This window comes from Notothenia rossii (assembly GCF_949606895.1).
Source record: "Notothenia rossii genome assembly, chromosome: 5".
NCBI classification, from domain to species: domain Eukaryota; kingdom Metazoa; phylum Chordata; class Actinopteri; order Perciformes; family Nototheniidae; genus Notothenia; species Notothenia rossii.
In genome coordinates, this window is record NC_136903.1 from 67,650,239 (window position 1) to 67,794,417 (window position 144,179).

The 144,179-nt window shown below is 39.9% G+C and overlaps 7 protein-coding genes across 10 annotated transcripts; 1 reads left to right on the forward strand and 6 right to left on the reverse strand.

Annotated features, from left to right (window-relative positions):
* Window positions 1-1,049: 1,049 nt before the first annotated feature.
* vapb (VAMP (vesicle-associated membrane protein)-associated protein B and C) lies at window positions 1,050-25,454 on the reverse strand. The gene is made up of 6 exons (XM_079681585.1): window positions 25,169-25,454; window positions 17,603-17,755; window positions 11,710-11,813; window positions 11,209-11,289; window positions 10,022-10,201; window positions 1,050-3,676 (listed from the first exon to the last, which is right to left on the reverse strand). The coding sequence occupies exons 1-6, from the start codon at window positions 25,224-25,226 to the stop codon at window positions 3,521-3,523; spliced, it is 732 nt and encodes a 243-aa protein (XP_079537711.1). The 5' UTR covers window positions 25,227-25,454; the 3' UTR covers window positions 1,050-3,520.
* A 9,443-nt stretch (window positions 25,455-34,897) lies between these two features.
* rab22a (RAB22A, member RAS oncogene family) lies at window positions 34,898-46,582 on the reverse strand. Its single transcript, XM_079684841.1, has 7 exons — window positions 46,443-46,582; window positions 45,055-45,134; window positions 44,352-44,433; window positions 40,823-40,894; window positions 39,731-39,837; window positions 39,072-39,181; window positions 34,898-38,041 (listed from the first exon to the last, which is right to left on the reverse strand). The coding sequence occupies exons 1-7, from the start codon at window positions 46,476-46,478 to the stop codon at window positions 37,944-37,946; spliced, it is 585 nt and encodes a 194-aa protein (XP_079540967.1). The 5' UTR covers window positions 46,479-46,582; the 3' UTR covers window positions 34,898-37,943.
* A 314-nt stretch (window positions 46,583-46,896) lies between these two features.
* On the forward strand, window positions 46,897-65,003 carry ppp4r1l (protein phosphatase 4, regulatory subunit 1-like). The gene is made up of 20 exons (XM_079684839.1): window positions 46,897-47,034; window positions 49,189-49,233; window positions 50,381-50,510; window positions 52,120-52,226; window positions 52,730-52,872; window positions 53,058-53,204; window positions 53,930-54,037; window positions 54,772-54,837; window positions 54,941-55,099; window positions 56,176-56,300; window positions 57,135-57,634; window positions 57,728-58,029; window positions 58,225-58,311; window positions 58,421-58,606; window positions 59,912-60,073; window positions 60,523-60,623; window positions 60,865-60,985; window positions 61,483-61,617; window positions 62,140-62,281; window positions 62,961-65,003. Exons 1-20 carry the CDS (start codon window positions 47,028-47,030, stop codon window positions 63,104-63,106), a joined length of 2,919 nt encoding a protein of 972 aa, XP_079540965.1. The 5' UTR covers window positions 46,897-47,027; the 3' UTR covers window positions 63,107-65,003.
* Window positions 65,004-65,750: 747 nt separating this feature from the next.
* On the reverse strand, window positions 65,751-67,813 carry bcdin3d (BCDIN3 domain containing). Its single transcript, XM_079684840.1, has 2 exons — window positions 67,578-67,813; window positions 65,751-66,599 (listed from the first exon to the last, which is right to left on the reverse strand). Exons 1-2 carry the CDS (start codon window positions 67,779-67,781, stop codon window positions 66,045-66,047), a joined length of 759 nt encoding a protein of 252 aa, XP_079540966.1. The 5' UTR covers window positions 67,782-67,813; the 3' UTR covers window positions 65,751-66,044.
* A 1,893-nt stretch (window positions 67,814-69,706) lies between these two features.
* Window positions 69,707-91,185, reverse strand: cers5 (ceramide synthase 5). 2 transcript variants are annotated; one of them, XM_079685294.1, is made up of 11 exons: window positions 90,864-91,185; window positions 79,960-80,065; window positions 79,351-79,481; window positions 78,975-79,032; window positions 78,761-78,811; window positions 76,532-76,624; window positions 74,381-74,509; window positions 73,553-73,659; window positions 71,936-72,092; window positions 71,146-71,285; window positions 69,707-70,956 (listed from the first exon to the last, which is right to left on the reverse strand). In XM_079685294.1, exons 1-11 carry the CDS (start codon window positions 91,034-91,036, stop codon window positions 70,749-70,751), a joined length of 1,353 nt encoding a protein of 450 aa, XP_079541420.1. In that variant the 5' UTR covers window positions 91,037-91,185; the 3' UTR covers window positions 69,707-70,748. The 2 variants fall into 2 exon arrangements, with proteins under 2 accessions (XP_079541420.1, XP_079541421.1); XM_079685295.1 differs by lacking the exon at window positions 71,146-71,285 and having other exon boundaries at window positions 90,864-91,181.
* Window positions 91,186-93,306: 2,121 nt separating this feature from the next.
* On the reverse strand, window positions 93,307-101,574 carry LOC307038971 (glycerol-3-phosphate dehydrogenase [NAD(+)], cytoplasmic-like). The gene is made up of 8 exons (XM_079680647.1): window positions 101,434-101,574; window positions 97,503-97,680; window positions 97,274-97,414; window positions 96,070-96,208; window positions 95,370-95,482; window positions 94,695-94,931; window positions 94,482-94,588; window positions 93,307-93,839 (listed from the first exon to the last, which is right to left on the reverse strand). Exons 1-8 carry the CDS (start codon window positions 101,475-101,477, stop codon window positions 93,743-93,745), a joined length of 1,056 nt encoding a protein of 351 aa, XP_079536773.1. The 5' UTR covers window positions 101,478-101,574; the 3' UTR covers window positions 93,307-93,742.
* Window positions 101,575-102,847: 1,273 nt separating this feature from the next.
* On the reverse strand, window positions 102,848-143,328 carry smarcd1 (SWI/SNF related BAF chromatin remodeling complex subunit D1). Of its 3 annotated transcripts, XM_079682978.1 has the most exons (15): window positions 143,065-143,328; window positions 127,290-127,373; window positions 126,409-126,584; window positions 114,313-114,355; window positions 113,195-113,317; window positions 112,157-112,279; window positions 111,773-111,889; window positions 111,436-111,537; window positions 108,224-108,385; window positions 107,772-107,828; window positions 107,431-107,528; window positions 107,172-107,307; window positions 106,217-106,339; window positions 104,859-104,960; window positions 102,848-104,270 (listed from the first exon to the last, which is right to left on the reverse strand). In XM_079682978.1, the coding sequence occupies exons 1-15, from the start codon at window positions 143,248-143,250 to the stop codon at window positions 104,217-104,219; spliced, it is 1,686 nt and encodes a 561-aa protein (XP_079539104.1). In that variant the 5' UTR covers window positions 143,251-143,328; the 3' UTR covers window positions 102,848-104,216. The 3 variants fall into 3 exon arrangements, with proteins under 3 accessions (XP_079539104.1, XP_079539105.1, XP_079539106.1); XM_079682979.1 differs by lacking the exon at window positions 107,772-107,828 and having other exon boundaries at window positions 143,065-143,326; XM_079682980.1 differs by lacking the exons at window positions 107,772-107,828; window positions 127,290-127,373 and having other exon boundaries at window positions 143,065-143,321.
* Window positions 143,329-144,179: the final 851 nt, after the last annotated feature.

Sequence of the window (144,179 nt, forward strand, 5' to 3'; positions counted from 1 at the left end):
ATCCCACTACAAATTGTGGTATTGCCAAATCAAACAAAGTGGAAGCAACATGCCAGATGTTTGGATTCTTTAATGAACCTGTAAATAACTTCAGAACAGTGGCATTAAACAACCTTATTGGATTTTCAGACCTCACTATATATATTTTTCGAGAAATTCATGTTTACCGCTGTGACTTAAATGCTAATACATGAGAGGCTCTAACTGCTCTGCTGGATAGAGCTTTAACAGGTTGGTTACACTTTGGTTTGATTGGTTGGCTCAGAAGACCTAAGACACGCAAACTGCCAAACTGTGATCCAGCCTTCATTTCCATGCACTCAATAAATATTTTTTAAAGGTTCCATTTCATTCTACTGATCATAATTCCATTGTTGAGGTGTACTAGAATGGACTTACATTTTTCAATGTTCCAAAATCACATTGGTTTTCTCAAACAGCATTTAAATAACAGGACGTTACTCAAAATTAAAATACTTAAACTTAAAAATAAGAATGCATGTCGTTGTGGCCTTATTTTGTAGCGATGTGACGTTGTGATAAATTTACTCAAGTGATGGCAGCGTCTGTTGTGTAAGAAGTTGAAGTTTGGAAATGCAGAAATGAAGTTTGTGCAGTAAGAGAGATGTGAGATTAACAGAAGTCTACAGCCTCTGCTTGAATTTAGCACCTACATGCTACATTAGTTGGGACTAACATAATCCATCTAAACTAATCGAAACGTTGAGGATTGATTGTCATTTTAGGTCATGTACAGTAGATGCCATGTAATGTCAAATAAGAACAATCTGTGAATGTGTTTTAAACCTTTGTTTCCTAACTGTCCATCTGACAATGTTACAGGAGTGCAATGAGGAATCAGTGGCATATTCATAGAAAATCATGTTGTTGTGTTAATTGACTCATAATATTTTAAAGAAAGAAACATGTGACATTTCATCAAGATAGACCTTAAATGGATGGTTCGGATTTTCTTAAATTGGATTGTATGTTCGGCAAAATGTGCACCTTAACATATGCATAACAGGAAATGACTTCACACGGTGAGGTAGGGGATTTATTCATTTAATTTATTAAGATGCTACATAGTCCAACCAGGTTGGGTCTTTTTTATACACCAGAGAGACTACTTGAACTAGTAATATTAATCTTCTTCTCAGATAGACTTATTTATTTATTTATATACATACAAAACAGTTTGCCGACTGCTTACATTGATCACGGTGATGGTCAGAGACTGCAGGTCAGTGTAGTGTGTTTTACAACCGGGCCTGGATCAATTAGTATTGACACGTAATTGTTATTGTTTGTTTGATCCTAACTGCAGTACCAGGGGTTACTGCGCCAAAGCAGGATGGTGCTTAATAATACAATTCAAATGACAGTATATTATGGTACTGTAAAATGTTCTGAAACTCCAACCAGGATTCAATGAACAAGAAGAATGATCTGTCAGTACTATATGACCCAGGTCTGATAACCCCAGATGGGACTGTAGATCAGGTCTGTCTGCCCTCCCTCTAAGCAGCAAGCAATCCTCAACCCAACAACTATACAGAGATACAGTAGAAACACAAGCTCATGTATATTTTAACCTTTTACTTCACCATCATATCCCCCTCCACCTAAAACGAAAATATGGTGGTGTTATGTATTTTTCTTTCACTTAAAGAAAGGGTAATGCATTCTGAATCTCATGTGGATACAGAGGGAAAACAATATGAACAACGGCTCTTTATTTCTTCTACACTCACTCTCCATTGCCTTTTCCCCCCTCATGCAAATTTGGAGATGAAACTATTTGAGCGTATGTTTCGGTTTATTTTTGACCAAGACATAACCATCGGCTCTAGAAGAGTACAATGTCATCATGTGGTCCCCTCAAGGATATCAGCTAAGATGTATGTGCCCCCACCCCCCCTCCTCCTCCTCTGGCTTGAGAAGAAAATCAAATGTTATGCTGCAGGAAGATCAAAGGAGACACACTCTTAATCTTAGTGCATTAAAAATGAATATGACTTCAACTGCAGTGAGGGTATAACATTAATAAGCAACAGATCAATGCTGAACAAACACCAACAAACTAAACACAGGCCTGCAGTGGAGTGGAAAGAAAATCACACACAAATCACCAGCAGCAAAGAAACTGGAAACACTCAGTTGATCTCTGACATACATTTGCCCCAAACAAAACGTGAACAAATGTATGGCTCAGTAGGAAAATGTGAGAAAACAAAAAAGAGTTGGAAAAGACCAAGGTCTCTTTGAGAGGACACTGAAACAGGACCTTGGTGTTGTTGATGCTGTAAGGGAAACACATAACAGTCACATGCACCTCCTGTCCACTCTTATTATATGTATGCATGCTTTCTCTGTGTGTGTGTATTTCTATATATATATTTATGTACTGTATATACCTTTGTCTTGGCCTGAGAATAACTTGCCCAAATAGGTCACAAGGCAAGCAGTTTATCTGTTTAACATGTACAGAAATCGTCCTACAAATCTGGAGTTCATCTTTGTAGCTGCAATATCCTTAAAAGCTTTCATCCTAACAACAAAAGAATGAATTAAAATCATAAAAATCCAACAAAGACAGAAAGAAACTCTGAAAATGAAGTTGTGCAAACCTACAGTCAAATGACATTTTATAATCACCATTATAAAAGCAATTAAATTAGATTCAAAAAGTCCAGATGCAACAGTGTGTGTGAACGCATGCAATCAAACATCCCCCTTTCTGACAACCGGGGGTGTGGTGAGCAGTGAGTGACAGTCAACGGGAATAAAGGTAGAGTGAAAATAATAAACAACACGAGGAAAAAAAAAAAATAGTGTTCACTGATCAAAGTTGTTCGACAATCAAAGACGAGCCGATTTGACAAAGCCTGTGATTGCAGGAGTCAGTTTGATAGCCCTGTGTGAGGATCATTCCTCTGGGAAATCCCTTCCTTAAAGGAGTTTTAGCCAGGGGACACCTGGATATAGTGTGCAGTGTGCAGTGTGCAGTGTGCAGTGTGCAGTGTGCAGTGTGCGTGTGTGGGGCGGTTACGTATACATACACATCGGCTCTGGCCTCCGTCATTTAGAAAAAGAAACAACAATACACTAAAATGACATTCACACACTTTCAAACTGACTCAGTCGCAGCAACACTACCTCGCCGGTGTTAGAAAAACTGGTCTTGATCACTTGCATTAAATCATGTTTCCATTACTCCCCCCCCCCCACACAGTCATCCTTATACATGAAACTTTGAGAAAGAGGGCCAGAATGACTATGTGATGTTTACGTAGAGGCAAGACCTGTAACAGTTGGTTTGTTCTTTCGATGATGAATGGTTTTTTTCTTCTTTATTTTCTCATACATTACCTTTTAAAATGTTACATAAATGAGACTGAATCAAAACTAGTACCACCCCCCACCCAGTGGATATGGCATTTCTGATCCAAAATCCCAGATCCCGTGTTTGATTTCTTCCCCCTGAAAGCATGCTGCGGCCCGACCGAACTGCTGCCATCTACAAGACCAACTTGCCCACGATGACGCCCACCACAAAGAAGAGCACGATGAGGGCCATCGTGCGGGCGCTCAACCCCTCGTCTTTCTTCATGCCAATGGAGGTGTGCTGAGATGACATCACGTTACTCTTCCTCATCCGCAGACCATCGTCCTCCTGAAACAGGAAGAAAAAAAGCAAGCGGAGTAAGCGGGATTATAAACTAAAGCCACAATAAGAAGTGAAAAATATTGTCATGATCTGAAACTAAATAAAAAGAATATCCTTTCAGTATTAATAACGATATTGTCTGGCCATTCTAATGTTTGTGTTTTTAGCTAAAAAACTTCCCTATCACTAAAAAGGAGATGGCATGAATTTCCATCAACCTAATAGCAATGGCTTCACAATAACCACAATTGTTTTCATTCTGTTGTCTAGTCTTGTAGTTTACTAACAGTCTGGAAAAATGTTCTTCCTAGTGTCGTAGCAAATAGTATAAAAGTTGATTGCTAAATTTAAGATTTTAGCATTATGGCCATTAAAACTAAAGTAAACAGTTCTCCAAAAATGTATTTTTCAATGTTCCGGATTTATATATGGCTCTCATAAAAACACTAAACTGGTCTAAAATTAAAACAAAATAGATAAAAACTTAACATGAAACTAAACTAAAACGATCAAACCAATCTGAAAATAAATAGTGATTAAAAATTAGATTAATAATAACTATATAACCTGAAAAATTGATAGAATAAAAGAAGAGGGAGAAGCGTGGTAGGAATGACGAGGTGAAGAAGAGAAAAGATGACATGCTTAAGAGAGACGGCCATCTTCTCAATCACTCAATTAGATTAAAAAAAGTATTTATTTACAAGCTCAAAGAAATAGTATCTGCTTAAATCTTCATCTGACACAATCCCCAGAGGTCCGCAGAAGGCGCCAGGCTTTAACACACTTCATTTCCCAGCAGCGGGTGGTGGGGGGGGGGGGGGGGGGGGGGCTTTCTGTTAGTTTAATCTCAGCCACAGGAGCAGCCAACAGTCGTTCTGCCTCTGGCAAGAACCTAAAGGGAAGGAGGTGGCGGAGTGTGTGTGTGTGTGTATGACTTATTTTTAACTAAACCTTAACAAATCTCAATTTTAAACCCATACTTTACTGATTTGTTTCACGTTGTGATTGATGGCGAACTCATTGATTTGCAAAATTGCCTTTGTGGAGCTTTAGTGCCTGAGGTCTGCCACTGATTATGGATCTGAGCAGTTACACTTCACTCTAACCTCAATCTGGAGTTACTGTCTCTATTCAAAGAAACACAGCAAAGGGTGGAGGGACACTCCGACCTCATTTTGGAACCACCACTCTGTGTGAATCAAGTTTCCACTTAATTTGCTTATCTTGAATGGGAACATCAATCAGTATAAAAAAAGAAATAACCAAATGTGATTCTGGATGTTCAATCAAGGCTGAAGTCGAATAGTCCATTTAGCTTAGGAACCTTCCTAACAGAGTGAAATGACCCGGAAGTCCCTCAGTGGCAGCCATGATAAGTGCCCTTTGAATTCTCTACATGATAGGAAAGGAGGTTTCAAACTTCCTTTATAACCTCCTTTGGCTTAGGAACCACTGGACCTCTCTCACTGAAAGGAGAGGAGAAAATGCTGCCCCACAATGCCTTGCAGCCGCAGCATTTGCCGTCACACAACAGTCGGCCGTTCACGGAAAAAAACGATTATGACCGAGAAATGACATCATGAAAGTTACGGTTCTTATTAAGCATTTTAAAACGTATGTGGTAAGTTGCCAAAGTGCTTTGTTTTGAACGTTCATCAGTATTATAATCAAAAAGAGAAATGTGAACGTTAGTTTTCACTGAAATGATCAAATAAAGTAAACATTTCACAGTGTTTACTGAGCTGTGTGGGGTTTGTTCAAGTTTTAAAATATGTTTGAATGGTGATATACACACTGATAGATATTAAGGACTAACGTTTATAATAAATACATTTGTATTGATTTTTAGATCTTTTCATACAATCATACGTATTGGGATCATTTGTATTAATGTGGACCGGAGGGAGAGGGTGACGAGCAAAAGTTTCACTTTCCTTTTTTATTTCAATTCCAACTTTGGTCATGAAGAATATGTTTCTCTGTTGCCCACGTCCATAAAGCATAAAGCAACAGCATCAGAGCACGGTGCAGAGTCTCTAGATGAGTTTACAGTAGTCCCTCGTTCTTATTATACATCCATGTTGTAGTCCGCTGTATAGAAAACTAGTTTCCATAGTTTCCCCACATCAGCAGACGCACATTTATGACGTCCACTGGCGCATCATAAACACGTTGGATACTGAAAGTGCAGTCGGATTCTCTAAAGTACCGCAGTCTCTTCTCCTAAGTCCTTTTGAATTCTCCTATCCACTATCCCTTAACCCCGTGACGTTTCACTCAGAGGTCAAGGGATAGACGATAGGGTAAGACGTTAGGAGCTGATTTTTGGATTATCCGACCGCAACCCCAAGTCATCTGTTAATTCTGGGGATTGAGATGAAAGAGATTTGATTGTTTTGCTCATTTAGTGAATTATCACTTTCTCTCTGTATTTGAATTAAGACTGAAAAAGAATTGGCAACTTGGTTTGAACTATACCTGCATCGTACAACATATTCAAGGTGAAACAAATGGCCGATTATACTTTTTATATCAAGTCCTATTATTTTCAGTTATAGCATCTTAAGTGTGAATATTTATTGTTTTTCTTGGACTTTTATGATATGACACTATATATCTTTGAGTTTTGGACTGTTGGTCAAACAGAAACATTTAAACATGGCAATTTCTATGGGACAATAAGCAATTTTCCCTTTTTTCCTATTATTATAGACCAAAATGAATTGATTAATCATGAACATAATCGGCAGACCTTATATATTATAACATCTGATGAACATTGTATGTGTTGATTAACACAGTAACTAATATCTATTAACCTCTACACTATACAAATATGCCCAGTTAATATATTCCATGCTTGTTTTCTTTTTTGGTTAAATGTACTAACTTAAAAATAAATCTATAAATGTATCTGAACAGTGCATGACATCTGGGCCATCTAAGCTAATTTACAGATGGCCCTGAGCCCAATAGAGATTGCCCTGAAAAATGTACGTGGACGAAATGACGCACGAAGGGTTTGGGGGGCCTCCCCCTAGAACATTTAGATTTTTGCAGGTCTTAGATGCTGTCTGGTGCATTGTCTAGACTGAATTATAAGATGAACCACCACAATATTATATTGTACAATTTCAATTTTATTCTTCATTTCACTTTTTTTTTTTTTTCTTGTTTGTGTTTGCTCGCTTGCATGCCCTGCATAGCTATAATAAATACTTAAGTTGTTGGGCAAGACACTTTCCATCAGATGAAGGCAAATGCCTTCCCAGATGTAAAAAAGTAGAAAACATTACATTCAGTTATAACTGCCAAAACAAACATTATTTACACTATTATGGCCCCGGTTAAAAATGTTTGTAATGTTATCTACTGTAAGTTGGTCGAACGAATGCCTCCTCATCCGGAAGCTGACCGAGCAGCAGTCGAGAGGAGCCGAGCGCATCCGAGAAGCACACACAATGGCGACGTCAGAGTTCCCTTTAGCCGGCAAATCTAAATCTCTTCGGTCAAAATAATTTCCCTTTAGCGCAATACCGCTTCAGTTGCGCCACTTATGTGACAGACAAGAAGAGTATGTGACAGACAAGAGTAGTCAATTCTAATGTCTAACACTTAATTTGGAGAAAGAGATGTGCTGTATGGGTTGATTGTGCGTTGATCTGTTGGTAATGCCTCGGGGTTCCGGTGGGCATGTAAACAAATGCATAATGCTGCGCTATACTTTGTGGCCTCACCCAGTTGCATAGCGATACTTATTGTTTAGGTGTCTTTTAATAAGCAGGTAGTCATATCATTAGCTAGAACTAGCTGGATCTGATCGATATGGACATAAACGCGAGTGAAGTTTAATCTGACGGGAGAGAGAGATCAGCTGCTGCTGACGAGTCGACACGCAGCGCTGCATGATCACATGCAGTGGTGAGCGGAACAAAACAAACACTTCAGGTTAGAATATCACTCGTAGCTATTTTAATCACCTCTCAAACTACCTAAACTAGTTATAGATATGTTTAGTTTTACTGTCGGGTCACTCATTACTGGATCCGTGAGCTGCATGATACTGGCATAATAGACTGCCCGATCGGGCAACCAGCAGGTGAGGCTTCATTGCCCGAGCTAAATACTAGATGGCCCCGGGCCATCGGGCAGTCCTTAAAGGTGACATGTCATGCTTTTCCGGTTATTACCCGTCCCCTTGTGTGTTATGAAGGTTTTTCTTCATGTAAACGGTGTGCAGAGTCAAAACCCTCAAAGTACACCCTGTAGCGAGTAAAACTTTAAAACAGAAAATACCTCCCCAAAACGCCTCGTTGGTGAAACGTCATCATGACGTCATCGTCATTTGATTCTTCCGGGTACGTGCTTTTGTAAGCACGTACCCGGAACTAAATGGGCCAATCCGTGGAGCCGTTACGTTACGTCCGCGGAGCCGTTACGTTAAGCCCCCGCTGATTGGTCCAAATTGACCAATCCACACACACACACACACACTCGGTGCAGGCAGCCCTGCTGATTTCTGCTCCCTGCTGCAGGCTGATAACAGACAGTTGGGATCGCGCGAAATTCTCTCTGCAGACCCATTCTCACAGCGTTTATCAATCTATAAACCTTTTTCTTACTCAATATCAAGCCACACTTATTGTTTTTATTTCGGCTGTGACTTTGTGTGTGTTCAGGTTGAGTTTGGCTGTGTTTGGCTGTGTATCGCTAAACAAGGAAATCACAGAGGGTGGGGGGGGGGGAGCTGCAGCGAGCCGTTTAGTGGAGAAAGTGAATACTGCTGAATACACATACTTTACAGAGATGCTGTATGCATCCCAATGTGAGTTTGGAAAATTGCACAGTATTTTTCTATCTTAGTATACCTCAACAATGGAATTATGATCAGTGGAAATGGCCATGACACCTCTCCTTTAAATGTCGAGCCCTGCTGAATTTGCATCAATTGTTTAAAATAAGTAGAATCTCTGCTAAACCTTATGAATTATTAAGCGTGTGATTTAAACACTGGAGATGACTAAATGATCAACAACATCATAGGTCAGCTTCTGTAATTATTTCAATAAGGTTGATACTTCAGTTTGAAAAAAATGTAATCACCAGTTCACCAGGGCAGGTATTACCTGACAGTCTACTTTAATCAGAAGTTAGTATAAAGTTTGTATTGATTGGATGGATTGTCTCATTAATAGTCTACCACCTCAGCTAATGCCATTAACAAAAACAAAGCATCTTCAGCGATGCCTTTGTCTTTACTTTTGTGAAAAAAACTAAAATGCTGAACGACTGTTGTCCAGAGGCCTGTACTACGAAGCCAGTTCAACAGACCCTGGATATGATTGACTTACCTAATCCAAAACAAACACGCTCTCGCTAAGCGGTCCTACGACGCTGGTTATCAACTCGGTAACTCAAGCCAGGGTGTCTCTGTTCGGCTGAGTGCGTGTTCACATGAAAGGGGCGGGGTTAGCAACCTTTGACCAATCACAAACATGGAGAAGCGTACTGACAGCGCAGCGTCATACTTCCTGAATGAAAAGTAAACTATAATATTAGACAAATATGAAGAAGTTAAACTTTAAACATCCATGACTTAAACACTTTATCCAGGATAAAAGCCACATAGCTGCACCTGCAAGGTGAATACAGCTGGTAACAGAAAAAGTGTTTGAATGCGTACATTAACAGGTGTATGATATGCCCCGTCTAAGACACGAGTGGATCTGACTTTAATTACATTTGACTCGAGTGTTTCGTCAACTTAATGTGTTGCTTAAAATAATACTTCTGCATACAGTGACACTGTGAGTGTTGCACGGCCAGATACGGCTCAGCTGACTCAGATAAGGAAATATATGATACATTATGATGTGATATGAATGATAATGGGACACATCGACATCTGCACTCACAGTGCCGCAGACTGTACGTAATGTTACTTTGATCTGGTTACTTATGTTGTGGCAGATATTTAAGTAAGCTTCCTTAACGCTGATGTTATAATAGTCAGATTGCTCTGAAGATGGGAGGTGATATTCTATTCATTTTCACGTTCACACAGTCAATTGATTTTGGCCGGCCGTCTTTCCTGCAACGGCAGTCTTTCTGTATTTCCTTTCTCCTGTAATATGACTTGATCGCTTTAAACTCCGCACACTGAGCTCTGATTGGTCAGCAGGTGGTGCTTTCACTAAGTTGATCTCTTACCCTGGAACCTAACCTGCTCCGGACCAGGCTAGCCATTCAGCATAAGTTACCATGGAGATCTAGCCCGCTAAGAACCAGCGTCGTAGGAGCGGAAAAATCCGGCTTCGTAGTGAAGGCCTTCGGAGTCATCTCACTCACCCTGATCTGTTTGTTTTCTTCCCGTAGCCTCTGAGCCTCCATCTGCAGCCTCTTGCAGTCCTCCATGATCTTCTTTACCTCCCCGTCATCGAAGGTGGAGCTCATTGATTTTGGAGGCAGCGTGGAGGAGTCCGACTTCAGCAAGCTGGACGACATCATCTTGTTGGACTCCATGTCAAGCTGTAATTGAGTTAACAGGGCGACAACATATAACGCAATAAGTTCTCTGTTTGCTGATACAATGTTTCCATGGCAATTCTGACCATTGACTTGGCTGGCACTCCGGTGAAATGTTATATTTTTATTTGGAGACTTGCAGACTTTTATACAGGGACACAGAGCCTAGTTTCTAGCTGCCTAGCACCATGTTTGTGGGAGAGTTCAACCAGGGGTGCCTTTCATAAGTGGACCAGGCTGTTTTCTATCAGCAATATCTCCGTCTGAGGGACTCTGTGGTGCTGACTGGGAGCAATGTGTATGTATCGCACAGCTCAAAATGAATTGAAAACAACCACCATAGACTCAGCTCATATCGTGAAGAGGTAATGTATCTACAGCTGTGTGGGGTCCGATTGAATCACAACAATAATAAACTACATGTGAGAATGAACAAAGTGAAGATTAATGCTGACACATAAACAACGTTGAGAAAATAAAAAAATATATAGAAGAATAAGACAGTCGGTCGGTCTTAGAGTTTTCAAAGAGGAGGAGAGGTGAAGGCTGAGATGGGACAGGATGAAGAAAGAGAAAGCAGTAAATAGGTGGGGAGCAGGAAAACAATAATAAACATAACAAATGCACTCTACAGAAGGAAGCAGTAAAGATGCAACAATGTGTGAGGTTTGCTGAACACCAGCAGCTTGATAGAAATTGAATAACATTTTAATATTTTAATCAATATTTTTTTCTCATAAAAAAAGGAAGAACATTTGCAAATCTCTATTTCGTGTCCAATGTTGTAGGATTTATTTAGTTAGCAGCTGTGTAATATGTCGGGTAATAAACAAGGAGCCAGTCAAAGATAAACTCTTCCTAGACAATATTAACTTGCTGTACATTCTCACTACTTGTGGTACTAATGTGACGCATCACTCCCTGTAGTGTCTCTGATCTGTGATCTAGAGTGACAACCAGAGCTGACGTGGTGAGGCGGGGAGAGGAGTGGTGTCACGGCATGTACTCACTGTTTTTTCATTCTCCACTGGCATGTCAAAAACACATCTCAGCTTGGAGTCCATCAGCTCATCTGGCTTAGCCTCCTTCCACTGAGGAGAGAGAGGACCAAAGATAAAGGAAAAGTCAACCAATTAATCATTTATATGTGATCAAGACCAAAGGGACCATTTGTAACAGACTGCTGATAATGGCTCTTTGCAGCAGGAAAAAAACTTAGATAACAACCCTCATGTTGACATATTAAACATTCTTTCACAATGTCTTTATTAAGAACCAATTTTTGAACTTACAAATAGGGTATCTGCACTCTATGGCTCTATTAAATACAATATTGCATCAAATGTTTAATAACCAACATGCCTTTTTCTTTCGTTAAGTTCAATTCATGTATTTCATTGATTGATCCAGTGTCTGTTTTTTGCAATATACATTTGAAGCATTTGCCAACACTGAAATTAGTAAAAGGAAAATGATGGTGAAACGTGATTGTAGGAAGAAGATGCACTCACCACTCCCTCCATGTCGGTCATGTCAGGAGGTGCTAGCACGGACTGCACCATGAACTTGTGTTTGCTCTTCTCATTGGGATCATAGTCAAAAGGCTGCAGCATAACTGCAATTACAAAAGGATAGTCAAGGTCACTTATGATCCTATTATAAAGTCCCTTAATTTACCTGACTTCACATGACAACATGTTAAGATGACGTATTTCCTTATTGACATAAGTTGCGCCCCAAAGTATGAACAGCAAGTGCCCACATCCTTTTTGTTATGAATCCCTCAGTTTTATTTCCCTTTTTGTCCATCTCATTCTGACCTACCATTCTCAGTAAACTGAGGAGAATGTGTCTGTTAGTATCACTTCAACTGGGGCAGACAAGCAGGAATACAATTCAAGTTGTGAGTGAAAATCTGCCGCCCCGAATACAAAACGAACTCCAGCGTATAAGCCGATACTGTTCTTTGTCAGCAACTTTCCATTTCTCTCCCTTTCTCAACTCTGCGTCCACTCCTTGGATTAAATAGGAATTAGTGAGTATCAAATACCCATGTGTTTGTCAAAAAGAAACTAGGTCCTCCACGTCTTCAAGGCTCTGGCCTGCTCGGAAAAAGCGGTTGAGATGATTTATTTCTAAGTTTGTGTTACCATGACGGCGAAACACTGACGAAACTGTGAATACCCCGGGGGGTAATCTTTCCAACAGCTTCCAACCCTGTCTGTTTCTTTCTCAACATTACATATCGCTCTAACAAAAAGCAGGTGTGGGGTTGGAATAGGACTTCAGCCCATCACCACATTAGTCCTCCCAGTGAGTGGTGTGTTATTTGATGTCCTTCCAATGACCAAGAAGGTATTTCAAAGCTGCAACGATGATTTTCAATGATCACTTTCTTATGTCAGTATTCAAGTAAAGGGTGGAAGTGCAGAGGGGCATGAAAAGAGCTATTGATGGGTGATCTTTCTCTCCTTTGACTTTTCAAACAAGGGTGTAATTGAAAGGCATATTTTGACATCAGTACCAACTATATCTACAACGTCTGCGTGATTCTTTGGCTTCCACAAGAAACAAATGACCTCCTAATTTCATGCCGGTGTAGCTATCAGGATGGTTTTCAAATATGGCACATGCCAATGTTCCCTAGAGTGGAAACCTCAGAGATGTAGTGCACCATTACAGCAATCAGAGCAGTTCAATATCGCAAACCAGAAACAGACGGCATGAACAGATTGAGAACGTCCTGTTTCAGTCAGACCCAATTTGCACGGCCATCTAACTCAGGTCCAAGGGGACGCCACAAGAGAGTGGAGGCAGGAAGGCATGTAAGTTCATTGAGCAACAGTGGATAACGTTTAAATGTATGTTCCCCCAGAGCCAAAGCCTGAGATGGAAAGAGCCCTGCCACAGGGGAGGAAAGAAAACAATTAAATCATCTTTAATAACCAGCCTTTGAACACATCTTTAATAAAAAGCTACTTCTGCTAATGACGTGATTTTGTATTCTTTCACACTGGGCAATCATTTATAAAACTCAGAGGCTAATTGTGTTTAACACGGTCAAGCAGGATGGCAATCGCCTGCCTGCTTGTTGATGATAAATGGAACCATTAGAGGGGTGAGGGAGGGGGGCAAAACAACTTTTCTTTCCTGTCACTAATTATATTGTGTCCCTTGAGACTTGATGCTCAAACGGAAAAAGCACTAAACATTTACCTTGAAGTGATTACAGAGGTCCACCCATGGAACATAATGAATATAGGGTCTGCACAAACAAATTGTCTTTTTTCATTATCAATGCATTTCAGAAAATATTTGAAAAGTATCTTTCAATGTTTTGTTTTAACCATCAAACAGTGAACACCTAAATATATTACATTTATAATAACATGAAAAATTAGAAAAAGCAACTAATATACTCATATTTTAAAAGGGAATACTTCACCACCCAAAAAAACATTCAATTACAAAATGTAGTATAATCCAAGGGTAACAGGTTGAGTAAATGATACACACATTTTCTCTTTGGAGGTAAAGTATTCCTTTAAGAAGCTAGAAGTATTTAAATGTTTTAATGACATTTCACCAACTGATTAATTGATTGATAAACTAAGTGTTTCAGTTCTACTCTATAGCTTTGTTAGTGACAAAATGCATGGCTACAACCCATACAAAACCATGCATTTGTGACACGATTTTTCCTCAACACAAGAAACTTGACAGGAGAATGTGCCGTACATTTCCATTTCCAAGCATTATGTCACTCAGTTTCAATAAAAGCATACAACATGAGACCTCATTTCATTTCCATGAACTATTTAAGGTGAATTCTCAGCATCATAAGAAAACCTAAACTGTGTTTGACATTAGAACAAAAATAAAGAAACTTGCCAAAAACAAAAGATGAGCGAATTTGTTTGAAAACCAAAACATGGAACTCATCAACAACTGAAAAACCAAATGTGAGGTTACGTTACATCATGATACATGACACCATACGGCTCATTGTTACTTACAGTCTATAGGGGTTACACCCTGAGCTATAACAATAGTAACCTTTTCACACCAATTCAGAGAAGCCTTAATCGTAAAAAGGGAACTCCCCGTGTACTTTGTTCGATATTACTCAACACAAAAACCTGGTCAAAGATCAGCAGACCTACGGAGACAGTATAGCGTGGGAATGAGGAAGAGAGTGAAGTCGACCACTGCCGTTGGGGTACAGGCCTTGAGGGAAAACTCACCAGGATGTAAGAGCTAACTCATATGCAGGCTTCTCAGGGTAGCAGGATCTCACACTTCTGGTTTGGCTCTCCTGGGTCCATCTAATTCAATTTAATTCAAAAGGGGAAATAATACAACCTACCGTATATAGCAGCATACCTATTTTAGAGTGCGGAATACAGTCTATGGGAATAACCCAGGAGTTGCCTACATTAATCCACCACACTTTTGCGGGAATCACCACTTAGAGGTCAAGTTATAGGAATGTAGTTGGTGGGCAAAAAAAAGTGTACAAGGCTTTTAGACCTTGTGTTTAACATATTTTAATACATTTTTGTTATTAATTTGGACATAACTTATGACAGGAGAATCTATTTATTGCCCCTTCATGACAAAAGCCACACTGAAAATGAGTGTCATGGCAAGCTAATGAAACTGATTCAGTTAAAAAAATGCAACAAAATAATTGTTATTGTTTTATTAAAGTATGTTATTTTTCTTTCTGCCTTCCTTGAAATGATAACAAGTCAGACAAACTCAACTACTGAAAGATTCCAAGAAAAAGCTTGATATGTGTGCAGTCATGACTTATTGAAACATTCACGCCACATTTGTTTCCACTGGACGCTGCTACAAAACACCAATCAGCCTCAGAAACATTCCTGTGGTCATGGCTACGTTGAACATATACAGTTACAGCTGGGTTGAGCTTCAAACGCACCGTGTGGATCCTCAGCTGAGCCAGCAAATGAAACATATTGGGGTCTAAAGGTAACATGTAGGAGACTATCTTTTCTTTCCAGTGCAAGTGGCTGTCTGTGTAGCATTTGTTAAAAGTGACTGGCCAGATATACGAGACAAACTGGAACAAGTCACAGATCATATGCAATCCTCTTAAATAGAGAACAAAAACTGATATATATTTGCCTGAATACCTCAATAATGATATTGTAATGTTATTTTGGGAATTACTATTTGACAACTATTTTCAGCATGTCCTTACAAAAAAACATGTTTTATATCTTATGTTGGAATGATAACCAGCAGTGTTTGTGTCACTCAGTTATAACAGTCCGGTGTTCATTGATGTTTATCAATTCCTTTTACGAGCAAAAGAAGAAAGAGCACTTAAATAAGTTGCCCGGTGGAGTTTCCTTGTAAACAAAGCAAGTTATGTTTGTATACATTGTATGTGTCCTTGAAGTCTAACAAATGAGTTGAATATGATACGATAATACTTTATTGGTCAGATCAAGTCTGAAATTTGACTTGCGTCACAGCAGCTCCATGTCCAACATCATCAACAGACAAGTATCCAGACACAATACATGAAACACAAACAACAAACATTTAACATAACAGCACAATCAGTGAGAGAAAAGATGCTCAAAGAGCCTTCAGCGTGCATTTGATCTGGGATTTAGCTCTGTATTTACTGTGAGGATTGACTGATGCACAAAGGAGTGCTTCAGTCTGACTTAATTGAAACGTGGGACCCTGTATCTCCGATTAGATGGTAGCAGTTCATATTCAGTGTTCAGAACATGGTTTGGGTCAGAGATGATGTTGTTGGACAGCCTCACTAGGTTGTTATGATAGGCTGAGTCATATAGTCTCTGACAGGGTTCACCAACAATCTTTGAGCAGATTTTTAACAGGTGGAGCAGTTTTGAATGTAGTCCAGTTAAAAAGAGTTGTCAGGTGTCAGCAGGTAAGACATTGAATCTCTTTTAGCTGTCTATGACAGCATTGACAATTTTTAAAAGAGCAAATTCTGTCATATTTCCTAATGTCAAGGGACTCATTTGGATTATTTGTTGTTGCAGATAGTCAAGTTTTAAGATGCAAGTGATGCTTCAATGCAATTTAATCATAGCAGTCAAACAAACAATGCCAATTGGCACAATGTGATTAAATTGCAGCGGTCAAAGCTCAAAATTGGACAAATGTACCCAAGATGCCCTTAAGTAATGAGTTGCCCTTAAAGTAATAGCACAATAGCTTAGCCATTTGGCATCAGACAGAGTATTACAAATTGAAATACATGTTTATTAGTTTACGAAGGTGTTGGTGCACAGACCTCTTGACTCTAGGTGGCATGGCCCGACATATGCTGCTTTGGATATCTAAGTCAATTATAATGGAAACTGGAAACCACTCCTTACTTGGTTTGGAGCTGACATCAGAATCAGGGATGTTATTATCAGGGGGATTATAAACCTGGGCTTTCCATCAAAGTAACTTAATGTTAGTTCAATTTCAAAGCAAACAATGCCTGCAAGATACGAACCCACAGCGGCTTGTTATCCTGTTAAGCACACCGCTTACTGATTTCTCCCTGAAGACAGACTGGACATAAAGAGGTTACAGACCGTAGCCTTAATGTTTGCCTAATAGAGACACAACACTTAGAAAAGTAATCTCCTTTTTGGACTCAAACCTGTGACCTTTCTCAACCCTAATAAGAGTGAAAAATGAATGTATCCGACGGAGCGGACTGGGCTGATTTGTCGCCCACTGCTGACTGGAGGTCCCCGGTGTCTCGGTTCGCAGTTGTTGACACCAGATAGGAGAGGTTGTAAAATGAGTCTGTGGCTGTAAATGGCAGAGGTGGCACAGTGTGGAAACACTAGACTGTACCTGTCTCCCTCAGAGAGCACGGCTGGGAATGAGGCCTGCCAGGCGGAGGGTGGGGGTGTACTGGGTAACGGGAGAGGACCAGTGTGTTTAGAAAAAACATGCAAACGCATTCAGGATACTTGAGATAAAATAGTTTGCATTCCTTTTCACAGAAGCTTTGTTTTTAAAATCAAGATATAAATAAAAACAGTTGTTGACATTTAGATGGCTTGAAGTCTGTAGCAACTAGAGCTACGAAAAATATAATTTCCATATCAATGGTGTAGTCTTTAAAATCTCCGCACAGACTCACACTGTACCATATATGCCATGCCTAAGTTCTGACCAAGAGTCACACAAAAAAGAGGCATCCAGAAAGAAACTGCACAATCCTCATGTTAGCGGAGCTGAAGCCACAAATTGTGTATTAAACACCCTTTTAAATCAGTCAAGTAATTTGTCTTGAGATACACTTAACATTTCCGCTACAGTAGCAGCTACATGTTCGTTGATAATCATAATTGATTGGCCCCTTCTCATTCCTACTTCATCCATCATTACCTGAGACGTTGATTGATGTGCCTGCATCGAGGATTCCGCTGTTCGGCCGCACGCAGTAGCGGCGCGGCGCTGTCGTCTTCACCTTGAAACACACATTCCTGTCTGTAGGGTTGGAGAGCTTGAGATTTGTGGTGACCACGTCTGAGAATGGACCTGTGAAGAAGATAAGGTGGATGTGTCAGAAAAACTCTGTAGTGATGTTTTCTTTAAGAAGATAACTCAATGTCCTCCAGAGACAAATGGATCAGAAAAGACCGCTGAAGCCAAAACGTACAACGACACAAGTCACAATAAATGGCAACACATTAGAGAGTTACACCACACACATAAATCTCAAAAAACTATTTGTCACTTGAATTGCGTGAATGCCAAATTGTTGAAAATAACACATGCACAAAATAAATCTTTCACCGACATACAAAATGAAACAAGCTCGTAATATGTGTGAGTGTGAGCTGTGCAGTCGGAAACATCCAAAGCAAATGAGTGTCCCTTAGTCATCAAAATGCTAATTAATCATCCACTGCTGGAAAAAAAGCATATCAAATAAATAAATGAGGAAATAAAACAAGCAAGCTGGGGAACCTCTTTATATACATATAAATATTGATATAAATATAAAATATCTTTGCTACAACAGAATATATTAGAAAAGTTGGCCAAAAATGTAACACAGATTTAACACAACAGAAAACAAGCTTCTCCAAGCTTTTAAATTAGATCACTACATCACTGTATCAACTACTTGTGCTGTGTTATAACTGTCTATCTATTCAATTGGCCGATTACATTTTTTTTCTCATTCTTTCTTTAACATCTTCATCCTGTTAATGTTTGATCATCTATATTTGTATAACATAACATTGGTTACAGTGAAACAAGGTTTCGTTCAACCTTGAGTAATGTGTAAGGTTGAAGGGGTAGAGAGGAATGAGGACATGAAGGAGGGGAAAGGCGAAAGGGAAAAACAGCAGGTTCACACGGTTGTGTGAAATCACAGAGTTTAGCCCTTCTATTCAGTCAAATACAGGGCAGGGATTCTTGAAATTCAGGTGCTGTTTACACGGGAACGAAACGTGTTGTATCAGTCCACAGTGACGAAGTTACCTTCAAAGTTACCTTCGTCACAGGGGCCAAACGGCTCCGTGTGTACGTCCTATACGATCATTTCCTGATAACAATGAAGCCATAGCCCCAACTCGGCTGCTCACATGTGTTACGTGCAGTAGTGTTTGTGTGTGTGTGTGTGTGTGTGTGTGTGTGTCGTTCTCTCTCTCCCTCTGATTCCCCAGGTGCAGCCTGGTTGTCCCCAGGTGCAGCCTCTCCCCAGGTGCTCCTAATTCCCAATCAGGGCCTCCATATAGGACCGGAGGAAGACTGCAGGGATTCCTCATTTTCCTCCTCTGGCTGCATGCGCACAACCTGTGTTCTATAGATCAATAAGAGATGTGCTCCTGGATATGGGACACTAGTTTAATGTGCAAGTTAGCTGGTGAGCAGCCAGTGTTCTTTTTTTTTTTACTATTAAAAAGGCCTGTTCGTGACTCCAGAGAACGGTTTCCTCTCTTTTTTCTCGTGCCTGATCAACGTTGTGTTTTGTTACTTCCCTTGGTACCCCTAGATTTAGAGGGAATGTAACACCATGCTACAGATGTTAGTGCAAAATCTACAGCTCCTCTACCACAACCATCAGCAACAAGTGGACATGGAGAACTATGTTGCTAAATCCACCACGGAGAATAAGCAGAAGGGCAACCAGGCAGTCATGGCAACCATGCTCGGGGGTCTTCTTTGCTGCTTTTGGTGTATTTTGCGTGGCATATGTACTACGGTGTCTCCAGCGGGTCGATCGGTCTCGTGTGAAGGGACACGTTTATTGAGCCGTATCCGTGTAAACGGAAGATCTTTTTGATATCGAATTCGGTTTGTTTGCGTTCCCGTGTAAATGGGGCCTAAGAAACTGTGAGACAATTGGGAAACACATCTTTGTAACGTACTGTCTGGGGCTTCTACAATAAAGACAAAATAAAGAGACAATTGCAATTGATTGCAGCCAATAAGTGAGTTAGCTAAATAAAAACAGTCTTTGAACCCTAACCACAATCTCCTCAACGGATAATATACAAGCTCAATCATATACGTTAATCTTTTTTTTTATTTTTTATAAAATGACAGCCTTATCTTTATACACTAAGTGTCCACACTTTTACAATGATCATTGTGTCTTTATACAGGTAAGAAAAACGTATTATGTAACAAATACAATATTTGCTGCTAATATCCAAAAGTCTGCCAAGGTACGAAATCAATTTCATTCAATTCAGCGGCCTGTGATCAATATGAAACCATATTACATGCAAGATATAATTAGATGGAACTGAAATGCATTTATTTTTTACCCCATCACTGAGTCTTACTGTTTGGGAGGAAATGTCATTTTGCTCTGAATATTCAGCAGAAAGTGAGTCTCAGTTTTGGGTCATTTTTTCTATTTCTCTTTAGCTGCTTTCCTGGCAAAAAAGACGGCGTACCACTTTCAAGCAGAGATTGTCTTGTTTCATTAAATAGCCATCAATGAGCACAACACCAGACATTTTTGATCAACTGAAAAAAACAAGACGTGGTGGGCTGCGATTCAGAGGTTTATAGGCACCAGATAAATTCAGAAGTAAAGTTATTGCATGCACATTAAAACCCACCACAAAAGCAAGCAATCTCCACTTTGGTGTAAGGTTTGCTTTTCAGTTTAGTGTTAATGACATTAACAGATATGTCAAAACTGTTGGATATGAGTGCTTTTGCATGTACCACTGTACAAAAATTAAAAGGAGCAAAACCTAATATGGGCAATGCATTGACCTTGGAAAAAGCCAAGAGTGTAATGAGTCTTCTTTGATATTGTCAGGACATTACACATTACTGGAAGGGGTGCACATTCCAAAAACCTCATTATATGCAGCATCACTAGTCCTTAGTATATTCTATTTTGGCAAAAGTTATCTTTTTATTGCATAAAACTGCATATAAAAATGTATTTAGATAGCTGGCAGCCGTTAGTCACTGTGTTTTTCCAGGAAAGCTACGTCTAGAGAGAGCAAAGCTAATTCATGGTCAAGTGAGTAAGTCTTAACGAATACAGTGCCAATACCACAAACTTTACAACGGACAGACTTACGGAAACTAAGTAGTCATATTGGAACTTTACTGTATTGTTAAAAAAGCATTTAAAACTGAAAGAAGAATAGATTTATTTGCGGCTATGTTTTCTGTTACTTTTGATATGGTGGATATCAAGATCTTATAATATCGTACACATGATAGTGACCCTCAGGTATATCAGTCGACAACTATAGGTTCTGAGCTTTAGAGACATTTATGGTCTTCTGGGGTTTATGTTTGTGACAATATTCTAAGAAAAGCCCAACTCATGACTACTGTGGTGGAGATGCCCCTTTCACACCAACGCAGTTCCAGGGCCGGTTCGGAGCTGGGGCTTGAAAAGCACTGGTTTTTCCTGTTCACACCTCTAAGCTCCGGAATCCGGTTTGTTTCAAGTACCAAAAAGTTGCCGGTCTAGAAAGCAAACACCGCATACGTCACGCTTACGTCGGAGGCGGGAGCAGGGGCGGGATCAACCTCTAACAACAACAAAAAGCCTGTGTTTTATCCAGTTTGTACACAACGATGGAAAACCTCAAACTTAACAAGCAGCAGTGGTCCACTGAAGAGACCAGCTACCTACTGGGAATCTGGGCTTCCGAAGAGGTACAGAGGAAGCTGGAGGGGAGCACACGGTCCAAAGAACTTTTGAATGTAGCATGTAACGACTGTAAAGTTGGTAGTAAAGTCGTCCCACTTCTTCAATTTCGCTTCAACAACGCAAAACCAAAACGAGTAGCACTTCAATACAATCGGCCATTGTTGTTGTTGTCGATGTGAGGGGGTTCCGCGCGGTTTGGCTTTATGAAGCAGGCACGCAAATGGTTATGTCATGAAGCAAACAATGACGCAATGACGCAGCACCAGTCGGGCTCTGAGCGGTGTGAACAGAGCGGGAGCTGAACCGAAGAACCAGAAAAGCTCTAGCACGGAGCTAGAACGGGAAAAGCCTTGGTGTGAAAGGGGCAAGAGAGACACAAGGAGAGCTGGAACTTTGATGGCAAACGCTGACGGTTTATTTGGAGCTTTGGCTGGAGAATTCACAAGACATATCACGGGCCACAAGTTGACCACACGGTAGAGATGCCAAACCAATTCTGAAGAACTCTTCTGTAGTTCCAGGTTTTAACTAGTTCGGAGTGTAATAATCAACATTCTTTATCAGCGAGACTAAACAAATATGGACCCTGAATCTAACTAGAGCTGTCGTCCATTGAAAATAATGTGCGCCAAGCTGCCCCTCCTTAAGAGAGATAGCAGCAATACCCAAGGCCGTAGAACTATGCCATGGGAGAAGAGAACGTGAAAGGAGAAAATGATGAACTGTGTCAAAGGTTGAATACCTAAGCAAATTATTCCCCAACAACTACCTAAAAGTGGTGACAATTAATCAATTTGTTTACCAACTTACAGTTATCTAAGTAACATTTTAACTTGTGACATGCTGCAATTACAAAAGCCAAAATTCAGCAAGCCAGGTTTTTCAATCAGGTAAAGTTTTCTCTCAAAATAACAAATGAGGCCGCTACAGTAGCTATTATTGTGAGAAAATCCTTTAGTGCTTGACAGAGGCCCACTCTCTGTGAATGAAAACATGGAGCTATTTCAGAATTAGCACATACACCAGATTCAAGATAAAGTTTCAGCTCAGCAAACATCCAGAGCAACTGACACTTCCCTTCCCCTTTGAGCAAAGACAGAGAGGAAACTCAGACCCTCACAAGCTTGGCGTTACTTCAGAAGAATTTTAATGAAAGGGACTCACGCCACCGACAACTGTACACCTGATATACTACTTCCTGAAAGTGTCTGGGGATACCATCCAACTCACAAAAACCACAAGCCGCAGTTAAAAAAGTATATGAAGAGCTAATGTTTGAATCTGTCATCTTTCAAGGATACATTTTATAAACAGCACATATAAAAGGGAAGAGCAGGGAGTTAGATTTTTTAATAATACTCCTGATTAAGATGAAGATTAACACAAAACGAGAAAGTCCAGTCCTTAACACAGATGGTCTGATGCCTAACGAGCTGCTGCTAACATAACTCCTCTCTATTTCCTGTTTCACAAACCCATGCCTGCATATAACTTGGGGTCTGAGTATTGCCATGTGAATTGTTATATTGTGTAGTATTCTAAGAAGGCACAGAACATATGAGTTTGTTGCTCCTTTCTCAATGGCTGGTGTGTCCATGTAAATCATATGATGGAAATCAGGGTGCAAGGTATATTAAACTACAAGTAAGTAACCATAGAAACAGTGACTCTGCTTGATGCCAAGCTGGCGATATTCTCATTTATCTTATCTTTAACAAATCCCATTAAAAGACTTAAACCAACAACAATTTGATCCTATTAACTATAACGTGTGGTCTTTGTAGTCTGATATAGCTTAATCCCCCAAAACATATGTTAAATACATTAGCCTTCGGCTGCAGGGCATGTTCCTTTATAACAATGAACTTAGTTTTTTCTGGGTCAATCCTGCATCGTCCTGATGCTGCAATTACTCACAAGCACACGTGTATTAACCTGTGGATTAAAATGCTCAATACTTGTGTACTCTTTTAGAGGTTTACATTATCTGTGAGAAATAATTAGCTTTAGGCAAAGATTGGCAGACATGGCAGGGAAAATGAAAAGTTATTGACGGACCAAAGTGTTCTATATGTATTGAGGTCCATTTATTGGATTGTAGACAACATTTTTTTACAATGAAACATGTTTACACTCTCAATGGTGAATCAAAACTACCCACAGGTTTAAGTGACTGACTACAAATACAATATATAACCATTTTTGCCTGTTGTTTCAGTCCAAAACGTACGTTTTTACCTCACCTGCCATAATGGCTTTTTTTATCCATAGGCCATTCAATTGTTTTGTCTGTCCCTTCTCAATCTAACAATGAGTCAGTTGTACAAGGTAGAAAAAGTAGAAACATGATATGTCATTTAACCTGATCCCTACCTATTTCTAACGTAAAACTTGCTTTTAACAATATAACAAGCCTTGATAAAAACATATATATACTGAGGCTTTATTTGCCTCCGCTTTGTACAAAATGTTCATGAATCTGGCACCTCGTTGTATATTTTTAATAATGCAATATACAGGCTCAGTATAGAGAGCTTAATACAACTCTGACACTTCATTACTGCTATAAAGAGTTAAATACCTTTATAATTTGCCATTACACTGTAGTCATAGAAAATAAATGAGTATGGTAACACCATCTGCACATTTAGACATAAGCATTATGCTACTTTAAATTGGCAGTTCACATAAAAACACAGAGGTGTGAGTTACCTAACACGTTGGTGCTGCTGGGTCTTTTAAGTGTAATGTTGGTGTGCTTAAGTCAAACACCAATGGCCAAATTGCATTTAGCAAAGAAGTTGCAAAATACAAAGTGGTTCACAGAGAGAAAAATACAATTTAAAATGAATAATAAAATAAACAAAATGTTTTCAGAAACAGTACGTTTTTAGATGAGACTAAAAGGAAGACACTGACTGAGACAGCCAAGCACAGGGAAGAAGTACACAATGTACTTGTCAAAGTTTTTGATTTAAAGCAAGACTAGTGAGTACAAGTTTGGCCATGTATTAGAGTCTAACTGTCATTTGAACCATTCATAGACGTATACAAATATCTAGCTTCAATACTCAATAGTACAATGCAATATTTAAAATGATGACATGATCTCTGTAATATGTTGCAAAACAGATCAATTAGTATCATATTTGTTTTTGTAAGAGTATTTAGGCCTTAAGCAACCTATTTTGGCCAAATGTCGAGCTTAAACCAAATGTCTAATAGCGTATGTAAAGCCCTAACGATAAGGAGGCTTGGCATGTTGATGATCCGTAGCTTACACGTATTAAGTAGCTCAGGTTATGCAGTTATTTCGTCCTGAGAGCTGTCAAGTTATTAAATGACAGCTGGCTGTCCAACAGAGCGTGACAGCCAATCAGAGAGCGTGCTAATGTTAGCTAGCTGTAGATGCTAAGGATGTTGTAGCTTCTGTGCAACAAAAGGTTATGCAGAAAATTGGTTGTCACATACATATCATGGTCCCTATTTCCATGGACATCTGTTTCGTGTGCTGCACGTGTAAACAGCTTTAAAACAGTTGCTGCAGCAGAAATGAGCAACAAGGCCTGGCTAGGCTGATTAGCCGACAGAAGCTAATCCAGCTAGCTAACCAGCTAGCTAGCTGTCAGTTGACCTGCCGTCCTTTCATTATCTTTCTTTTCATACGAAGGCAAATATTGTCAAAATGTGAGGTCCAGCTTCCCCCCGGCTTGGTTACCGTACTGGCCTGCCCCCCTCTTTCTAGCCCCGCTGGCAGAGGCAGCTCCCCCCTCCCGTCCAAGCCGCCGGGCCCTCCCCTCTCTTACCTCTGAATTTCAGTTCGTGCGGAGGCTCCAAGAGCAGAACCTGTTCCGGCCTGGCCATCTCCCAACAGCTGGAGGAGCGGGGTTATCTCACTGCAACCAGGTCCTGTCTGTTACCCCCGTGTTAGGATGTTGTTGCAGCGTCAATAAGAGTTGTTTTATCAATGAAATGTCTGTGGATATCCTCTCCCCCCCGGTCACTACTCGAGCTACTAACGGCTGTTGTGATGCAGCAGGAAGGGAGCGAGAGACAGCCCGGTGACGTCACTGCCTCTGCATAGCCACCCAGCGGGGAGGGTGACAGCAGGGTGATGATAGGTGATGATGGGTGAGACCAGGGTGCTGGTGCTCCCCCTCAACCGATGTGAAGGGATAAGGTTAAAATATGTAGGTTTTTATTTCAGCCCACAGCTTCTAAGTTTAGTATGAAGCAGTGATGGATTGTAACTAATTGTACTCACTGGATGGCTCGCTTGTAAACTTGAATTTGTCTTCAGTATTTAATTTTCATGCTACTTTTACTTAGCAGAATTATTTGACAAATAATTGCACAATGTAGAAATACAAACACAGACATTCCTTCATTTAAAATTGTACTTGTATATTAGCATAACAATGTACTTACAAAACAAAAAGTATACTCATTCTGTCAACCCGATATCACGGCAAGACGTTAACATGTGACGATTTACCATGCTGGGAGACGTGAACATGTGACGATTTACCATGCTGGGAGACATAAAGATGTCACGATTTCGTCCCTTCAAACGTGACAGTTACACGTGCCATTTCTCAATCTCGAGGAAACTGGCTTCCAAGCCAATATTTCAAGGATACTATGTCATCGAGTGCCGCCGAAGGACTGTTCCAATCTCCAGCATACTTGGAATTCCACCGAGGCCGCGTCCTTGGTTTGGGGGTAATTTCGAGGCTGCACATCGGTAGACTTCGGCCGTTTCTCAATCGCGAGGATACTGGCTTGGTAGTCGCATACTTCCAAGTCACTTCCTTCAGAAACGAAGCAAGTATACTTCCAAGCCACGGCTTCGGAAAACAAAGAAGAATGGAACAGGCTAACAAGTGTGCCACTCTCTCTAACGGTTTCAACATAAACTGTACCGAAAATAAATACCTCACGATGTCTATCTAATTATGAACTTGGTTTACTTTCAAGGAACACATTTTTGGTGATAACAAATGCAACAAAGTAACATATTTACCAACACATGTTCTACGCCACTACATACTTACATTTAAATGTGTGCTGTGCTGCGTCGGTTCAGCCATTCTCCGCAAGGGTTTTTGAAATTGGTCCATGCGCAAAGCATTGTGGGGATTTGAAGGACGCGAAGTCTACCCATGTGCAGCCTCGAAATTACCCCCAAACAAGGACGCGGCCTCGGTGGAATTCCAAGTATGCTGGAGATTGGAACAGTCCTTCGGCGGCACTCGATGACGTAGTATCCTTGAAATATTGGCTTGGAAGCCAGTTTCCTCGCGATTGAGAAACGGCCTTCGCGTCCTTAAAATCCCAACAATGCTTTGCGCATGGACTAATTTCCCCAAATCTGTGGCGGAAAATGTAAGGCGGGGCCTCTCATATGACGCACACTTGCACACTTGCTAGCCTATTCCACTCTTCGTTTTCCAAATGCCAGGAAGGATTCTTGCCTAGCTTCTGAAGCAAGTGACTCGGAAGACATGTGCTACCAAGCAAGCATCCTCGCGATTGAGAAACGGCCATGGTATTGTTAACCCATGTTAACCAGTGGAGAAATAACCGGAAATGCCAAGCAAATGCTACCCCGACGGTCGGTTCTTATTGTCAATATTAATATAATAATGATTTATTTTTTAAAAGTCACACTCGATTACGCCGATTTTCTTGTTGCCCCAGCTGGTCGACACCTCTTTTAGCAGAAACAAAGGCTAAATTAATGTATTAAATTGATGTTAATCCATGCGTGTGGATCATAGACTGTCGCCGTTTCTCAATCGCGAGGATGCTTGCTTGGTAGCACATGTCTTCCGAGTCACTTGCTTCAGAAGCTAGGCAAGAATCCTTCCTGGCATTCGGAAAACGAAGAGTAGAACAGGCTAGCAAGTGTGCAGGTGTGCGTCATATGAGAGGCCCCGCCTTACATTTTCCCGCCACAGATTTGGGGAAATCGGTCCGTGTGCAAAGCATTGTGGGGATTTTAAGGACGCGAAGTCTACCCATGTGCAGCCTCGAAATTACCCCCAAACCAAGGACGTGGCCTCGTGGAATTCCAAGGATGCCGGAGATTGGAACAGTCCTTCGGCGGCACTCGATGACGTAGCATCCTTGAAATATTGGCTTGGAAGCCAGTTTCCTCGAGATTGAGAAACGGCCTGTATAGAGAGGCGAAGTCCCTCCCGTTCCGGGAGCCTCCATGGGACCCCGGAAGCGGAAAATTATACATTTGAAGTTAATGGAGAGAGAAAAGTTACCTTTGATCCCGTTTGAATTGTGCCACGAATGACACATATGATGTTTGTCAATCTTAAACAATCATTTCCATGTAAAAAAAGTCACAGTTTGTCGTAAAACTGTTGAAATATAAGACTATGAAAAATACGCAACTAGAAAGACTACAAATCCCAAATGCATTCTGGGTCGCGTAAGTGATGTCATAGGCGATAATGCTCCAAGACTGGTTGCGACTCGCAAAGCAAAGAGGAAGAAGAAGACTGATTTATTCCCTCCAATAAATATAAGAGATTGCTCCAATAAATTCACTTTTACAAGATGCCTGTGTGCTTTGTACCAGGTTGTAATCACAAAAGAGATCATACCACTTGCTCGTTCTATCGCTTCCCGTCTTATGAAAGGACCAGGAGTCGTTGGACCAAACATATCAGGTAATATACATGTTTTGCATGGAACATAGTCAAGTTAGCTACCTAGCTAGTAGCGAGCATGTTAGTTAGCATTACATTACATTACTTAGCCTTGTCATTTGTATTAGCCTTAACATGAAGTAAACCAAAATGTTAAACAGTAAGAGTAGTCATGATGGTAAGTATTTTGTGAAACATTTGAAGAGTAGCCTATCCCCCCCTCCACCAGGTGCTAAGGGGGCGGGAGGTAGGCTAACGCCACATTAGCATATTTTCTACTTAATGCTATCTGCACAAATGGTTAACATTGAACATTAAAAGATTAGGCAGTTCAGGGAGAGTCGAAGGAAGGAAGGCAGGCAGCTTTGCATGACATTCTTCTGGACGTGTTTCATTGTGATGATAGTGAGAGTGAGCCAATCTGTTTGTTGGAAAGACAGTAGTTCAGTGATTACTGAGAGAAAATTATTAAAAGAGATAATTATTCAGTGTTGTTACTTTAAAGTGTTGTTACTGACCTTTTTCTCTTTTATTTTCTTTACCTCACCTGTAACTGCTGAGACCCTGAAGAACATGCACACTGGACTGACCTGCTCTGGCAACCTGATTTCCACTGTACGTAATAGTATTTGGTTATGGTATATTATTTATATACATCAAAGGCACAATGCACCCCCCAGAGACACACATGTATTGAGTGTGATATGTTGCATTGGTCATGTGAAATCATCTTCACATACTAGAAAACTGTAGGAGCGGCAACTTGTTTTGAAATTGAATTTTTAATATCCGATAATAAAGTTGATCTGTTTTCTTTATTCTTCTCTTTTCCCAGCTCCATCCATCACCATTCTCTGTTCCTGCAGGTCCTGCTTGCTAATCAATATTCATATTTATTTACACAATTACAAATAAAGTCAATGTATTGGATGACATGAAGTTGTGCTTCATTCTGAGTCAATAATAAATTCATTCTGCCTTCAACTGCAAAATTATTGTGGACTGCACCGACATCCATGTAGCTGCCCCCCAGTAAGATGAAACAAGCAAAGTTGACACTCAACATACAGCTGTGCTCTTAAGTTTACATGAAGAATTTGTGAAATATTGGTAATAACAGGTTTAAATGATTATTAGTAATTAATTATATAATTGTCTCATTGTAGATGAGCAGACAGGGAGCCAGACGAGAAAAGCAGAATATGCAGCTGCCATTTTCCACATGGAAAAGAGAAAGGGCCAAGTGTATTTGAGTGGACAAAAAAGAAATCCCAAATACGAAAAATAAAATTATACAATTTACAGATATGTATACAAATATATATATATATCCTATATACACCATGTATAATGATGGTGTATGATGTAGAAGGAAGTGTGGTAGATAACAAGTAAATATAGAGTTACATACAGATCCATGTTACAGCAAAAGATGGAATAACTAAGAAGCACGCAGTATAATAATAATTACACGCAACAATTAAATAACTGCTCAGCATCTCCACCACAATCCCAATCTGCTGTGTCCTGTTTTCCTCCCCTCTGCATAACACCCCATCACACATACGAAACACAACGCAGAGTCCGAGGGTGTTAAGAGTATGTTTATTTAAATGTCCTCCTCTCTACTGGCCAACACAGGGAGCATATGCTGGGTGTAGAATTGTTCCAGGAGGAGGAGATTTCCATGCCATGCAGGGTCTTTGGGGATGGGGAGGATGATCGCCTCCTTCGTGGTCCACAGTAGCAGAGACTCCGGTCTGTGATGTGCAGCTGTTATATAATATACAATACATTTTTGAAAAACATTTGATCAACAAAATAGGATTTGGTCAGGATCTAGAGTCAGTGTGTAGTTTATTAATTAATCAATGCTCTCTACATTAGGAAAACACATACCAGTGTACCAGAGGGAGTCACACACAGCTGTGCCTAGATAACCAAACAAATTGACAACAGAGATGCAAACTCATCAGGTATGAAAAAGGTGACAAGGATCCGAGCCCCCTGACCCCACAGAATATCGGCTTTAAAATTAGGAATAACAGAGGATTTTAGCAGTCAGAACAACTAAAGCAGCAGTGTTAATAACAGAAACGCCATAGAGTCACATCTAATAGAAATATGTAAAAAGCATTTATTTTAATTGTGTAGCAGTCAGTTTATAATTTTGGCAGCACTGTTGAGCATTTTGAAAATGTATTTTCATGCCTCTGTGTAAGGCTTAGTCTTTCTATCTTTATAGCCACTGGTGTAAAGTAACTAAGTTCATAAACTCAACAAGTACTATAATTGGGCACAATTTTGAGATACTTGTACTTTACTTAAGTATTTCAATGTTTTGCTACTTTGTTCTTCTACTCCACTACAGTTCAGAGGTAAATGGTGTACTTTTACTCCACTACATGTATTTAATCCCTTTAGTTACTTTACAGATGTGGATGAATGATGTGAAATATAATCAAGTGTTAAATCAGACTTTAGTTCCACCTGGAGTAAATCCAAAAGCTACCCTGCAGTATACAAAGTCATTCAAACTAGCTGCACCTTTACCAGCTTTGAGAACACTTTCATGATCAATCATTATAAAACATATCATATCTATTATTCTGAAATGGACCAATCTGCACAATGACTACTTTTACTGTCGCTACTTTCACTATATTTTGATAATAATACTTTTCTACTTTTACTTGAGGAACATTTGGAATGCAGGACTTTTACTGTAATAGAGTATTCCTACACTCTGGTACTTCTACTTTTACTCAAGTACAAGATCTGAGTACTTCTACTTTTACTCAAGTAGCCTACACGATCTGAGTAGGCTACTTCTACTTTTAGTCAAGTACAAGAACTGAGTACTTCTACTTTTAATCAAGTACAAGATATATACTTATACCACCTCTGTTTATAGCCTATGAAAAAAACGATTAGAAATAGGAGGCTAAAGCTAACGTTAGCAGATAGTGACAATGTATGCTAGTTAGCTAGCTCAACGATAATTTTGCGACGGGAAAAAAAAACTTTTCAGTGCATATCACGCTCTGCCGCTCCGACAGGGAGCTCTACTCTGAACACCTGAACGGCCCGTTCTAACAGCTGTTCACCAGCGGTCCAGTCTGTGCCACAGTCACTCCGGACGCACAGTTAATATTAACGAACGCACGTAGGTAATGTAGCTGCTGAAGCGCACGTAGGTAGCTGAAGCTAGACCATCATCGCCGAGCAGCAGAGGCTTATTATACATCATGAGCAGAGCCGACAGGCAGGAAGACTCGAGCACACAGCTCGCGCTTCATTATAATATATAAAAAAAGCTCGCGGCCACACATTAATCCGGGTCCCAGACCCCCTCCCATACCCCAAAATATTTGTATTGCAGATCTACATGAATCACACAAACGACCTATTTTGGATTCAAAACGGAGAATTTCGCCGAAAGGTGACAAGTTTGCAACGAGATGTAAAAAGGAGATCACACATATAGTCGATATAAAACTGGCCGCTTCAATCTGAAGAGCAACTAAAACAAAACACGGGAGTGTATCTTGTTCTTGTGAACACTAATGTTATCCACAGCATACACAGACACCACGAAGTTCTTCAGGAGAAAACTAGTTGCTAAAACAAAACACGTTAGTGTACTTTGTTAGCTAGCTGACATTAACCTTAAACATTAACCTTAAACATTGCACTCATATTATTCACTGAAACCTTGTAAAGCCGGTCCCGCATGCTGGCTCTTACATAACCGCTCCCTTTCGTGTATGTACAGCTCTCAACATGCCCAGTGATTTTCACCTCGTTTTATAGTTTTTCGCCTCATTCTGAAAGAAACAGGTGAAATTTACAAACGTGGCAGCCATCTTTGTGATGGTGCCGCGTATTGTGCGAGACCAGAGACCTGTAGTTCACTGAGCGGTTTCACACAAAAAAATTGTAACTTCACAGTTTTACGACACATTTTTATTTTTTTGACTTGCAAAATGTTCTTTTAATTTGACAAACATCATATGTGTCATTCGTGGCACAATTCAAACGGGATCGAAAGATGACTTTTCTCTCTCCATTGACGTCAATGTATAATTTTCCGCTTCCGGGGTCCCTTGGGTCGGAAGTAGATGGGCGGGACTTCGCCTCGGTGTGGATGTGGAATTAACGGACGTGACGTTGTGCAATTGAGTTTCCATGCAACAGCTTCGGTTCATGTTAATTTACAAACTCTTCAACTACAACCGTAGTTATTTTTAAAAACATGTTAGAAGGCCTCACGAAATACTTCAATGCAAATTAAAATGTAAATGTGAAGGAATGTGTGTATAACAAAATACATCCGTCATAAACGAAACCGGAAACAGACGTAGGCAAGATCCTCAGCTCGATGATTGGATGGTTTAGCTGCAATGCATGCTGGGATGTGGTGTTTATTTGATGTGAAATCTGAAAACGTTTTTTAAAAATAAAATAATAATTTATTCCCAGTGTGCTTGCTTTTCTCTTTGAAAGTCATCATATAACGGCATTGTAATACACGGTTAGGCTGCATTAAATATTACATATCTGCCGTAGTTCTCTATTTATAGAGCCCTGATGAGAAGACTTCTAGACAAACAGGAAGAACTGCCGCCAAAACTGAAAACGTGAAGTGGATCATAAATATATAAGCAATTAAACAACATCTTACATTTCTTTTCACACAATACGTCTCTTTTCAGTATCAACACTAATTCGGCTGACTTTTATATTTGATCCAATTGGTAGATAGGCTGTATTTACACCATAACGGTGCACAGCTGATAGACAGGGACACCTGGTGGTTAAAGCACGTTATTGAATTGTATTATTTTATTATTTATTATTTGCTTGGCATTTCCGGTTATGTCTCCACTGGTTAACATGGGTTAACAATACTGTGTAACTGTCACGTTTGAAGGGACCAGCGCCATATAGATATTATATATATATATTAGATATATAGATTATATGGCTCTGGAAGGGACGAAATCGTGACATCTTCACGTCTCCCAGCATGGTAAATCGTCACCTGTTCACGTCTTGACGTGATACCGGGTTGCATTCTGTACAATGGCCAATTTCTTCATAATAATAATAATAATAATAATGTTATATCACTGAATAATTAATGCACCACTAATGTTCATTACTTTAAGGTACAGATAATGAAGGAGAATTTTTGTATTGCCAGATTCTAAAATGAATTAAAGTGTTAATAATAAGTAAAATCCTTATCCAGAATGTAGCATTTCCGAATCAATAATCCTAAATTATGATTGATGCAATCCTGTGTCGAACTTTAATGTTGCAAGTGGAATAGCTGGCTTACTTTCAGCAACTTTATATATTACTGGGTCTCTTAATCTATTGCATCATAATTTACTGATCCCAACCGTCTTTGAACAGTGAATATGAATTTTAACCATCAAATCGGAGATACATGGTTCCACAAGCACTCTTTTGTGTACCTGTCAATCCTAAAATTATCAACAGTTAAATTCCAGGTAAAATATACGTCTTAAGCCTTCACGTTGTCTTCAGTGACTTTAATGTCTGTTTCCTTGTGTCAGTATTTGTCCTTGTTGATGTTGCAAATGGAGCTGCTAAGATACAGGAAAAATGGCAGACTTAATCTGACAATAAAGTAATTTCATATCATTGTGTCGCATCATGTAAAACATGTCAGATCATCAGTTACCATCTCTTCCTCCAATGCACACTTTTGTTTTTCTTCATATCCCCATGGTAACAATATATTCACAAGACATTTTTCTTCCAAATGTTATGACGATACTGCATGTAATCTCATAATGAAAACATTTTTTAGATAACTTGGCATGGAAAAAGACTTGGCTCTGAACTAATAACAAAATAAGGTTTCTTTCAAATGTATTCCTACTTTTTATAAAGCACATTGCATTTGAAAAAACATTTTGTTTTCATTTTCAATAGGTCATTTTTTGGCAGCCTCAAAGATAGATATGACTTTTTAAACATATTTCAAATCTTTTAGTGCAATTTTCTATAATATTTCACATTAATAAATTCCTAGCATCTTGGTTTTCTTAAAGTAAAAAATAACCTTGACTCAGTTTTTGATTTTTCATATAAGATAAAGACCACCACACTATATTTACAATTTTGTATTTGTCTCAACAAAAGAAAAAAAACACCTTGATTACGTTGCAATGGGCTATAAAGGTGCATAATGAATTTTTTTATCAATTACATTTTCTGTATTTTTATTGCAGAACAAAAACAGGGTTAGTAGTTATAAGTCAAATTAAGTGGATCAATGAACCAGCTTGCAAGAGCACATGTTATTATTTAGACCTGAGAGGTTAAAACACCTGACAGTAAAAATCTGACATTGTGAAACACTCCCATGTTGTCCTGGATAGCAGCTCATCTGTACGCCAGAGGATCAGTTTAATTTTAATTAATTTAATTAACCAATTTATTTGTCACCTGTCAAGCTCCAATGTTATTTCCAATCTGCCATGTAATGGTTGATTATAGTAGTGATACCTGGTGAGCCCTTAATTGTGACAGTTGTAGTTTATAGCCATACTTTTCTAACATGCTTTATACAGAAAGTGGGGTTACGTGGGGGAATGGGAGGTTGTGTTCTGCCCAGTCAGCACTATTCAAAGTGCAGTGAAAAGCCCTCTGCCAGTCCAACACGCATCTCAAGTGTCATATTTATATTTATAGCCAGGCGTCTGTCTGCCGACTGAACAACACCACCAATCACTAACAACATTGTCACTGTATCCCAGAGGAACAACTTAATGCAGACATCTCTATTGGGCCCAACACCAGGGAGTGAGAAACATGTAGGAAATTCACACAAGACATTTTTGTCAATCTTTTATTAGTAAACAAATTGACAATTCCCTTTTTACAGATTTGGAAATACACTGCAAACAAGTGTTTTCAGGCATTTTGTTACAATCAATATGGAACATAGTCAAACGCTAAATATGGTAACTACAATGCTGACAGAATGACTAGAAACAAAGTATATTGTGGTCACACAAGTGGCTTAGAATAAAGACGTTGATTTATGTGCAATGAGATGGAATATTTCTACACTGAAAAATATACATAATACAGAATAATGACATTCCCAGGGCCAGCCCAAGACAATTGGTATTTTTCAATGCAAAACTAGCACAAATTTCATATCCATGCCTCCTGTTTACATGGAGAAACATATGTCATTATGAAACTTCAAATATTTTAAGCATGTATGTTAAGCACTTTAAATCATTATATTACATTGACAGTTTAAAAAAAGGATAAGTATGCATAATTATGCAGAACATATTTGGCACCGTGTTCTTGTTAGAAATAAGAACTGTGCAAACAGTCAAAACCTAAAACAACATTGAGATCATTAAGAAGTCGGACATTGTTAAAAAACGTTTCTTCAAGAGTTTTCACACAAATAAAAAACAGAAGACTGATTGATAGTAAGTAACACGGCAAATTAATAAGTCAGTCAAAGTGCAGCTTTCAAAGCACCAGAGTCATTCCCTTTAAATGTAAGTTTTGACCTAGAATGCCACTCTGGTTTTAAAACATCACACTGCTCATTTCAAAGAGGTCAATTGAAACCTGTCATTATCATCTGTTCTACACTGCTGGAATGAGATCACATGTTCTGCTCTGCGGTATGAACATCATCAATCTGTTAATGTTTTATTTTCTTGGATTAGATCACATTTTACCTTGTCATCATAACAACTATTGCACTCCATGGAAAAATCCTTAAGAAAATAGGCAGTACTGCTTAGCGCACAACTCATCAATAACAACTACATTTAACATGCGTAAAGGCAACAAAAAAGAAGGATTGCGCTGACAGAAGAGAACACAATCCAAATGTATAAATGTGGGAAGGCTAATTAAGCCCACATCTGTTTTTTGTTGGCAACTTTAGAAAGAGGTTTTGGGGTTCAAGAGATACAGACAAGCATGAAATTAGACAGAATGAATAAGTCTGTGGGGGCTCATGATTTAACTGAAGTTCAATTAGGCCAAAATAGGAGTTAAACCTCTGTAACATAGCATTAAGGATCATAGGGTATTGGGATAATAGAGCTCTGTGAAAGCTATAGTGTACCACATCTGTTTGAAACAAAACGAAAGCTGGACCTACAATAAGTGCCTGGAATTTAGAGGAAGAAAGTAAAAGATGATGGTAAAAATGTAAATCAGAAGAAAGACCTTGGAACAAAGCGCATACAGTAATTCAGAGCAGCATGGAGAAAGAGGTTCATTAAGGGGTCAGCATGTTGACACAGTGCCCCGTCTGATTCTGCACCTACAACCTCACTGAGGGGAGATTTAAGCTCAGAAATCGGAGTTTCCTCTAAACGAGCTATAGCTCTCCAACCTCAATGTTTTCATCGCAGGCCAGGTAGTAAAACAATACTGCATGCACGAGCCTCTGCTGATTACATGCACAAAAAAAAGAAAGACAAAATGTTTATGGGTCAATTACAAAATTTGGCAAGACCTCACAGAAATCTGTAAAACTGTTGAGAAGTAGCAGCAAAGGATTGAGGACAAGCATGCTCGCCAGTTTAAACAAAGCTAAAGTGATATTTTGAAACAACAACACTGTGTGCACGACAGGAAACTGCATATACAGGATTCAGTTATCACCTTTTAAGTAATTACAAGTTGATATGTGGGAAACCAGTGAGCAGCTGGAACTCTTGAAGACTGCGAGTGCGACAGACTCAGCTCAAACAACAAAGTCCACAATTAAAAAAGAAATAGTTGGTTTTGGGGGATACGCCTTTTGCCTTTCTGTCTAAAGTGTTAGACAAGCAGAACAATACAAAGCAGGAGGGTAAACACCTGGCTCTGTCAGATACAACGTAGTTATTAGTGAGCTTTAGAGGGGCTGGTTGACAGATTTCGCTGCCTTTGGACGGAGCCAGGCTAGCCGTTTCCTCCCTGTCTTTATGCCAAGCTACGCTAAGCTGCTATTTAGTACTTAAATGAGAATGAATTTAAATTCTCATCTCACCCAAGGCAAGGACAAAAAACACATTTCCCAAAATGGCAAACTATTCCTTCTATATAAAGACATTAGGCTCCCACAATCCTTGTATTTCTATATTGTACATCAGAGCGCCCATTAGGTATTTGGCCTTGAAGGACATCTTGATTAAAACAGCACTCACAATAAAATCGATATTTAGCGTGCAAAAGCTGTCCTACTTAAATCACCAAGATCAATCTAAATATCTTTTGAAAAACCTATGATTAAAGGCAAGTATAAAGAACGTATGACTAGCATAACTTTTTCTCCAAACTGTTTTGATAAATTATTGATAACACATGTTAACTATAAAGATGGATCCTTCACAAAGTTAAGAATTCTTTGGGAGAGACATCCCAAAAAAAAAAGGCAATAACTTCAGTGATATTAAAATAATTTGGTGAAATGTAAAATTGTGAGTCTATGTTTTGGTTGAAAGATAAAAGGTTTTTGAAAAATGTACAAGATGTACAAATGATCTCTGAATTCATGAATCTGTAGATGTTTACTACCTCTTATCAACCCGGGGCTATAATAAACCAAACCGAGGTTGATATCCATTTTAGAAGTCTTTAAATGGTCTTTCATTTGCATATCAATGTATCAATGCAAACTTGAAATATTTCTCCTGCCAGCAATCTTTAGCGGTATATATTTTGTCGTTTTTTGTTGTTTACTGGTGCAAAGATGCATTTGCTTTTGTCATTAGAGTGGTAATGCTATAGGCCCATATCAGGCATGAGGGGTGTTTGAGTGTGTGGTGGCTGTACGCTGAAGCATGCTGGGGACACAGAGAGAGCAAAGGTCAGGTCAAAGGTCATGTAGGGACAGTCACCGGCATCATCAGCAACACGTCCTGCGAGACTCTGAGGCCTGACGTCCCAGTTTGAAAGCTTTTCCTGAAGTGCCTCCTGCTGATTCAGCAAGGGGGATGCGCTTACCTTTGAGAAAACAAAACAAACTTTCTTAGTTGTGAAACTTCAATTTTTCACATCTATTTTAAATGTACAAAATGTTTCTGTTAATGTGGTAATGTAAATGTGACTGTATATTTTTTCGATGTTAAAAAACCCCCAATAAAAATATAATGTTAAAAACACAAATAATGTACACCATTCTTCATAGTGCAGTAGTTCATACTGTGACCCATTCAGCTAAAGCTCACTAATTCTAAGCCATTTTTGAATGTTTTAACACTGAAACATTTGCCAGTATGCATGCAATACAAACCCTTTCTTGATTGGGTTGATGATACATAAATAAAAAGAAACACTATTCACTGAAAATATAAGTTATGAATATTTAGAAAATAATTTAACTTTATCTTTGTGAGCTTTAATTTCATATTATATTTCGAAGTCGCAGTTTTTTTACATTAACTTCTTGAATACATAAGAGCCAAACCAGTCCACTATGAAGACTAGAATATAGGACAATCTGAAACAAGGAGTTTCCCAATGACGTAATAATCCTGAATATATCATACAACATATGTTTGTCTATCAAGTTTTTAGTACACAGAAACACTTCAGTATGATGCATTTGTCTATGTTTCCCATATGAAAACACTGCATATGCAAAAACTGCTTAGATGTATTATGTAATATGGAATTAGGGCACAGCTTGTGTATTTCTTTAATGCTTATCAGTTGTCGAAACGACTGCTCTCATCTCTGCAAATGTGTGTTTTAAAACAAAAATGTCAGGATGCCATGATTAAGCGGATTGTGCTTTGGCATTATCTGCTGCTTTTTACTATCCAGCCCCTGAAGTCTGATGCAAACACAGAAAAGAATGATGACTCCCTTCAAATATTTATAAACCATTCCTTAGCAATATTGTTCAAAAAATACTGCAAAACTACCTGTTTTAAAACACAAAGAGAGACAAGATAATTATCTTAATGTGACAAAGCTTAATTTGTCACGGCTCAATTTGAACCCGGGGTTGTACAAGAAGAAACACACTCACTTATCTCTATAAACACCTCGTTGATGTTAATGGCATTCTTGGCACTGGTTTCTACAAAGATGGCATGGATAGAGTCAGCGTAGTCCTTGGCATCCTTCTCTAGCACTTCCCTGTAAATAAAAGAGGTATTTGGAAATCATTTTGTTGCAACATGCGAACAGATAATCAATTTTCATGCATTTCCAGATAAACTTCAAAATGTACTTTCACAGCTTATCATGTGAAAGATTTCCCAATTTCATGGAAGATATTCCCAAAAGCAGTGCCAGTTTTCCATGTTGTGGTAGATACAGAATAACAACAATACAATCTTGAAATATTAAGTATGAAGGTGGTGATCAACAAAAAAAACAATAGAGCTGAGAGTGTATTCAGTCAGTTTTAGTTTTTTCTAAACTGTCTATGGCAAGCGCTTTGTTCTGCTTGCAGAGACTAATTCGCTGTAGCTCCACACACTGAATTTCAATAACATTATTAAACTAAACATTAGATATTAGGCATTAGATATTCCTAAAGTTCCTAAAATATCCTTCGAATAATTCTTCTTATCGTAGCAAGACATCTAAAGTCCCATTGTCACTCTCGCTGTATATGAGAAGGTCTCATCATACTTCACATTCATGATAAAACATGTAGTATTTTCTCTAACTCCGGCTCACCTGGCGTCTGAGAGGTCACATTTGTTGCCAGTAATGGCGACCACTATATTGGGAGGTCCATGCTGGCGCAGCTCCTTCACCCAGTTCTTTAGTGTTGTGAAGGATTCCTGTTGATAAACAATATATTATATATTTAACAATCCGGACTCAAATATGTGTATATGTTCATTTAATTCATTTTATTGTTTTAACAGTTAATACCTGTATATCATTTTATTGTATCTTTAATCTTATTATTCTTGTGTGAATCTGTACTGTCCTGATTCTCGCTCTCACTCTGTTGCTGCTTAGGACGGAAGACTTTTTTGATATCGATTTCGGTTCGTTTTCGTCTCCGTGTGGACGGGGCCTGAGAGAAGGACTTACGTTTGCTGTTAAAAAGCTCACAGACCACACTTTTTATGTAATCATTGCTTTAACTGTTTTTAATCAGGTAGTACATTTAAGGTAACCTACACATTTACAGCATAAATAACAACACAATTACCTTGAGTAGGCCCAGAACTACCAGAGTAGAATACTCAGTTAAAAGTAAAGGTCCTGCATTCAAAATGTTACTCAAGTAACACTAGAAAAGTATTAGTATCCAAATATACTTAGGTCCACACGGAGACGAAACGGAGACGAAAACGAACCGAAGTCGATATAAAAAAAAATCTTCTGACATTCCCCACAGGCATTAATAAAGGGCCAGTTTATCTTATCTCATCGTATTCCTCTTATCTGTTGTGCTTTATCAATCAAATTGTTTTGGTGTGAGTTTTCAAGTGTTTTCAGTCGTAGAGACTCCTCTCGAATCTAATCGAATAACATCTTCTAAATAAAGAGAAGCTCTACTGATCTAAACTGAAACTAGCTTAGGTTAAAGCTTAGCCGAGGAAGACCCATTATTGTTTACATCCTGCGCTGTTAAGAGCCTGAGTGTCTCGACCAGGAGTAAATGCATGCTTCCTTATAGGCGGTGAAACGATATAAAGAAAATGGTTCCTTCATGAAACTTCTCATACCAAGGTCTCTGGATAATCTTGAGTCACCAGTTCATTGTCGACAACCAGACGTTGCTGTTGAGTTTTTAAAAAACAAAAATAATACCTCTTTTGTGATGTCATAAACAATGATGGCTGCCGCAGAGCCTCTGTAGTACATTGGTGCCAGGGCACGAAACTGTAAGTAGACAGAGAAACAAAAGCAATGAGTAATGATGAGCAGGGAGGAGGTTCATATCTAAATATTGATTTAAAACGATATCAAAAAGATGATCAAATTACCTTATGCAACAACATTCATAAAGTAGAATTATCTTTAAAGTCTGAGGTTTAACAGATTTTCCTCCGATTTCTCATCTTTGTATATGCATAGGGCACTACAAACCTAATTGCCGTTTAATTGTACAGTTATATAGTTTCACATCCTGTATATCAATAAACCGTGTCTTGGCTTTTCATAGACTGTGGCTAATCTGTCACATAGGCACGGGAGTTTTATTTGACTCAATTATATTGGTATACAAATGAGAAAAAAAGAAACAGAGCCATTTTCTATACCAGAGGCCAAGTGTTCGGAGCCTATTAGCCAAGAAGCTTTATATAAAATGGAAGTATGGAAAGTCTTTCCACCAAGACCTCACACATGTGGAAGCCATCAAGTAAAAGATGAGCAGAATGTGTCAAAAATAAACTTTTAGCATTTTGATATTTATGGAGGCCTTTATGTTTGATCTACATCAAAAGACCCACATAATCCAAACAACATGTGCATTTTATAAATTCATAGCTGCCAAGAGTTTTTTTTGTTTTTCTTCTAGCCAGGTTTTGTTATTTTCCTGGTCAAACACTTTTCAATGATCATTGAAACCTGGAATTAACAATGAGCTGAACAACTATTCAAAAGCCAAGAAATATGATACAGTATATTGGTTTGAGGATGACACTTACTGACTGGATCGGATTTGATCCCAACTTTTGTTCCTCTAACCCCAACATCAGGTTCACATTTTTGTTCAACAACTATTAGACATATTGTCATATGTTGTTATATAATAGCTCAGACAGTCATATCCCCTTCAGAATGAAAATATAACAACGTTAGTTATTCCCTGTGAAGCCTTCCCATTAGCCTCAGCTGTACTTTTTGGTGCTAATAGTAAATATTAGCATGCTTACACCAGGCTACACTGGCATGGACATATATCTTGTCTGCTATTTCATTCATCTTTCAGTTTAAGAAGTGGTCAACAGCGATTTGATGAGCCCGCAAATGTCAGTGCAACTCAAATCCAATCACTTTTCCCGCCATTTCCAAGACAAACGAATATTATCCGACCATCCAATGAATAGAGAACATAGACGCGAGAAAACAGCAGTTGCATTGTGACCTGTAGTTTCTCCTAACTGAAGTCACCTTGAAAAAAAGTGGACTAGGATCCACTGTCACAAACATGGACATTTAGCTTAAAATGCTAGCAATGGCCTCTACAGGTTAGCTGTTTTAGCTGTTTCAAAATATGTATTTGCTTAACTTAACATATATTTCAAGATATGGTATTATTTCCCTCTCCTCTAACTAATAAACCCATGTATCATGGTATTTATTGTGTGAAAAATACCTTCACTTGGAAAGAACCCTGCCTTCCCGCCAATTTCATTTTCCTTTTGCAATACGATGGAATAAACTATCTATCTTGGAGTGTTACCTCAGGAAAGCACACATTCCACATAATTATAGTTGTTGCTGGACCCAAGTCCACCAACGGGAATCCAACTTGAGATATTTGGCAGTGACACTGGGGAGAGTGCTGTCTGTTTATTGGCTGGTGTTGGGCTGCCCCACCACCAGTCCTGTGTGGTCTCTCTCTGCCTTAACCCAAAAAGCAATCACAGCGAGGCCAGACGTCTGGCCATACAGCCACCCAGAGAACGACCTCAGTGATGCCTGGCGGAGCAGATTAATTGCCGAAATCACTAACTGGGTGCTTAATGAAAGAAAGCCTGCTATACCAGTAGGATTTATAACCTCCTTTGCTTGTTTTCTGTGCGAAGGAGCAGTCAGAGGGGGAGGACTCGACGAACTGTTGACAGCTGGGCTCAGATGTACTCGTGAGGCCTCATCTGGTGTCGAGATATGAATTGTAGAAATCACAGAGCCTTCCTTTTCGCTCTGTTCTCTCATTCCATGTGCATTGGCTGGCTTTGTGTTCCCCTTTCTCAACTCAACACACTTAGATAGGCCAAAGCTCCACAGGAGTTAGAAAACAAGTCACATAAGGCTTAAAAATTCCCCAGTAGCTTTGTATGGGAAACACACACACATGCAAAAAAAACCTACTGGAGGAATGTTGCTTCTTTTTCACACACAGATGTGAGCCCCTTGGGAATCTGAGTTGCCACATAGTAGTGAAAAAAAGGGAATTTGTGGAATTAAAGAAGTGGAGAAAATGGAAAGAGCTAAAAAGAAATCACTGACAAATTGATTGTTACCAGGAAAGTAAATGAAAAGACATGAGAAAACATAAAGGGGAAAAAAGGGGTTGCAGATAAGATAAGACACAGTGGCAGCAGCCGCCAGTGGGCTGAGACAACTTGGGTTTCAACCTCTCATCTTATCTCAAACGAGGCTGCATTGAAGTCCCCTCAAGGCCGGGAAGAAGCCGAGGTCCCCGGGGGGAAAAGGAGGATAAAAGACAAACAGCATCTTATCTCACCTCTCTCGAGAGGACTGAAGCAGGGATAAGAAATTACAGCAACAGGGAATGAAAATGCATGAGAAAAAGAGAAGGGCATCCACAGAATAAAAGGGGAAGTCATGCACAGAGTTAAGGCAGAGAAATGTAGGATGCAGGGTGTGAGTCAAAAGAGAAAGTATTTCCTTACACTATAACCGTCTGAGGCTTGGTGTCAGGGCATGCTTAAATGCTAAAGCTGTACTAAGACACCAAGATGTATCCTCTCCCTATATATCACATGTCATATGCCAGTGGTTCAGTCTTAAACTGTGTGTGGGCGATGAGGCATCTCAAATATTGCTGCTGTAGAGGAGTGTAGATTACATGGCATGGACTGTTGGTTACTGACAACGACCAGTTTCAGAAGTGCATGCAAGATAGAGTAACATAAAAAGCACATAAAGCAACGGGGAACTCGTTGATTTGTGTCTCTAAATGTATGACTGCAATGAGGAAGAAGGAGTGAGATGCATATTATCTTGTAGGTTAAAGGTGTTTTTAATTAACCGAACAGACGCCAGTCAGGGATCTAAAATGTTTTGAATTAATTACTCCACAATAGTCACACAAAAGGGGGGCTCCTAAACCAAGAGCACTACAAGTAAGAAAGAAGACCTCTACATTTAGGAAGGTAAATGTTGCCCCCTATCAGATATAATGAATAACTGCACTTTTCACTATTCTTAGGAAGTGGTGCATGCACTTGTGTAGATAGCTTTCTCAGTTCCTAAAAGACACATAAGAGTAATGGGTGGATTTTTAAATATGCCAACTTTACATTATCATAACTGTGAGCTGCTGTGATTTGGCTGCCGAACCACATCATTTGAATTGTGGGCTATCCACCAGTCTATTACAACAAATACTGCTGAAGACAAAACCTCAGTGAACATTACTGACCCGCTCCTGTCCTGCCGTGTCCCAGATCAGGAACTTGTGCAGCTCGTTTTGGTATTGCACTGTCTTGGTCATGAAGGATGCCCTGGTGGAAAGAAAGGGGCTTCATTATTGATGTTCTCTGTCATTTAACAAAAAAAAACATTCATATGATTTAGCTGTTTACAAATATTATTTCTGAATTACTTTTGATTTGTGTTGTTTTTATTTTGACTCTGTATAAACGTTTAGCACACTTATTCGAACAAATAAAAAGTAACAATAATAAACATAAACTTTTTTTAATCAATAAAATGAGGGATTATCGGAGTTCTGGCATTTGTATTCATTGTTTATAATCTGACAATTATTTTTCTTAAATAATACATTTTCTTTGGTCTAATTTCAGAAAAGACTAAAGAAATGAATAAAGAAAAATTAAATGAACAGCCATAACAATTTCCTAAAGCCTTACATGATGTATTCATCTGCTTCTTTTTTGGACTAACTGCCTAAAACCCAAAACTCCCAACATGTGAACATATTTTTTCCGGAAAAGAGATTTCAATCTGATACATTTTCTGATCTTTCTCGTTCAAATTGGATTTAAATAATCTATAAATAAAGAGATAATAACTGAATTCTTGATAATGTTCTGTGCGTCTCAGTCTCCACACACAAACCATGAAACCGAGGAAACACATTATAAACGTCAGCATGAATTTACCCAATTGTTGGGTTGATGTTTGGGTCAAAACTGTCTTCCACAAATCTCCAAACAATACTCGACTTCCCAACGCCGGTGTCCTGCAGAGACAAAATAAGACAATGTTTACTAAACACAGTCGGAAACAATTACTAGAAGTTTAATCATAAGTATAAAAACATATTCTCGGGCAATACGCCCAGACATTATTGCTTTTTCACGGCATCTTCATTCTTCCTGTTACCACTAGAGGCCTGTTACTGTGTGAGGATGTTACTTCAGGAGTCTATTATTTGGAGGCTCTTATGATAATTATGCTTCTGTTGTATGCAATATAGGGATGAATGTTAAGGATTTGGGCTACAACTAATGCTTATTTTCATGTATTAATCTATGTTTCATTTTGTTTGAATAATCAATTAATCCCTTTATCTATAAAATGTCAAAATTCAAATCACAACTTTCCCTGCATACAAGTAGAACTTTTTTTCTGACAAGCAGTCTAAAACCTAAAGACACTAAATGTGCAGTTATAAAAATCTCATATCCAAAAAATGAACCAAAAACGTTTAATCAATTCTGTGTCTGACTATTTTCTAATAATCCAGTAAATTATTATTTCAAATTAGTAGGTCATAGCTAAAAGGAGATGTGATGTTTTTTTCAGGTTGATGTATTAATGGGATTCTGTTAGCAAAAATATTAGTTTATGCTGATGTCATATTCAGTTTAGACATGAATTAACATTGTACCTTTTGCTGATTTGAAATTAAAGTCCAGGAAAAGACAGTACCATTATTTGACAGTGAGTCCCGTCTGCTCATCTTTCTACCGTACATAATTACAGCCAAGATTTCAGATTGTGTGTTATTATAAGCACACATATTATAGAGAAGCAAAACAATTTTGAATAGTTATGTCTTTTTTTAAAGGTCATCAAATCCTAAAGCAAAGTAAGAATATAACAAAGCGCTAAAATATAATATGAAGTAAACAAATGAGTGGTAGACAGTATTGCAAATAAAATAAATAGTAGTAAATATGTATGTATGATGATAATTAATTAAAGCAATAGAGATGTAAACAGGAATGTAGTTAATAAGAAGAAGAAGAAGAAGAAGAAGAAGAAGAAGAAGAAGAAGAAGAAGAAGAAGAAGAAGAAGAAACATTATTAACCAATGTAAGGCAACACAGATGTACACAAGAACGTAAAGTGATTATATGAATAATCAATACTACAAAAATACTTAAAGCTGTAAACAGTTGTTAAAAAAGTAAGTAGTCTATAGACTTTACAGGTAAAGTGACTGTATGGTAAAATGATGAGGAGCAGTATGGATCATTTGATGACACAGGTACACTGAGATGAATAACATAACGTGTTTACATCAACATCGATGCTGACTTACCCCCAGAAGACAGACTTTTAACTCTCTCAGCGCCATATCGATCTCCTCTACCTCAAAATGTGGTTCTAACAACGACCATTGGCAGTTTCCCCCTCTGCTTTATTTTTCTTTATTTAGAAAAATCTTCACGTGTTGTGTGTTTACAAATAATTTCACTTCGTCGCGGTAGAAAGCTGCCAAATGCGCATCTCATATTAAGTTAAAACTCTTGCTGTTAGCGTTGAAACGTTCATTAATCCGTCGTTTTTGCCATGTTGTGATGATTATAGTAAACTAGCTAACTGAAGCTCAGTCTCCATCTTGAACTACGTAGGGCGGTCACGTGACTGTTCCGGCTCTTTTTTGTTTGGAGAAAAACACACAAAGCGCACAGGCGGATTTTTAGTTATGGCGAGTTTTTGCCCGAGTTAAAGAAAGGTTATCGTTTTGGGTTGTTTATTGACAAGATAAACTACGGGTCAATCCCAGCGAGCATCAGGAAGTAGCGTCCTTCAGGAAGTAGTTTGTTCTCGTGTTTGAGTGACAGCTGTGCGGCGGTGACAGCCCACACGGGACGGCAGCCGCAGAGCCGAGCCGAGACTCAAGATGGCAGGTAATGATGGCACTTTTCAAACAGTGTTTTCTATAATAATTTCACACTGTGCTGGAATTTACACAGCTGCATTGTGGTCTTTGGATTATACATTTTTTAAATAGCCTCTCCCACATTACTGCATGTGTGGTTTTCACAGGCACAGTGTTAGTAAAGGCGAGTCAAGTCAAGCGAAAGCGCTGGACAAGCCTTGTTAGCAAACTTAGCACTGCTAGCCAGCTAGCTAACGAAAGCTACTCATGGGTATAGAAATGTGAGACTATAAGGCTTCATTTAACCATTCAACTACTCCGTATATGTTTATTATTTTACTAACTACCACTCAATTTTGTAATTAAACAGTACCGCATGCTTTCAGCCGTATTTATTATCGAACTGTTGTCATAGCAAAGGCTAACGAGTTGACCTAGCCACCGCTAGCCGAGTTGCTAAAGTCATTTTCAGCCATAAGCTGACCAAATCCTCATTTTATAACATAACAAAGGGGAGATGTTGTTGTTTGCCAACATGTTTTGGGGGTGTTGTTAATGCACACGTAGCGCTATTTACTCCTAAAAACACGTTTGATATGTATTTTCGAGATAGTTGTTGTTTTTATATTTGGAGCACATTCCCCTGCATGCCCAGCTGTAAACACTGGCGTTAGCTGTCCCAGCACATGCGTCTCATTATGGGACTTCTTTCTGGGCTCCTCTTTTGAATAGCCTACTCGGACTTATTGTCCTATAAACTGTGTTGTGTTAAATTCAACCAGGATGGAAAGCCTGCTAGAAATGTTGGCCTGTAACGTTATCACATTAACACATCTGTTAACACATTGAAGCTATCCTCTAACATGTCCAGTTTGTGTTTAACACTTTGGACTGGCTGATACCGGGACGGAAACTAGATTAGAAAGGATTCTGGGTGAACTTTGAGAATCTGCTTTGTATTTTAGGCAACATAATATATATGCCATTAAGGCTAAATAGTTGGCTATTTGACTAGAGTTTAAACGAGTATTTTGATAATCAATTAATCTTTTTCAGTCATTTTTCAAGCAGTAAAGCCATGATATCAGCCTTTCTAAAGAGATGATGTCCTGTTTGTTTGTTTGTTTGTTTTGTCATATTGTAAAATACACCATTTTTGGAAATTAAGGCTTTTCGTCTGACAAAACAAGACATATGAAGACGTCATGTTTGGCTCTGTGAAATGTTGCAGACTAAACGATGGTTGTTTAATTGAGACATGAGGCATGTATAGTAGTATCAGGAGAAACATGACATTGGACTTAATGACTATGGAATAACACTCGATATGTCATTTTCAACCACATGCTCTTATTCTGTATACATTTTACCTAGTTTATAGTTTTTATTGTTTTTTTTAAACAATTGAGGTACCAATTGCTGTATTCACCAAATAGTTATGGGAACTATAAAGGGGATCGAGACAATTGGTATAATAATTCAATAGAAAAGTTTAAATAACTTGTCTTTCTTTCAAATTCTTAATTTGACAGACTTAACTAAATGAACTTGGTACAATACTTGTATGCAATCTGTCACCTTAAATTAAACATTAAAAGTACCAACAAGTTCCCATAGTGAATCAATATATTCCCCAGTGTGAATTGGAACACTTTTGACAGGCCAACCAGCACCCAATCTTTGCTGGCCTTATATTGAGCATCACTGCTGTGGATGATAGTCAATCAGAAAGTACCCTCACACCGACATAAGATGATCCTAAAAATTAAAGATTGATAGTAGCCCACAATACATAACCAAAATGACCAGTGACAACAACATAACCTAATCTCATTCATTCTGTACACATGTCTTTTTGGATAATTTCTAACTAATTGACCAGGGGATCTGCAGTTGTTTTTTTAGGATCTAAAAGAACATTAGGTTTATATTTGGCTGCTTGTTTTGATGTCTTCCACATACTCATGACTATACCAACTACGTCATAGTTTCAGTTTTGCAGAGTGATCTATTGTCAATCTTACTGAAGAAGACTTTGTCCTTTCTTGGTAATTGTCAGCCTGTAAACCTGACTACACAGAGCTCCTTTCATTTTGTAGGGGGGGTGGTGTATGTAGTGGTGGTATGTTGATGACACGTTTGCCACCAATGGTTTCCCCCTCTAATTGCCTTATCCTTTCAGGTCTATCTTTATACTTTGAAGATGGCCACGATGATCTGGATGACTGTGAGTACTTTTCTTATTTTGATATAAAACATTTCTTGCACATGTGGAACTTTGTTCTCCCTCTCTTTAGCAAGGAGGTATTGAAGTTTCATCTTTCCGGGCCACCCCATTCACCCATGCGAAATATAAAGCTGTCAACAGTATTTCAGGCTTTTACGCCTTGCTATTATTAGCCGTCATACAGGCCCGACAGTCCCTGTTGTCTGCATTAGCGGGGGCGATGAAACTGTGTTTGGATCCAACTGCAAAGCCAGTGTGTATTTATGTTTGGAACCATGGTTCTTGTTAGAAAAAAAATGGTTTCCTGTCAAAGTGAAGAAGATTTGTCACATTCAAATGGAAGAAATTCTGAACTATTTGGGTTTATTTCACTTAAAACAATAGATAGGCAGGCTATATAAGGAATTATATCATCAAGGCTTTTCGGTATTGTGGCATATTAATATATTTCATTGAAAAATGAGGCCCATTTTTTACCTACATACTGTAAGGAACAAGATTAGCATTAAGTGATTTGTACACGCCATGGTCCCACTTTGAAAACTGTACAATTGGCCAGTCTTCTATTTTCTATGTATTACCTAGCCTTTTACATTGAAATAGGTGATTACCTCTTTATTTAAACATTTTTCAAATCTAACCAATACATGAAATGACTGCCAATGAGCATTTTTGCACTTTATTTAAACGTACCATCTGTATGTTGCTTTGTCACTTATCCCTTATATAGCAAAGAACATTCACAGCACATATTGAATCATCACAAAATGAAAGCATACAGTCTTACATTGTACGTGGGCTGCAGGTGCTGCCAGTAAAAAGATACATTTGCGCATTAATTTAGCTGAAGCTGACATTACGTTTAAATGTGTTCGACTTCAACAGATTCTTCCTAGTTATAACCAGTTAAAGGAAAGCCTGGTTGAAACATTAAATGGAGTCATTAGTTAGACCCGAGGCCTTCTGCTACCCATTGTAGTTTCCTAATTTCTGACATCTAGCCTGACTCAGTTGCTTCAATGTGGTGCTGCGATGACTGTGGTGCATCAGTTAGCCCTCATTTAAATATTTTATTTTCTAGGCATCAGCTGTGTTCGAGAGATGAGGGTTTTTGACAATAAAAATTGTCTTTCTTTCCATCCCGCAGTTGGATTTGATGACTATGGTTCAGAGTGTGACGGCATCCGCATCACAGCCTTCCTCGATGCGGGACAAGATAACCTGACTCCTCTCGGGAGGCTAGAGAAGTATGCCTTCAGCGAGAATGTCTTTAACAGGTAAGTGGAGTCCCGTGGTCATGTTATTACTTCAAACCCATCTTTGCACTCAAGCCTTTTTATAGACCTCATTTAGCTTTTTTTGTTGTTGCACTTTTCAGTTTGTGTAGATCACTTCGTAACACTCAAACAAACAAAATGCTTATTATCAGATGGGATTATAATCAGGGTTGTGAGGAACTCACTAGAATCAAATGTATAGTTTCGCATAACAGTATCATGCTTCAATCCAGCCACTGCATCCTTACTGACCTTTTACCATGTCCACACTAATACCAATTCAGTCATTTATTCTTCAGTCTAACTTTAACACTTGCTAGGCATTATTCAGTATTGGTAAATATAAATTAAAAAACATGTTTTCTACGTTTTCTACTAATCCAAGTCAACACATAATTTGTTTTGGTGTGGAAGTTAAGCTCCAGAAATCAAAAAGGATTTTTCAATGATATCTAATGTTGTGTCGACATGTCCTTCTAATGTTGAGTATTAGTGGGTTATTAGCAACAAGGAAACATCTGCGACCTTGTCGGACTTAGTATCTAGGAAACATCTGGTCAAAAAAGTGATGAAAAGATGCCAGATATCCAATAAAGTTTTTCATGTAATTTCATAAACTATCAGGAAACTCATTTAATTTAATTTCAAACCTTTATTTATACAGATGAATCCCGTTGAGATCATTGATCTCTTTTTCAAGGGAGACCTGCTCAAGTAGTTCCACATGAAACATAAAAACATAAATAGAACAAGGAAACTGAGAAGAAACGTGACGTTATGGGGATTTCTTTGGGTGGTATTCTATACTGTGTAAAGAATAAATTGTAACATTTGGGTTTAAAAGAAAGTTTGATTGACTGTGTTAAATTCTTCACTGAAGTAAGAGAATCATTTAAGTGTTTTATGGCTTTATTAAATGTTATCTTAGGTTGCACTCTCATTATTAAATGTTATTTCAATCCTATTTATTGTATGAAACGTGTTGAATAGTGGCTATATTGTATCAATAAAAATCAACATAAAGTCTGATCTCAAGTCATCCCCAGGTGTGTGTTTTAATAGTCACCTGAACTACTGCCTGCATGCCTGTGTATTTACTTATCACATACCTGCCTTCACTCAATAGTGCAGGAATTCAAAAGACTTCAACATCAAAGACTTAATGTTGAGCTATGGGTGGATGGTTTCTGTCTGAATATGACAATAGATTGACAATAGTAGCCCTAGCTTATTGTAGGTTTAAAGTCATGAATGATGACACATTGTGATTTATGTATATATTTTTGATGTGATACTATCTGTATATGTAGCGATAGAAACCTTCTAGATATACTCTGTGTATTTAAAGTCCTCTGCAAGCATTTAACGCTGCCTTGTGGTGCCCTCACAAATGTGTTTAGTTCCTGTCTTCATGCTTTTCATGCATGGCTTTGCAGGGTTCAAGCCCTGCTGTCATTTACCAGTCTGTGTGTTTGTCTATGTGTGTCCGTGTGTGTGTCTTTGTGTGTGTCCGTGTAATGCACTTGACAGCTCTGTCGGTGCAGTGTGCCATGCACTGTGCATTCAGCACTTGGCCGTCTACTAACTTGATGCTCCTGTTGCTCTCTAGGCAGATCGTGGCTCGCGGCCTGCTTGATGTGCTTCGAGAGTTCAGTGACAATGAAAATGATTTTATCAGTGTCATGGAGACAGTTGCCAGAATGTCAGAAGATGGAGGTAGATGAATTTTTCTTTGCATCATTTAGTAACTCGGATAAATCTATACTTGACTAGTTTATCTTTTTTGAATTTTTCTTTTTTAAATGCAATTAAACTCTACCAGGATTTAATTTTCACATGGTTTCAAGCACATAATGCTTGTTGGCATGCAATGCTCACATTTCATGTTTGTACATAAAACAACTAGGATTAGTTGAAACGGATTAGCATTTTGACAAACGCAAAACTATTTTGATAATTGTAAGTATATTTATTAAAAGTAATTGTTGAGTCAATAATGACAGACAATGTCCTGTTCCCTTTCCTGTTTTATACTGTATTAAAATGGTTATCTTTGGCTTTTTGATTGACAAAACAACACCTTTAAAGACATTACCTTGGACCTAAAGATGATGGAATTTACTTTTACTTTTTTTTGTTGATGTTTAAATATCCAGCAAATAATTGTTACCTATGGCCCTATTGCACTTTATGCTTATACTTGTTTTGTGTGTACTCAGAGCCCACAGTGCGAGCTGAACTAATGGAGCAGGTTCCCAACATCGCCATGTTCTTACACGAGAGTCGACCCAACTTCCCAGCAGCGTTCTCAAGATACTTGGTGCCCATTGTACACCGATACCTCACGGATCCAAATAACCAGGTAGGTTTCAAGTGTTCAAGTGCTCCACTTAATTTTTTACCATGGAAACAATCACTGCTTGTCATTTTCTGTATGCTGTTTTTCACAGCTTTACTAAAATAAGAAAAAAAAATCCATCACTTGTCAGATTGATTCACAGTAATGGTTGTAAAACCGTTTTTTTAACGTTCCCCCTCTATTTCTAGGTGCGGAAGACGAGCCAGGCGGCGCTGCTTGTTCTTTTGGAGCAGGGCCTCATCTCTAAAGCAGATATGGAGACCAAAGTTTGTCCAGTTCTGCTCGACCTCACAGAACCCAACTGTGACGATGACTACAAAATCGAGGCAGTCGCGGTAAGAAACCCCCGTTGTATTTTTATGCAAAAGTTGTAATGTAGTGTGGGATTTATTATTGGGGAAAAGGACCTGAATTAAATTGAGCTAAAACCACATTTTATTGCTTTTCTGTAATCAATCATTGGGATTATCTTAACCAGTCCCCAGTATAAAATAAATTAGCTTTTTTTAATCGTTGGATACAAGCAGCGATTGTTTTACAAGTTATATAAACTGTGATTTGTCAGTTGGAACAAAAGGCAATTTGTTGAATTAATAAAATAAATAATGTAAGGCCTAATTATAAATTGAATGCAATTAATTGATTTTCAATTAAGATCTATTGTATTTATATCTACTCAATTATTTATTTTAACCACTTAAAACAGTTTTCTCAATCAAGTTCCACCTCCTGAAATACACACACACACACACACACACACACACACACACACACACACACACACACACACACACACACACACACACACACACACACACACACACACACACACACACACACACACACACACACACACACACACACACACACACACACACACACTCTCCTCATTATACCTCTATTATTTCCCTAGTGCAACAGTTTTTAGATTTCTGTTCATCTTTCAGCTCAAATGTAAGCTATGTTTCAGTCATTGTTCATTGCAGCAAAGATGTTTGCTTTATTGAAGCCCAATCTGAGTTTAGTTGGCACTGACTGCTCTCCATATATCTCCTTTCAGATCATGTGTAAAGTTGTCACCATGCTGAGCAAAGACACAGTGGAGCATCTACTGCTGCCCCGCTTCTGTGACCTGTGCAGTGACGCCAGACTCTTTCAAGTCCGCAAGGTAAAAAACTCATTTTTCCTCCCCAGAGGTCAAGATACCCTAGAGCACTTTTTTAAATTGCCTCTGACTTTGATACCATAAGTCACAGATAAACAACATTTTTTCCACAGAGAGGTGAATTGTGTCAGAATACATTCAGAAACAATGTGAGGGAGCCCTAATTCTGTTTTAGCCCACACTGCGCTTTTATTTTCTGTGAGGAATGTTAATTCCCTGGTGTAACTGGTGCCAGTTGGGAAAGTGTATCTAGAAACAGCAAAGGCAGGTAAACATTGTGAATCATTTTTTAAATATATTTTTTTACACATTTTTAGTATTTTTCTATAGTACAGTTAGAAATCCTCCTTTTCTTTGACACTTAACTTTGATGGTCGTACATTTTTACAAAAAAAAACTACAAATCCTGCATACAATGCAGAAATACAGTTTGTCTGAAATCATACCATCAAACATCTAACCAAAAAAAAAATGAATCGTGTGGCTTTGGGACCATAGCGTTAGGCAGTGTGGATAATAGCAAAACATATTCTAAGAAATACTGAGTGATTAAGCTGGATAAGATTTAGTAAAGTGACCAGTTTATGATATGATCATTTATTACAATTTAATAATTGCGGTCTTTTTATGTGACACCATGAAAGTGTGTAACCTCTCATTGAGATGGTTTGTTGTTCATGGTTTAACATTTGTCTTTTCCTTGCTTATCATTGCAATGTTTGAATTTTGTATTACAGGTCTGTGCTGCCAATTTTGGAGAATTTTGTTCTATTGTTGGTCAGGAGGCCACAGAAAAACTACTGGTGAGAAGCTCCAAGACCCCCTATTAACATCTTCATTATATAACATTACAGATTCAAATTTAAGATTTTCAGGTGAAACTGACATTTTGTTAAATTCTGTTAGATGCCCAAGTTCTTTGATCTGTGCTCGGACAGTCTGTGGGGCATAAGAAAAGCCTGTGCAGAGTGCTTCATGATGGTCTCCAATTCTACCTCTCCAGAGGTGCGACGTGCAAAGTTGTCCCCCCTGTTCATTAGCCTCATCAGTGACCAGTCTCGCTGGGTAAGACACACACACACACACACACACACACACACACACACACACACACACACACACACACACACACACACACACACACACACACACACACACACACACACACACACACACACACACACACACACACACACACACACACACACACACACACACACACACACACACACACACACACACACACACACTCAATTCTGTTGCATAAACGCACCAGTGCATTTTTGTGTAACTTCCTCTGTCTGATGATGAAAATGGAGCAGTTTTCCTCATCACTTTATGCTTCCTCTTGTTCCTGATTTTGAGCTATGTCCTTGATCTCATTTAGAATACATTTCTTCGTTTTCTTTTTCCTAATGTTCAGTATAATGTAGAACTTTCTTAAAAGTCATACAGAGAAGAAAAAAATGGCTGATTGTTGAAAGTGTTAAGCAATTGATAGGAAATGGAACATCTCTTTAAAAGTCACAGCGCCTCACCTGCAATTTTAGTGTATTTTAAAATGTTCTGCAAAAATGATTCACAACGATTCAAATACTAGCATTTACCCATACATTTATGATGGAGAGTTTGCAGAGATAAACATGTGTGGTCTTGTCTGTGTGCGTTGCACAAATGTGCTTGAGGCCAATGCGTCGACTGAGGGGTGAGAGTCCGCTGTGCCAGAAGCCTGTCGATGCCTGTCAGTTCTTGCAGAGATTACTCTTTTCTTTTTTTACCGAAGAGGGCCGGGTTTGGCTTGAATTAATTTCATTCTCCTTTTATTATGTCTATGAATACCTCTGCGTCACGGAGAACACACAAGATAATGACACTTGCAAACTTCAGATGTTTTCTTGGGACATTTGTGTATTTATGTTTAGAACAACAGATTGATATATTGCTATTTTATTTCTACAATATAAAGAAAGAAAAATAGACTGACCACCAAACCAAGTTGGCTAGGGGCACACCAAACATTCATTCCCATGGTTATGCAACTGGGTCGCAGAGTGACGCTCAACACAGTAACTTTATTCATTTTAATTTCTTTAATCTAAGTTTTGATGAAACTGACTGATTCCCCTCTGCTTCACTTTTAGGTGCGACAGGCTGCCTTTCAGTCTCTGGGACGTTTTATCTCCACCTTTGCCAATCCCTCCAGCACAGGCTTTCACTTCAGAGAGGACGGCGCCCTGCTAGAGCTCCCCAGGTGTACATTAGACAGGTAAAACCCCTCCCCTTCATCACCACTGCAACAACCAACAATGTGGGTTTGCTACAGTGAATGGTGTACATAAGCAGCTCAAACTCTGTCAGAAATCTTATTGTCATTCCATAAATACATTTTATTATATATGCTAAGGCACTGCGCACGTTTGTGTTGTGCTCTGACACAGTTTAAAACGTTGCACCATCCATCCGATGAGTCATTTTCTTCAATGACTGGGTTTGATCAGGTCAGACCAGTTTTTTTTTAATGTTTAAAGGTTTATTTCCCTAAGCGGGGAAATGAAAACAATTGAGGTTGACACCAATATACATTGTTATAACTAAATCTATGGCTTAATACGTCATCAAGAAACCCTGTTTCCAAACTTAAGATAAGAAGGTGACGAGTAAACACAGATTCTGCGAGCAGCTCAGAATGAGCACAGTCAGCAGTGCTGGGGAACATACAGAAACACAATGTTCTTTGTCAATATACCCTGATTACTAAAAATACAAACATCAATAGTTTTGGCATCTTTGACAAAGATGAGACTCAAATGATTAGACTTTGACACTTTTAACTAAAACTTGACAAAACATTTATAAAATATGATTTTTTTTTTTTTCTAATACCAGATAAATGCTAGTTAACAGATTATTCTGAACACATTTGACCGAGAACCTTATCTATCTTCATAGTGGTACTTAATCATTTGATTTGGCTTAAGTAATAATGCCTGGGGTTACCATTGGCAAAGGCTTTAATGACAAGTATTAGCTCTGTTCTTTACTTCTATATTTAATATAAGGATTTAGAGTATCCCTAAACATTTTGTAACTCTCATTTCAGTGACTGCTCCCTAAACTCTCTGAACTGCTCCGACATCAGCGGCTGCCACACGGGAAGAACCATTGCTCACACGCCTCCCAACCAGGACGGCCGGGCCACACCGTCCCCAGAGCACGTGTCGACAGCCGATGGCGATGAAATGCACAACTACCATGACAACCATTCTGTTCCCGGAGGGATGCGCGTTGGCTTCACTCGCACATTCACGAACAGCAACGCCAGCCCCACGACCACAAACAACGCTAAAAACACAAAAGACATGGAGCAGACAGACGAGAACTTTAATTCTTTCAACTATTGGAGATCTCCTTTACCAGACATCAGCGAGGAGCTGGAGATGCTAACAAGTCCAAAATCAGAGGTAGGAAAAGAGAAGGACGAGGAGGTAGAGGAACCGGATTGTCCTGATTCCAAGTCGAGTCCTGGCAAAACTACCAGCGACCAGATCCAGAAGGTCTTGGATTGTTTGCAACCGCACATTGATGACCCCGATGTACAAGGTGGGTGAACGGAAGCAGAATGAATTTGATGACCTGTATAGTAAGACTTGTCTTGGCGTGTAGATTGACTTGTTAATGTGAATTTACCTCCAGCCCAAGTCCAGGTTCTGTCAGCAGCTCTGAAGGCCGCCCAGCTCGACGACCCCGAAGACGAAGACCTCACTGAACCCGAGCAGGAAGAGCAGCCCGAGGAAAACACAGAGAGCCCGTCGGCGGAGACCAAATGTGTGGAGGTCCAGTCTGAGAGTGAAGAGTGTCCCACAGAAAAGGAGCCGATGACAGAAGCTCCTGCAGCCGAGCCCGAGTCGAGCCCTGTCCAGGAGCAAGGGGACGAAGAGACGCAGACGGAGCCCCTGGAGGACCAGGAAGAGTCTCCTCGTGACTCCCCTATTCTAGTACGAGACTATCACATCTTTACGGTTTAAGTCAGCTGCGTAACAACAACATATAGTGGACCGTTGATGGAATCATAATTGAAGCAAGGGTTTATCATTTCAGTCCATCAACAATAATGCATTGCATCTGCTCCGCCTGAATGTGTAGTGCTCTTGCTTTTCCCTAACGTGTGTTTTTGTTTACATTTTCCTCAGGAGTCTGAACTAATTGAGAGTGTAGAGGAGGAGGGAAAGGACGACTCTGCTCACAGCCCATTGTATGAGGAGAAGCCCAAGATCCAGGTCAGTCAGCACTTCTTTCACAACAGAGAACTTGCACAGACATGGATTATTTAATGCCTTCTCAATTCCTGTTATATCATCACACTCTTTATGTATTCCCCATCTCCAGAATGTGATCCCCCAGCAGCTGTTGGACCAGTACCTCTCCATGACGGACCCGGCCCGGGCCCAGACGGTGGATACGGAGATCGCTAAACACTGTGCCTTCAGCCTGCCGGGGGTGGCGCTCACTTTAGGGCGACAGAACTGGCACTGCCTCAAGGACACGTACGAAACCCTCGCTACTGATGTGCAGGTAGGCAGAGAAGGGGGGAATTCTGAGGGTAGATTTGTGTTTGTGACTAACACTATGAAAACATGTTCAACTTGTCTAGGTGCTGGGGCTTAAAGACATTCTATCTTCTTGGATTTTATTGTTTTAGTTTCCAGTAAAATACATTTTGCCCTAAGAATCTGTCACAAAGTTGTTCTTTGTGATTGCTTGATTGAATAACTTATTTGCACAACTGTCAAAATGAAAAAACTTAAGATAACAAATATTCTTTTAATTGAACTTTTAAATTGACACCAATGATTGGATAAGGTCAATTGAATCAGGCAAGCATATACATCTATTTGCTTGCCCTTTGTCTGCCTTGATTCGTGTGGAGGAGCGTTTGTGGACATACCATGCTGGCCTTGTGAGGCAATGAATCTCTTAGTAAGTGGGTTCATTCAAAAACAAACTGAAGCTGGTTATTTTGCGTCTGACTCTTTGGATGGCTATGCTGAAGTCACTGAATCAATGTTTCTCCAGCTTCATTATATCGGATATAGCACTGGCAGACAGCAGGGTTCCCCACACATAGACTTTAATTGGGCGGGCCGCCCAGGTATATTAACGTCTGCCAAAGTATATTGAGGTTTAATCTTTTTTTATCCGTCCACGAGCACGACGCCATCTGCAATCGATTAACTACCCCTCCTGTACCTGTTCGCTCTGCTATCGTGTGAAGGGTCTGCTTTATGCGCTCCGCAGTAACTCCGCTGCGAGGGTCAGAACAGTTCACCCCCCCTCCCTTTCAGATCTGTGGGAAACACTGTACACTATACTGTGGAGCGGCTTTTTTAAAGTAGCGCAGTGAGGAAAGGACCCTTTTTTAAAGGTTCTAACCTAATTTCTCTCAATCATGTTAACAGGAATCCCAATAATGTGCATGATTTTGTCATTTGTTATTTGATTTGAGAAACATTGCACTTGTTCCACAAATGCATCGCTTGACAACGTGAGCAAGAAAGGGAACTGCGAGGGGAAGCGTTGCCTCACTTCGAGGCGGCAGCAGTACAGACAGTGTGACAGCACTGCGTCACTCATTACCTAATCTCAGTACTAAATGTGACTGTTGGCATGACAACGTTGCACCGAACAATCATCTATTCATTGCTGTCACTCGAGTGGCATTTTTATCTTTGAATCATCTTGCATCCTTAGTAAATATAAACCAATATGCAGTTATTTTTCTATTTCCTCCCAAAAGCAACCTTTAAAAATAAAAACGTGCTTGCTCAGGGCTGGTGCTTTAATCTTTGTGTTTCTTTCCCCCCCTCCCCCCACCCTCAGTGGAAGGTGCGGCGTACTCTGGCGTTCTCCATCCACGAGCTGGCAGTGATCCTGGGAGACCAGCTGACAGCCGCCGATCTGGTGCCCATCTTCAACGGGTTCCTCAAAGACCTGGACGAGGTCCGCATTGGCGTGCTCAAACACCTCTACGACTTCCTCAAGGTGAGATTACACATTTACACACACTGATTCAAGTGTGAGGACACTATTTGCCAGAAGGATGAGTTGGTTTGGTCTTGGTTACTGTTTAAAAATAATCGGGCAAGAGGCTTGTAAGTGTCCGTTACGGAAATTACATTTCAACAATGTAAAAAGTAAAATTACGGAGCACATTATTAGCCAAATGTTTACAGCACATCAAATGTAACTGCAACATCGGTTCTGGGCTCAATTCTGGCCTTGTGAGCTTTTTTGCATGTCCCACTGCTCTCTACCCCCTCTAATGACTAAACTGTCAAACAGATTAGGACATACATTTTAAATGTTAAATTCAAATAACTGTTAAGATTTGAGTGCACTTGTTTCAGGCTTTTTGGTTTTTCAAAGTAAGATAGGTTTGCTTTACAGGTAGCACTACCACACTTCTAAGCTTGATAATGTTGTTGTTGCAGCTGCTGCATGCGGACAAGAGGAGAGAATACCTGTACCAGCTGCAGGAGTTCATGGTGACGGACAACAGTCGCAACTGGAGATTCAGATACGAGCTGGCAGAGTACGTCCCCTCTTTCTCTTCCTGTCGGGAATAATGACATGTGTATTAGAACAAACCTCCTTCCTATCTGAGCCTTGATCATGTACCCTACATTTGACTATCATAACACTAATTATGTGTTAGATTTAATGCTCCAGATAATTCTCTGTCAATATGACCGCCTTATTTGATATTGTAATATAATATTCAAATTGCAGTTAATTGACTGAAGTGCTCTCTCTCTCCTGTTGTCCCTCTCCAGGCAGTTGATCTTGATCATAGAGTTGTACAGCCACTACGACGTGTATGACTACCTCAGACAGATAGCGCTCACACTCTGCTCCGACAAAGTCTCAGAGGTCAGGTGGATCTCATACAAACTGGTAAGTGTGCAATATTGAATTAGGCTCTATTTCGCTGGTATGACGGATGGTTAGGTCAGAAGACAGGAAATGAGTCACAATGATAGATGATGGTGAAGACAGGATGTGGGTATGTGGGTATGTGATAATGTAATGCGCTGATAGATGTTTGATCATCTTAAGTTTGTTGCGATGACACTGAAGATGCGACACCTGCTATGGCCTTATTTGATAAAGCTTCATATTATATTTAAGCCTACTCGTTTAAAAAAGACGACAAGACATTTTTCTTTAAATGTTAAAATGTTGTCTGGCAGTCTGAGGTGTTCATGCTTTGCAGCAATCATTAACTCATATGCAGACAGTCAGACAACTCTTGTTTGCTCTTCTGTTCTGCTATTGGTCCAATTATCGATCGATATTGAAAATATAGTATTCACAGATGAGCCTTTCTTTGACCAATGAACTGCTTTTGTATCCCCTGTTTTGATGTGTTTCATCACCTCTTGTGTTCTCAGGTTGTAGAGATCCTCCAGAAGCTGTATGCATGTGGGGCCGATGATCTGGGCCTGAACTTCATCAACGAACTCACCGTCAGGTTCTGCCACTGTCCCAAGTGGGTCGGGCGGCAAGCCTTTGCCTTCATCTGCCAGGTATGAAGCTCTTATCTCGCATTGCTTCTTCTTCTTCATAGTGTCATTACCTGTTTTTCAACTCCATAAATAGCTGTCTGGGTCGGACTGCTTATCTGATGGTCATCCGAGCTACAGAATGAAATGGCAAAACAAATGTTCACCCCGTTTATTGTCTCCAACATTCTAATCATAATTTTCTTCACTAAAAACGTACTTTAAAAGGCATGAATTATGCGTATAAAAATGTCATAAGTAAATTGAATGTATCAAAACACGACACCGGCTGTTTTATTTGAATGTATTGTTTACGTTAGAAAAGCTATTGAAAGATGAGAACTCTAGCTATGCATTACAGTAATGATATAGTGGGAAACGTGTCGTTCATGAAGCTGTTCATCAGTGTGTCTTTGTCACAGGAGCAGACTGATCAAAAGGGTTTTCACCAAACGCCTCTCCACTCCCTTCTTGTGTTTCGCTCGCCTCCTTTAACGGCAGCCTGTCTGTGTGACTGGTTTTTAATGTGAGTTCCTTTTTCTGCAGGCCATAGTGGAGGAGGACTGCATGCCCATGGAACAGTTTGGCCAGCACCTGCTGCCCAGTCTGCTCAGCCTCTCCTCTGACCCGGTGGCCAATGTCCGCGTCCTGGTAGCCAAGGCTCTACGACAGAGCGTCATGGAGAAAGGTCAAGTGCAAATAAATGGAATAATTCATCTTTTCAGGATAAGGAGTCAACAATTCAGTTCAGACCAAAAGGGACAATACGTTACTGTGTTTCAATATTTTTCCATCAACTGACTCTTAACTAACACTTCTTTCTGTTGACACACCCCATAGCCTTTTTCTTAAAGGTCCCCTATTATAAGGTTTTTCCTCAATATATTATAGGTCTCAGATAAATACAAAACATGTGTCTGAAGTGTTTGGCTCCAAATACCAAACAGATCATTGCAGCATCCCATAATCCCCTCTGTTCTAGCCCTGTTTCAAAAGTGCTGATTCTCTGTCTGTTATGAAAATAAGAAGCCACGCCCCTCTGAGAGATATTTGGTTAAAAAGAACACAATGGTGCTCTAGAGGAGATTCAGGGGATAAGGTGGGGGGGGAGTTACCTTGGTTGGCTATTGGCTAATGGTCACACAATACAAAAAATCATTATGACATTATAAAGTGGCCAAAATCTGAGCAGCTCATTTTCAGACCAGTTTTTATATAAATGGACAAAATAAGAGAGACTCTTTTTTTCCTGAAACTTTCAGAAGCTCTTTACACAGAGGGGACACATGTTTATGTATAAAATGACATTAAAAAGTGGATTTAGCATTTACCTTTTAAGCTAACTGAGTCTTGTGTTTTATGTGCAGCTTACTTCAAGGAGCCGGGCTGTGCCTTCTCTGATGAGCTGGAGGAGACGGTGATGGCTCTGCAGTCGGACAAGGACCGGGACGTGCGCTTCTTCGCCAGCCTGGACCCGAACAAAGGCCTGATGGAGACGGCTCCCCTGATTTAAACCTCAGCCTCCGAGTCCCATCGCAGCCCACCTGCCTGTCTACCTACCTGTCTGTCTGACTGATGCACAGTCGGCATAAAACCTGCAACACCAGCACCTGACCAGATCCCCAACCTCTCGCCTGCTGGGTAGACCTGCACCAACACCAGCTGGGAGTCATGTCAGAGGATCAGAGAACGGAACAACCCAGCCCAGGCCCTGGTTGGGCACTACATAGCGCACATTGCATTCACAACACAAATGCATACTTCTCAGAGTTTTCAGAAAATGAGCAGGACTCAGAGGTTAGCTCCCTTCGTGCGAGCCGCCGTATTCACACATGAACTTTACCCCCACCCTCTTCCACACTAACAGCAACTCAATCCTTCCCCCAATCACAGACTTGTAAAACTACGACGGGCTCTTTCTCTCCAAAGCTAATTGTAAGCTTGATATAAAATTGCTGAATTGATTTTTTTTTTTTTCTTAATGCTTCATTTTGTGGATTTCTTAACGAACAAGCGGGCGAAGCCTGCCTGACTTTGAAGTGTGCACTAACTCAGGGGGACTCATCTGAACCTAAACAGCATTATTAGCTACGTGATAAGCAGCAGGATCCCTGGTGAAAAACAAGACAGCTCCAGCTCTCTGAGCAAGAGACCAGCCAAACCAAGTAGCTCTGCTGGTGTCTCGCGCCTCATTTCCTCTTAAAGATCTCCTCTCTCAGGCGTCCCTTGTCTCCTGAGATGTCCTCTGGGTTATCGTCTGTTCCCCTCCTACTGTCTCTACCCTCTGGTCTTCAGGGGCCACTGAACCACTACTGCACAGAAGGAGCGGGGATTCTGTCACTCAGCGTAACTCTCCATTAAAACCATATCATGACGTTTTTTGAAAGTTAACAAACTGTTGATGGCTTTCCCCCTCCCCCCCTCCTCGTGTCTGTTTACCAAAAATGTGACACAACGCGTCTCCCAAACGGCAGGGGACCAATAGAAATACCTCTGTGTGGACACGGCTGGCCAGTGTGGCGTACATGTAGAGGGACATCACACGGGCTCTGAATGTCCTCGTCTGAAACATCTTACCAAGGGCTCACGACGGAGTGACACGGGGTGACTCAAATCTCAGAAAGAAGAGGAAGAAAGCAAGCACACTTTTGGATTATGCATGTTTCCCCCTCCCCTCAGCACCCCCCCTCCACCTTCCTCTTGTGTATAGTCTCTTCCAGTTCCTTAAGGTTGACCTCCTGATGTTGAATTTTGTGACCATGGTAGCTTTCAGTGGATCTGACTGACCAGTTGTACAGTAGGATATAGGAATGGCTGTGTGACCAGACTGACTCATCATCTTTTCCCCGTTTTTCTTGGTGAAATGATTTTAAGTACAGGGTCTCTTGACATTTTGCAACTTTTTTGTACAGCTTAAACCTGTGGAGAAAACGGTTTGCGTGTATGGAACCAAGGCCAGTTTAGTCGAGATGTGTGTGAATATTGGGAGCAGTCACCAAGTCACTTTTTGTAGTCTCTCGGGCTCGTTTGTTCTCCTCTGTTGTAAATGGTAACCCTTGTTTGTTTTTTTTGAACATAGACATAACTTGAGAACTTAAAGCTGATTGTGGTGTGTGCTGTGCATCTCAAGTCTTTCTTCCTTCGAACAGAGAGCTCGCCGCGGTAATGGCGGTGTCTACTCATCTCGTCTGTCTGCGATTTGTGTCCATCTCATTTTTTATGTAGTAGAACAGTTAATATATACATTTTATGAAAATTATTTTTCTTTTCAATTATGCACCACTGTTCAAAGATTTTATATCCTAACTTTACAAAATTTACAACCTTTGTAATATTCAATGGTTTCTTTTAAAAAGACATTTTATGTAATGTTATTTTTAGTATTCTGTAATTAAAATGATGAAAATGAATGTCTGTGATTTATGTTTTGTAGTTCCTGCTTTATTACTTGTGCCACAGAGTTTCATGTATTGAGTTTGGTTTGTGTTTCAGCAGCTTTACAGAAAACCTACTGGAGTGATTTTCATGAGACTCTGAAAGGAACCAAGGAAAACCTAATTTAGCTTTGGAGCGGATCCAGAGCACGTGGTGGATACACTAAGTATTTCTCTAACATTGCAGGGCGTTCCGTGCTCTGAGTGCACCAACCTGCTCGGTCAGATGATCCAGAAATATGTAGCTGCTTTTTTAATTGAATGTTTACAGTTATATTTGCATACCTACTCAAGTAGACAGTTGTATAACTAGTTGATCCGGAACATATTTCAGTTAAATTAATTCCTATATCAACATTGAGGCAGATGAAATAAAAACACAATTAGAAATTAACCACAAAACATTATGTATTTTGAGGTTTTAACCACAAATATCCCAGATTTCTTTATCTCTCTAGCTGGAATGATAATACAAAAATGTAAATGTTTAAGATTAAATATATTTGTACCCATACATTCTATGTATTCTCTTATCCCAGCTTATTCAGTTTGAGGATTTGCTGATATATATATATATATATATATATATATATTTCTGAATATCTTAAGGATTTGGCCGGATCGAACAAAGTATTTAAACATGTTAAAACATCGTTTACAGTTTTTTGATTTTTCTATAGACCAAATATGAAAAGAGTCATCTGAAGATAAAACAAATGTAAATAGATTGCAGCCTCATTTTTTTAATAGTTCAGTAGATAAATATATGAAGAATGTCACTCAGCAGTTGCCAGAGCAGAGTTGCATTTTCAATTAGCTTGTTTATCCCAACCAAGGAAACAAAAATACTCAGTTTACCGTCATTGAGGACAAACAAACGGTGATCATCAAATCGTCCAGAAATGGTTGGGCATTTCTTAAAGTGATTTAAACAATAAACCTTTATAATCATTGCAGATTAACAATTGAACTTTAATCCTTCCCATTCCATAAAATGTTAGTTTTTGGTCTTCCTGATCATATACCTGCAGCCCTTTTGAAGAGCAGCAGCTTTCTGTCCCAGGTGGTGCTGCCGAAGCTCTGGATGAGCTCCATGCCACAGTGTCTCTCCAGATGCTCCCTGGCCTGTTCTGCTACGTCCCCGCGGATCTTCAGACTCTTGAAGTGGTCAAAGTCTGAGCGGCCCAGCTTCCTCAGCCTCCGGGCTGCAGAGCGGTAGCACTTCCAGGGCTGAGCCTCCAGCAGGAGGTGCTGGCTGATGGAAGCCAGGTGGGAGAGCAGCTGCAGCAGGCCGGTGTCTCCGTGGTTCAGGTGCACCCACATGGTGACGGCCAGGCACAGACACAGGTGGAAGTGGGAGCCGCCGTGCTGGTTGAGGTAATCCTGCAGCTGGTCAGCGTCTTTGGTGATGTCCAGAGGGATGAAGGAGATGCTGCTGGGCAGAGGGTTGCTCTGCTGAGCCCGCTGGATGAGAGTCTCATCCAAGTCGAAGCCCAGGAGATGAACTTTCCTCCTGTCTGACTCTTCTTCAGACACAGGCACCAGATGTTTGTAGAAGGCCACACTCAGATCCTGTCATTCACAGGGGAAGAAAAAGGAGAAACAAATAATGTAAAATGTGGATTCAACTTAATTTCAAATTATATTCAGAGTATCAACATAATTCCCAAAGATGCGATGATGCTGTTCTGGATTACCATATACATCAGGGCACTTGGTACAAAAACATAACATTACTTTGAACTTTTACTCAAGTAACAGAAGCAACAATACACTGTCGTGCATTTAAAATCTTATCTTACTGTCCAACAAAGAACATGAGTATTAGTATTAAGTACCATATACGTTATAAGGAATGGCTGATTTAAAAATAATAGAGCTGATATTTGTGGGGTTTATATCAATATCTTTATACAATGTTGGGAGATTCATCCATAAAAATACAATATAACTTATAATATTCTATTTTGAATAAAAACATCTGAATCTGTAAAGTGAATTAATGTTGCCAAAAAAAATTGTGAAGTAAAAAGTAGAATATTTTCATTTGAGATGTAGAAGAATACAAGTATAAATAGCATCAATTGGTACAATTACAAGTAAGTACCTCAACACTTACCTTTTATAGGGACAGTTCGTGTATTAAAATGAGTTTTCACTATAGGATCAGTCTACCTTCACATTTATTTAAAAAGACATGAAATACTGTGACTTTTGATTGAATACTATATTATGATTTATTTTATTATTTCTTAAATGCCTATTATACTATGACTTTTTTTGGAGAGACAAAAAGACTATGACAGAGACATTTTTAAGGACATACTATGCCATAATTGTTTTTATGGAAACGTAATGAATGCTGTACTTTGAATTTTAATATGTTTCACATAGTTTATGTTATAGCCTACTGTGAATTATTGTAATGGCATATACATGTATGAATTGTAAAGTTGAACATGTGATGAATCCCAATCTACTTGAAGAATTACATAATATAAAGAATATTCCAGACCAAACGGTTAAACACAGATGTGAAGAGTCTCATACCCCAGAGTTACAGCCCACGTCCAGGATCAGTGTGTTCTGAAGGCCGTCTTTGAGGTCTAAATCCTGCAGTAAAGTGGCGGGAATCAGGCTCAGACGGTTCTCCGGAGGATTGAATGTGTAATAGTTGATAAAGTTGCCATAAGGAGCGGCTCCTGGGTCCTTAATTTCTTCAACTTCAGCTATATCTACCGAGCATGTTGCCATCGTAAAGAGTGCGCCTTCAAAATACGTCCGGGTAGAATACATGAGGCTGCAGTCATATAAAAACGTTCCTGCTTAGTTTATGAAAGCACGCACCAAAACACCAATATAATACCTCATGGATGCATTTCAATTTCCATGGTGTAGATACATATCAATAAAAAGAGAGAGCTGTGTCAGATATTTGAAAGTCTTTAATACGTTTAATGATTTTGTATTACAGATACTTATTGTATAATACAGATTATACTTATTGTATGATGCGTATTACTACATCTTAAAGTGATGACTAATGAAAAGAGGTGTTTTAAAGAGTAGTAATACAAAGCTTCATTGATTTGAAGTCACATGGGACCATTGGAAATATGTGAGACTTAATAAAGAAAACAACTCCTGCCTTTTCTCAACACTGTATATAATTAAAAACTAAAATCTGTGTCCTACTTGTCCAGTGTTCTTACCTATGGTTCTTACCCATGGTCCACTGTAGTAAAAACAATGCTACATTATATTACATGCATGATATGGAAGCTATTGAAATATATTGAAATTAAATGAGACTTTTCCATAAGGAAACTTCTGCAAATGGCAAAAACACAAAAAAAGTGTTGCATTTATTTATACATAATATATAATAATGTTGTGTAAAGCATTGTAAACGCATTTTCATTATATATTTCCAAAGTATTTGATAACATTGTGTCTGCTCCAGGTCAGCAGGGGGCGCTCTGTAGTTTTGCTCACAGATTTGCCTGAAGAAGAGAAAAGTCCCCTCAGTTTTTCCGTATCTTACGAAAGCAAAGGTTAGTTAGCTTGGGTGCTAACTTCACATGTCTGTGTGCTGACATTAAGGACAACTGCGTCTTCACTACCTGCGATTTTTATCGCTTTCAATATAAAAAGGTAAAATAACATTTCATTAAGTTCTTGCTCTTAGTTCTACGTGTTTTTAAGATGATCAAATAGTAAGCTAACTTGTAAAGCAACACAGCTAAACGACCGCTCGCTAGCCTCTAGCGATCAAGGGGAAATGTATGATTCTGATGAGTATTATATGGTTTAAAGCATATTTAACATAATGGACTGTTAAAAAAACTCCGAATAGTTTAATTTGCTTCACATGATCAACAACTGCTACAGATAGCTTGGTGTGAGCGAGCAGTCTCAATGATATCAGCCTAAATAATCAGCAGTGAGTTTTATTTAAGGTTATAAGAACAAACTCAAAATTAACTTCAAATCTGAGCAAGCTGTGTTTGGCTCAAACATGGCTGGTTTTTTCTCAAATTAAAATCAGTTAACAATACAATGATACAAGCTTTTGTTAGTTGTATTTATAAACTGATATATACATCTGTCAATTAGTACCTACAACTGTCATAAATGTAGTAAGTAGAGGAGAATTCCCATCTGATATGCTTGGGGTGTAGTAAAAGTATCTTTTGAACATTATCTATAAAGGCGGTGTATTGTGCCCCAAGAAAAGTAAACTTAAAAAAAGGACCTAAAACAGTCATAGTATGTCACAAAAAAAGGTCTGGATATCGCCATTATATCATATTCATGGAATATTTTGTCTATAACAATCCTGTAGAAACAATAAACACCATGACAGCCCTAATGCCCACCCCTGTACTACCTGAGTAAAGTCATTTTCTATCTCTACTTTCTGTACAGTATTTTGATGCTGAACTTGCTCTGACTTTTTGTCCTTCAGGATCCTCAACATGGTGTCTGGGAAGCGCATCGCCGATTACGGCTACAGGACGTTTACTGCCTCGATGATGCTGCTGTCGGTGTACGGAGGCTACATGTGTGTGATGCGAGGGTACCGCTTTGTGCAGAAGCAAAAGCAGCTGAAACTGGCTGCAGAAAACCAGGAGGAACTCCTCAATGAGTGACATGATTGATGTTTTTGCACATGTGGACATTTCCAATTCCTCCCTTTTCTTTTGGTCCTTCGCTAAATAATGAAGATGTTCATTCTTCTCAGGACATTAAAGTGATTTTTTTGTGTGGGTATTGTGCCCTCTCAAGCAAGATGTTGTTTATAAAAATGTCATCAAGCAAAATCAACCAAGGATATATTGCTTCAAAGGCTTCTGTAAAATCCCTGTTGTGAGTGTATCAGAAAAGAGGATGGCTACAATTGTTTGATTTGTAATATATTAAATGCTTTAACCACACAAAGCAATGTTGTATTCACAAACATGACACCATCATGAAAGACATCTTTCAACAACAGCATATATTTGGAAATATTTTTACAAGGCACTCAAGTGAGAATGTGATACGAGACATTTAGTAAAGTCCTCATACCTGGATTCCTATAAAGGCAGTGGCAAACAATTTCATACACATTTGGTCTCAGAAGAAGTAGTACAAAAAAAACTGGAAATAAACAAAGTAGCTTAACAACATTGTTAAATGAAAAATCCACGATGAATCGCAGTAGGCAAACTTCTCTCGCAAACGCCTCAAGTGTTTACTTCTGTTCATACAAACAGCAGGTGCATATTTTAAAAGCTGATAAAACCACAGCTATAATAAGTTACTTATACCGTATTCCAGTTAATTATACATAAAATACCTGCTGTTACATCACAGATTGAAAATACAACACAATTAGTGTTTTCTGCCCTTTGTGATCCAGTGTGATTTAACCCTTAACTGAACAATAATCAAGTTCATCTGACCAATAAAACTGGGAGAGAACATTAAAACCAACAATTAACATCTGCAGCCAAACTCGGCACAAAACCAATCCCATCATTTGAAAAATAAGGCTATACAAAACACTTGCTTCAACAGATCTCCATAACGTTTCCACTTTTACATGTCACCTCTGAGAGGTGTCATACATGTCATTACGAGGCTCTTAGCAGATATCAGTGTATCCATCCTCAGTGTTTGTGTGTGAATGTGTGTGTCGGTGTAAGCTTTGAACGTCAAAGACACACAAAGCACTTATTACATATTATGGGATGAACTGCAGGGGGCTCCCAGCCTCGTGTCACCAGCTGCTGTGGTTCTGCACTCGAGCTTTGGCAGCAGCACAGTGGCCGTTAGTGCCGTTTTCTCCCTTAGGAGAATGAGAGTAAGCCTTCGGACCGTCTGTGGGCGTGTCAGGCTCGTTCTCTGAGCTGCTCTCAATGTCACTGCGGACATCGTTGCACACCTAGGAAGCAGATGGAGCAGGAAACAGGATATTATTGTTAGAGAAATAAGCTCAAACTACAGATGCTAATCAAATGAGCTCTAACACAGCTGTCCCACTTAAACTGAATCGCTTAACAAAAATTAACAGGAAAGATGGAGTCAAGCTGTATGAAAGGTATTACAGCAGAGGGAGCCAAAATAAACTTACAGCGAGAAAAAGAGACGGTAAAAGGTCTCAAGCGGGGAAAGCAAACGAAGAAGAAGCGAGAGGAGTGGAGAAGGGCTCATTGGACAAAGAAAGACAGGATCTCCCTCTCTCAAGCCAGAGGGAGAGGGAACAAACAGCGTCTGCAGAGAGAACGACAGTCAGGCACAGCTCAGAGAGAAGTGCAAACGCAGCAAATTCATCACCAAAAAGCCTAATGGGTTCAGGAAATTGATTGATTGATTGAGTGTTCTTTTTGCCCCTGAAAATCAATGTTTTATTTTCCAAAGGGTTGGGACATTTGTGTTCATCTTTGCTTAAAAGAACATATATTATTTTTATTACTGAAATACATTTATAGCCATTCATTTAGGCCAAAGTTTGAGCTGCTCAAAACCTAATGAAATTACAGAAACTAAAAAGGTAACAGACAAGTAAGAAGATGTTTGTTTATTTGCAGGTTTTAGTAGCTGCAGGAAGGGTATTGATTTGTATGATGTCAAGTCCTTCAGCAGGTCCATACTTCAACATATTCCCTCAAATAATCTAGAAAGTAATGAAGAAATATTGTTTTTGTTTCGGAGAGACAAGGGGATATCTTTTAATGTATTGTTATGCAACTATATAACATAAGGCACAAAAATAAGCAAATCTTCAAATTGATAGGCTGGAAGTATTGAGTGTCAAAATAGTTGGGCATTACTTATTTTTCTACCCGATCAACGAATGGTTTAATTGTTTTATTTTTACATCATATTACATAACTCTCTGTAATGTGTGTGATGTGACCCACCTTGCCCCTCAGCACGGCTTTGACAGCTATGCGGGCTATGAGGTAGGACCAGATGATGTGCAGCACTTGGAGGACGAGCAGTAAGAAGTTGAAGAGCCACCAGGAGGGGTACGGCCCCACTATGGCCCAGCTCTCGAACATAGTGGAGTTCAGGACCCTGGGGCAACAATGAGACAAACAGATGCGTGATCAAGCTGCACGTTAACCATATTATTAAGCAGCACTCCCCTAATGAGGCCCTTTATAACAGCACACAATGTAACTCCCTTTTGGATGCCATGGCGACCAAGCAGGCGAGTAACATGTCTCGAGTGTAGTGTTAGTGTGGTGATTGGATGGTGAGGTTACGTCTTCCTTTAAATCTGTGTGAGTGACAGGAGGTTGTCAACAGACCCACATCCCCCAGCAGAGGTTCGGATTTCAGTGCAGGTCGCTGCAGCTCTATACACTCATCACACCAAGACACTGAATATAGCTGCTCAGGTTACTGCCGTCAATGATAGGTTCCCTATTGTCTCTCTCTCTCTCTCTCTCTCTCTCTCTCTCTCTCTCTCTCTCTCTCTCTCTCTCTCTCTCTCTCTCTCTCTCTCTCTCTCTCTCTCTCTCTCTCTTCTCTCTTTCTCTCTCTCTCTCTGGACGCCTAGCTTCAACATCCAGGCCTCCGTCTAACCACCTCCATTTAAAGGGATACTACTGTGAAGTGGGGTCGTTTTAGGTTCTAATGTATGGCCAGTAGATGGTGGTCAGCACGCCCTAAACTCAGAGACGGGACAGGAGTACCAGCACAGGAGCATTTTAGCCAACTCAAATAAACCACATCTAAAATAAAGTGTTTATCAAATTGAGAATATTTTCTCTGCTTTATCTTGCCATCAGACTCTGCTAACAAAAGCAGTAATTTTACTTCGGGGGTTGGTGCTCTACTTTGCTGCCTCAAGGTAAATTACTGCTCTTGTCAAAGCAGTGGTTTTGAGGAGAGCATAGCTAATGGTTCCACAAAAGGCTGCCTGATGGCAAGGTAAAGCACTTTGAATGGCTAAAATAGGTTTTGCTGTGCACAGCACTTTTTTGATTTACTTGCTTGCCGTTTGTTTCTTCAAACTGGGTGTGTGCCGACCGCCATCTGTGACTAAGAAAGAGTACCTCATACAACCGCAGTTCAAATGATCTTTTAATTATTTTAAGACCAACAATTAGGAGACATCTCTGCGGTGCTTTGAGCAATTAGTAAAATAATGATGAAACTGTTAATCGTCCTGGAAATGGCCTCATATGAAGGTGGTAGTTGTATAACTTATTCATAACATAGCAGAGTACAGGCCGTGTGCTACTGCTTACCACTGTTACTGAATACAAGATACTGTTTGTATCGAAATGTTTGTAATTTAAAAATCCAAGCAATGGATTACATTGTTTTCTCTTCAAGCCTTTGCTAACTATAATAAAGCTAAACGACAGTGTTATGCACACAATTACCAAATGAATGTAAGCCACCTTTAAAGCTATAGCTTTATAATAATTTCCTGCTAAAATAAGATATTATGCATTAATCAAACTCATTATTATGGTAGAAGTAGTGTTATATACTGTGAGGTTGAAGGTGTTATTGAAACTCACCATATTGGATAAATAACTAGTCGTGTGATGAAGAATGCCACACTGAACACAATGAACAGGAAGTCACACAGGCGCTGGTACTTGGCATAGTTGGCCAGCTTGGCTAGCTGTAGAAAAACAAATGACAGAAGCAACAGTTAATGATATGTTTAATGAAGAGTTTTGTTTCATTACCACATATTCCTGGGTTCATACAACTAGTCTGTTTGGTTTGCAGCCAAGAGGAAGTGAACTAACAATAACTATTCATCTCCATCGTTTAGAAGCGGCTGTGGCTCAGTGGATAGAGTGCAGGACTTCGAATCAGGGGGTAGCAAGTTCGAGTCCCACTGCAGTCAGCATGTCGTTGTGTCCCTGGGCAAGACACTTCACCCCAAATTGTTCCTGTGGGGTTTGCCCACAGTACTGAATTTATGTAGGTCGCTTTGGAAAAAAGCGTCTAACAAATGACATGTAATGTAAAAGAAAACTGACTTGAAACCAAAAGGCCAATTGACAATATACTAATAAGAAGTGTACATGTAGAAGTGTAGGCTTCACAATACCTGTATAAAAAGCAGTAACATATTTCTATATCTTCCTCATCTTTCCTTTATATGTTGGTGTATCAGCATGTTGGCAATAACTTCTCTTCAATATCAGAAATGTACTGTAAACAGATCGCAAAACACAGTTTTTAAATCACATTATATTCTCAGTCGAAAAAGATGCAAATACAAAGTAAGTATAAGGTATGAGAGGAGAGGATTATTCAGGTTAGTTGAAAAGAAAAATGAATTGGTGTTTAACTTGAATATAAGTGTGTGATCACCACCGTGTCTGACTGACCTCTAGCAGGAAGTCGGAGGCGTCGTGTACGCACATCACGAGACTCCCGACTCGCGTCATGTTGTTGACGTAAGAAAAGCTGATCAGACCAATCGTCGCCAGGTGATGGATGAACATTATCATGAAGTCCTGAAGTCAAAGGGAGAGAGGGATGGTTACATATGTGCACACCAAATGTTTACCTGTAAACATGTTAACTTGTTTCAAGTGTCTTTTTAACACAATTACCACTTTTTTGTTTAATTTGAATCATTGTTTGACATAAAGTCATCGTATAATATGTAATAAAAAACTGCCATTAAAAAATAATAGTGTAGTACTCCATAAACTCTTAATATCACTGAAAAGTCACATTATGGTATGCCATAAAAGTCGTAGTCATAGTTTGTAATATGAATGCATACAAAAATCACAGGATATTAGGCTAAAAGCTAAATATCACAAAGAATTTGCCAAGCATTTAGACGGCTCGATATAATACATTTTTCAAATAAACAAACAAAAGCCTGATGCACGACCAAATCAGGAGAAAGGGAGGATCACATTTTGTAGCAGCATGTTATGTGCTCATATGTTCTGAATGCAATCAACATAGTGTCTTTACTCTTTTGCATGTGAATGGTCTGCAAAGACTAAAATACGCTGCCATTGGACTCCTTTGTTCACTTCCGTGACAGTGACATCACTACATAACACTCACAAGTCTATTGGCTATCGCTCCAACACATTGTATGCTAAGGGTAAGGACATCTCAAAGCGATTTACCAATCAAAACAGAGCCGACCAGCTAACCAATCAGAGCAGACTGGGCTCTGGTTTCAGACAGAGGGTGAAAAGAGGTGCTGCAGCACAGGCAGTACGAGAAAAAAAGAGCTTTTTGAACATTAGAGCATGTAAACATGCCACAGTAGAGCACAAAATACAATTATGAACCTGAACATGAGTATCATAGTGCTCCTTTAAGAGGAAAAATAAGAGTAGAACAGGTAGTGCTGGATTCAAAGAGCCAGGAGATATGACAGAAATATTAACGGAAAAACCTGAGACACTTGCAGAGACTCGAGAGCAACGACAGGATTTCATGTGTTGGTATGCATGTTCTGAATTTCTTATTTGACCTTTCTATACTGTATCTTTCACTTTTTGGTTGTTTCACATTACCCTTTGTATTTTAACCTCTATTACTATTTTAGTTTTATAAACGTATTTATATATTCTTTTTTTTTGTCTTCGCCATTATGTTAATCCTTTAACATCCCTTCGGATATCAATTAAAGCTTATCTGATTGTATCTCTTAATTCAACCTACATCCATCAGTTTTAATGTTAATCTGTTGTGTACATTTCTGCACAAGATCAACAGACTCATTTTGTAGGATTTTAAATACTGAAGTTTAAGCGAGAAATCATTTGAGAGTTTGCAAACACAGTGACATTTTTTTTATTAGAACCTGAAAAGTGTATTGAAGTTTATTGAAGTCCTCACTGTTTGCATGAATACCTGCTCTTTTGCTTTTCTTGGGCATATTTATTCACTACCTTTGTGGTTTGGGGCAAACTGTAAAGTAATTACAATGCAACTGAGCTGAGGAAGAGCGTAACAGTGAGAATCGCCTGTGGGGATTTCCATTTAGCTTCATAAACACAACTCTACTTTAGCCCAGTTTTCCAGCTTCACATTCCTGATAGTTGCCGTCTGATATGTCTAAAACAATCAACAGCAAATGTCCGCAGCTACTAGCTCCACCTCTCATATGCTGGAATTTATGTAATTCTGACGGAGTTAGGCCTGCTCCATTCTGAAATCACATGACTGTGGGTGCCCTCGTGCTGAAAATACAAAGCATTCACAGACGGAGCAGTACCAGCTCCACCACGCCCCCCCCCCCCCCTCTCAAAAAACTAAAACATGTGACCTTCAAAAAGTACCCCAAATGTACGATCTTGAAACCAAGCAAATTTAGAATCACTTTTGATATTGATGCACTGTCACTTATGTGCATACAATTGAAACACTTTGCAACACACATATTCATAAACACTCACAAATATATTTCTGTCACGGAACAATAAAGGTATTAATGAAAGTTTCACATTGAGCAGCAACTCTGTGGATCCAGTGTGTGTAATAGTCAGTGTGGTTTCACTCACCTTTCTTTTAATGTCAGTGAACTGGGAGAACATTAGGGACCAGTAGAAAGCCAGTTCTGTTACATAGTAGTAGTAAAGACCCGGAGTCATGACCTGAAGAGGAAGAAAGGTGAGACAAGTTCAAATAAGAGTTTTATTTTTTGAAAGTATTTATTTTACACAGTGTTAAAAGGGAAAGAATGATGTATGGCCACCACTGTGCAACACATCCTGTCCCGGTGAGTCACCATGAAGTTACTATATCATAAAGGATGAGAAGATGCCGTCCAGTGAAATGTGTTATGTATGTGTCTTAATCTGGTTCATCTCATAACAAAAGGCAGATCTGCCATAATTATAGTTCATAATTTATGAACTACATTTGAATTGATAGCTTTGATATGGAAAATCTGAATGTGAATCTGCAGCGTGAGTTTTTATATGATTGAAATGTTACCAGTTGTCTATGAATGAGATTTGCAAAAGAAAGTTAGCCAACATTATAAACCCAACAAAGAAACTGCATGATATCAAGAAAGGATCAAATAAGATGAGATAAGATGGTTCTTTATTGATCCCTGTAGGGAAATGCAGGTGTTACAGCAGCAACAGAATAAGAAAGAACACAGATAGTACATATATTAACTGCTTTTTATAACATACTATAATTTATACAGGGAATAGGAGAAAGACTGTGAAGTTAAAGTAGATACTGAAAAGTTTCTAAAGTCAGATTCTCTGCCATTTACTCAACTGTTAAGTGACAGAGGTAATAATTATGGAAGCCTATTTACGCCATTAAAAGAAAAATGAAGATGAAACCTAAGATCTGTTATTAAAAAATCTTTAAGTCTTTTTTTTTATTATAGTTTTGTATTTCAGAAGAATACTCAAAATATTGAGAAAACATTTTATTATTTCGAAATACTCTGTCATTATATTGAGATATTACATGTGTTGTTTTGAGGAAGTTCTTTTTAAATCATGGTCTTTCCTTAAAAAAACACAATTCATTTTCTGGCTTTTCTTGGTCAACTGAGCACCCGAAATACCATTAGACGCGTTCACACCGGAGTTCTTTTCCCCGTACTTTCCCCGTTTAGTTCCGTTAGTACCTCTTATTTTGCGTTCACACCAAAAAGAGTACTTAGTGCAGGGAACTTTTACCCCCATTTTTTTTTTGGGGAGAAAAAAGTACCAATTTCTATTGGCTGGGCGAATTGCAAACCACGCCCCGTAAAACTCTGAAAAGTTTTGTGAAGCCGCCATTGTATTTGCTAGCATTAGCATTATTAGCATTAGCATTAGCCCCGCGCACTAACGGAGAGAGACTAACTTATGGCAACAACAAAAAAACATGGGAGCGGTGGAGATGAGGAGGTGTCGGCGTTCTGGCGATTTACTCGGAAGGCTTCAGTAGAAGCTGCTGGGAGTCCCAGCAGCTTCTACTGAAGCCAGTCCCCAACTCCGGGGACTTCTGGCCGGGGACTTCGGGTGGCAGTATACGCCGTGAAGTAGTTTGCGGCCTGCCAGTAAACCCAAAGCAGAAGAAGAAGAAGTGAGGTCAGCGGCTTCATTTGCGCAATCTTCCCTCAGGGAACTTATTCCGGTGTGAACGCGACCTGTACTTAGTGCCATGGGGGTACTAAGTTCTGCCACTAATGGCACATTTCCACTGCAGCGGGGTAGCCCCGTTTAAGCGTCCCTAAGCGTCCTCGCTCAGGCCTCGGGCTGCCTCGCTGGCCGTCCGAGGCCGTGGCGCATTTCCATTACTTTTTTACTAGCAACTCAGTGTAGGCTGGGCGATAGTTTTTTTTTGGGCGGAGCGACGCTGGGTAAAACTGCAGTGGCGTCATCTTCAATGCGACACAACTCACATGATCTCGCGCACGATCTTGTGATGATTCTATCTGACCAATCAGCAGTCGAGAGTGTTGACGTCACTAGTTCAGCCCTGGTCCTGGCTTGATAGAACCACGATTTTATGGGGCCGGAAAAAGAGGGAAAAAGTACCCGCTGGCCGGTGCTACGCTATATGAAAAGGCCACCAAAAACTGGCCTGGCTGCTTGAGGATGATTAAGGACGCTTAGACGGGGCTACCCGCTGCAGTGGAAAAGCGCCATTAGTGCCGGCACTAAGTACAGCAAAGTATTTGGTGTGAAAGCGGCTATACAATCCAAACAGTTCAGTTGTTTACTTTGTTCAACGGTAAGCTGATTAGATAAACAAAGACTGGAAGTGCATCATACCTGATAGGGATAACCGTACCAGCAATGCCGAGTATCCCACATCCAAGGAGTCTACAAACAAACATGGATTAGTTCAGAAAACAATCCAACCGACTGATATCTTTGGGAATATTCCCATCCAATCAAAGATTATCAATGAGAAAACAAACAATCACATGTTATTTCTCCTCCGTGTTTATAAGTGCTTCCAAGCTTGATCTGATTGTGTGCTCACCTGCCACAGAAACCGGAACCCATAGGTAAATATGCACAAATAAAATGTAAACCTCCACCTACGAGTGAACAAGAAGGAATTATGATCCAGAAAATAGGGCTGGTTAAGGAGAAACAGCACATTAAAGATAATAAAATATAGTAAGCATTCCCATACCACTTACCTGGGTCTCTCTTCATCATAACATATTCTGATTCTTATTTCAAATCTTAATCCTTACAATAAACAAGTCTTGAAGAAACTAGAACCACTCAAACTGAAGTAGTGATATGGGCTCATACACACTATACATAGACACACAGCACCAGAACACACAAGTAGTGTGTGCTCATGCATGCAGAGAGGTTAAAGGTGAACACAACAGGGATTAACCTACATGCTCTCACAGAACTTAGTGTGAGTGCTGGGTTTGTCTTGGTTCCTGCGGTTTCTAAACCAGCGCTCGACCTTTCGCACCTCCCAGTCCAGCTGCTTCGACAAGCCGTCCAGATGCCGAGAGTCTGGAGACTGTGCCGAGAGAAAACAGGGATGAGAAGACAGCTTGAACAGAAGAAACAGTTCCCAGTCCAAGCATATTGCAGTTTCTTTTTATATCAGAGGCTCTCAAGATAACACTCTCAGTGGGAGTATAGAAGTCAAGAGAATAAAGAAATTATCAAGAGAACGCTGATCTAAAAAATCCTGTGAAAACTGCAACAAAGAAAGGGAGACATTTAATAAAATACTATTACAATCGGGACAGAAATGTGCATAATATCATAAAATATTAATCACGCTATCGGTTCCCAGGGTGCAGTTCCCTCAGTGGATTGTAGTCCATTAAACACAATTATTTTAAAGAGAACTTTTCAAAATACAAAGAGCTTTACACAGGCTGCATTTTAATATAGATTTATCCAGAGAGGTCTGACTTGCTGCTCAATACAAAAAGGACTCTAAAAGCAGCCTCAGCCTTAACAGCTATGTTGTAAAGAAGGAAGCAGACCTTTGTGATGGATGTAAACACTTTCTCCAGCACCGCATTAGGATGAGCTCTCCGTCCAACACCAGGGTGGATGAGGAGGCTCCGGGCACAGGGGCTGGCAACACACCTGAGGCAGAGGAGAGAAGGGGGGGGGGCGTTAAAACATCTAACTGGAGGCTTACAGGAATTGCTTCGCTCACATTTTAAACATCGACGGGTGCTGAGAAGAATAACCAGGGAACCGAGGAAATATGTTCAACGAAATGTGAACACGTTTTTATTTTTACATGCGTGTTTATTATTTTTGAGAGAATAGCTAGAATACAAACAGCCACATAAGGAAACAGCTTACTGTATACACCTAGTACAAAATAATATACACAGCAAAATGAATTATATTCGTGACTGCACATTTTTTTTTCAGTTCAAGTTCCTGATGTTGTGTTATGCGAACATATTTTAAAACGATAGCTCTTTTCTTTTTACATTTGGTGGTATGACATGTTCACCAGTAGTAATATTAAATCTGTGCATGCATATTAGCTCCTGCCAAAAATATGCAGACACGTGCCAGTAAAGGCAGGAAAATATTATAATTGTTTCCAGATAAACATGTATGGAAACGATGTAGGTTTCAAACTTTTAATAAAATAGGCTTTGCAAATAAGGGAGGAAATGCTGAATGTAAAAATAACTTTAGTCTGTTCACTCCAATATTCAAAAGGGCACCCTTAAGATGCAAAACAGCAACCACTGAAGTGCTACTCCCACTGTTGCGTCAGCTTGCTTCCAGCTCAGGCCCAGTGTGCAAAACCTTTCCTGTTATTTCAGAAAGAAAATACACAGAGCGTGTTTTTTTTATCGATTCCTTTCAAAGGAAATTCACCGGCATACAGTTTCAAGAAAATATTGCCATTATTGCATAAGCCTGTTTGGCTTACATCAGATACATAATGAAAAACAGTTCAAACTAGCTGAAGGGGAGCTTTTTGAAATCCCCACTGATTCTGGGATGTCTCCTTCGGCATAGCAAAATGACGACCTTGTTCGACCCCTGCCTGTACTTCTGTTCTGCACTATGACTGCACAGTCACTTTTAGCTGGGAAAGAAAGCTAAGTATTAACGCTTATATGAACAAAATCAGGAAAGTTCTGGGACAAACAGATGCCACATAATGTGCAAAACAGATGTCGTAGTCGAATTGTGCTTGTGCTAATCGATAACACTGATGTTCGTTCATAAATATTTATTTGTTAACGATTTTTTGCATCTCCGTAGAGGCCATAAATCTTTATTTGTGTGGAAGGCATAGCTCAAATAGAACACAGACAGAATACAGGATAAAATAAAGCAGCCAGCTGTGAGTCAGGTGCATTCTGGTTCAGTTTTATGGGTCCGTGCTGATACACGAGCGACAATGGGCTGCGACAATGGCTCTCTGTGCGTAGTTACACACTGACCTTCAAAGACATCATCAAAAAGCAGGATGACAGGATAATTAATAAACAAGGACAATATTTGTTGGTGTCACACAACATGCCTCAAAAGTAGGTATTAATATAACTATACGTAAGGGACTCATACCATCTGATTTCATCAAAATCACTTTGAATACAGTTTTATTAAAAGAGGCTCAATCAATATTCACAACAGTGTGGCTGATGCAAAACTGTACTGAGAAACTCTTGCAGAAAACATTCCTGTGTCTCCACCTGGGAAATGTAGATCCGTGTCTCTCTCATGAAGAAAAGAGTCTTTTGTCAGAGCTGCTCTACTCACACTGACCTAACAGCACACTGTAGCTAACTTGATCAACACTGTATTTTCTCAGATTCCTAAGGTTTGAGCCTTGGGAAGTTAAAATAGAATAAAGCTATTTGGACAAAACTAGCCCCCAGTCTACAAGGTCAATTCATACAAGGGTGCTAAAGGGGTCGTTTGTTGTTGATTTAGAGCCAGATATGTAAATATATATAAATGTACAAACAAAAGAAAAACAGTCTTTTACATTTTATTTTTGTAACGAATGTTGTGAATCTCTGTTTATATTAGATTAGACACATTCAATAATGCACTTTTCCAAACATTTCGGATTATTTGCAGAGGATTGCACATACACAACAGTCTTATGCAATAAAACCATTGGTTAATAAGCTGTAAGGTGCATTTTAGTCGTATACTGTATGTTTCCACAATCACCTTAAAGAACTGATGGAAATCTGCGCCCTGCAGACACAGAATAACACAACTCAACGAGACTGCATTTAGAGTTTGGCCTTACCCCTTTGTGGTAAAGAGAAATGTTAGCTATGTTAATGCCTCAGAGAAAAGTGAAAACACATGGTGACAGTGAGTCACCCCCCCGCCTACAACAACATGAAATGTCACTGTACTTTTGGCTCGTACGGCTCTCAGAATATAAATCAACTGAAAACATGTTTATAAACCTACACGTTACTATTATTTTATACATGCAAACGTCAGTTTTGTTTTGACATCAAAGTTCAACATTCATCACAAGACTTGTTTTCTGGGAAATGTTGTGGGTTGTGAACAGGGTTATATACTTGTTTACCCTTATTATAAACAGGCATTTTTAAAGTTTATTACATTTCTATAAACATTTGAGTAACCATTTTTATTTAGACAATTTTGATCTACTTTAGGATCAGTCGATCCATCATCCTGTCATGAGGGTATAATCCTTTTCCTGGAAAGTGTTAAACCATAGAGGAATTCCCCTATGATGAAACCTCTATTGTCTGAGCTATGTGCAATAAGTTAGTTCCTGGTGAAGGGAATCTGAGTTATGAGAAGGTCACAGAAAGACACTCCCTTTCTCCCAGTTTGACTATTGTCTCACTGCAATAAGCAGCTTGACCTCTAAGCACGTTGTACTTGTCCTAAAATGACCTTTAATTGTGAATAATGACAAGTATGTAGATCAAAGTGGCTGAGTTATATCATTTTCATACCATCCAAACCATCTCTATACGTTAAACACTTTCCTGTGGCCTTGTGTTGTATTACTCAGGGAGATCCAAATGTCACTGTTTAATTGCGCCTTGAGCATAAAACAATGTCAATGAGCAGAGTCAACATGCAAAGATCCTTGTATTGCGCTTAAATGCTTAACAGCTGCAGAGCTAATGAGTTTGTCCGCTGTCAAGGACTGTAATGACCGTTGCTAAGGAGGATCAAGAGAGAGAAAGGAAAAGAGGTTCAAATAAAAAGAAAATGTGTGTTTCCACACAAATCATAATGTTTTGCAAATTATTTGGCGGCCCACTTGCAATGCGTGGGCCGCGGACTACTGCTGCTATAGACAGTTCATGGTACACTATAGAGACAAAAGTATTAGGCAACATACACATTACACCTACAGGAGCTTTTATGACATCCCATTCCAAATTCTTAGGCATTAATATGAAGTTGGTCCTTCCTTTGCAGCTATAACAGCTTCCAAAGAGCATTTGTGAGGTCAGACACTGATGTTGGACGACAGGGCCTGGCTCGCAATCTCCGTTCTAGTTCATCCCAAAGGTGTTCAATGGTGTTGAGGTCCGGGCTAAGAGGAGTGGGCCAATACTTTTGTCTATATATAGTGTAGCTCGTTGCAGGCAGCACTCTGCCACTCCCCGGTGTGAACTTGGCACGGTTGCCTACATTTGCTTTCTAATAATCTCTAACTATCCCACGATAGATGAGTTGATGTGGTACAGATAGTGGCAAAAGTCTAGGTTATCTTGCTAGCACAGGCCCTTCAAATTAAAAGAATGCAAGCCTTGGCCTGCAGTGCTAATCGTCAGATGGCAGCATCGGGAGGGCGAAAGCTAATCTATTTAAGTTAAACATCAAAACGTCCCTGTGTTCTTCCTCAGAGCCTGACCACTCCAACATGCACACAGCCTCTCACCAAGACACAGGCTCAGTGTGGAGTGTGTACACGAGGCCTGATGGCTCTGAGGGGGAGAGCTACATACAACCTTGACTCTGGGAAAACTTCCAAGTCCCGTAGCCTCGGAGGCTGAGAGAGACACGGCTCTATTCATGCTACAGTACCACATGTAGTTGTGGGATTCTTTTGACTTGTGTATCGTTTTGAAAGAGTTGACCGTCATGTGGAAGAAACATGACTTAAGGGAGATACTATAGCTTTACAATATTGGGAATAAAACTGACAAGGCAATATTGTATTTTCAGCAAGATATATAATAATATGATTAAATACAAGATTTACAGATGATGTCTGTTGAAAATAAACATCATCCTTTCCTCAGCTCAAATATTTCCAAACTGACAACATTTGTTTTGACCACATATCTCTTCAGTATTTGTATCCTGTTCCTCGCCCATTTTTAGATTCGGGTTTCAAATATGCGCCAACTGATTTAGTAGTTTTAATACATTCATTATTATTTTTTTTATTTTTTTTTGTACTTTGTTTCTATTGTTTTTCCTTTTTTTAACAAACAGTCTGAAAATAGACAGGGTCATCTTGGGTAGAATGAAATGCTTACCATCATGTAGTAAGAACAAATATATACATGTATACATATATTTAACCACTTGGATACCTCTTTGTATAAAAAAAAATCAGTTGGGTTACAAATAAGTAATATATTCATTTATAATGATTGCAATTGGAGTGTCCTGGTAGAGCGTGGGATCCATGCATGTCATCCCCCCTCTCTTCCCCTTTTCAGATCATCAGTTATACTAGCATTACATTCTGAAAAAAAAGCCAGATTATCTTTAAAAAATAAAGAATGGATGCGATTGGGGATGTGGTGTGCATGCAGAGACTGAATGTCACTCACTAACAACAAACTATCCGAGAACCTTTGCCTTGCTGAAACGATATGTTGTGCTGCCCTCGGATAGACAATGTCCCATTATGTTGGTGATAAACAAAACACTGAACGAGGAGGATGTGTAAAGCAGTACATCAACATTTTGGTTTAATGTACCCTCACTTCCTTTTGGCAATGAGAATACCTGGTTGTTATTTTATCAAGGGGGAAACAGCCAAAATGTCCCACAACAGATTACATGAAAATCCTCATAATCTCAAACACATCTTAACCCTGTTCAACCCATGACTCGGCTTAGTAGGGCCGAGGCTTGCACACACAACACAGCCTGACTGCTCCCATCTACAACATCACTGCCAACAACAAAACCATGATTATGATCAATCAAAAAGAAAATGGTCTAGAGGAGGGAGTTTGGTGAGGCTGTTGGAGAAAGCTGTTATGTTAGAGAGGGGAGCTGCCTGCATGTAGAAGAGGAATCCTGTAGATTGAATATCCTTTGATGAATGTGTGTGAGAAGACAGCCTTTCAAGGAGAATATGTGTGCGACAGACAAGTTAGTATAATGTCGACCTTTGATAAGCTGCAAAGAGAACAAAGAACATACATGTATACAGTATGTGACCTCAAGGCTCCACCCTGTGTGTCTTCTTCTGATTGACAGAACAGAATGATCTAATTATGAGGACAACTTATCACATACTGCAGTTGTCTGAGAAAACATTGTAAGGCTAAGATGAAGCAGGTTCTGTGGCTTCAAAGTCAGCATTACTAGAAGTAGAGATGGCTTTCTGAAGAAAATGCACATGTGTTTTGTAATACTGAAATAATAAAGTCAAAATACAATTACTGAAAGGAGAAGAGAAAGCAGTTTAACAGGAAGTGAGGGAAGAAGTGTCACTAAAGTGTCAGCTAAAGTTCGGGTTAGAATAAAGGAAAGTAAAATGTTTATGAATGAACAAGGAAAGCTTTTGGTTTGGGGAACAGAAGAATTTCATTTGTGTTGGCAAAATGGAAAATCCAGAGGCCTGATAGAGCTGGAAGTGACGCCGTAAATAAAGATCATTTTCGGTATCAATTAATCCTAATGTTGATATTGCAATAATGTTACAGCTTGTTTGATTTGACCAAATGCCCGAAACACAAAGATATTTAGTTTGTTGTGAGAAATGACAAAGAGCAACATACATTTGAGAATATTCAACCAGGGACTTGATTTTTGCTTGTAGAAAAATACAAATAAATATAAATTACAATTAAAAAATAATTGCAGATTTATTTGTTGTTAATGGACTAATCATTTAAGTTGGAAGTATCAAAGAACAAGCATTGCAAGGACAAAGTCAAAGCGAGAGATGAAAGTGGTTGTATTTGTATTTAGAGATAGAGCATAAGTAAACCTATAAGCCATGAGTCAAAAAAAGGTCTGTGGCAGGAAGTCTGTGAGAACACCCCCATCTGAACCCAATCTCATCCGTGTGTGATTGTGTGTGAATGCCTGACCTCTAACTGCAGGTGTGAGAACAGTGCATGTGTGTGTGTGTGTGTGTGTGTGTGTGTGTGTGTGTGTGTGTGTGTGTGTGTGTGTGTGTGTGTGTGTGTGTGTGTGTGTGTGTGTGTGTGTGTGTGTGTGTGTGTGTGTGTGTGTGTGTGTGTGTGTGTGTGTGTGCGCGCGCGCGCGCGCGTGCGTGCGTGCGTGTGTGTGTGTGTGTGTGTGTGTCTGCTATATTTAGTGCAGTGTGCACAAACAAACTGCTCTGCCCGGGTTCAGGTTGTGCGGAGAGGAGGAGCTGAAGCTGTGGTGTGATGTCTTTATCTGATGAATAAATGAATGAGGCAGCCGGTGTCAGACAGCGGCAGAGTTTACGCTCTCTGATAACATCGCTCCGGATCATTCTCTGATCAGGACAGCCCGGAGAGGGACAGCCGGTCCAGCTCTGACACATGAGACAGCTGGCTCAGTGTGTGTGCATCTCACTGAACACCTCAGCAGCCCTCCTCACACACCTCCAATATCTGATCGCTTCTTATTTACAAACACTTGATCATGTCTAAATGAAACAAAGTCTGACGCTGAGTTTGGAGCTGTAAGTGTCAAGTCTAGAAACCATGCCCGAATGACAATAGGCCCTACCCATTTTGAATTGACAGGAGTATTTAATTATACTCAGGTAATTGTCTCCTACTTGCAATGCTTAGTCAACCTCTTTTCTCTTTGTTGTCAGACAAACTTAGAAAGCCATTTTATCATTAAAGGTCACACAATACTAATCCTGACTGTGGAGCTCTTAAACGTTATGTAAGCTTTGATCACATAACTGTTTATAGCCATACAGTTAAAACATTAAAAGGCACGCCAATGACAATGCCTATATTGTTGGATGTTAAAGTGAAACATCTGGAATGAGCGGCTGTGAGAGCAGAGCCCAGATTAGACACCAGATTAAGTGCGTTATACACCTAGCCACCTAGCACTGTCTATGTATAAAATGCTTTTCTGCATTGACTATCTAATATCATTTTTTGTAGAGTCAATGAAGAATCCCTTTACAGGTAAAGTAACAAGATGAGAACGTCTTTTGGCGTTAGATAAAATAAATGTAATGTAATAGGATAAAAATCTCAATATTTGAGAGGCTGAAAACAATTCTCTGCAATTTATGCATTTGGAATCTACTCAATACATCAATCTAAATAATTGGAGATGATTCGTTCTTACTATCGGCCCATTTGATTAGTCAACTAATCATTGCATCTCTAGAAGACAAAGCTTATGATCAAATCTCCATCTTTCTTTCACTGTGTAAACTGCCATATATCCCGAAACCCATTGTTTATGTTTCTTTGTTTCATCTTATCTCGCCATTCTGAACTGAGAAATCCAACATATCTATCAACCTCCAATGTTTCTTTGAACACTGGCACCCTGCTACTGGCTTCAACACTATGCAAACAAATAATAGAGCAATTGTTTACTTAAGCAATCAAAAGATGGAAACCATTAAGCAATAAGTCAAATAAAAGGGCGCATTTTAGCCAAAACAAATACTCTAAAGGGGCCTATCTGAAATGTGAGTATAAACGTGTATAGTCTGCTATGATTTCCATTGTGCTTGGTCCAATGCAACGCTCCTCTTATTCTTGGATCTTGAAACAGGCAAAACCTTTAACAACGAACAAAGTAATTGTGAAAACTTTTTCTTAAAATACTGTATAAGGTCCATTGTCACCGCCTGTGTAAATACACCGTTTTAAGGGACCAATAACACAACACAAACATACAAACTAAACAAACTTTCATATCAATATTTGAGAAGTAAGCTTGGACTTGTTACTCGAAAAACAAGGTTATGCTTTTGGTTTAGATTGGAATAACTACTTGCAGAATTTTCCTGAAACTTGGTGGAAGGAAGAAGCATTCTTTGAGTGTGAGGAAGATGGTAAGGCCTGTGATGATAAGATAAGATAACTCCACAACAGGTCAAGTATGAAACAATAGGCATATTAGTTGCACACAACATTTGCTCTGGTTTGCCAAAGCAAAATTCCTGTAGAAGTTCTTCACTTGTTTGTGTAGCAAGACATGCAGGTGGCTTACATCCAAGCATGGGTGTAATCTCCACTGGGGACAGGGGGGACATGTCCCCCCCACTTTTCAAAATCCCATTTGTGTCCCCCCCACTTTTTAAATGTGTTTATTATTATTTGTTTACGCAAGCGGTCATTGTCACGGAGGAGCGTCTGTGTGTGTGTGTGTGTGTGTGTGTGTGTGTGTGTGTGTGTGTGTGTGTGTGTGTGTGTGTGTGTGTGTGTGTGTGTGTGTGGCACGAGCGCATCTTGTGAGAGAAATAGAGAGAGAGACAGAGAGAGAGTTACGGGGGTTGTTGTTAGCATTTGGTGCTAGCTCGGAGCTAACGGAGGTTAGAAGCTGTTTCAACAATAAGGAGAGGGAGAGTCCTCTCCTGTCGGACTGAGAGAGATAACGCCAGCTCAGGGAGGTAAAGGACTCTGAGTGATTAGACTGTAAACTTTAGTCTAAGTTATCTCAGTCGGTCTCAAACGGTTTCTCAATCCTTCCAATGTGTACTATAGGTCAGTACAAAAATAATAAACACAGTTTGAAAGGGGAGTGATTAGTCCAATATGCATAAATAAAAAGAAAGAATGCAGACTAGGTAAGATAAAGACAGGAGAGAGGAGTTTATCAATGATTTGTTATTAGTTGTGAGCATATTCTAATGTTTTTTTTATCAATGAAATATATACAGTTCTGTTTCATTTGAGTGCTGAGTGTGGGGGAAACTTCTGTGTTGCAATGCAGTGGGAGTCACCGACTCATGAAGGAGACACGGGAAGAGCAGGAGCTTTGATGTTAAACACTGATGGTTTATTTAGGAGCTTCGGCCGGAGAATTCACAAAACAAGTCCAAGAGCCAGAGTTTCTGACTTCACGGTAGAGTTCCCACGTCAATTCTGAAGATCTCTAACCCAGACCCATGTATTTAACTAGTTCAGAGAGAATAATCAACATTGTGAATAACAAGATAGAATCATAACACCTCTATCAGCTGATGCCAACAGGCAGGACGAACAGGGAGAAAGAACACTGAGAGCACAGCAGCCAAGGTTACAGGTGCCTGTGCTCAGTCAGGACAGTTTGAACTGATAAACTGGGTCAAAGTTATGGACCTTGGAAAATATTTCCCCAACATTGAGAACTGTATCCATAAATCTCTTAATGTTGCCTTCAAAGTGCACCAGATTGATAGCTTCAATTTAAAGAAAATAAATCTTCCCGGGGTGCATGCCCCCGGACCCCCCTAGAGCACCCTTTTTTCCCCAAGAGCCCCCCAAAATGACTTCTGTTGGAAGTTGTAGTTGCTCAAAGTAAGCCAGATTTTGCCGATGTGTTTATGTGGATTCAAAAGTCGTAAATAGTCTACAAAATGGAGGAGACCGATCTGATTGGAGCAACTGTGACAAATAATCCAACTGAAGCCGGCATGGACAATGACTATGTTTTAAAAATGGGCTTATCCAGACAAGCCTGGTTTTTTTGTCAATTATTTTTTATTGTAATGTAGAAACAAGGCTTTTAGTGACAATCATATATTGCTTTACAATTATATGTAGAAAAAAAAAAAAGTAAAAAAAAGAAGAAGATATTTGGCCTCAAATCATCTGAGGCCTGGCGCCCCCCCTGCGATCTTTGGCATCCCCCCCAAGGGGGACGCGCCCCCCAGGTTGGGAACCACTGCCCGGATGTGAGGTCATCACAAATAAAACAGGTTCACATGGATAGGATACTAGATAAGTGTGCACACTCATTATATACACTACACATTTTTCTTGGATTTGTTAACACTATAGTCCCTTAAATAATTGTAGAAAGGCAGGAAATGGAATTAAATTGAGAAAATGTTTAATTGCGGAGGACCCCCTGTTTTGTCCCCCCCCCACTTCTCAAACCAAAGTTACACCCTTGCATCCAAGTGTGTACCACTACCAACCCAGAGTGTGCATTTGTTTATGTGTGAGTTTGACAGCCTATTGTTGACTGCCATACATGACACTGTTTCCTGCTCCACTGTTGAACTTAGCTTAACCTTTACACAGGACCTCATGAGACATGATGGGTACCTTGATCTTATAAGTGAAAAGAAGATGAAGCAATTTCAGAGAAGTGGCAGGCTGGATGGCAGCAGTCCCTAGCACGCATGCACCAGTTAATGGCAGCTAAAGACACATAAGCGGATTGGTCAACAGTCAATGATTACCAAACTAGTCTAGAGTTTAGAGAAGAGAGGTGGTGGGCGGTGTTGCAGGCACCTTGAAGATACCTCCTGAAGACAATTATGATCACATATGTTTTTTAAAAAGTAGAAGAGAATAACAAAAAAATAGATGGTAGTGTTTTGTTGGACGGAAGAACTACTGGTCACGAGGAAATGGTGTTTGACCAAAGAATTTCCCGAGTTAACACAAATGTGAATACTTTGGTTCAACCACTGCCAGCAAAGCCATCACTCCATTGTTGTGAGTAGACCTCTGTTAAAAGTATTTTCACCAGCAGCCTACAGGAAACAGCGGCATGAGCGACGTGGACACACCTTTCGAAGAGAATCCTCAAGGCGAAAATCCCCAAAGCCAGCGGCAAGGCAGAAAACAAGTGCCCCGCTTTGGGGTACTCCACCCCGGGAGCCGGGTCCGCCAGGTCCGCCCAGGTGACGTTGTGTGGGAGCCAGAACCGCTCGTTCCAGAACCAGGCTGAAAGAGCAGCCATGTTTCTGTGTCCCGGGCCCCGGACGGTTGGATGAAAATAAGTTATTATTCAAAAGAAAAGGATGAGAGAAACTTGATGAAGCCTCCTTCCCCTGGGTTACTTGTGCCATGAATTGCCTCCCTCAACTTTACCGTTGAATTGAAGAGGAAACAAGAGACTTCCGGTGGACATTTTCAAAATAAGACTCCAAACGGTGACCGTTAGATTTAGTTTGAGTGGCAATATCACGAAACTTTAATTACTTTCCATATGAAGGTTTAATAGATATTTACTTTTTGTTGAGTTATCTTTATAATATTACATTTTGTTACTTTTTGTCGCAGCTGAATACTTGACTTGGGGCTGATAGTAATCATCAAAATACAGTAGAAAAACTATGCTGCCTCATATTATTGAAAATAATGAAGATAATTAAATTGGTCTCATAGAAAACATAACCATCACCCTTTTTTATAATAGGTGAAAAGAGTGTCATGTGTGTCCAGTCCATAGACTGTATGGGTCCAATCACGTTAAATTGGAATCATTGTTTTCTAATATAAATGTGAATGGCAAATTAGGCTACAAACATAATCAAAAAGTGTTCTACATAAGACCGATTTAATCACCCAATTCGTTAATTTATTGTAACCTTGTGCCAAGTCATAGTTAAGGTTTTAAATAAACATCACGTTTATGTATAGAAACAAACAAAAATACATTGATGATCCATAAATCAGTCACCCTAGAAATAATCAGCGAGCCAGCCTATCAAGGGCTGATGGGATGCTCTAGTAGTGTAGTGTAGTGTTGGCTGTTGTGAAATTATTATAATTTGCCAGTTTTGACTTGTAAATGATAAGACCTGACACTTGCCAAAAAGCCCAAATCAAGTAACGAATTGTCCACATTTCTTCATCTTGTTTTTTTATTGTGTAGGTCAATCTGGTCAGCTTCCGGTATCTTTTGGCTGTTGTCAAAAAGCTTGACAGACCTTGGCTGCCCTCCTGAGATGAGGGCTGGAATTGAGGAAGTGAAGGCGGGTCCTCCCTCACCGAGGGGATGGGTGCCATGCATGTATGGGATACATCCCCGTTTCCCTGTTGGAGCCACACTGTTGTCAGAAACTTTAATATTTAATTAACTATGGTATGGTGGTGTTGTATAACCTATACTACTATATTATAGGCTACACTGGGAGATTGTACTGCCTCCATTCAGTAATCCGATTGATAGGTTATCTTTAAAGGTGCCGAGTCAAAGGCAGATACAATTGACGACTTGTGATCGATGTGATGGCGCACTCTAGTGGACAATATATACATTGCAACTACAAATTGTTATGGAATATTATGTGACATATTGACCTTTAGGGGATTTTATTTCTGTAATGGCTAAGATGTACATTACACCCCACTAAAAGTCACCATCAACATGTGTATTTTGTGCATTTCGAATTTGCTCAAAGTTTCTTTTAAATTACACATTATTGTTTTTTCACAACACCACAATGGTGTAGTGTTACGAAAATTGAGCATCGCTCCATCCGTGTTGTTAAGGAGGGATGGGGCAGCTGCAGATCTGTCTGCTGTCTAATTATAGATGACCGTTTGCCCCTTTAGAGCGCGGTATTATTAGAAATCTCACAGGCCAGTTGACTCAATAACTATGCAAGGGGTTTCAGCCAGGGATCCTGATTTAAACAAGTGGTAAATGATGTGGCTCCGCGGTCTACAACAAAACTAAGCAAAAGTAACACGATAGTGGGACCAAGGAGAAACGATAATGGAGAGGAATTTTTATAAAGTGTTTCAACAATTATGAAACTGGCAGGCAGGGAATGTATATTACCACTTCAAGGCCAGAGGAAATAGGCTTCCCACTGACTTTCACGCTGCCTTGAGCTGAATCTCTTATCGACAGAGCATTGATGGAATACACTGGCATATGTTGTAGGACAGATGGCCGTTAATGATCGCACATGGGTTTCTTGCATTTTAATTGTTATCAAGTGGGTTCAAAATAAAAACAAAAGATTCTTATGAGGACATTTATAAATTGAATATTTTTGCAGCAATAATCCATACTCAGCCATCATTTATGAGGCCTCAGGCAGGACAGGTGCTATAAGAAAGGTTAAAGTAGACATGGCTAGAAAATGGTAAAGGTGAAGAGTTTAGAGTGGCAGCCTGACTGAGCTCAGGTCAGATTACAGGGAGTCTGCTGCAGAGTGTGTCCTGGAGGCACACACCAGCAAGTGAAAACGAAAACATTACACACGAACACAGGCATCAAGTTCAATAATTTATTCCAAAATAAATCATTATAAGAAGTCCAGAAGAAAAACAACACATTTGAGTGTTAAGGCAGGGTACGGCACTTTCATTTTATAAATTATGTCACATTTAGTAAGATTAAGGTCAGGGTTTGAATATCGTGTAAGGCAACGTGATTAAAATCCCTTAAACTTTTAAGACTGGGTAGATTTAATACAACAACTTGTTTCGAATCAGTAAAAACAGAAGTAAGGGTTTTCTGTCCATAATACGACAGAAGCGGGTCAACAAAGCAGCGCAGGTATTTTCTGTTTGAGATTTAAACATCAAGGTAGTCAGGTTTAGGCATAGTCTTCACCTAACATCCCCCCTGAAATGACCTGGGTTAGACAGTAGTTCTAGTGTTAATCCTTTCTCAGCTTTCACCTGTTCATCAGGCTGCTGTCATCCATCACATGTGCTCTGGGTGGTCCTGCAAACATTTGATGAACTCTGTCACTGGATGGCCGTTGAAGCAGACATTGTGAACAGCAGTGAAGAGAGGAAACCTGGCGAGGTAAAATAAATAATTTAAGAACAATGGATATTACCAAAGAAAAGGTTGGACATTTTGGGAAATTGTCCTATTGGCTTCCTAGATTAGAAGATTGGTACCATATCACTTTTGTATTTATTAAAGAAGCAAAATATGACAAAGCAAGCTGTTTTCTACTGTTTTTCTACTGTGTCTTAGCTGACACCTTTAGCTTCATATTTACTATAATAACATGAGGGCGGTACCGATGTTCTCAGATAACTCACAGCAAGAAAGGGTATGATTGAAATGTCCCACTATTCCTCAACATTTTTGCATAACATGATGTGAACACAATCACACATTAGGTCGAGATAGCATATTCAAATGGACCCAGTTGTACTGACACGTATCAGTAATTGTAGTAATGATAATGTCCCAACAAGCCGTATCTTTTGGATAATCCCTGATTTGTCTCCAGGTTCACATTTTACTGCTTCCCTTCATTGGTCTGCTACCTTTTCAAAAACAATTTATTATGTCTTACTTACTTTAGCTGTGCTTTTAAAATAACCTCTCCATAAATATGTTCACTCACTTATTTTCTTAGCACAGTTTAGGTTGTGAATGTTAACATGGGTGTATGCGTGTGCTGGACAAAATAAGACAAACTTACTTCTCCACCAGTTTTTTCTGTTCCAAGATAACGTGGACCTCTGATGCGGTGGCTGGACCCTGAAGCTTCTGACCGTTCAGCAGCTCCTTCTCTAGCTGCTCGATGCTCTGAAACAAAAGATTGTTGTCATTGTTTAAGTGTCTGATAATCCTTTTCACGAGAAGGGAGTGATAAAGACAAACACAGAGGAAGACGAAATCTGTTCACTCATACTTTTCCTGTTTTGGCGAAAGCCTCTCCGATCTTGCGGTTGCGTCCACCGTAGCAGGTCGTGATGAGGTCAGCGATGCCGCAGCTCTCCAGGAAGGTGGCGGGGGAGACGGGGCAGTTTGTGCAGAAGATCTTGGCGAAGGCGATCATCTCCATCAGGCCAAGACGGATCACCGCTGCCTTGGTGTTGTCGCCGAAGCCCAGGCCATCACAGAATCCTGCTCCCACTGCCACAATGTTCTGCAGACACAAGAGCACACGCTGCTGTCATTGAGTTGCACTTTTTACAGGTTGGGGTTAGTACTAATGCACAGGAGGAATCTCTAATAGATCCCGTTTTATCTCTTTAATGCCTTTGATGCATACACATACCCTGTTGAATACTGTTTACATATTGAAAAAATTCCAAATATATCAAAAACACAGTGAGATTATAAGTGATAAGAGGTTTTTTGTATCCATTCTGCACCTTCAAGATGAGCAGATGCAAATGGTGAATTGAATAGATTTATATAAAACATTATCTTCTGCATGGAATTCTTTTGATATTTTGGAACATTTCAACTTTTATGTATTTTTTAGAGAGTACAGACATTGAATGACATTGAAATTTTTAAGGCACTCAGATGCTGGTGACAATAGAAATAAGTAAATGTATTTTGAAGGAGGAGAGCTCACCTTGAGCGCCCCGCAGATCTCAACAACATCAGCCTCCTCCACCACAGTCACACGGAAATTTGTGGTCTGCATCAGCTCCTTCAGCATGGGCCAGTGGGCTTTGTCTTTGCAACCTGTGTCCAAAGGTTACAAATAAATCAACACCATTTCCCATAGTGCAGCACTTAAGAAATGCATACTGTATAAAACAATAAACATGCATTGGTAAGACTAGACAGAAGGAATAACACTGTTTTGTTCCATCAAAACCATTCAAAATTAATTTCTAAAAGTTATATATTAAATAGTAAGGATTTCTTTTTTCAGACACACCAAAATGATGTGTGTTTTTTAACTTAATTTCAAAACATATTTTACACAGCGTAGCCCAAAGTTTTACCATGAAGATTACCATGTGGTCTACATAACATAGGAAAACCAAATCTGAGGCATGACATTACACCTATTTGATGAGTTTTGAACAATATAATATATGTTAATTATATATGTAATATCAATCAGTCATGTTGCTCACTGCGATTCTTTCTCAAAGTTGCTATTTACAGCTAAAAACATGTCAACAGAGAGTTGTATATTATAAGCATGCATCGAGACTCAAAGCAATACTGTGCTCTACTTTCATAGTAAAGTCCTATCCAAAGGACAAATTAAATTAGATTCCCTTAATTATAGGCATACAATGTCCATCTGTCCTCCGTACCAATGGTTGTTTCACAGAACTTCTCGTCAGCGACCTCGTTGGCGATGTTTGCTCCCATGAGGACCATCGTTGTGATGTCCAGCTTCCCTCTGATGACCTCTGAGATCAGCTTCAGCCCCTCTGGACCCGCATCCACCCCCTGGAGCAGGAGGAAATACAAAACAAATCAACATCAAGTTTAAAAATTAGTATGCAGAAATACTTTCCCTTTGTTTTGTGCATAGTGAAATTCCTGCTCCAGAATGATACAAATCTGGTATACTTCCTAATTAGTTTCACCTACAAATACTTGCTTTGAGGTATTGGTGCATAGCAAAAAGAAATACATTAATAGAAAATACCGGAAAAATGCAATTAAAGTATTAAAAGCCCTATTAAAAATAGTTATGTTCTTGCCATTTAAGCTTCTTTGAATTTGAAATATGACATATTATAAATGTATAAGTACTGTTCACGTGCTGTGTGGATCTTCTTTTGGATTCTTACATCACAGACATTATGATGTTACAACCTAGCAAATAACTAATAAAAAGTGAAAATTGTTAAAGGTCCCCTATTATACTGTTTTTCATCAATATATTATAGGTCTCAGATATATAAAAACATGTCTCTGAAGTGTTTGGCTCCAAACACCAAACAGATCATTGCAGCATCCCATAATCCCCTCTGTTTCAGCCCTGTTTCCAAAGTACTGATTCTCTGTCTGTTACTTTAGATGAAAATAAGGAGCCACGCCCCTCTGAGAGATATTTGGTTAAAAAGAACACAATGGTGCTCTAGGAGGAGATTAAGGTGATAAGGTGGGCGGGGGTTACCTTGGTTGGTTATTGGCTAATGGTTACACAAGCCAAAAAAAAATGTATGACACCATCAGTGGCCAAAATCTGATCAGCTCATTTTCAGACAGGTTTTTATATAAATTGATCAGGACAAAAAGAGAGAGAATCTTTTTTCCTGAAACTTTCAGAATCTGTCTACACAGAGGGGACACAGGTTTATGTATAAAGGACATGAAGTGGATTTGACATAATAGGTGACCTTTAAGTAAAAACATATTGACCAAAAAAAAAGAAAGTTTCCCCTTAATTACTCAGCAATGTTTATATCCAAAATAGGTCAAGTTGGAGTAGAAATGTCAAGAAATGTTGCAAATATTATGTTATAGTACCATATGTTTCCATATCAAACGTAAGAAAGACGTTACCTTGATGAGTGACATGCCTACAGCATCCTTCTTGATGTGGTCTTTGATGGTGTCACACACTCTCACGATGAACTGGTGAGGGATCACGAAGATCAGGATGTCGGCTCCTTTCACAGACTCAGCTAAGTCTGGAACAGCCAACTGAAGGAGAGAGAGGAAAGATGGTGAAACTTTACTTTATATCACAACACCAGAAAGTCATAAATGTAATCCAAGAGTGTTTGTTTACCACATTGGGGGGCAGCTTGTGGCCGGGCAGATATTTCACATTCTCGTGGTCGTTGTTGATGATTTCTGTGAGTTTACGTCCGTTCACCGTCTCCTCGAACACCCACATGTTCACTGTGGTGTCGAACCCGTCATACTTGGCTGCGTTGGCACCCACAATCTTGGCAATGGCAGAACCCCTGTGGACATGGTACACAGTGAGAGACAGCGGCTTGTTGTACTTCAAGTTTCCCAACAAAGATTAAATGTCCTGATGTTTTCTGTTATGTTGAAATTATACATTGGTTTAAATTAATGGTCCTGAAGTGATACTAGAGAAAAATATATGAAAAAGTTGTCTGAAATCCATTCATAGGTTTGACAGTTTATATTGTGTTAAGGAAATTGTGCGATCAAATGAACCTGTTAAGCCCCAAGCCTGTTTTTCAGGTTTCAGGCTCGAAAATGACATTCCCAGAACAAATGACCATGTCTTCCCTTCTAAAAGGGTTAAATGAATAATCTTTTTTCTCAAAGTAATGATAAACCTGTGAGTTGGATGTAGAAAAGTCAGAATCAATATAGATGTTTTTTATTTTAAAGAAAATTCAGATTGAACATGGTAAAAAACTGTAAATGATAGTGTCCGTCCAAAATATATTTTGTACTTATAGTGAGAACTAACCTTGGATGATGGGTTAGTAGACTAAAAGCTTTAGGAATCCAAAGTACAACATATAATAAGTACCCTGTATCAAGATTGATGCAAAACAAGTGATATTTGACCTTTTTTAGACAGATTTAGCACAAAAAACTCTTCTGGGGCCATTTGGGTGGATTTTCCTTATCTCTGGCCCCCCTTCTTCGATTTTGACATGTGACATCTCTTTCTGACCGTTAGAAGCAATAGAATCGAAGGGAAATCGTCCCGCACACACTCAAGTAAAAAAAAAAGATGGCGTCTTCGCGCATCCAATCTCGCTACAGAGCATAAGAATGCCCTGCTCTACTATTTGAAAACAGAATTGCAGTTGTATTGCTTATAGATTATCAGAACATTTCAAAGGGGACACTGCCACATTGGATATTAACCTATGGATTAACTACATCATCGTTGTTATCGTTTTAATGCCATTGAAGACCAGTTTTGACCAGACAAAACCAAGGTAAGCCATGTTAGCGTTGTAAGCTACCTAGCGCCACATGTTTTGATGTACGTTTTTGTTGATAACGTCGCGAGTTTGTATCTTTCAGTGTTGAGGTGGGCAGCGTTAGATTCTGTGTTTTTACGATCATAAACGATGTGTTGGATGTGCAGCTAGGATAAGTAATAAGGGAGCTAGGAGTTATTTAAGCTAGGAGTTATTTAATAGTAATAGGTTAGCATTTTTCGCTCGGGGCCAATTCAGAGGCTCACTGTTAGCATTGTGTGATTTTTTGGGGAAAAAAAATATGAAAAGGTTAGTTAAATTTAGGGGTGCACCGAATGGGAAATTCTTGGCCGAAACCGATACCGAAAATAGGAAACAGTTGGCCGAAAACCGAATGCCGAAAGGCCGAAAATGATTAATAGAAATATATATATATAGAAATATATATATATAGAAATATATATATATATATATAATGTATACATTTTTTACCAATGTTGTTCAGCTTCCTGATTATGGAAAAAGACATGATTATGGCAACACTTAACTTAAATAATAATCACTATTATGGGTCCATAAAACATTTATTCAGCACTTTTGAATGCATACAGTACATTAATTCCAAGTCAAGTGCATTTTCTTTTCTCTGTAGGATAACTACAACAAAGTGCATTCAGAACAAAGCCAAGGTGCTTTAAAATAAACATCTAGGCCAGTAGGCCTACAACAAAATAGTGTAAATAAAGACTGTAACAGCCAGGCCTTCAACAACAACAAATGCACCTATAACTTTGGTAACCTAACGTGTTGTTGTGATGACGTAATCAAAACGCGGCGACAAGCACGGCGCGCGACCATGCTCGCGGCTGGCTCACAGCCAACATGTCTGCCGCTTGGACATATTTAAAAATATCAGAGAGAGAGGCGCGGATTGCGATTTGTAAAACGTGTTCGGCTGACATTTCTCGAGGGGGTGTAACTGCAAAAACTTTCACCACTTTGGGATTACTCCACTACTTGAAATCAAAACACCCGGACAAATATGCGGAGTATGATCAACGTAACCCTGTTCTCTGACATTCAGTGATATTTTTTCGGTGCTAAAACCCTTTCGGCCGAAACGGCCTTTTTAACCATTTTCGGCCGATAATTTTTGGTGGCCGAATATTCGGTGCATCCCTAGTTAAATTAGTTTTTTCCCGTTATATGGATATCAAATGTTCATAGTTTATTAAATATTAAGTTTCCTTAGACGTTGTTTCCTGCAAATGACGCGATTTCGGCGCCGGAACCGGGTCCGTGGGGCTTAAGAGGCATTGCTAACCTTAGTTTCTCTGATTAGGTCATCTCTTTGGGAGTGAACCTTACATCTATGTGTGACCAACACTTGTTTAGGGGGTGAGGTTTTTGCATACTGTGTCTGGGGGGTATCTGTATATCCCATTTGTCTTGTCTTGTGGTTTTGCATACAGTGCCCCCTGGTATCAGCTGGCCTCCCAGAATGATGTTGTAATGTATCTTATAAAGAGAGCCTGTTTCACTCAGAACAGGATGTTCTCTTTGGAGGAGACATCATACTTGCAAATATAAAGGTCCTTATTGCTTCTAATACGAATATTGTGTTGCTGTACATTTGTTATCTAACTGATTATTCTCTCTAGAAGACCACAGCTGATTTTAAAGCTGCTACGACAATTGTTTTCTGAAATTTTTAATTCATGTATTTTTACCAAAAAAAGTGATTTGCTTTAGATTATTTGTGATTGTTTCTAATAGTTGGTGATTGCTAAAAAGACAGTAGTGTATCTACTACCAATAGTGAACAGTTGTTAAATGACACGTAACCCTTGACATTTGTAGTGAACACATTCAGTGTCACATAACTGGAATAGTTCTTCAGCTGTTTTCCCGGACAAGAATCATACTACAGGTGTGAAAAAGAAGACCTGACAAGAGAGGAGATGTATTTTAAGACTGTAGGCTATTTAATATCAACATAAGCTAAGAGCAGCCACTTAAACTTTATTTATATCAAATAGAGAATAGGATAGACTACACTGGCAAACGGTCCAGCACCTGATTATTTCTCCAATATCATTTTGACTTTTTTCCTGTCACAACTGTCCTTATTCAAGAAATGAGTTAAGTATTTTCCATTTGATCCTTCTTTATTCTTTAAATCCACTGTTTTTACTTTGCAGATTGAGTTTTTGCATACATGATGAATGAAGTACCAAAAGTATCTAAATCTCTCTTGACCAGCAACAGAATTATAATTTTGCATACATGTTAGTGCATTTATAATAATGACTATTAAATACGATTTAATATTAACTGACAAGAGTCACAACACTACATCATGAGTACTTCTATACATAACATGTCTGTTACAAGTTGCTTATAATACTACAGTCCTACTTTTTTGTATAAACAGGTTTGAATGCAGGTCCATTATTACCACTTTACTTTTATGTTAAGTATCTTTCTTAATACTACAGACTGCTCTATGTCGTGCAGGCTGAGGGATATCAACACCTGAAGGCTGACTCAACACAAACATTGTAGTTATAAAAAGCGGGAAATGACTTCTAAATAAATATTTTAGGAGTTCAAGTTTAAAACCCTATTGAAAGCAAAATACATTTTTCAGTTCTTAACTCTATATTAATTATGTTTCAGCTTTACAAAGGATGAAGTTGCATAGGCTATGTTCCTCCAATATTTCATTTCAATACAGAAGACACACTTCTCTATTTCAGCTTCAAACTACTCAAAGTTAATACAAGTAGTGATTTTACTCACCAGTTACCAGAGCCGATCACACAGATTTTCTTCGGTGCTGCCATGATGTGTTTGACCTTCCAGACGGAGCTGCTGCGGGTGCGGACACATACTGAAGCCGGCACAAAGTGTATTTATACCGGACACACATCTGAGGCTGGCCCGCCCTCTGCGGCTGGTTGGTCTGCTCGCTCGCCTCTCAGGGACACACTCGTTCTCTTTATATCTCTCACACACACACGCACGCACACACACACACACTGAATAATCCAGTTTTAACTCAATTTGACCAATTTGAGAAGTAGCCCTATTTTATGAATAGCAACTACATAGAAAGAGTTTTTGGTCATAAAAAAAAAATAGAATATCAACACCTTGAAGGTTAAAATGTGATGAAATATAACAAGTAAAATCTCAAATTAAGAAAAAATAATTGCACTTGCAATTTCACGTTTAAACATTTGTTGGTGAAATTAATTCATTGGGTTATTGCATTCTTGTAATGAGGAAGTGAACGACAATCATAGGAAATGCCGGTCCATAATACATAAAACTGAATTAACCAGTTGGCAGAAAATGAATTTACAACAATCTCTAGCCAGTTAATAATTGATTCCCTTGCCAAAGATTGTTTTAGAGTTCAAGAGTGAAATTAAGTTGGGGAAACTACATAATTACATGTTTTTCATTACTATATTTCAGAGTTATTTTGAGAGAACTGTCATTCACATATGTACGTGGATTTTTCATTTTACCTTTAAACTTCTACCAAAATTAATTTCATATTGAAATACAGTTGTTAGTACTTTACTTTGTTTCTAACAGTTGTAGTTCATTTTCAGATTAAGAATTGATATAAGAGAACATGACAATAAAACAAAATGCCATGTTGGAGGTCATTGGTTGACGACTGATTTTGCTTACGACCTGAAAGCAAAAAGCTCCAGCTGGGCCTTTGTTGCTTTCAGAGGTCTTTGAGTTGTTAGTTTCACTAGAAGTGATTCCCTCTCCAATCTCAGATAGTTCATGTTAATGACTTTTCAAGGACACTTTAAGTCAAAACAATGGACTAAACTCAACTGCAGATACACTGTAACACGACCTTGAGCAGCTACAGCAGAACAACTCTCTTACTTTCAAGAACATTTTGCTATTGATGATTTTAAAAGGGTAGGATTTGGATTGAGGACATCTTTTGTAAATAACTTTAATATTGTTGTAGTGGTATTTTGGTAAATAATATCAGTACTTTTTCCACCACTGATTTTTTCATTGACACTTTCTGTCTTTTGTGAAAGTGCACTTAATTGGGGACATTTTAGTAACACTTAAAGGATATTTGTTGCATCTTTTAGAGCAGTATTTTAAATTTAGAACATACAAACAAATCACCTGAAAATCATAAACAGTTAAATCAATAACTTGGACACTAAGGTACATTTTAAATATCCTTTATTATAACATAAGAACATACAGAAAAATAGGTTTGGTCCATGAAAAAGTCTGCAGATTCAAACAGTACTACAGTTTCCCCCAGTGTGGCTTATTTCATCCCAGAGGTTCCCACCGCTCATTTCAAATCATGTACCTGCCCAAACCCACATTAGTGTATTCTTGGAATTGTTAATTAAATGCAGACACAGTAAAGTTTCAGCCAGGACTCCTCTGCCCTCTCTAACAGGGAAACGACCATTAAGCTCAACCAGTTGTCAGTCCTCAGCCAGCCTACGAAACACCTACGACTCTTTAAATCGTGTTCATGGCTTCTCTGCACATATTTAGAAATACACAAATCTGAAAAGCAGAATATTGAACTTTTCCCAGCTTACAGGCGATGTGAATGCCGTTTACATTTCATCCCGCAGAGCAGCGAATCGTCAAATGTGACTGTTGTCTTTATGTCGAGGAGAGGCCAATCACTGAGCGAGGCTGATCCATAATATAAATACTGGTTCAACTATCTGAGCGTAGACAAAGGGTTAAGAAAAACATCTGCAGGATTAGAGATACATTTATACTTCACATCCATCTTCAGTTTTTTTACTGCTCAGTATTTACAAAACTATATAGACTAGAGGTACTCATACTAGCTACTTCCTTGATAATCTGTACTAGATAACAAGACACATACTGATATAATAATACATATTTAAAAACAAGAATCATTGATAACAAAAAAAGAAAAGAAAAGGAGAACTTCATACTAAATGGCACCCTTTACAAAAGTTGTATATTCTTCCATGATTTAGCTTTAAACATCCCTCATACACCAGACTACGGCACAAAACCAACCAATGAGAGCTTAAGAAAAAGGACACATGGAGCCAATGAGCAGCAAAGCAGCTCAAATGATTACAAACACAATCACAACCAATCGAATGGGCCAAGGAGAGCCAAATGTTAGTTTGCTTTCCATCTGATTTAGGGTCATTTTAGAATCAGGGCCAAAATGCATCAAAGTCGTCCTCTGATTTTTCGTTTGTGTACAATCTGTACTGTTGTGTGCACAACGTATCAAAATGAAAGGAATGCTTCAAGGTAAGGCTGAGACATGCAAAATATATTGTGCTCCAGGAACTCTGGTGTGAGGAGAAAAAAAGAAAGAATTACAAAAAAGTGGAAGTAGCAAAAAGAGCGCAACAGAAGTCGTGCTGCAGGGTGAAGAATAAACAAAAAATAAAAACAAAGACATCCTATATATCGGTAAAGCCAACTACTATCTATGCCAGAAGACTCTGGGAGGAATTTGTTTTTCTCATCCCACACGCGCTCACACATTAGATGTCCCCCATGGAAACGTTTGTTTAGGTGTTCCTGATGCCGAGCGCCGTCTCCAGCTCCTGTCTCCTCTGCTGGACCTGAGAGACACGAGGAAACATCTAATCACCAGGACACAAAGCACTGAGGAGACATTCAATAAATGATAAAGCAAGAGTTTACAGCCATGCTACAGAACTGGTGTTAAGATGTAATGCTGACATTATTCAACAGAGCGTTAGCGTGTATAACGTTAGCTAAAAGTCAACCATTTTGATTGCTTCATTGTTTTCCTATTGGTTTTGTGGAGCATATACACTACAGATTTAAACGTGTATAGGAAATAGCTATAGTAAACTCTGATAACTATTGGCATGTATGACTATTCTCAGAAATGTTGTGAGAAAGAACAATGAAAAGATATCAGAAGATAAAACAACTAATCAGCAGATTTATTGATTAGAAACATTTACAGAATTGCCTGACATGTAAACATCTGTAGCTCTTACTATCGGATCACAAACAGCTAACAATACCGGTGTCATCACATTTGTACGGGTGATATGACAAACTCGGGGAAAGCTACATTTCTGCACACAAATACAGAACAGTTCATCAATTAGCTGTTGAGATAAATAAGTGTCAAAAAATAAAAGACAAAACATAGGAGTGGGAATCATTTGGATTACCTTGGAGTAGAAGTAGCGGCAGACGGCCTCCTGAGCCCACGGCTGGTAGTAAAAGTCGGCTCTCCGCTCTTCTTCTGGGTTTCCGACCACATCGGTCATGGTCTGTGAACAGAGAAAGACACGTTTACACAAAACTCAACCTCGACTGGTCCTGCTGGGGAGAAATGCCATACCCCCGGATCATGAAAGGATAAACAACATCTATCAAACGCTGACGCAGCTATGACAAACATGTCGTCACAAAAGAAACGGTTATCTTTGTAGACTTGTTGGACAGTGACTGAGAGCAGCCGGTGAGATCTAATCGAATTTGTGGAATTTCCCAGCACGGGGCTGAACACACACTGCAGGAGGGCAGCAGCTGGTCAGCAGCCTATTGGCTCACTCAGCGGACGGTGGAGGTGAACGTGAATCGAGTCGGACATGTTATTAAATGTTTCACGCTTCATTTGGACTCTGCCCTCTTGCGTTACACACGAGTGAGCAATGTCCTCGTACTAATGTAATCAAGTCCTCTTTGCCTACATTCAATTCAGAAATTAAAACCGGTCTCCAAATATTAACCTCAAACATGACCTCAGGAATCTACGGAGCTGGTAACACCAGAGGGTATGTGTGTAATTGTTGTTTTGATGTTCCTTTTTCTGAACCTTGACATTTTATATCTGACATTAGCTGTCAAGTAAGGTTTAAAAACAAATATCGCAAATCGAATTGCAATCGCAATATGTGTCAGAAAAATCGCAATTAGATTTCCCCCCAAAATCGTGCAGCCCTACTGTCAAGTAGACGTGTTTTATTGACATTCCTCAATGTTTTGTTATAGTTGCTAAGTCTGAATGGGTTTTATAGACAGAGTCATGCACATGTATACGTCCCAAAAAACTATTTTGTTTAATGGGCTTTATAAAATCTGTATAGCACATGACATCTTCTATTGAGAGACCTTCAATTCAAATAAACAACAAGTATACAGACAGAAATTACGTTACTACAAATGGAAAATATGCATTACAGGCCAAATGTAGTCGGCAAAAACAACTGTGATAAATAATATTAGCAAGTTGGTGGCGCAGCAGCAGCAATAGTTAAGAATAGTCACGACAGTAAACTATTTTTTTATCCAATAATGGATTTCTCTGCTCAACATTTACACAAAATGGCAGTACGTTTACTTTTCTGAATTACTGACACAATAACTATATATTATCTTTCAAACTTGACCCAATTTAAAATCTCACAAAACATGAAAGGATGCACAGTTCATTGACATCTTTATTGTTTTGACGCAGAAGCAACATGGCGTCTGGAGAGATACCGGGCTCCAGATCAGATCCGGCGGTGACGGACTGACTCACCTTGAGGTCTCGGCACTGGGACTGCAGCCAGTCGTTGATAAAGCCCTGAGGGTCTCTGGCAAAACTCAACATGAACTCTCTCTGGGTCTTCAGCTGGTTTATGGTCTCAATGGTTTCATGGATCTGAGGATAATAAAGAGAATGTTTAACAATCAAAACGGTTAATAAGGTATTAAATATGATTAATAAATGGAAGGATGGAGAACTGGCGTTTCTTTAATAAGCCTTTTACATCCAGTATTCTTCAGATCAGCAGTTTCTAAAGTGTTAAACAGCAGCAGTTGTGAGGCATGTTTCACAGGACAGTATTGACAGAGAAACTTTAACAGGCTTTGCGACAAACAGTTTCTGATATCAGGCAGTCGCCACAATAAAGTCACAGAATGAATGGCGCCTATCAACTATAAACAAGCTCCCTTTAAAACACGGCTGACACAACAAAGACTAAACAGTAGGGCCGTCTATAGGGGGAGGTCTCCTCGTCTTATCAATATGATTGAAGCCAAGGTAATAGCAGCTAGCAGGAGGTCAAGACGACCTGACTGACCTCTAAAACTCTTAAAAGGAGGCAGCATTTCAAAAGGCTACAATTTAAGAGAGCAGATATGTGTGAAATTGCCCTCAGCAGGCGCACCAAAAAACGACTCGCTCGATGAATAGTAAAGGGATCCAGTACAAAAAAAGCCCGTTCACATTGCATTTAAAGCGAGCGCTTGAAATGGTCTTTACGCAGCTACAGCAGATGGAAGTTGTCACAAAGCGTTAAGTTAAATGAAGTGCTATTTCAAACTACAACACCCAAAAAATAGTCCTTCCTCTCTTTGTGAGACATTGTTTGAATTCAAGATCGTCAGCAGGGATTTAATAAATCAAAGCGCCCCCAAAAGACACACTGCAGGAAGTCATGAAACTCTTTTCCTCCGCACAGGGAGGGGACAAATCCGCCCTGCTGTACCTTGTTGTCCAGTCCGGCTATTTCCTGCTGACTGGCAGTGGACAGCAGGAAGGAGTTCATCTGGGTCTTCAGCGTGTCGTCCACCTCCACGTCAATGTCGTAGCAAGCCGTCTTCTTTTGGTCATTAGGGTCCACACTATGAGAGAATACAGCATATTTAGTTTTAGTAGCATGTGGATATGTCACATGAGCAGCAGGAGATTCAGAGACAATGACAAACGGGGAAAGCCCCATTTTGCACTCGCTTTAATGAGGTTACCTGATCACATGGTTGATGATGATTGGTTCTGGGGGCATCAGGAGGGCATGCAGGCGCTGAGGGATCTCAGAGAACTTCATTCGCTGAGTCTCAAAGATCTACAGAGAAATTAAAAACACACTTTGTGAAGCAATTTCGATTTAGATATTAGGAGGCTTGATAATATCATTAAAAGTAATATAGTGCTGCAGGGAGGATGTTTTTTTTTAAGTTACTCTCACAAGTATAAGGCCAGTGGGATTTTCCATGCAACTATGTGTAGCCCCGCAGCTTAACTTCTACTGTGCCACTTACTTCATCTACTCAATGTTTATTTTTTACGGAAACAAATATATAGCCACCTCTGTCCCGTTCTGTTTTTTTATCCTGGGGTGTGTTGGTCTCTCTGGTATTAGAATCTGTTGTCACCATGTTTACAGATAGTGTGGGTACAAGAGTAAAAAAAAAAAAAAGGGATAAATGAGCTTTAAAATGAATGACCCCGTTTCATCTTCACCACATCACAAATCACCGTTTTAGAAACAAGAAACTGGAAGCTGACAAGCAGTGTATTTCATATGTTGACATTGTGGGAATTCAGCGGTCCACAACCTTCTGTTTGTCTCACAGAATGAAATGCAGCTGGAAACCGGCCAGTGCCCCGGAAAGAAGAGTCTCCATACAAGGACAGGAGAGAAGGACTGTTTATATCACGAGCAGGAACAAGCCGGCCACATTTTGTTTTCATCCAGTTAAAAGAACAGAGGGTATTTTAGGGTTAGTTGTAGATTTCAAGGTGGGTTCTGCTACTGACCTGCTGCAGGTATTTGTCACAGTTGATGAACTCGCGCTCATGAGGGTCCTGGAGCTTGTGGGTCTTGACGTACTGCCACAGAGCCTGGATGATGACAGGTCTGGTCTGGGTGTGGATGCCCAGCATACGAGCCAGCCGGGGGTCCAGCTTGAACTGAGGGGGCTGATGGGCACAGAGAGAGATTACAGATTAAAGCCAGGTCTATCTGCTATACATGTTAATTGTCCCTTTGATTAACCCTTGTGCTTCACTATGAACATAACTGGCTTTTCAATCATTGTGGCTGTGTTAAGGCTGACGGCACGACTTTAGGCAAAGGTGTGATTTTCTAATTTTTATAAAATGTACAACATCAGCTACTAATCGATAATTTTGTGAAACCAGATTATCCCTGTGGATGCAATTAATACTATCGATTATGATCCCACAACCTTACAGCATACATTCATAAAGGCTGTTAATGAAGAACCCTGGTTTAACAATTGTAGTTTTACCCTACGTGACATATGTATTTTTCTTGTTTACTAAACACACAATAGAAATGTATTTAAATCAATGTTGTTCATAGTTATTTAAACACTACAGACTGAGGAAAAACACCGTTAATAATAATATAATAATTCACTTTTTGGGGTGGGTGGGTTATTATATAAACCAACTGTCATCTAAAATATTGATTGTCAAATGAAATAGATATTTGGGAATGTTTAACCTGTTAAGCCCCAAGCCTGTTTTTCAGGCCTCAGGCTCAAAAATGACATTCCCAGAACAAATGACTACATCTTCACTTCTAAAAAGGGGTAAATTAATAATCTTTTTTCTCAAAGCAATGATAAACCTGTGAGTTGGATGTAGAAAAGTCAGAATCAATATAAGTGTTTTTATTTTAAAGTAAATTCAGATTAAACACAGTAAAAAAAAAAAAAATTATTGTGTCCTTATAGTGAAAACCACCCTTGAATGATGGGATAGTAGACTAAAAGCTTTAGGAATCCAAAGTATAACATATAATAAGTACCCTGTATCAAGATTGATGCAAAACAAGGGACATTTGACCTTTTAGAGAGATTTAGCACAAAAGAAAAACACCTTTGGGGTCATTTGCCGTTTCTCTGGAACCCATTGGTCGATTTTGGTGATTGACATCTCTTTTGAACCGTTAGAGGCAATGCCAATAGAATCGAAAGGGAAGTTCCACATAAACACGTTACCATTGAGAGTTATGCGCAGCAAGTCGAAAGCTATGTTATGCTCTGAAAATTGAAACCTAGGCTCAAACTAGTAAATATGAAGATGGATTATCGGTAATCATTTCAAAGTGACACTGACACATTGGATTAACCATTGGATTCACCTTCAGCAGCGTTTTTATCGTTTTGATGCCATTGAACACAACTTTTGATCAGAACAACAGCTAAGGTAAGAAGCTTCCTCCGTGAAGCTACGTGTTGTGATGTCTGTGTTTGCTTCCCCTGTCGCGAGTTCTGATAGCTCGGTGATGATACCAATATTTCTGGAATCTGTGGAATCTCAGCTTGCTAATCGGTATCTTGTTTGTGCAGATACGATAAGTAATAAGGGTATTTAAGCTGGGAGTTCTGTGCTAAGTGCGATAGCATTGTTTTGCTCAGGGCTCATTTAGACGCTTCTTGTGAGACTTGTGTTTTGTTTTGGTAAAAATGGTTCGTATCGTCAGTTAGCTGAGTTTCTTCCCGTTAAGTGAGTATGGAAAATTAATAGTTTCATAAATGTTAAGAAGCCCTGAGACACAGTTTTGAAAAAAAAGAAGAAAAAAAGAGACTTAACAGGTTAAAGAGCAAAAGAGGCAACATTAGCAAACCACAGGACCCCCTGAGCAGTGAAACCCCTGAGCCAGAGACGTGCACACAGACTTTAGGTAGTGCTTGAGCACATGCCCGTTTTGCCCTCTGGACAGCAATGTGCCCTTTTGAAAGTTCGTTTTTTACAGTTTTATTTTAATTGTTTTTACAGTGTACTGTATTAGGCTCATGGTAACATCGATCAATTCTGGAATAAAAGCTTCTAATATATACAACAATGCCAAATGCATGTTGTAATTTTGTCAGACATCCCCACACGTGCCCCGCGGAACTCCCGTACGTGCACTGGCTGCAGCCCCTCCCTTCCCTGCTTTCAACGTGAACGCGCAGCGCAGACAGTCAGTCACTCAGTCAGACAGGCCACGGCGGATGTGTGGTGCAGCAGCACGCAGCAACACGATTAAAAGTGCCCTAGTGACGACCAAGTAAATAACCACCAGGTAACAAATACAACCAGTATATTGTTTAATCCCCTAAATCAGATGCCAAACTAAACTATAACTTCACTTCTTTTCTTGCATCCATCCATTTAGTCTCGTTGTGCACTTTTGAAAATAGCAGATCTACAAGCTCACAATGCCACACAATGCGCGGCTTTGTGAGTTTGTAGATGGCTTTCTTATATTATTTGACAATTTGGCCAATGTTTGACCAGTTTTTATAGTAGTTTGTTGATTACTTTTGATGCAGTAATGCAATTTTTTCATTTCATTTTATTTATTTCTGAGGTATTAAAAAGGTCTTAAAAGTCACTTGTTAATAAAGTATTTAGTCAATCAATCAATGCTCACTCAAGTCATTATTTAGTCAGTTATTTATTTCATAGACACTAAAGCATGCATGCACAATGTGGCACTGCAATCTTTGTTTGTTCGGTTGTTGCTTATTTAAATTGTTACAATAATTTACCAGAAACCAACCTGTCGAATATTATAAACATCTGCATCAGACAGCATATGGTTATTGAAATAAATATATATGCAATTACGACATACGAGATGTGCCTTTAATAAATCTCACACTACTAAGGCAGCCGGCGGTTCCACCAGGGGCGTCAATCCCGGGGGGAGATTGGACCCCCCTAAGTCATTTAGAATAATAAAAATAAATGTTAAAATAATAAATTTTTTGATAATAAATTAGTAAAATCAGGCAAAAATAAGAATTAAATAACATATCCCTAACACCAAAATAAATTAACCAAAAACAGTCCTCGTTCGGAAAAGAAACTAACAAAATCCGCCATTATCCGGCAAATTTTCGCCGCGCACAATTTCGTCGCCACGATGACTCAAAAAGTGCCCTTTTTTTTCTCTTGAGCACCTGCCCCCATAAATGTCGGTGCACGCCACTGCCCTGAGCAGTGTTTACCTGGTAGTCCAGCATCAGCAGGACGGTGCAGCGGACCCCCACATCACCGGGTCTCTTCACCTGGAAACCATCAGTCTCCTGGGTGGTGGCAGTCCTGTGCCACTACAAACACATAATAATATATAATGATAACCCTAAACATTATATAGAGCAACTTTTCAATTGTCGCTCAACCAACAAACAAACACCTTTTCACTACCAATACAATGATGGGAAATGGGGACTTTACAAAAAGACAAACTAAATCCATCATCCACTACAATATATAGTCCCTGAAGAGAATTGTGGGTGACTATTGGCAGATGTGTTTATAGAGATGAAAACCAAATAATCTTACCTCCACCAGGTGATTGTCTGGGCCGTACAGGTCTTTGTCCAGCTCGATCACCAGAGACTTGAAGAAAGAGGAGAACTTCCTCTTCTGCTTGGTGGCCTCATACTTGGACACAGCCGACTGCAGAGAAAACGTTACCGTTATTGGAAACATTAATCAAAGCAACACAAAATCTGTATAGAAAACACTGTAATGTTTTAAAAGAAAATCAAATCTTAAGTCCTTCATGGTGTAAGCTTAATGTTATTCAACAAAGACATTTAAGATGTGGTTAGTTCAAAGGCAGTTTTCTGGAATACATTTGTAAGTTTTGGGCTATAATTATTGAAATACTTTACACACAGAAAAACTTCACATAAAGAAATATATTTCATTCACAAAGCTTACATCTTCCAGCAGACGCCCCTCAACACGCAGCTCCCATGATGCAACTGTGCCCTCTCCATCCTCTGCATCAGGCTTTGCAGGGTTGAAGGTGTTGGATATGAAGATCCGAAGCTTTCTCTTTTGCTGGAAAAAAAACATTAGATAAACTATAAATTGATGTTCTTGTTTTCTCTCGTCATTTAATCAACAGACTTGATGTGCAGACTCATAAGTATATCACAAGTATAGTTTGGATTCATTTGATTGGGTACATCTGACTCAAGGGGAAAATAAAGTTTCCCAGCTGTGACAGCGTGCAGATTAAATTAGGATCAATGTTTTGAAGCTCAACGCCAGACACCTTTCGTTGACAAATTTCATCCATTGATGTCACAAGAACTGATTTTTCTGCACCAATTAATGCCATCATTTTGTAAATATGATGGTGCTTTATACTTTACCACAGGTTCACTAGGTTGCATAGGACTCAGAAGAACTAACACATGGAATCTTGTTAGATGTACTTTTGTTGAGAAATGTCAAGTAGATGTTATCACAGTAATATATAAACTACATAATAGAGAGGGAGTTATGACCTGATTAACATCCTAACAAAAAAAGAATATATAAAAGGAGTGTATGTCAGAGTAGACTTCACAGGATTTATGGTTTTCTTTTAGTTTTTTACCCTGGTTCAAATTGGGTACTGAAAATTCCACTGCTTGCAGTATTGCCTATTTAATTTCTGGTATTGTAAAATCCCTACTTTGAACTAATAAAAAGTACATATCTGCCAGGCGCCTCACTATATATCATCATCCTCTTGACTGCTGCCTCGTAAAAAGAGTCCGTTAAATCAACAATCTTCATTTCATGTCAACCCGTGGACTCAAAGCTGTAGACATTTTTACAAGCCTTTATTGAATTATTACTTATAAATGTCCACTTATAGTGACGGGTGGAGTCCTCTGGGCTTTGAAATGGCTTTGAAATTAATTTGAGGTCTGAACCGGAGTGATTTGGGGACTTGAGGAGTAAAGAACTTGAATTGAATGGTACCTTTATGGGCCTCTTCAGGGCTTCCTGAATGTCTAGCCTCTTGCGCATGATGGTCTGATCCAGCTTCCTCTCGAAAGCCAGCAGATCCATGTAAGCCTGAGACTCTGGGACCAGTTCCCTGATCTGGGACACAACACAGGTACTGGTGAGCAACATCAAACAACGCAGCACTCTCAAAGGAACATACCGTCAGTTCATGTTCCATCTCCACAAAGTGCTTTTTCAGAACTATTTCTGATTTTGAAGGTCTTTCATTACATTCAAAGGTAATATTGAGGATTTTGTTATTGCGGTTATAAAAAGTTATTCATGCTGCTGTTAGAACTCCTAGTTAATACACATGCCTGCCTTCCTTTGTGTGAGGAAAGTTCAGCACAGTGAAACATCTTTTGTGAAAGGTTAAATGCAACAACATTTCTTTTCTGAAGCACAATATTTTGTAAGATGAAATAATTAAATTGTCTTTTTTATAATACACTTTGACTTGTGGACTTTACAACTCTGAAGATATTCAAAATGTTTGTATTGGAAACAATACTATGCAGAAACAACTGCAGTTGCTCTGTAACTAAAATACAAACACAAAGATGAAAACACTAACACTAAATATGTAGTTGTATACATATGTATAATGAAGTGACTACATACATTTGGGTTGATAAGGATATATATATTTATCATGCCATAATTCATGAATTGTAGTTTCAATTCAATAATCATTTGGATAAAACACATTAAAAAAGAATATGCTTAATATAATATAACCTAGTCATGTATATACAATTAAAACATATAGCTTACATCAACAACCAGAAAGGTAATATGGGCTTATAGAATTCAAATGTTAGAGGGAAGTACAAGAAGGATGTTTTATTCTAATCCATCTTGGAAACCATCACACCGGGAAAAGCCTCAGATGTGGAATGAGTAATCCCATGCATACAGCTGGTCCTCTCTGAATTGTAGTTGTTTAAAAAGGGCCTTAAAAAAACACCAACAGTCCTTTATTTCGAGCCACTTCAACTTAAACAAAAATTGAAAAGCAAATGTTATCTCTGAAACACAATGAAGGCAGGAATGAATGGATTGTCAGGGACTGCTGTTTGATTAATGCTCACCCTCTGAGGTAGAATTTTATCAGCCATCTTCTTCTTCTTTGTGCTGTAAAAACACATTATAGAAACAAGATGAGTGCCAGTGCGAGATAGAGCAACACGGCATTAACATAACCACAATGATTCCGTCCTCGATCTAACAGGGTACAGTGACCAGCGCTCCAAATACAAATGTAGCAATGTTATTATAATCATAGTCGCCGGGTCAAATGTTATATGAAAACAATTATTTTGTGTATTCCATGCTTATTATACATTTTCACTTGTATTTTCTGTCTGTTACATACATTTAATTTATACTTTTTTCTTCATGAATCTACAAATTGTTAAGCGTAAAGGTCTGGCAACATTTTCAAAAGTGTAACATGCGGTATGGATTTAAAACAGCGTGTTTAAAAAAGAAAAGAAAAAAGGATATGACCCAAATTATATATAGAGTCCAATACTACAAAGCAGATAAAAAGCAACAAATCCTCACTTTTGAGAATCTGAAGCAAGTAAACGTTTGCCCTTTTCCACCCAATCAAAAATGTATTAAAAGTTTCTAATTGCATTTCTGTTGTTTCACTCTTTGATCAATCGTTTCAACTCAAAACTGGTGTTCCATGAATCCAGTTTTTATACGAAAACAGACTCGATCAATAGCAATGTAATCCTCTGTTAGTTCCCACTGTATAAAGCCCCAAAGTATTTTCAGTTTGCCTCTATCAGTGATAGTGCGGAAGCTAAAACCATTTCTCTAGTAAACTAGAGGTTACGAAAGGTTAAAAAGTACTTTTCTTTTCAACCAAGGTTAGGAATAACCTTAATTTAACAACAATAGGAAACAAGAAGGAGTAAAGCGCAGCAGTAATCTGAGGCAGTGTGTAGCTGCAGGGCGTGAAAAACTATAAGTCAATTAGTGTTAATTTCGTCAGCTATTTTTTTATTTAGTTTTAGTCCTGTGTTAAATTTCCTTTTTAGTTTTAGTCATATTTAGTCACCTTCATCCTGTTTTTATTTAGTCAAGTTTTAGTCGACTAAAAGTCTGAGCATTTTAGTCTTATTTTAGTCGACTAAACAGTAAATATTTTAGTCAAGACTTAGTCGACTAGAAGTCTGAGCATTCAAACGTCAAAGAAAACGAATTATTTTAGTCTACTTTTTGTCAATGAAAACTGTTGAGTCTTTTTTAGTCATCAGATTATATCGAGAACATTTCAGTCAAACTATTCTAGCCAAAACCAATAATTTGTCATTTTAGTCAAAAATGTATTTCACAATAAGATTATATCTTATTTGATGAAAAACACAGGTCGAGAGACTTCCGGTTGGGCATGACGGAGTAGAGACGTGCGTAGTTCTGCTCCCGCAAACTTTTGTGCTGTAACTTTTCTGAAGCCCATAACTTTTCTTTAACTTACATTCAAGTGAACATTAATATTATTCCGCTCACAACGCCACCATACTATGCCGTCCAAATTGGCGAAAAGCAACAAAAAAGAAAAAACCGCCGGGACCGATAGACCCGAGCTAGCTAGCAACGATCTCAACATGGCGGACATGGCTAGCCTCCTTGAAGACCACCGTAGAGCTCTCTCTGCCGACTTTAAGTCTGCCATCTCAACTCTTGAAGCCAAACTAGACCGAATCCAAGCGACTGTCAGACCACGGGCAGACAATTGCTTCGCTCGAGTCCAATGCTAACTTGCAGGACGAACGCATGTTAGCCCTGGAGGCTACTTGTGCTACGCTAACGGACAGCAATGCTAAACTGGTGGCCAAGGTCACTGATCTCGAGTCCCGCAGCCGGCGCAACAATATAAGAATTGTCGGTTTGCCAGAATCCATTGAGGGCCCTCATCCCTCGACATTCTTCCCGAAGCTGCTGATGGAGGTCCTTGGTGAGGGCGTCCTTGATTCGCCGCCGGAGTGCGACAGGGCCCACCGCTCACTCACCGACAAGCCCAAGCCGGGACAGAGGCCACGGCCGGTCATCATCCGCGTCCACAGGTACCAGCAGAAGGAGAATATTATCCGTGAGGCCCGGGCCAGGAGAGGCAAGCTACAATACCAAGGTACGCCCATCGCCATCTACGAGGACTACGCACCCGAAGTGATGGAACAGCACTACAAATACCGAGAGGTGATGGCGGAGCTTTACAACCTAGGGCTCAAGCCAGCCCTGCTGTTCCCTGCGAGGCTTTCCATCGTATCGAAGGAGGGAGGTAAGAAGAGATTCTCCTCGGTGGCAGAGGCTAAATGCTACATAGCATCCATTCATCCTGACGCTGAATCAGTCTCACGCGTCTGATGGGACGTTTAGTAAGAGACTATCAGTGTTTCCCACAGATCTGAAATATACTTGGGGGGGTGGTGGTAGCGGGGGGGGGATGGGGGGTTGAGGTGACGTGCAACAACATTAACCTTTCTGTTGCTCGCTTGTTAGCAGACCATTCACGCGATGGCAGAGCGAACAGGTACAGGCAGGGCCCATAATGATAGCCCTATAGTTTAAATCTACTACCCACACATAAACATATGGAAATGGGTTACTATTTAAAAAAAAAAAGTATTTATAAATGTATTTAGGAACCTATCCATGTGATTATAAGTGGGGGTCGACCTCAAATCCTCTAGGGGGGTCCGGGGGCATGCTCCCCCGGTAAGATTTTAATTTGAGTTAAATGCATCAATCTGGTGCTTTTTGAGGGGAAAATAAAGAGACTAGATCTATGGAAACACCTATATTAAACAGAACTGTATACATTTCAATAATCATAAAATCATGGCCATAACCAATAACATACCATTTCCAATATGAAAAAAACACTGAAACTTATAGTTATGAGTGTGTCTGTGCTCCTGAACCAGCCTCTCCTGTCTCTCTCCTCTCTCCTAGTTTTAGCTCTCAACAAGTTTTAAAAGTGTATCTTACCTTTTTTTACCTAGTTAACTTTTTATTTATTTATTCATGCATATTTTACTAATCACATTACATGACATTTCATTTAGCTGACGCTTTTATCCAAAGCGACTTATAATGACCGATTACAGAGACATTCTCCCTGGAGTAACTAAGGGCTAAGTGCCTTACTCAAGGGCAAACTAGAATGAACTCACAGCCTTCCGATCTTCAGCCCACCTCACTATCCATTAGACCAATCACTACCCTCTCAAATGGAAATATGTGTTTACATAAATGGTGACCACACCATTTGAGACCCACTGAGAACTTAGACTAAGTTAACTATCTAAACACTCAGAGTCCTTTACCTCAACTGAGCTGAGGTTATCCCGAGCTTGAATGACACACAGAGACCAATCAAGGGCTTTGATTTATGATCTGTATGACAGTGGCCATGTCGGCAGGCCACAGGCCATCATGTAGACAGCCAGTCACCCTGTGTGAGGCAGGCCACTTAACAGGCCAGAAGGAGGCGAGATCAGAGCAAGGGAGCGAGGGATCATTGTCCACAAGTTAATCGATCGCAGATGGCGTCGTGGTCACGGACGAAAAAAAAAAAAAAAAAAAAAAAAAAAATTAAAAAAAAAAAATTAAAATAAAAAATTAAAATACCTAAATGGGTCGCGAAATATACTTGGGCGGCCGTTAATATACCTGGGCGGCCCGCCCAAGTATAGTCTATGTGTGGGAAACCCTGGACTATTATTACTTTTTTTTGTATTCTGCTTTCATGGACACTTTTTGTACATGCACTTTGGCCGCTCTGGTATTTGCACTGATAGTTTGAGCCTAGTGCTGATATTGCAATGAACATGAATTTACCTGCTACTGTTTACACTACATGGGACCCAGGTACTTGGACTGTTCTGAATGCTGTTTGAACTGATTCCTTCTATGGGTTTTAACCCTTAAAGTGCAATTCTATTTTGTTTTACTTGATCTCTGGGCCTTATTTTATTTATGTATGTTACTTGAGATCTATGTCAGTGCCTTATTGCCCCCTGCTATGCCTATATTGGTAGGCTGTTTACCTATCTATGGATGTTAGTATAATTGCTATTTTAAGCATATATACACTATACACAGTTTTTTTGTTTGTTCACTTGATACTCTTCCGTGTTACAATGGGCTTCCCGCTTTTAGTATAGGGAACGGGACCCCGGAAGATAAGTTCTGCTGTTGAACTTTGAGCTATAGCGCTCAGTCAGGGTTTGTATTTGCGATGCTCCGGGTATGGTCACATTTGGGTTTATGGGTTGTGTTTTGTTTATGGTTTGTTTATGGTTTGTCTATTTTTGCCTTCGCTTGTTTTTTTTGTACTGTTTTTTCCCCTTCCCCGGTCTTCTTCTTCCCCCCCACCACTCCTCTCCCCTCAGTCCTCGGGAAGCACAACGTTTTCAGACCACCTTCATTAGACTCCCCATATGACTAACAGTATGACGACTGCTGGCAGAAGTGTGCGCCTGATCTCCTGGAACACCAGAGGAATGAACAAAGCTATTAAAATTGGTAAGGTCTTGACTCGTTTGCAACATCTTAAAGGGGACATTATATTTTTACAAGAAACACACCTTAAAACGTCTGACACCCTTCGCATTAAGCGGGCGTGGATGGGCCATTACTTCCACTCAAGATTTTCTAGTAAAGCCAGAGGTGCTGCCATTATTATTCACAAGAGTGTGATGTTCGTACCAACAAATACTATTCTCGACAATAATGGCCGCTACGTCATAGTTTCAGGTGTCTTGCAGGGCATGCCTGTAATTTTGGTTTCTGTTTACGCACCCAACTGGGATGATGACCAATTCTTTATGAACCTTTTTGCTAAAATCCCGAACGCAGACAATCACCGCATAATCGTGGGTGGAGATTTTAACTTGATTCAAGATGTGCATCTTTCGACAGGTCATCCCTTAAACTTGGCACTCTCTCAAAATCCGCCATTGTAGTCTCAAATTATGCAGCACAATTAGGAATCTCAGACCCTTGGAGATTTAAAAACCCTCAAAGTAAAGCTTTCTCTTTTTTCTCACACGTCCACCACACATTCTCGCGAATAGATTTTTTTCTGCTTGATGACAGCTTGCTACACCTTGCCAGCGCGTGTCAATACCATCCTATAGCCACCTCAGATCACGCCCCTGTATCAATTGACATCCACTTCCCTCTTAGTGTTACTCCCGCTAAGTTGTGGAGGTTCAGTTCCCACCTGCTGTCAGATGACAAGTTTAAGGACTTTGTTAACTCTCAGATTCGTTTATATATCGAAATTAATGACACTGCTGACGTAAGTTGTGGAACAGTGTGGGAGGCTCTCAAAGCCTATGTTCGTGGGCAGGTTATATCGTATGTTTCCAAACTAAGAAAGGATGAAAGGGTTCGGCTGTCGGCAATTTTGGAAGAACTTCTCCGAATTGATGAAACGTATTCCTTCTCCCCCTCACCAACCTTATATAAAGAACGCATATTATTACATTTGGAACATGACCTTTTAATGACGAGCGTAGTGGAGAGACAACTGAGGCAAACTAAGCAGCGCTTTTTTGAACAGGGGGACAAGGCTGGGAGGCTTCTGGCTCAACAGGCTCGGGCAGTTAACGCTTCCAGATTAATCCCCAAAGTAAAGTCGCCCGAAGGCAATTTAGTCTCTGACCCGATTGAAATAAACAAGTCTTTCTTTGAATTTTATAATAATTTGTACACTTCTGAATGCCCCACAATTGGCACAATAAACCCAAATCCTCTTGACTCCTTAACTTTCCCCCAAATTGACGTAGTTAACGCAGGCGGAATGGGGGACCCCATTTCCACTTTAGAGATAGAGGAAGCCATCAAATCTATGCAAAATGGGAAATCCCCTGGTCCGGACAGCTTCACAGTCGAATTCTACAAGGCATATTCGTCTCTTTTGGCCCCAATTCTAGCAAGGATGTATAATGATTCCCTTAAAGAAGGCAGATTACCTCAAACCCTGTCCATGGCATCCATCTCTCTACTATTGAAGAAGGATAAAGATCCTACTCTCTGTGGCAGCTACAGACCCATTTCTCTCCTAAATGTTGATTGTAAAATACTGGCTAAGATTTTGTCCCTCCGCCTCCAACTCGTGATACCTTCTATAGTTCCGCTTGACCAAACAGGCTTTATGATAGGGAGACACTCTTTCTTCAACACCAGGAGGCTACTTAATGTTATTTTCTCGCCCCCGTCCAATGTCCCCGAAGTCATAGTTTCACTAGATGCGGAAAAAGCTTTTAATAGGGTGGAGTGGAGCTACTTGTTCTTCATTTTAGAAAAATGTGGCTTTGACTCAAAATGTATTTCTTGGATTAAGCTTTTATATGCCTCACCTTCTGCATCAGTAAACACAAATGGCATTCAATCGTCTGCTTTCCCTCTCCAACGTGGGACACGCCAGGGCTGCCCGCTTTCTCCCCTATTGTTTAATTTAGCCATCGAGCCTCTAGCTATATGGCTCAGAGGCCATAATGGGTTTGAGGGCATCACTCGTCATGGTATAGTTCACAAACTTTCCCTTTACGCGGATGACCTTCTCCTATACGTCTCCACTCCTGTGTCCTCTCTCCCTCCTATATTGTCAATCCTTGAGCAGTTTGGTCGTTTATCAGTTTACAAATTAAATCTCCAAAAGAGCGAACTATTTTGTTGTAAACCAACTGGCGAAGACACTCCCCCCAACCGCTTTTCCCTTTAATATTGCATCAGATGGCTTCAGATACTTGGGGGTGTCCATCACCAGCTCCTTTAAAGATCTGTTTCCCAAAAATGTTCAACCACTCTTAGCTAAATGCAAATCGGATCTATCTAGGTGGTCTTCCCTTCCCTTATCCCTTGTTGGCCGTGTCAATCTTATTAAAATGGTAATTCTGCCGAAATTCTTATATCTCTTCCAGCATATCCCAATTTACATCAATAAATCTTTTTTCACCAGTCTTGACAGTCAACTAAATGCGTTCATTTGGGATGATAAACCCGCCCGTCTTAAAAAATCAATTCTTCAGCTCCCCAAGTCGGAGGGTGGCTTGGCACTCCCGAACTTCCGTCACTACTACTGGGCCTCTAATATTAACCGACTCCTTTACTGGATTGGCCCCAAGACTCCTAACTCCAGCCCACCATGGGTTCACATGGAGATCTCCTCCTCCTCTAGCTCCTTACACTCTGTGATTTGCTCCCAACTTCCCGTAATGACGCACAAAATCTCAGTCAACCCAATTGTTACCAGTACTATTAAGATTTGGCTTCAATTCAGAAGGCAACATGGCTTACACAGAGCCTCAATCCTAGCTCCAATACTAAATAATCACTCATTCTCCCCATCCTGCTCGGACCCCACCTTCCGTATGTGGGCTGGTAACGGGCTTGTCACAATCAGTAATCTTTACAAGGATGGGGTTTTCTCTGACTTTGCATCCTTGTCAGCCAAATATCACCTGCCAAATAGTCATCTTTTCCGCTTCTTCCAAATTAGACATTTTGCTCAAAAGCAATTTCCCCATTTTCCCAACCGCCCCCCTGAGTCAGGAATTGACCAGTTTCTCACCCTTGATTGTGACCAAAAAAGGCTGGTATCTACTATTTATGGAAAACTTGCCTCCTTTGACCTAGCCTCTACTACATCTGTAAAAGAGTCCTGGGAGGGTGAGTTGGGTGTAGACATATCCAGTGCATGACATTAAGGATTTTGGGAGATGGCCCTGTGGGCCATCTAAGCTAATTTACAGATGGCCCTGAGCCCAATAGAGATTGCCCTGAAAAATGTGCATGGACGAAATAACGCACGAAGGGTTTGGGGGGCCTCCTCCTAGAACATTTAGATTTTTGCAGGTCTTAGATGCTGTCTGGTGCATTCTCTAGACTGAATTATAAGATGAACCACCACAATATTACAATTTCAATTGTATTCTTCATTTCACTTGTTTGTGTTTGCTCGCTTGCATGCCCTGCATAGCTATAATAAATAGTTAAGTTGTTTGTCAAGACACTTTCCATCTGATGAAGGCAAATGCCTTCCCAGATGTAAAAAAGTAGAAAACATTACATGCAGCTATAACTGCCAAAACAAACATTATTTACGCTATTATGGCCCCTGTTAAAAATGTTTGTAATGTTATCTACTGTAAGTTGGTCGAAGGAATGCCTCCTCATCCAGAAGCTGACCCAGCAGACCCGAGGAGCCGAGTGCATCCACGAATTACACACAATGGCGACGTCAGAATTCCCGTTAGCAAGCAAATCTAAATCTCTTCGGTCAAAATGTCCGGTCAAAATAATTTACCTTTAGCGCAATACCGCTTTAGTTGCGCCACTTATGTGACAGACAAGAAGAGTATGTGACAGACAAAAGTAGTCCATTCTAATGTCTAACACTTAATGTGGAGAAAGAGATGTGCTGTGTGGGTTGATTGTGCGTTGATCTGTTGGTAATGCCTCGGGGTTCCGGTAGGCATGTAAACAAATGCATAATGCTGCGCTATACTTTGTAGCCTCACCCGGTTGCATAGCGACACTTATTGTTTAGGTCACGGTGTCTTTTAATAAGCAGGTAGTCATATCATTAGCTAGATCTGATCGAAATGGACATAAACGCGAGTGAAGTCTAATCTGACGGGACAGAGAGATCAGCTGCTGCTGACGAGTCGACACGCAGCTCTGCATGATCACATGCAGCGGTGAGCGGACAAAACACACACTTCAGGTTAGAATATCACACGTAGCTATTTTAATCACCTCTCAAACTACCTAAACTAGTTATAGATATGTTTAGTTTTACTGTCGGGTCATTCATTACTGGATCCGCGAGCTGCATGATACTGGTATAATAGATTGCCCGATCGGGCAACCAGCAGGTGAGGCTTCATGGCCCGAGTTAAATACTAGATGGCCCCGGGCCATCGGGCAGCCCTTAATGTCGAGCCCTGCATATCTGACAGTAAGTGGAGGGACATTCTTCATTTGGTGCAAACCTCATCTATCTGTGCTAGGCACGGTCTAATGCAGTGTAAGGTGCTCCACAGGGCTCACTTTACCAATGCTAAACTAGCCAAAATATTTCCTCTTAGAAGCGATGCCTGTAACAGATGCAAGCAATCTCCTGCCAATCACACGCATATGTTTTGGTCATGCCCCAGCCTGAATGCATTCTGGTCTATCCATCCATCCATCCATCTTCTCCCGCTTATCCGTGGTCGGGTCGCGGAGGTAGCAGTTCCAGCAGAGAGCCCCAAACTTTCTTTTCCCTGGCCACATCAACCAGCTCTGACTGGGGGATCCCAAGTCGCTCCCAGGCCAGAGAAGAGATATAATCCCTCCATCTGGTTCTAGGTCTACCCCTTGGTCTCTTCCCAGCTGGACGTGCCTGGAACACCTCCCTAGGGAGGCGCCCAGGTGGCATCCTAACTAGGTGCCCGAACCACCTCAACTGGCTCCTTTCGACGCGAAGGAGGAGCGGTTCAACTCTGAGTCCCTCCCGGATGACCGAACTTCTCACCTTATCCCTAAGGGAGACACCAGCCACCCTGCGGAGAAAACCCATCTCGGCCGCTTGTACCCGCGATCTCGTTCTTTCGGTCATGACCCATCCTTCATGACCATAGGTGAGGGTAGGAACGAAAATGGCCCGGTAGACAGAGAGCTTTGCCTTTTGGCTCAGCTCCCTTTTCGTCACAACGGTGCGGTAAAGAGACTGCAGTACCGCTCCCGCTGCTCCGATTCTCCGACCCATCTCACGCTCCATTGTTCCCTCACTCGAGAACAAGACCCCGAGATACTTGAACTCCTTCACTTGGGGTAAGGACTCATTCCCTACTTGGAGTGGACAGTCCATCGGTTTCCTGCTGAGAACCATGGCCTCAGATTTGGAGGTGCTGATCCTCATCCCAGCCGCTTCACACTCGGTTGCGAACCGATCCAGTGAGTGCTGAAGGTCGCAGACCGATGAAGCCATCAGAACCACATCATCTGCAAAAAGCAGTGGTGCAATCCTTAGTCCACCGAACTGCAGACCCCCTCCCCCACGACTACGCCTCGAAATCCGATCCATGTATATTACAAACAGGATTGGTGACAAAGCGCAGCCCTGGCGGAGGCCAACCCTCGCCTGAAATGGGTCCGACTTACTGCCGAGGACCCGGACACAGCTCTCGCTTTGGGAGTACAGAGATTGGATGGCCCTGAGTAGAGACCCCCTCACCCCATACTCCCGCAGCACCTCCCACAGTGACTCCCTTGGAACCCGGTCATATGCCTTCTCCAAGTCTACAAAACACATGTAGACTGGATAAGCATACTCCCAGGCACCCTCCAGGATCCTTGCGAGAGTAAAAAGCTGATCCGTCGTTCCACGACCAGGACGGAATCCGCATTGTTCCTCCTCAATCTGAGGTTCGACAATCGCATTCTGGTCTAGTATTTTGAAAACTCTTGAACAGGCCCTTAACACACCCATACCCCTTAACCCTCTAACTGCCTTGTTCGGCATCCCCCCAACACAGAACATGCCCACCACGACCCAGCGGGTCATCGCCTTCACAACCCTGCTGGCCAGGCGTTCCATTCTTCTGAAGTGGAAGCACGTTTCCCCGCCCAAACATGACAGGTGGATACAGGAACTATTACAGTGTATTAATCTCGAAAAGATACGATTTTCACTTCAAGGATCCCTGACACTCTTTCATAAGACCTGGACTCCCTTACTACTGCTAATCAATGACCTGACAATCAACCCTGATGCTGATGAGTTGTGAATGAACCCGGTGGGGGGGGGGGGGGGAAGAGACCTTCACTTCCCCCTTTCCTTATCTCCCTAATATATTGACCATTGCTTTGTTTGTCTTCTCTGTTTCCTCATGTAACTTGCAATACCATTATTTCCCTGGTATTTATTTTTACTGACTAATAACATGAAGAAGCATCTGTATTTTTATGTAATTTTCAGTTATTGGTCTTTGTATTTCATGTCATTTTTACCCCCTTTTATTTTTTTTATTATTATTTTTTTTATGTTGGTGTTTTGTAACTTTTTGATTGATGTCTCTTTTATAATGTGATCATAGCCCATAGGGGTGAGGGTGAGCGAGGGTGGGGGGGTGGGGTAACTATTTAGTCTTCCTACAGACCATCTTCTCTACGTGTGTACCTAATGTATTGCAACTGTGATGTCTGTCAAAAAGCCAATAAAAAGATTTTTTAAAAAAAACACAGGTCGATTAAGAATGCAGCTTTGCAGAGAGTATCAGGTCAGGTTGTGGTGTTTTTACCTGTGTTATGGCCACATTGCTTCCCTTCTGATAAAACAATGCATTCGCTTTTTCCCTCCGCCTCATGGTAGTGAACATGGGCTCAAATATCACATCGTTTCTTTCTCCCAAGCAGTGGTGGCTTTAGACTTGTTCGTTGTCAGTCATTTTGACTGAGGATTGTAACATTTCCGTCATAATCCATTATTACCCGTCGAGTGCACAATTTATCACTCACTCGCGCTGACGAGGGGGGGGGGGGTATTTGGTTAACGCGACCACTGCTCCCAAGCCCTGTTGTTGCCATTTTTTTTTTTTTTTAAATAAGGTTCGTTAGACCCAAGTCTTGCTGACAATTCAGTGTGCCGCTGCCCGGTGTAATTCAAATGTACCGCCGCGCGCAGCACAGACACGCCGCGCGCAGCACAGACACACCGCTGCTGCCCAGCCGCAGCACCGGAAATGGAACTGCTGGGAGAGAAACTGACTATCAGAGATGTAACGTTATTTTTGATAATATTTCGTCTCCTCATTTTTTGTCAACGAAAGTAAAGAGAGATTTTGGCATAGTTTTTATTTAGTAAACTACATTTTCGTCTCGTCACTTTTCGTCAACGATATTGCATGATGATTTCGTTACAGTTATTGTTTACTGCCGTTGGTGCCGTTTCGTCATCGCCTCGTTCTCGTCATGGAAAAAAAGGTCGTTGACGAACATATTTCGTCATAGTTTTAGTCAACGAAATTAACACTAATCACAATAAAAACAACATTTCCTCCACAAGCTGAAATCCCAATGCCTCTACTACAGATGACTGTCAATACAACACTGCCCATAATTAAAGGCTAGCTCTGAATACTGATCTTCAGATGAGGGGGGGGGGGGGGACTTACTGCTGGTTGCGGTTCTGCTGCTGAACCTGCTGGATCTGTTGGGGCGCGGGCCTCTTGCGGGAGGGGTCCATCACGCCGGGCATCACGGGGCGAGACACGGGGCTGTTGCCGTATCCTGGGGGGCCCATGGCCGGCCCCTGTGGGGTCATGCGATTAGATGGGGGCATGCCCGGCCTCTGCATAGAAAATACAGGAACAATTATTGTCTTTTGCTCAAAAAAACTTCTGAAAAAGGTCTGGTGTTAAGAGATAATTCAATACCTGCATTAATTCACACAAACAGAAAGATTGACAATAAATCTGCAGTGCATGACATTAAGGATTTTAGGAGATGGCCCTGTGGGCCATCTAAGCTAATTTACAGATGGCCCTGAGCCCAGTAGAGATTGCCCTGAAAAATGCGCGCGGACGAAATGACGCACGAAGGGTTTGGGGGGCCTCCCCCTAGAACATTTAGATTTTTGCAGGTCTTAGATGCTGTCTGGTGCATTCTATAGACTGAATTATAAGATGAACCACCACAATATTACAATTTCAATTGTATTATTCATTTTACTTGTTTGTGTTTGCTCGCTTGCATGCCCTGCATAGCAATAATAAATACTTAACAGTGTTTCCCCTAGGTTTACTGCCTTGGCAGGGTGCTGAAAAAATTGTTTTGGGGCACCCACATTTCTTTAATCCTCTGGAGCAGAGAGAGGAGCTGTGGATTATTGTTATCGTACAGTAACAAAGTATTTGTACATTAAAAAGTAATAAAGTACAGTGTTACACTGTATTGTATTACTTTTATTCAAACTGTATTCCCTTCTTATCATGTAGCCTACACTTCTTCCTTTCATTGATACATTTAAATCACCTGACTACAGCATATAACATACCTGCTGCAACCCTGTGCTGCTGCTGCTGCTGCTTCTCTCTGCCTCATCCTCTATTGCTGGAGGCAGCTCCACCTCATCTGATCTCTGATATGAAAGCAATCGTGTTATGATCATATTGAGCTATTGGTGTGAGTCTAACATTAAACAAGCAGTCTGCTTGTCATATATTGCTGACGATACAAGTGGCAATTTGTTGAGTCACTGCCGCTAAATGCCGGTAGCATCAAGCTAGCAAATCCTGCATTAGCCTCACATCAACAGGTGTAGACAGAACATCCAATTATCCTGAGCTAATTTACTGAATAAGCGAACTCACATCTTCTGTCTTTTTTTTCACCCAACTCATTAGACTATTCTTCTGCTGGCGTTTCATTGTTGTTTTCTGTCAAATTTAATACTGTAGTTCAAAGCCGCGGTACCTGCTCACCATCTGTGAGCTATTTTTAGAATGCGCACGCTACGTTCGTTGTCGCGTTCGCGCGCGTCCACCTGGGCAGAAACAGAGCGGAGGGAGAATGTGAATACGCAAAGCAGTGGACACTGAAACATGCACATACATAAATAACATAGGCGTTTAGTTTATTTAATAAAAGAGCACATGTTCAATGTGAAAAGTGACCCTAGATAGATTACTTCAGTTGCAATTTGGTGCTATATATATATATTTTTTAAATAAAAAATAAAAAAACACCTTGAATTTCAGGTGGGGCGCGAGGCTCCGTTGGCAGGGCGCAGCGCCCCGCCAAGACAATGGTAGGGGAAACACTGCTTAAGTTGTTGGTCAAGATACTTTCCATCTGATGAAGACAAATGCCTTCCCAGATGTAAAAAAGTAGAAAACATTACGTTCAGTTATAACTGCCAAAACAAACATTATTTACGCTATTATGGCCCCTGTTAAAAATGTTTGTAATGTTATCTACTGTAAGTTGGTCCAAGGAATGCCTCCTCATCCAGAAGCTGACCGAGCAGACCCGAGCAGCCGAGTGCATCCGCGAAGCACACACAATGGCGACGTCAGAGTTCCCGTTCGCAAGCAAATCTAAATCTCTTCGGTCAAAATGTCCGGTCAAAATAATTTCCCTTTAGCGCAATACCGCTTCAGTTGCGCCACTTATGTGACAGACAAGAAGAGTATGTGACAGACAAGAGTAGTCAATTCTAATGTGTAACACTTAATGTGGAGAAAGAGATGTGCTGTATGGGTTGATTGTGCGTTGATCTGTTGGTAATGCCTCGGGGTTCCGGTGGGCATGTAAACAAATGCATAATGCTGCGCTATACTTTGTGGCCTCACCCAGTTGCATAGCGACACTTATTGTTTAGGTCACGGTGTCTTTTAATAAGCAGGTAGTCATATCATTAGCTAGAACTAGCTGGATCTGATCGATATGGACATAAACGCGAGTGAAGTCTAATCTGACGGGAGAGAGAGATCAGCTGCTGCTGACGAGTCGACATGCAGCTCTGCATGATCACATGCAGCGGTGAGCGGAACAAAACACACACTTCAGGTTAGAATATCACACGTAGCTATTTTAATTACCTCTCAAACTACCGTAACTAGTTATAGATATGTCTAGTTTTACTGTCGGGTCACTCATTACTGGATCCGCGAGCTGCATGATACTGGTATAATAGATTGCCCGATCGGGCAACCAGCAGGTGAGGCTTCATGGCCCGAGCTAAATACTAGATGGCACCGGGCCATCGGGCAGTCCTTAATGCCGAGCCCTGAGCTGACTTTCTTGAATTTTTTGCCGATGTCAAATCATCTTATTTCTTTCCAAGGTTTATTCAGGCTACAGGAACCCGATCTATACACCAACATACCCTAGATCAGTGGTTCTCAAACTTTTTCTGTCATTCCCCACTTTGAACAGGTGGGCCTTTTCAAGCCCCACTTGTTCCTCATTGCTCCAATAAAATGGTAGGCCAAGCTTAAAATTGTCAAATGTATCGTTCTATAACAGGGGTCTCCAACCTTTTTTAGGATGAGAGCTACTTTCAAAAAATAAAACAAGTCGTGAGCTACATTTACTCCTCTTTTTAGTTTTTTTACACTGTATATATTTAGCACATTTGAACATTATTATATGCTGCCTTTAACCTTTGTGTGCTGTTTGGGTCTGTGAGACCCGTTTTAAGTTTACTAAAATAAAATGTATGCAATTTAATTATTTTAACCTGCTTTATTTGGGGGTGGACGTCACATCCTCAAGGGGGGTCCGGGGGCATCCACCCCCAGGAAAAAAAAATGTAAATGTTGAAGTTAAATGCATCAAACTGGTGCACTTTGAGCTAGGGTTTCTCAATGAATCGTATTTTAATCGCAATTACGATTTTGGCTTGCAACGGTTATGAAAACAACATAATCAAAATAAAACGGGGGGACCCAAGTTCCCATCAGCAAAAACACGTGGGTTTGCTATCCTGGCTCCAAAATGGTGGAATGAGCTCCCCATTGAAATCACGACAGCAGAAAGCTTACACATCTTCCGGTGCAGACTGAAAACTCATCTCTTTCGACTCCACTTCGAGCGATAGAATCACTAACAAAGCACTTACAGGACTGTCTCAGAAAATTAGAATATTGTGATAAAGTTCTTTATTTTCTGTAATGCAATTAAAAAAAACAAAAATGTCATACATTCTGGATTCATTACAAATCAACTGAAATATTGCAAGCCTTTTATTATTTTAATATTGCTGATTATGGCATACAGCTTAAGAAAACTCAAATATCCTATCTCTAAATATTAGAATATCATGAAAAAGTATACTAGTAGGGTGTTCAACGAATCACTTGAATCGTCTAATTAACTCGAAACACCTGCAAGGGTTTCCTGAGCCTTGAAAAACACTCAGCTTGGTTCAGTAAACTAAATCACAAGTATGGGGAAGACTGCTGATCTGACTGCTGTCCAGAGGACCGTCATTGACACCCTCCATCAGGAGGGTAAGACACAAAAAGAAATTTCTCAAAGAGCAAGCTGTTCACAGAGTGCAGTTTCAAAGCACATCCACAAAAAGTCTGTTGGAAGGGGGAAATGTGGCAGGAAACGCTGCACAACCAAGAGAGATGACCGCAGCCTTAACAGCATTGTGAAGAAGAGTCGCTTCCAGAATTTGGGGGAGCTTCAAAGACAGTGGACTGAAGCTGGAGTCCAGGTATCAAAAGTCACTGTTCACAGACGTGTCCGGGAAATGGGCTACAATAGCCGTATTCCCATGGTCAAGCCACTTCTGAACTCAAGACAACGGAAGAGGCGTCTGACTTGGGCTAAGGAAAAGAAGCACTGGACAGTTGCACAGTGGTCCAAAGTCCTCTTTTCAGATGAAAGCAAGTTTTGTATTTCATTTGGAAGTCAAGGCGCCAGAGTCTGGAGAAAGGCTGGAGAGGAGCAAAATCCAAGTTGCTTGAAATCCAGTGTGAAGTTCCCACAGTCAGCGATGGTTTGGGGAGCCATGTCAGCTGCTGGTGTTGGTCCACTGTGTTTCATCAAGCCCAGAGTAAATGCAGCTGTGTACCAAGAGATTTTAGAGCACTACATGCTTCCGTCTGCTGAAAAGCTCTATGGAGATGAGGAATTCATTTTCCAGCATGATCTGGCACCTGCCCACAGTGCCAAAACCACCAGTAACTGGTGTACTGACCATGGCATTACTGTCCTCGATTGGCCTGCAAATTCCCCTGACCTGAACCCCATAGAGAATATGTGGGGTATTGTGAAGAAGAAGCTGAAAGACACCAGACCCAACAATGCTAATGAGCTAAAGGCCGCTATTGAAGCATCCTGGGCATCCATAACACCTCAGCAATGCCACAGGCTGATTGCCTCCATGCCACGCCGCATTGATGCAGTAATCCGTGCAAAAGGATTCCCAACCAAGTACTGAGTGCATTAATGGACATTTTCAAATGTTTGATTGTGTTTTGCTGTTATAAATCTTTTTTTTTTACTTGGTCTGAGGAACTATTCTAATTTTTTGAGATAGGATTTTTGAGTTTTCTTAAGCTGTATGCCAGAATCAGCAATATTAAAATAATAAAAGGCTTGCAATATTTCAGTTGATTTGTAATGAATCCAGAATGTATGACATTTTTTTTTTTTTTTTTTAATTGCATTACAGAAAATAAAGAACTTTATCACAATATTCTAATTTTCTGAGACAGTCCTGTATATACTAATAAAGGACTGGCTAATCTAAAGCCAGTTGAGTAGCACTTGAAATGTTTTGGCTCTATGAAACCTGATGTATTTATATGATTCTGTTTTCTTCAAGTTTGTATCTTCCTGGTCGAATGTACTTATTGTAAGTCGCTTTGGATAAAAGCGTCAGCTAAATGCAATGTAATGTTAATAATGTAAAAAACGATTTTTTTTTTTTTTTAAAATAGGTTTTTCAGTTGAATTATACTTAAAGTTCAGGGTAATCAACCGTTAAAAACATACTTTTTCTTCAATAAATTGATGTTTTCAAAGTAAATGGTTAATCGTTTCTAATAATCGTGATATCAATTAGGCTTGGGCGGTATTACGGTATTTCGAAATACCGTCGGTATGATTTTCAATACCATGACGTCACAGACTGTGCGCCAAATCACAGATGCGTTTCATTCTATTACACTGACACGGAGTTTTGACAGGGACGACATTGGTTGTAATGCACAGCACGCGCCAGCAGAGGGCAGTCCGTCTTTCCCGCTCTCAGAGCTCACCACAGAGCTGAGCTGAGCAAGATGGCGGCAGCATTTGCCGGCCCCGAACTCGGACAACTAGTAAAAAAGAAAAAGGCCTCTGCGCCTGTTTGGGACTATTTTGGGTTTACTCGTCGCCAGTGACTTCATCCAGCACAACGAGAGACAGAGGCACTTCTTTGGGAATGTTTAAGACGGGGTGAGTGAGTGTTGACATTTTTTAATCCTATGCAACTGGTTGATGGTTTTGTAGTGGAGGTCGGACGGTTTTAAAAACGAAAGCATTAACGTGCTAAACATTCACGCGAGTAATCCAATGAATCGAATGGAAATAAGGTTTTTAACACATGCACGGAATAATATTGCCAAACTAGTTAGTGAATATAGCAAACTTTATTCAATAAGTCAAGTATTTACTCCCGGAAAATGTTTATGTATGATGATATATTGTTAACTTAGCTCACAATGGAAACAACGTCGGACATCTACAAACGCGTCCTGTATCCGATCTCAAAATGTGCCATTTGCACAATGTGTCATGTATGCAGCCCTTGTTTTGCACTTGCGCGCATGTCGCGGCACTTTGCGAGCGTCTACCGGCTCGGGCGGCCTTTTACACCGAACATATAATATACCGTTCAAAACATTTATTTGCCGCCGAACGCCACCTCGCTCAAGTCGATCCACGTCATACACCGTATACCACGGTATGATGTCAGCAAGGTATGACGGTATGAAAAAAATGATACCGCCCAAGCCTAATATCAATTATTGACCCAAATAATCGAGATTAAGATTTGTCATAATCGAGCAGCCCTACTTTGAGAACAACATGAATTTATGGATACAGCTCTCAACACTCAGATGAAAGGGAGCTGTCTACTTTTCAATAATCCAAACATCTTTAGAATATGATCACAACAAATAATTTAAACTTGTTTATTCTTATCTTACCTAGTTAGCATTCTTTCTTTTTATTTATGCATATTTTACTAATCCCTCCCCTTTTAAACGTTTTACTGTCCCATAGTACACATTGGAATGATTTCTTACTTTATTTTTTACAACTTTATTAAAAAAGTCTCTCTCTCTCCACATTGCTGTTGTGTGTTTCTGTGAGAGCGTTTCACATGTGTGTATGAGAGATTTTTACCAGTGGCGAGCCTGTCTTTGAGGGCCTAAGATATTCTACAAAATAATATTTAAAAACATTAAAACAAATTATATTTTTCTTAAATATGTTTTTAGTAATATTTGTCATTAGTTTTACCAAAAATAACTTGATTAAATTGTATTTAAAATAACATTTCCAAAGAAATAAATCCTTTGAATAAATCCTTTGAGCCTATTCAGTTTGTTTGAATGTGAAGGGTTAAATGAAAGAAGCTTGTCTCTGCGAGGTGAAGACAGGAGCTGATTGGACGTCCAGCTATGAATTCACAGAGGGCCAGCTATAGTAACTGAACGAGAGAGTAATGTCAAATGACAGTACAATTGACCAATCATATCTTCCCTCTAAATGGGTGGGCTTTATTATCGCGGACTTTATGACAAGTTACGCCCGCTGTGAAACGTTTCTTGTTTCCATAGCAAAAACAACTGTCAACAGCGTAAACTCGCCTTCAAAATAAAAGCATGCCAAATTACACTTAAGACATACAACTGCAACGAAAGTAACAAACACAATGCAATATCCTTTTCAATTTCAAAGAACACAAATTGGGTTATTTTCAGGTGTTGTTTTGTGTGGTAGAGGGTCGCTTTCATTGATGCGTTTTGCACCCCGGGCGGGCCATTGTTTTGATATTCCACCAGTGTGAAAAAAAATTATAACTTTTTTATTTTTTTATTTTGTCTTTCGCTACCCACCTATCACACATCTGCGCCCCATGATTGAACATTATTTACAAATGATTACGATTGCCCTATGAATGACGATATCCAGATACATTTTGGAAATGGGAAACAATGCTATTACATTACTCAAAAATGGTTACAATATTGTATTGTGACCTAATTATTGCAACAGATTCTTTGTGTTGCCTCTGATGATTCTCAGCCCCATTTGCTATGATATATTAAAATGTGGAAAGGGCAGTCCACTAATTAGGAGCACATCATTTGTGGTTTTAATAATTAATGTACATTTTCAAGTACAAGAAAACAACATAGCATACTCATAATCAGCAGCTCTGCACCATAAAAAAACAATATTTTTTCCTAGTTATGAAATCCCCTTACTTTGGTCCTACAAAAAGAGGGAACAACAATTAGCATGCCAGCTCCTTCTCGCAGAACAAACTCTTCCAAACTCACCAAGCCAAGCGCTAAGAACTCAAAAAGGCGACTTCTTGTATTAGACTGCATGATTGCAGCGTTCCCTCCAGCAGTCAGTTCAACAAATGAGTGAGATGAAGGCAAAACGCACTCAGTATATGGTGGAGGTGGCCGAGTGACGGACATTGACTTAACAATACAAGCTAGGTGAATGCGCTCTGCCTTTTTCACACTGTGCGTGCAGTGTGGGCAGATAGGGGTTGCATGCCGATCATTTAGTGCTTTTTACACTATACATCGGTGCAGCCTTGGTTTACCTGAGAACAAATTGAGTTCTGCAGCATTCAGAGTATGAAAACTATTTGACTAGGTTGTGAAAGGCGGCTTCTGTGAGTGAAAGCCGTCAAGGACGCAGAGAAAAATAGATGTAATCTCCTTTCACTGAAAACATTTTTCAAGTTCCCTGTAGCTAAGCAGCAAACTCTTTAACTGCTGTGGACAAATGAATAATGTCTCATCGTTCAAGTCGAGATTTGAAATACAAAGGTGTGTTTTAAAGAAATATCATAAGGCAGGGGTTTTCAAAGTGTGGGAAGGTGAGCCTCCCCTCAGAGAACATAAGAACAGCCGCGCCCCCATCTCCCAATTATTATTATTGTTGCTATAATGCAGGGGCATTCAATTGCATTTGAAAGAGGTCCAGTAAGAGAAAATGTCATTAAAGGCTCTGTTTTCGCTGTCTACCTTTCTCTTTTTTGAGCACGCTATTTGAAATGACTCCGAATGTTTCTCTCTTCTTCTCTCGTCTGTGTTTGCATCTATCGTGCTGACTTACTGACTGCACCGATTTGATGGGCTGAGTAGCGTCACCCCCTTAAAACATTAAACAACAACTTTTAAAAACCTTTTTACCTTTATGTTTTAAACTTTTTTGTGGATAAATCCTTATATGCTCCCGGCAACACACTGAACGTCAACTTTGCCTCCTTATTACACTCACCCCTACTTTAGTGGGAACGATGAGTCTGCGTCTTTGATGCGCACAGGCGGATGATGCAATGTAAACAGGAATAAACGCAGAGCATCCTCTGGCTGCAGCCTTGACCGGTATCAAAGTAAGTATTATTCAGGGTATATGCAGGAATCCTGAAGTCAAATGTACCGTAATTTTCGGACCATAAGGCGCACCTGAATATAAGCCGCAGCAGCTAAATTGAATGATGTGTACATATATAAGCCGCACTGGACTATAAGCCGCAGGTGTTTTAATGTTTAATTACCATATGTAAGAGTTCGTGCACAGAGGGGATTGTCGGGAAAGAGATGGCTGTTTGAGGAAGCTCCCATTTATTAACATTTCAACAAACAAGTTGCATATTTGCATAACGTATTCAAGTGTTACCATTTAGTGCAATAGTAGCTACAGAACATGTGCTTTGTAAACTGTACTGTATCACATAGCGTTTCAGACACACAAACTTTTCAACTTTCAAACTTAAACGGTGCGCTCCTAGCGCACGTACCAGCAGTGATCTACAGCAGTGGTTTTCAACCAGTGGTACGGGGACAAACTGTCTTGCTCTCGTTCTGTCTCTCGTACCACTCTCGGTTCCACTTTTACTTTTGCGCGCTACCTGTCTCACTCTTTTCCGGCCTTCAGCTTTTCCTGCTGGAGCCTGCCGCTTAAAGGTGGGGGGCGCGGACCGGCCATAGAGCCCATAGAGTTAAAGGTGGTGGACTGTAACCTGTAAAATCCATAGATTTAGGAGGTCCCCTAGTGGCCGTTAGCTGTAAGAATCCATAGATTAGCCGCACCGTTATATAAGCCGCAGCGTCGAAAAATGGGAAAAAAGGTGCGGCTTATAGTCCGAAAATTACGTTAATACCTTTTAAGACCCTTTCCATACATTTTAAGACCTCATCGCCACTTTGAGTTTTAACCGGTTACATTGGCGACACACTTTACCTCACATTTACTATATCCAGTATTGATTGTCCTTCCTCCTTATCTTCCAACTATTTAGACGCAACATTGCATTTCCCCATAACGATGTTGTTTAACAACCGGCATAAACGGACCTTCGCGAGCTATCAAGCAGTGAGCGTGCGATGTCCTGTTCAGATGACGTCAAATCCAACGGGATGCGATAAATAAACTAAACAGAATCACACTACACACCTACGCAATGATTAAATTCAGGCAAACTTTAGAATACAACCTCTTTGGACAATGTATATACTTATTGAAAACAAGCTACAAAATGTAATGCCTTGGAAAATGTCGTTTAATACTTTTTAATAGCCTTAATTTTCGCTAAATTGATTTATCAACTTTTAATACTTTTTAAGACCCTGCGGACACCCTATTATTAAAATTGAAGTCAGCGAACCGAGCCGGCCCTCAACGGCCCGCCGTTCTGTGATTCTCCAGAACACACAGATGGCCATTCCGCCCCTGCGAGGACCGGTCCATGAAAATCCTGAGTTCAAATAATCTCGGTCATACTTCCTCCGTTTTCTGCCAGACGCTGTCTCCTCTCACTTTAGGTAACGTCACTAACACTCGATCCATGTTGCCGCTCGCATAAAGTTAGCTGAAGTTAACTAGCTAGATTTGACTGTTTCTTGCTATTTTTTTTATCATGCTGTGCCTCCACTGAAGCTCTCTGGCGTGCCTCACACTTTGAAAACCGCTGGCTTAAGGCATACTCATGATTCCATACAATATTACTAAACCATTCAAATATACACAGAGTAGAATATTGAGAAGTTATATATATTATATATAATATAATTATATCGAAGTAGGAGCATGTATAACACGACAAAAATCAGTGAGGGCAATTTAGGCATAGGACAGTAGCCTAGAAGCAGGGTTGGGTTTTAACGGAATACATGTAACGGCATTACGTAATCAGAATACAAAAATCAAGTAGGCTAACTGTATTCAGCTGGCGTTACATTTGAAAAACGAGTAATCTGATTACAATTACTTTCGTAAACCTGAAGTGAATACATTTTGGAATACTTATTGGAATTATTGGTGGAAAAGTTTCCTCACAAAATGTAATATTCATTACCTGCAGAACTGTGCTGCAGCATGTCTGTGAGGCCCCGCCCCCGCACGCAGATGAAAGACAGAGATCTCTTTTAAAATATATTGAAAGTTAGAAACGGAGATGGTTAGATAAAATGTGCAAGATAACGTTTATGTAGCATTTCTTTATTGTCGAAATGATGACATTTCATAACGGGATCAAATCAAAGTGAATGGCCTGCTGCTGCTGAATGCAGGGGGCAAGTGACTGGAAAAAGTTTTAAATGTTATTACATCGTTTCAGATAATAAATAATTATGATAATTCATTCTATTTAGGGGCGCCTTTCAAAGCACCCAAGGACACCTTACAATTCATAACATATTCCAAGGCAAGGTTTTAAGTAGTGGTGCACGATAATTATCGGCCCGATAATTATCGGTCCGATATTAGGAATTATGACGTCATCCAGATAAACCCGATAAAAGTATTAATAGCCCCGATAATATACAATATATTTTTTGGGTAAAAGAAAAAAATACTGTGGTGTGGGTGGATTGGGAAGAGGGGCGCTTGTTTTTCACTCGGCTCCTCCCGTTTTGCCAGTACTGTGGTATTAGTGGTTTAGGAAGAGGGGAGTTTTTCACAAATCCAGCGCTCCCTAACTCATGCCTGGCTGTGACGTAAATGGTGTGAAGCCAGGACAGTAAACAAACATGTCGTCGGTAGTATGGGACTATTTCAAAGTTTCAGAGTTAGATAGTTCGCTTGCTATTTGTATTAACAAATGCAATCCAGAAGTTCCACGAGGAGGGAAAAAGGCAACGAGCTATAATACTTCCAACCTGATTATTCACCTGAAACATCGCCATCGCTACGATGGTGTGTTAAAGCGTACGAAGACCCCTGCGCTGCTAAACTAGCGGCAAATCCAAAGCCAGCTGCAAAGGCACCGGGGCTTTTACCTATCGACGGATAGACGGAATATGGACCACTCATTGTTCAGGGAAACACATTGTCATTGACTGATTGACTCAATTCAGTGTTTCCCCTAGGTTTACTGCCTTGGCAGGGTGCTGCTCGAAAACAAATGTCGGGGCGCCCGCATTTTTGTTATCCTCTGGAGCAGAGAGGAGCTGTGAATTATTGTTATCGATATCGTACAGTAACAAATGTATTTGGACATTAAAAAGTAATACAGTACAGTGTTACACTATACTGTATTACTTTAATTTAAACTGTATTCCCTTCTTATCATGTTGTCTACACTTCTTCCTTTCATTGATACATTTAAATCACCTGACTACAGCATATAACATACCTGCTGCAACCCTGTGCTGCTGCTGCTTCTCTCTGCCTCATCCTCTATTGCTGGAGGCAGCTCCACCTCATCTGATCTCTGATATGAAAGCAATCGTGTTATGATCATATTGAGCTATTGGTGTTAGTGTAACATTAAACAAGCAGTCTACTTGTCATACATTGCTGACGATACATTTTAAGTGGCAATTTGTTGAGTCACTGCCGCTAAATGCCGGTAGCATCAAGCTAGCAAGTCCTGCATTAGCCTCACATCAACAGGTGTAGACAGAACATCCAATTATCCTGAGCTAATTTACTGAATAAACCAACTCACATCTCAATACTGTAGTTCAAAACCGGGTTACCTGCTCCATCTGTGAGCTATTTTTAGAATGCGCACGCTACGTTCGTTGTCGCGTTCGCGCGCGTCCACCTGGGCAGGCTGTGTGTGTCCTTCTCCCGTGACGATAACGGCTTGCGGTTAAAAAATAATAATAAACGAATTTGAAACTTGGGGGGGACACAAACGGGCAGACAGCAGAGCTCGTGCCAATAAAGCAGATTTGTTTGACTTTTTTACACTTTGTTGTTCTCCTCCTTTCCTCCGCTCTTGTCTCTGATTGTGAGCGCGAGTGTGTGCATTCGTGTGTGTGTGTGTGTGTGTGTGTGTGTGTGTGTGTGTGAGCCCCGCCCTTCAGAAACAGAGCGGAGGGAGAATGTGAATACGCAAAGCAGTGTACACTGAAACATGAACACATTGGATAAATAACATGGCGTTTAGTTTATTTAATAAAAGAGCACATGTTCAATGGGAAAAGTGACCGTAGATAGATGACTTCAGTTGAAATTTGGTGCTATATATATATTTTTTTTAAATAAAAAACAAAATAAAAACACCTTGAATTTCAGGCAGGGCGCAGGGCTCCGTTGGCAGGGCGCAGCGCCCCGCCGAGACAATGGTAGGGGAAACACTGCAATTATATTTATTTGGGCAAATAAATATGGTCACTTTGAAGAGTCAAAACTGTTCTTGGCTTTGTTTTGTTCATAGTAGTAATGCTCATGTCATTTGCTCACTACTAGTCTTTTTTTTACTACCAGGTGTGCAAAAGCTACAGGTACATTTAATATATATATTATATTATTATCGGTTATCGGTATCGGTCTTGAGAAGCAGGAAGTTATCGGTATCGGTTTAAAAAAAACAATATCGTGCATCCCTAGTTTTAAGACAGTACAAAGAATGCAGTCCGGGTGATGTTTTTTATGTGGGGTGCAGATGAGAGGGAGCTGTCCAGAATGACACCAAGATGTTGTGTTTGAGTTCTTGATAAGCCATTAAAACAGTAAAATACGTGTCTACTGTTCATCAAAACATACCCATCTGTTATGGAAAAAGAAAGTATTCCAAAAGTATTCTAAAAGTAATCTGAATACGTTACAGCTTTAAGACACGTAACTGTAACTGTATTCTGATTACTTTCAGAGCATGTATTCTGTATTCAGTAACTGATTACATTTACAAAGTAACCCTCCCAACCCTGCCTAGAAGTGATGCTTCGTTAGCGTGAAGAGTCTGCTAAGCTTTATGCGGTCCGCAGTACCCGAGCGTGCTCCTCTAGCACTCCCCTATAAAAATCGCTGGCCCGCGATAGTGTCTATTGGATACATTTTGGTCCTTGGACAAATGTAGTTGGTGATCCCTGGGCTAGGGCTACCTTTGGAAAACTGTTAGCCAATATGCTGGACCATTAAATGTAACAATGTGTTTCATGTGATGATATACAATATTTTTTCAACAGGTGGGTTGCCTAGTAGCCACCCCCAGTGTTTCAGTTTGCACCTTATATTGCATAACATTTTCTTTCCCTAGAGCAGAGGTGCCCAGTACGTTGACCGCGGTCGACCGCGGGGGCAATGCTGGTAGATCGCGAGTCATTCATAAATTTTAAAAAATCCAGCTCCGTTAAAATAGACAAAACAGGTTTTGATCCCTCCTCCTTTGGCCTCCCTGCCACTTAATTCAGGAGTTGACTTGATTGACAGAAAAAGCGACCTATTGCTTTCCAGTCTGTTAACACAGAATGCAAAGCGATACAAAATCAGTCAAGTGCCGGGAGAGACAAACAACAAAATGAGTGCGGGAATGAGCAAAAAGCTAAAGACATACCACTTCCACACAGAATGGGAGGGAGAATCTTTTTTTGTGATGTCACATTCAAAGGTTATTTGCCTTATTTGTAAAGCAAGCGTCGCTCTGCCAAAGAAAGGTAACGTGGAGAGGCATTATCGGAGTGTTCACAAGGCATATGACAGCGACTTCCCTCCGAGTAGCAAGTTGAGAAAGAGAAAGGTCATGTATTATTGCTACACAAACATTATCTCTTAGTCTTAGTGTCGCCAACTCGTTTCTAACATGCAAAAAGACAAACAAATGTGTCTATGGTCGGTGTATTTTCTATCTTTCCAATCCAGAAGAGATCTCTCTCTCCCCCGTCTGTTTGCAAGGGGGCGGGGCAGTTTACACACACGCATCTGCTACATGCAGCAACACACGGAGGAGATGGTGGAGAGAAGCGCTCCAAGGTGTGGTTACATGTTACCCGTCTTGAGGTGGACAATGCTCGTCACCAAAAGTGTTTAGCATGTAAGGGCGGTAACACGAGCAATTTGTCTAAACATTTAGCAAAAGTGCACCACATTCAGACTGAGGAATGCACCGGGTTCGACTGTCTTTCGAGTAGCTCTGTAGCCCCATCCACGAGTAACGTTTCCACGTCAGGTGTTATGTATGCTAGCAGCAACACACGGAGTTAACTACATTATACAAACATGGGTTAATGATTAGAGGTAACTGAGTTATTTATTTTGTTAAAGTTTCAGCTATTCTGTTTCCAGTTCTGTCATCACATTATTTAATAAGATTTGTTAAAACATTGTTTCTTTTGATGTGAAATATTATTTATTTAATTCGAATAAAAAGCAATGTTAATTTTGTTCACAATTTGTTAAGTTAATTTAATAATATATGTATTTTTGAATCAAGTATTCATCTTTATTGTCTTCATTGTTAGTTTCCACATGCCTAAAACAACCTCAAACTAAATCTAAAAGTTGATGGCTAAATAAGAGCGTTTGAGAAATTGTGCAAGGCACACAGTAGTAGTCCGAATAGTCGATTAATCGTTTCATTAATCTATAGATTAATCGATAATCAAATTAGTCGTTTGTTGCAGCCCTATTGTAGTTATCCCATGTAAAAATAAAACGTGTTATTCAGCAACCCTTGCAATTTGGGTTTTTATTTTTGGTTGGTAGACCTCGGTTAGCTGGTCATTTCAAAAGTAGCTCACCAGCCAAAAAAGTGTGGGCACCCCTGCCCTAGAGGGTCTGAGGTCCACCAGTACAACATTCAAAATCCTTAAATCCTACTGTACTTAACTCTTTACAGCCCGCCCACTTGTGGTGCAGTTATAAATAGCAAACAGCTCCAGGTGGTATTTAATGATACAATAAAAAACCTGCTCAAACTCCAAAAATGAATATGTTAGTGACTAGTATTATGAGGCATTTTATATGTACAAATGTGTCGATTGATGTCAACCTGAGTCTACAAAAAGTGACACACATTTGAGTTTGGATTTTAACAACTGTGGAATTGTGAACTGCAATATATGTATAGCTTTACTGGTTACATTCATTTCTTTGAATTTCCATCTGATTAGGACACATGTGTCTTAAATAAAGTCAACTTGATTGGATTGATTTGTTTTGATTTGTAATGTTATGTTATATCTTTAACAACCAGGTGACACTAAGTTTACCAAAGCCAGGCGCTGATGTTGCCGGGTTAGAACACCAGCTTTCATGCAGAACCAGACTACAGACAGACAGTTTGCAGCCTGGTTCTGGTTTGATCCTGTTGTACATGTGAGACTCTGCAGAGATACAAACTACAGCTCCGTGCTGCAGCCGACTCATTCAAAGTGGACCAGGCATGGTAACTTCTGCACAATTAAACCAACTTATAATTCAACAAAAGCTTAGACTTTCTTAAGTATGACGTTTAACATGAAAGGCTCCACTTGTCCCATTTAGAAACTAATCATAACATTGTAAGATTTGTTTTCAAGCTAACTGAAAGAAAAAGCCATAGGCTAGCTTTAGCAAGCTAAGCTAAACGGCTACCATGACTGACTAGCTAACCTTAACGTTAGCGGGCGGGAGGGTTAGCAGATTCAAACAACAAACAAACTAAGATAGTGTCTCAAACTCTCCGTTTAAAACGCGTCTGACCGGAGGGAACTTTCGAGCGGGGCTGCCAGTGTTACAGTGAGCTGTGGCCCGCCGCATTGTTAGTGGTTAACGCTAGCCGCCTGTGACGAAGCAGCGGTAAGAGGCTTTGTTCTAGCGGACTGGCTAACGCGTCAGCAAGCAAAGATGGAGTGATATCTTACCGGGTACCCAGGCCCGGGCATCGGGGAACGGTACATGTGGTTCTGCTGGGCCGACGACGGTACCATCCGTCCCGTAGGAGTCCCGGGACCCATGCCTGGTCCTGCGCCCTGTACCGGTGGTCCGGGTCCCATTGCTCCAACAACACCGCCCGTCGGTGCCGACGGAAATCCCCCTCTGGCCGCCATCTCCTCTCTGAATGTCGCCGCCGGTAGAGGCACGGAACTATCGCGAGTGCGAGAACGGGGTTTTGGGTGGTGGTAACCAAGCGGCCCCTATTGGTTGCCCGGGGTACCGTGTTGATGTCATTAGTACCGTTCTTTTGTATAATTTTTACATAGTATATTTTACTCCACTGCATTTATTACACATAAACTCAAACAAAACAGCATTTCGAGCTCACATAGAAAACAGCAACTGTATCTAATATCTGAAATACATATTTAAATTCAACCTGTCAATCTTTAAAACAAAAGGAGACGCAATATGAGAATATAAAAAAAACACATAACCAATCAAATAATAAAGTGACTCTCTTTCATGAGCGGAGAAACACATTTGGAGCTTTTATATTTTGTTAACTTAAATGTGTTGAAAGTAATTTTCTCCTACTGAATTTTTAATTATCAGGCTGAGGGAAAAATCCCAGACATTGTCTTTTCTTTCATCTCAGCAGGGGTTCATAAATTAGTAAAACAGATCCCTTCATGAAAAGCTGATCAAAATCACAACCCCTAGCACCTCCATACTGCACCAGTGTCAGTTGACCTTCTTTGCGTGCATAACATCACAGCCCTTTGTTTCATCTGGAAAGAGGATGTTGAACCTTTGAAGCGACTTCTAAATTAACTGGTAAACAACAAGTTGAGAGTGCTGCTGTGGCTGGCATCCAGTCAGCCACTGACTGAAACACTTTCTTGTTTCAAACTTTGATGTCATTACACTTCCCCCCCAATTAGCATAAAACTACAACAGTGCAAAACACGGACTACCATCTGTTTGCATAGCCTGCTTGTGTTTGATCAGAGGGTGCTTGTATGAGTGCACACAAGGGAGGAGGGGGTGTGCATTATGACTTTTTTCTTTGAGCAAGGTGCATCGAAATCCTCATTCATGG

Bases quoted from the DNA above. Each gene is read 5' to 3' on its own strand.
- vapb (XM_079681585.1), bottom strand. From the start codon at position 25,226: ATGGCCAGGCCGGAACAGGTTCTGCTCTTGGAGCCTCCGCACGAACTG. The intron at 11,814-17,602 runs GTAATGATGGAT...TTGTAATTGCAG, and splicing joins CACATCAATCAACGTCTCAG to TTATGCTGCAGCCTTTTGAC. The intron at 3,677-10,021 runs GTGAGTGAGATG...TTCCTGTTTCAG, and splicing joins AAGAAAACAAACAGATCAGG to GAGGACGATGGTCTGCGGAT.
- rab22a (XM_079684841.1), bottom strand. From the start codon at position 46,478: ATGGCGCTGAGAGAGTTAAAAGTCTGTCTTCTGGGG. The intron at 44,434-45,054 runs GTAAATTCATGC...TCTTTCCACCAG, and splicing joins AACATCAACCCAACAATTGG to GGCATCCTTCATGACCAAGA. The intron at 38,042-39,071 runs GTGAGTGTGTTT...GTTTTCTCAAAG, and splicing joins CGAGGTGTTTATAGAGATAA to GTAAGCGCATCCCCCTTGCT.
- ppp4r1l (XM_079684839.1), top strand. The intron at 54,838-54,940 runs GTGAGAAGCTCC...AAATTCTGTTAG, and splicing joins AGGCCACAGAAAAACTACTG to ATGCCCAAGTTCTTTGATCT. The intron at 55,100-56,175 runs GTAAGACACACA...CTTCACTTTTAG, and splicing joins TCAGTGACCAGTCTCGCTGG to GTGCGACAGGCTGCCTTTCA.
- bcdin3d (XM_079684840.1), bottom strand. From the start codon at position 67,781: ATGGCAACATGCTCGGTAGATATAGCTGAAGTTGAAGAAATTAAGGAC. The intron at 66,600-67,577 runs GTATGAGACTCT...TGTGAATGACAG, and splicing joins ACGTGGGCTGTAACTCTGGG to GATCTGAGTGTGGCCTTCTA.
- cers5 (XM_079685294.1), bottom strand. From the start codon at position 91,036: ATGGCTGCTCTTTCAGCCTGGTTCTGGAACGAGCGGTTCTGGCTCCCA. The intron at 76,625-78,760 runs GTATGATGCACT...CTTCCTCTTCAG, and splicing joins GGTACGGTTATCCCTATCAG to GTCATGACTCCGGGTCTTTA. The intron at 71,286-71,935 runs GTGGGTCACATC...TTCTCTCTGCAG, and splicing joins AAGCCGTGCTGAGGGGCAAG to ACGCTGTTTGTTCCCTCTCC.
- LOC307038971 (XM_079680647.1), bottom strand. From the start codon at position 101,477: ATGGCAGCACCGAAGAAAATCTGTGTGATCGGCTCTGGTAACTG. The intron at 96,209-97,273 runs GTAACGTCTTTC...CTCCTGCTCCAG, and splicing joins TAGGCATGTCACTCATCAAG to GGGGTGGATGCGGGTCCAGA. The intron at 95,483-96,069 runs GTACGGAGGACA...CTTTGGACACAG, and splicing joins GTTCTGTGAAACAACCATTG to GTTGCAAAGACAAAGCCCAC.
- smarcd1 (XM_079682978.1), bottom strand. From the start codon at position 143,250: ATGGCGGCCAGAGGGGGATTTCCGTCGGCACCGACGGGCGGTGTTGTT. The intron at 127,374-143,064 runs GTAAGATATCAC...CTTTCATATCAG, and splicing joins TGCCCGGGCCTGGGTACCCG to AGATCAGATGAGGTGGAGCT. The intron at 104,961-106,216 runs GTGAGTCAGTCC...CTCTGTTCACAG, and splicing joins CCCAGTGCCGAGACCTCAAG to ACCATGACCGATGTGGTCGG.